Genomic DNA, 144,179 nt, shown 5'->3' on the forward strand with positions numbered 1-144,179 from the left:
CAGTCTATGATCACGACAGGCCGGCCGGAGTGGCCGTGCGGTTCTAGGCGCTACAGTCTGGAGCCGAGCGACCGCTACGGTCGCAGGTTCGAATCCTGCGTCGGGCATGGATGTGTGTGATGTCCTTAGGTTAGTTAGGTTTAAGTAGTTCTAAGTTCTAGGGGACTGATGACAGTGTGATGTGATGACAGTGTGTGATGTGTGTGAATTCCTAAGGGGCAAACTGCTAAGGTCATCGGTCCCTAGACTTACACACTACTTAAAATATCTTATGCTAAGAACAACACACACAACCATGCCCGAGGGAGGACCCGAACCTCCAGTGGGAGGGGCAGTGCAGTCCGTTCATGGCGCCTCAAACCGCGCGGCCACTCCGCGTGGCTAACATCGTAGTCAGGAAGTTTTCTCAATTCTCACAGTGCTCGGCATCTTCCCACTGCTAACTGTATTTTTTATGACCTACGCGAAACCGTGCCACGTACATGGAAGTGGCGAGTGCAGGTGGTATGAATGTCATGTTTATCTTGTTGATTGATATGAGAGGAAGAAGTGAAATGATGGAGCCATCACCGCTATGCTGATTCCAATTGTTGAATGGAATGTGTTAACTGTGGTAATTTTTGCTCATTTTCCTATTACTTTCGTGACATCCCCATAGCTTTCCGACGATAAGTGATGGATAAAAAGAGACGAGAAAATTTTTTAAAATGTCATATGTTCCTATCAAGAAACTTTTATGAACTTTTTCCAGTGAGACCGATCGTCAGTTAAAAAAATAACGTAGAACTGTGGAATAGTTTTATACTGCCGCATATGCTCTGCCTGTCTGTAAAGGGCTGTAAGTATGATGACGTGTAACATATGATATGGCTCCCTGAGTTGTTCGCTTCTGACACCACGCTACGTGTGTCTGCAATGGCCTGAAATCGTACAGACTGTACTTGTGTTATTCTGCAGTTCGCAACGAGCTGTCTTGCCAGCAAAAAAGTTGTCATTACTAAATAGTGTGGCTACCAGTGTCTACTATGGTATAGCAGGAGAAAGTCATGGTACTACCATAAACTGATTTTACTTAACAATGCTTTACTGACGACTAGTTTTGATAAAAAGTACTTTTTTTAAGTTAACGTAAAAATAAATTGCAATTAAAAAACATCTTATTAGGATGTTTTAAGGCATAAAACGTTATACAAAGCTAACAGTTGTCCTGGTAAGTAGATTTCTCGTACAGTTCGCACATTAATGTCAGGAAATTTGTTACAGGAAACCTGAACGATGATGGCTGATATTCAAAAGTTGTCTGCTTATAGTCTGTGTGCTACATATTATATTCTGACCTTTTGCTGTTGCTTTGCGCCTCCACGGCAAACATTACCCCCTGAAATACTTACGATTCGTCAACGAATACCATGCACAGAGCACAGTTAAGGGTCAACTTCCAGCAACGCCTAGCCGACCACACGGATTTAGGTTTCCCCAAATAGCTTAAGGGAAAAATCCAGGGTGAAGCTCTTGGAAATGACACAGCCGAGTTTATTCCCCATTGTTCCCTCAGTACCAACTTCCATTCCTTCTATAACGACTGTGTCGTCTAGTAGACGTTAAATCGTAATCTTCTAGTGCCCGAGCTTCGACAGGAGCACGATGTTTATGTTGTTCAGTTTTGTGAAGTGGTGAAATTACTAATGTCTTGTTAGTCGCATATTATAGCAAAACCGTGATCGATGATGTTGTTGCCGGCCGAAGTGGCCGAGCGGTTCTAGGCGTTTCAGTCTGGAACCGCGCGACCGCTACGGTCGCAGGTTCTAATCCTGCCTCGGTCATGGATGTGTGTGATGTCCTTAGGTTAGTTAGGTTTAAGTAGTTCTAAGTTCTAGGGGACTGATGACCTCAGATGTTAAGTCCCATAGTGCTCAGAGCCATTTGAACCATTTGATGATGTTGTTGATGATACAGGTATCCGGATTACACACTGCTCAAAAGAATTAGCGGAGCACATGTATCACCGTCCAGTATGTTTGATCTATTTTGATATGGGCGGTACCTGTGGTGTTATTGGATAGCCTGAGATCTCTGCTTTCAATGTACAGGGTGTTTCAAAAATGACCGGTATATTTGAAACGGTAATAAAAACTAAACGAGCAGCGATAGAAATACACCGTTTGTTGCAATATGCTTGGGACAACAGTACATTTTCAGGCAGACAAACTTTCGAAATTACAGTAGTTACAATTGTCAACAACAGATGGCGCTGCGGTCTGAGAAACTCTATAGTACGATATTTTCCACATATCCACCATGCGTAGCAATAATATGGCGTAGTCTCTGAATCCAATTACCCGAAACCTTTGACAACGTGTCTGGCGGAATGGCTTCACATGCAGATGAGATGTACTGCTTCAGCTGTTCAATTGTTTCTGGATTCTGGCGGTACACCTGGTCTTTCAAGTGTCCCCACAGAAAGAAGTCACAGGGGTTAATGTCTGGCGAATAGGGAATCCAATCCACGCCGCCTCCTGTATGTTTCGGATAGCCCAAAGCAATCACACGATCATCGAAATGTTCATTCAGGAAATTAAAGACGTCGGCCGTGCGATGTGGCCGGGCACCATCTTGCATAAACCACGAGGTGTTCGCAGTGTCGTCTAAGGCAGTTTGTACCGCCACAAATTCACGAAGAATGTCCAGATAGCGTGATGCAGTAATCGTATCGGATCTGAAAAATGGGCTAATGATTCCTTTGGAAGAAATGGCGGCCCAGACCAGTACTTTTTGAGGATGCAGGGACGATGGGACTGCAACATGGGGCTTTTCGGTTCCCCATATGCGCCAGTTCTGTTTATTGACGAAGCCGTCCAGGTAAAAATAAGCTTCGTCAGTAAACCAAATGCTGCCCACATGCATATCGCCGTCATCAGTCCTGTGCACTATATCGTTAGCGAATGTCTCTCGTGCAACAATGGTAGCGGCGCTGAGGGGTTGCCGCGTTTGAATTTTGTATGGATAGAGGTGTAAACTCTGGCGCATGAGACGATACGTGGACGTTGGCGTCATTTGGACCGCAGCTGCAACACGGCGAACGGAAACCCGAGGCCGCTGTCGGATCACCTGCTGCACTAGCTGCGCGTTGCCCTCTGTGGTTGCCATACGCGGTCGCCCTACCTTTCCAGCACGTTCATCCGTCACGTTCCCAGTCCGTTGAAATTTTTCAAACAGATCCTTTATTGTATCGCTTTTCGGTCCTTTGGTTACATTAAACCTCCGTTGAAAACTTCGTCTTGTTGCAACAACACTGTGTTCTAGGCGGTGGAATTCCAACACCAGAAAAATCCTCTGTTCTAAGGAATAAACCATGTTGTCCACAGCACACTTGCATGTTGTGAACAGCACACGCTTACAGCAGAAAGACGACGTACAGAATGGCGCACCCACAGACTGCGTTGTCTTCTATATCTTTCACATCACTTCCAGCGCCATCTGTTGTTGAAAATTGTAGCTACTGCAATTTCGAAAGTTTTTTCCGCCTGAAAATGTACTGTTGTCCCAAGCATATTGCAACAAACGGTGTATTTCTATTGCTGCTCGTTTAGTTTTTATTGCCGTTTCAAATATACCGGTCATTTTTGAAACACCCTGTATGTATCTGTTGGTTGTGTTATGCATTACAGTATCAGGTGACCCCCTCAGAAGAAAGTGAGTGTTAGTGTCCCAGTGATCTCTAGTGAGGCACATAGACGGCAGTTAGTATTTGAGGACATTGTATTCAACTGAGCACATGCAGTGCGACATCTTAATGCAGTGCAAATGGCAAGGGCAGTCTGTCTGATCCAATAGGGGTGGGCTTTTCGTCGTCTTACTGCAGATGGCAATATCTCGCCATCTGTCGTCCACAGGCTGTCGACACGCTACACGGAGACAGATCAGTACACAAGGAGAGTTGGGCGAGGCCGTCGACGCATTATAACCCCACCTGAAGACCTACAGGGTGGTCTATCTGAAGTTTCGGATGAGATTATCTCGAAAACTATACATAGGGTAAAAATAGTGGGTAAGACAAGTCCGTAAGCTCAAACGGGGACATCCCCCCGGGTGGGGCGGGGGTCAACTTCTAAATCTTGAATGGGAACACCCAGTTTTTGTTGCAGATACGGATTCTCCATAAAAAAGTAATCAAGTTTTGTCTGAAACGTTTTTTAAACCATTGACAGATGGCGCTGAAATCGAGAAAAAAGTAAAATTGGGGAAGAACTCTGATTTATTTAGAATTATCCGAGGAAGACGCATGAAATCGATAAAAGATGTGCACCAATTCTTTCATTATTCCAAATTAAGCTATTTTTGTACAAAATGTACTGTATCCTACTTTTAGCCTTACGCAGGAACAACGACATGGACGTAGTAGAATGATGTTCCCATGGGGTGTTTCATTAGCGTGTGTCCCCTTGCCTCTCACAATTTGTGGTGCTTAATTAATAAAATTAGCCACGAAGAAATTGTTCAAAATTATCCACATTTGCTTCAATGCATAAAGTCAATCGTCTGAGAAAGTTGTCCACAGTTTTGAGAAGCACATCCCGTGGAGTGGCTGCACACGCTCTTCGAATGCGTTTCTCCGTATCGCTTCTGGTTGTGGGCTGTGTTTCATAAACAATATTTTTTAAAATAACTCCGCAAGAAAAAATCAGGAGATGTTAGGTCTGGTGAAAGTGGAAGCCACTGAAATGGTCAGCCGCGTCCTGTCCACCGACCAGGGTACCGTAAATTTAAAACGTTCCGCACATTTTTAGCATAACGGGGAGCTGCTCCGTACTGTTGGAACCACATTCGTTGCATCGTTTCTAAATTAACATCTTCCATTAGCTCCAACAAATCATCGCGGAGAAGTTGTAAATAAGATTCTCCAGTAACATTTCGGTAAAAAAAAATACGGTCCTATCAAGTAACTGTTTAAAATTCCACACCAGACCGTTAACGACCATTTGTGGTGATTGTCAACGGGTCTGTGCCAGTGTGGATTGACAGGGAACCAATAATGACAATCATGACGATTTAATTCGCCATTGTTTTTGAATGTGGCTTCATCGGTGAACATAACATATCTAAAAAAATCATTGTCACCTCTTATCATTTACTAACACGAATTCTTTACAGACGAATGGAAAAACTAGTAGAAGCCGACCTCGGGGAAGATCAGTTTGGATTCCGTAGAAATACTGGAACACGTGAGGCAATACTGACCTTACGACTTATCTTAGAAGAAAGATTAAGGAAAGGCAAACCTACGTTTCTAGCATTTGTAGACTTAGAGAAAGCTTTTGACAATGTTGACTGGAATACTCTCTTTCAAATTCTAAAGGTGGCAGGGGTAAAATACAGGGAGCGAAAGGCTATTTACAATTTGTACAGAAACCAGATAGCAGTTATAAGAGTCGAGGGACGTGAAAGGGAAGCAGTGGTTGGGAAGGGAGTGAGACAGGGTTGTAGCCTCTCCCCGATGTTATTCAATCTGTATATTGAGCAAGCAGTAAAGGAAACAAAAGAAAAATTCGGAGTAGGTATTAAAATCCATGGAGAAGAAATAAAAACCTTGAGGTTTGCCGATAACATTGTAATTCTGTCAGAGACAGCAAAGGACCTGGAAGAGCAGTTGAACGGAATGGACAGTGTCTTGAAAGGAGGATATAAGATGAACATCAACAAAAGCAAAACGAGGATAATGGAATGTAGTCGAATTAAGTCGGGTGATGCTGAGGGAATTAGATTAGGAAATGAGACACTTAAAGTAGTAAAGGAGTTTTGCTATTTGGGGAGCAAAATAACTGATGATGGTCGAAGTAGAGAGGATATAAAATGTAGACTGGCAATGGCAAGGAAAGCGTTTCTGAAGAAGAGAAATTTGTTAACATCGAGTATAGATTTAAGTGTCAGGAAGTCATTTCTGAAAGTATTTGTATGGAGTGTAGCCATGTATGGAAGTGAAACATGGACGGTAAATAGTTTGGACAAGAAGAGAATAGAAGCTTTCGAAATGTGGTGCTACAGAAGAATGCTGAAGATTAGATGGGTAGATCACATAACTAATGAGGAAGTATTGAATAGGATTGGGGAGAAGAGAAGTTTGTGGCACAACTTGACCAGAAGAAGGGATCGGTTGGTAGGACATGTTCTGAGGCATCAAGGGATCACCAATTTAGTACTGGAGAGCAGCTTGGAGGGTAAAAATCGTAGAGGGAGACCAAGAGATGAATACACTAAGCAGATTCAGAAGGATGTAGGTTGCAGTAGGTACTGGGAGATGAAGAAGCTTGCACAGGATAGAGTAGCATGGAGAGCTGCATCAAACCAGTCTCAGGACTGAAGACCACAACAACAGCAACATCATTTCCAAGGCTCATTGGCAGAAATGCACGCGTATTTGCATATCTTTCGGCGTTAATGCCTGTGTCAGTGTGATATAACACGCATGATATTTATGTGCCTCCAGAATTCTCAAAACAGTTGATTTTGGTATTCCAGTTTGTCTCTGAATCGCACGGCTACTAATTTCGGGATCCAGCTGAACACAGGCGAGTGTATTCGCGATGACGAGGTGGACGGTGAATGTATCCATTTCGAGCTCGTTGAGTGCAATTTCGAATTATGTTTTCGCTTGGATGTCGTCTGTTTGGGAAACGATCCGCATACAATTGCGCAGCTGCAGCGTAATTGTTATGGCATTCACCTAAAATTAACATCATATCAACAATCTCCGCCCGGGTTCGATTCCCTGCGGGGTCAGGCATTTTCTCTGCCTCGTGATGACTGGGTGTTGTGTGATGTCCTTAGGTTAGTTAGGTTTAAGTAGTTCTAAGTTCTAGGGGACTGATGACCGTAGATGTTAAGTCCCATAGCGCTCAGAGCCATTTGAACAATCTCTGACGGAGGATGGTGAGCCATGTTTCGCTAAAGATGTTTACGGTTCACAATCTGCAAGCAAAGTGACGTCTGATCGCATTGCACCGACCCTTATGCTGAGCCATAGTTCGCACTTTGGCCACAGTAGCGCGACAGTCAGGTGAGTAATGCAATGTTGAAGAGTTACCTAACGAGACTTTAATACCATTCCGCCTCTCTCCATCAAAATATGTGGCGGGTAGGATACATTTTTTAAAAAAAGTAGCTTTATTTGGCGTACCGACAGAATTGGTGCACATTTTATATTGACTTGAGGCGTCCTTCTCGTATCATTCTAAATAAATCGGAGTTCTCCCCCAATTTTAATTTTTCTCTATATCAGCGCCATCTTTCAATGGTTCAAAAGAGGTTTCATACAAAACTTGATTACTTTTTTATGGAGAATCCGAATCTGCAATAAAAAATGTGTGTTTCCATTTAAGATTTAAAAGTTGCCCCCTGCCCCACCTAACGGGGCGGGGGCTGGAGGTCACGTGTAGAATTATTTGATGTACCACTTTGAGCTCACGAAGTTGTCTTACCCACTGTTTTTACCCGATGTATAGTTTCCGAGATAATCTCTTCCGAAACTTCAGATGGACCACACTGTATGTCTGGCCATCCCTGCATATTGCGGCGTCGTATGGATATCGCCAGAGCATTACAAGACGGTCTCAGAAGGGCTACTGGAGCTGTTGTGTCCGACACAGGACCTGACGACGCAAATGTTCTGTTCAAGTAGCCCGCTTGATACGACAACATCTCGCAGCTCGCCTTCAGTTCAGCCGTTCCCATGTCAACTGGCAACTTCTTGACTGGCGGAAACTGTCATTTACAAACGAGGCCGTATCTCCTCTGACGCAAGGTGATGGCCTCGTTCGTGTGCAGAGACGCCGTTGTGAGGGTTACTTGCCAAATGTTATCCAAGAAATCTTTTCAATTTTCTGTGTTGGTGCGGGCAGGCATCATTGCTGACATCCGTACGCATCTTGTCATTGTCGCCTTACCGCCAGCCAGAGATCCTGTTGGACAAAGCAGTGGCTTCTGCATACGATGCTGGCCCTGAATTCCTCACCGTGCAGAATAATGGGAGGTCCCAGTGTCGGGCTTCACCAGGGATGTCTTGCGAAGCCTGGATATTGAAGTTATGGAAACTTAAGCTCCGTAGATCATGTGTCGACATGCTTGACAGATGTGTTCGCGGTCGCCCTCTTCCAGCACAGACAGTCCACGAGTCCCAGGGATTCTGAAGGGCTCTCATTGAAGAATGAGATCAGATATCACAGGATGACTTTCGTAGACTTTACGTTGCACGCCACGTAGGTGTCAGGCAGCGATAAACGCTCATGGAGGGCATACGCGTAAGTGAAGCTCTCAAAGTCCATTGAACAGCACCCAGTATGACAGGATGAATGGCTGTTTCCACTTTGTTTCCGACACCTGTAGGACATTTCAATTCTTGTTATGTAAATGAACAAGGATATAATGAAGATTTAGTGTCCAGTTAATTTGTAAAAGATGAGGGAATAATTTTGTAAAAGAGGCGTGTCGCTACTGCCAGTCACCTACAAAGTCCTCTCAAAGATACTACTGAATAGAACTGAAGGAATCCTTTATAGACAACTTGGAGATACCAGTGTGGGTTCCAGAAAGGCCACTCCCGTGCCGAACAAATTTACCGAGCGAGGTGGCGCAGTGATTCGCATTCGCATTCGGGAGGACGACGGTTGAATCCCGCGTCCGGCCATCCTGATTTAGGTTTTCCGTGATTTCCCTAAATCGTTCGAGGCAAATGCCGGGATGGTTCCTTTGAAAGGGCACGGACGACTCCCTTCCCCGTCCTTCCCTAATCCAATGAGACCGATGACCTCGCTGTCTGGTCTCCTTCCCCAAACAACCCAACCCAAACCCGAACAAATTTTTAATTTCAAACCAATAATCCGACACAGAAGGCTGAATGGCAAAAATATAGTGGTTTCTTTCAATGACTTAAAATAAGTCTTCGACTCGGTGGATAGAGAGACTCTAGATAGGATCATTAGAGAATTTGGGCTCAAAAACAAGCTGGCAAACATTATCAGAGAAAACTTAACAGGCACAGCTTCCAAAGTCAAGTTTATGGGAGAACTGTCCCATCCAATTGAAATCAAGACAGGTGTGCGACAGGGAAGTGGATTATCACCAATACTACTTATCTGTGTCCTGGAGAAGCATGTGAGAATTTGGAATTCCGAACTTGAAAATCAAAGGGATTAGCCCAATCTGTCTAGGAAGAAATTCGGGAGGAATCAAAGTCAACTGCTTGGCTATCGCTGATGATTTTGTAATACTTTCAGACAACTTAGAAGAAGCGGCCATACAGATCAACGCACTGGAAAGTATCGCTGGCAAGACAGGACTTAGGATCTCGAAAGAGAAGATCCAATTCACGACAAGTGTCAAACATGATCACTTGAAGCAGAGATTGGACAGATTGAGAGGGTAAAAAGATTCAAATACCTCGGTGAAACTATACAAGAGAACTGATTGGAAAAAGGTGTTGTGGGGGACCGGATCTCAAAAATGGAAAGAGCTTACGCATTAACTAAAACATTTACACCAAAAAGTGCATGTCTTGGAATGCCAAAATAAAGCCTGTATGCTGGCGAATGCCTCTCACTGAATTACAAGTTGGAAAAGCTGGAGATACTAAAAAGAAGAATATTACGGAAAATCATGGGGCCAACCCAGGTTGAAACAGGCTGGAAACTTCGGAGCAATAGTGAAATCTACAAAAAGGAGGAGAAAATCTCGGAGACTTTGAAAAAAGGGGAGGTTATTAGACTGAACAAAACCAGAATAACCAAAAGGATATTGGACTACCTGTGGAAAAAGAAGACAACGACGACATGGATTAAGGAAGCTCGTAAAGTTCTGGAAATGTTCAACATTCAAGAAGTTCAAATGTTAAATAGGGATACATTTCGGACCAAGATTCAAAATTTGGAAGGATTTCAAGTCTAAAGAACTAAGAAGACTGGAAGAGCCTCGACGGATGAACAGAAGCAACAGCACAGCGTCCATATGAAGGAGTACTGGAGAAAGAGGAAACTTTAGACAAAGAAGAAATGAAATTGTAGCGTGATCCTAAGTGGTCAATTCGCAAATAAAAAAAATCATTTTATAACACACCCACTCCTCAATTATTTCTCTCGAGTACGCAGACACACAAAATCATGGTCCTCTAACTCTTTTGAGCAGTGGAGATGTACAGATTGATATACGCAGTTTAGTTGCATAAAATAAATATTTGAAACATGTCTCACCGAAATTGTGAACCTCTTTCCATCTTGCCTTATGTTCAGTACCAACGTTCAAAGTGACTGCACGTTTTCGTTACTCATTATTATCTTCGAAAATAATTAGATGTATTACAATGTACGTTAGAATGCAACAAGGCCAATCGAAAAATGGATGCAGGTTTGGTTTAAGGAAGAAGAAGGGTCATAACTGCAATTCTAGAATTTTAAAAGTTTTATTTGTCTGGAATTTTGTTTTATTTCCTCTTTTCGAGGCGAAGGTGAATACCGCTTTTCGATAGGAGTATGAAAGACCTTGAATGGAAATCCAACTTCGATGGTGTGTGCTCTACAGTTCGTAAGCTGTACTTTGACAGGATGTACACCAGTCCGACTTTTGTCTGCAGCAGCCCCAGCCTCATACCTGAAACACAAAGGTACAGAGGTGAAACGTACAGGCAGTGTCTTGGCAAACGTCCTATTACAACTGAAATATCAATATAATATGGTGGAACATGATATTACAAGATGTGTGCGTCAAATGCCATGGTTTAACGATGGAACTGCAAACATAGTACACAACGAAAGCAACAACAATAAAAACCGCAGGTTTTCATACACGTGGTTTGCAAGTATTAGAATGTACTTTGGCGATATGGAATGTAATAATGAAAGCTGAATATCAAGGGTTCGACATAGAAAGACAGTAGAAACACCACAAAGAAGACCTTATGAGTGATATTGACACTCCTAAATGCAACAGGTGCTGGCGAGTGTGGGCTGTAACTATCGTATGGCAGCGAAACTGGGTCGGTTTTCTAATGCGTTTAATGCGGAACCGATTTGCGCTGGAAAAAAATTAGTTCCAATTTTGGCCACGATGTGCAACTCTTGCATTGTGAATGCAAAAAAGACGCACAGAAATGTTTCTACACGTAATGGATTAGGAACGGGACGTGGACAAAGCATGATGTTGATTTTATTTACTATCCGCCGCTTACGCAATTTGTTCAGTGCGAGTATCTAAGATGTCGACGAGATGCAGCATCCCTAAAACGGGAGTGATCAACAGTTGCTCGCAGCATTTCCGGTGGAATGCTATCCATTGTTTCTGAATACTTGCCAACAGATCGCGTAGAGATCGAACGTGGTTCTGGTAAACAAGTTCCATGAGATATTTCCAAAGCGAACATCGCATGGGTTCAGATCAGGTGTCGTATAGTCCATGCTTCTGGAAAGCCTCTGGAGATAATACGTTCGCGGAAGGCTGCGTTAAGTAGATCTTTCACTGGCTGAAGGCGTGAGGTATTTCCCCATGTTGCATGAAAACAGTGGTTTCCACAGAGTTGCGCTCTTCCAAAGAATGAAGAATGAGATCTCTATAACATGTAGACGTCGTGGTACATCTGGCAGACCCTTTGGGTTATTCTCTTCAAACAAAAACGAGTAGAGAATTAAGGTGCTTGTGGATCCACATCGAAAAGTCACATATGGCGAGTGCTATGGCTCTTCGTGCCACAAAACACTGTTTAACAGCACCCCAAATTAGGCACTTCTGTACATCCAATGTACCCTGAAGTGTACAATGATCCTCATTTCTCCACAGAATATTGTCCGGCCACATGTCAACATCTTCGATCTGTGCCAGAAACCAAAGAGCAAATTCTGAACGTTGCAGGGGATCACAATGTTTCACTTGCTGCACCGTCTGGATCTTCTATGGGTATGACTGTAAAACAGACCGCAAAACTTTGCGTACTGTTGACCATGGGATGGACGACTCTCGTGCCACTGCTCGGGCAGTACCACCACCCAGTGCACCTGATGCATGGTCAGTCACAGCAACGGAAACCTCGTCAATAATTCCCATCCCGATGGGTCGCCTTCATTTTACTGGTGTCCACTCGTGCTCTAGTGGCTAGCGTTCCTGCGTCTGGACCACGGGGTCACGGGTTCGATTACTGGCCGGGTTGGTGATTTTCTCTGCCCGAGGACTGAGTGTTTGTGTTGTCCTCATCATTTCATCATGTAATGGTCGCCTGGTCGTAGATATAGCTAATTGCTATAATCGCACTATTTCACTCCCATTTACGGAGCTTGTTAGCACTTGATGTTAGGTTGGCGCCATTAAAATGCATTGTGTTGTGGTAATCGCTGCTACTTGCTGGATCGCTGCTGTGTCTCGATGGTGATGCTGGCTCTACATCTGGTTGTCTAGGGTTAAAAACATGAGGTCCCGTGTTTTTTATGTGCTTTTGATGATAAAGAACGAGCGAAACCAACAAATATGTAAACTTCAAATATTTATTACTCTGGTGGCCATCTTAATTCCACTGTCCACCAAAGACCATGACTCAACACAAAGTAGTACTTCCGTTACATGTTCTTTGCATTGTTTATCCACCTCAAACAATAACACACAAACACACTTTACCAAAGTGACATTCCGACTGCCTCTCGACCCTTCTTGCTGCTCGTATTTATAACATTGTCAAAGAACTACTAAAAAGAGATATAGTTTATAAGTCACATGTACATCTGTTATCATAATTTGTGCAGAAAAGTTATTAATTTGCTTCGAGTGACATAATGTAACATGTTATTAAAATGACAGACAGATTTGTTGACTTGACAGAATAATTCTTTGTTACAAAAAGGCCGTTTTTTAGAAGTTTGTCAATTGACTTCTCTAATTTGCATAAATAAGTAAATAACATGAATTATTAAGAATTACATTGGTTTTCGCCTAAAATAGGATTGATTTCTTGAATACTGAGTGAAACCTCTCCTAGTGAACAAATAGGTTTCACTGGGTGATTTTTATTTAAGGAGATCCAAAATACCTAAGTTGTCCACTACTTTTCGTACTTCATATTAATTACTTAAGATGAACTTAGTGTTTTTACATGATGACATTTGCTGTATCAGTGATCAAGTGATATAAACTTTTGTGTGGGTCAGTTACACAGTATAATTTAATGGGTTGACTGTTTATGGAGACATGTTATGCAATCATTGTTAACATACACAATAACTTTTCTATAATCATAAATACTCGTTAAACTGGTTGAATTTGGAGGGTATCGCATACTTCGGTACAGTAAAGCCTTTAATATGTTCCGTTACAATCATCATTTAGGAAAAGTGACGTGACGGGACTGTGAAAAGACTGGGAATTTGTACGGGCGATGATAACCGCGCAGTTGAGAGCCTCATAAACCAAATATCACCATCTTTTTTCTGCTACCACACCAAGCTCACAGTTGTTTTCAGATTTCATTAACATCGTCTTCAAACCATTTAATGATATCAGGCCTGTCTTCAGACCTTTCAGATAGCGATACTCTCTCAGTGAAGCCCTGTAACTGCGGCCGTTTACATAAAATATTTTCATTAACAAGGAACGGTTTCTCTTCTCGAGAGCCGTATTGTTGACTCATGACGTGGCTTCCTAAATAATAGCGTGGATGTCATATCGTGATACAACTATTTCATAGTGCCAGATTTACACCTGGTGGCCACAGTTGGAACCAATTTTTTTAGAGTATAAATCGGTTCCGCATTAATGCATTAGCGTATGGGCCCTGTTTCGCTGCCATACAAAAATTACAGGCTACACTGGAGCTCCGTGAGTACCAGCACTTTAATTATAGCCACCCTGCAGCATTCGTTGGTCTCTCATAACCTCATACTCTATGCTACGTTGAACTTGAAAGTTGGCTGTTACTTCACAGCTTTTATATTTGTGTCTACTACATCAATATTTCAATTACTTCGCATACTAGTCGTTGCAGACTCTCTGGAAAAGATGCTATTCTGTATCCAGCATCAATAACGAACGACTTGGTTCGCTATGGATTGTCTTTGCAGTGTACGGGAAGTATAGCTTAGGTTTACAGACGAGCGAGCCAATCAGATCGCTACTTGCCGCGCCAGAAACTCTGGAGCTGGAACTGGAGTGGGCATTCTTGTCTGCCGTGGTGTAGTGAAAGAACTTCTTGCTGAACGTGTAGTTCGTGCTTAGCTAAAGTCATGGTTCGCATCACAAATTTGGTGTAACTTTCATGTGTTGGACGTCTGTCTACACGTGTCTTTGTGAGGCAAACGTAGATCTGAGGAATATTAAAGCATAGGGTGGTCGATAGGTGACTGTCATACTTTTAAAAAGTAAACGGGCAGATAAACAAAGATTTAAAGCAAGTAATGTTAAATGGGAGAGAGGACAAATCTGTGAGGCTGCGTTACCAACAAGGCGGCCATTTCGAGAACCTCCAGCTTAGATGCAGCTCGCAGTTTTCATATGCAAAGGGTTACATATAACAGATCAAACAGTTAGAGAATTACAAGAGAAAAAATGGTTACGTCTTTCATTTGAGCATAGCTTTGTTCATTCTCGAATTATGATTGATTTTTGGTGGTGTGAAAGTTGATGGTGTAACCACAACCCGAACATATTGACACCGTAGCGATATCAAGAGGGGGGAACAACCACGTTATAGCGAAGGATTTAAACGCCACCCAACAGACCACCTATTACACTCAGTTGTTGATGTGGAACCCCTCTGAAAATTCCGTGATAACTGCTCTCTCGCAGGCAGACTATGAGCTGGACGATGTAAAATGGCTACGGATGAAGGAATATTTATAGCTGTCGTGATTAAATCAATTCCAGTTCAGAACTCACTGCTTCTGGTAAGCTGTCGTCATATTCAGAGGACTGGTCGCAATTGCGCATGACTGATGCAACGATTTGAGTCGCTGTATGTTAGAGGATGTGGAATCTTGAAGCTTTTGCTCGCCCTCTAGCACATGCGCTGGTTAAAGTCCGCGCATGACTGATGCAACGATTTGAGTCGCTGTATGTTAGAGGATGCGGAATCTTGAAGCTTTTGCTCGCCCTCTAGCACATGCGCTGGTTAAAGTCCATAAGCAGTGGCTGAAGCGGATAGCAATAACGCTACAACAACACGTCAAGCATATCGTGTAGCCCCCTTGTTACCACCAGCATCTGCCTCGCTCTGTACAGAACGCTGCGGAACACGAGAGTAAATAAAGATATGCTCTAGAGATGGGCAAACTGAAACACGTAACTGTTTCGAAACAAATGAAACAGTACACTGTAATGTTTCGATACGATGTTTCGAAACAGTGAAACAGTTTGTGTTTTCTAATCTAATAAACCTACACATTTTATCATCTTGAATGTCTACTGTATAAGTATGTCCATATAAACACAAATGAGGTGCGAGAGCGCTGATCATGTCGCAGAAAGTATGAAACTATCACTTAGGCGTCTTGGCAGTTTCGTATTTTCTGCAGCAAATGCGCTGCTTTCGTGTCGTGTGACTTTCATACTAAATTGGCTGAGGACAGCCATAGCTGAAGACAGAAGAACCACCACGAACGGAACTGGAGGTGGGAGCAAACTGCAGAAACAACGGATATGCTACTGGGATTCTGTCTTGCAAGGTGTTTCGAACCGTTACTATAAATTCACCATGCTTCCCAACCCTTCCCGTTCACCATTACACTATCAGTGATATGTCAAACAGATTGCTTGCAATTATACCTACATTAAATTTATGTATATGTCTAATAACTGTCACTCTACGCCTTTTGTTATTCAAAATATTGTAGGCTTATTTGCGTTTCTTAATATGATTACTGTACATGAACAGAGAAGCGTATGTTATAAAAAAAGTGTAATTTAACTGAATGATTTTCACATATTTATTATTTTGAATGTGAATAGTATGCGTTGTTTTACTGTTTGGTGAGTGTTTATGAAGCAGATGTTACGCCATTTCGGAATAGGACAGTCAGCTAGAAACGAAGCTTTATTTTCGGGTATCTTAAGCTTCATGCCATTGCTTGTCAAAAAGATTTCGACACTCTTGAAAGTGTTTCACGAAGTGGTATGTTGTGTTTCAGTACCTGTGCCGAGCCCGAATCTCGTCCGATATAGAGCTGAATGAAACATCACTGTTTCGATACAATTAGTCCGTTCCAAGCACAGGTGGAATGAAACAGCCTTATTTTGAAACAACGATACAGTTTATGTGTCTGGCTCGAGATCGAATCTGGTCCGGTTATCCGAGACAGGGGCGGAATGACACACCACTGTTTCGAAACAGTGAACGACTGCCGTTCCGAAACACTGAAACAGTTCCACGTATCGATACACTGTATCGAAACATAGAAACAGTTGCCAAGTCTAATATGCTCAAATGAAAGCACCGCTATTTTTCTCTTGTAATTCCCTATCTTTTTGCAACTGGATGGCTATAATTATAATTAAAGTGCAGCTACTCACGAATGTCCAGTGCGGACTGGAATTATCGTATGGCAGCGTAATTTTGTAGATACGGTAATGCGCTACTGCTGCGTTATGCTGGAAAATAAATTACTTCTAGTTGTGGCCAGCAGGTGCAAAACTCGGGCTGTACATCGTTTGTATGGCGGTATGACGCCCACACTGTCATTTGACAAGACACAAAGTGAGTGAACAGTATGGCTATTGAGGAGAGAGACGGTGCACTGTTAGTGAAACTGTATCGTGTGAACGTCAGCAATCACAGCGCTGCATTGAGAGAGTATCCCCAACTGAAACGTCTGAGAAGAGACCCGATGTCATTAAATTGTTTACAGGAGATGATAATGAAATTCGAAAACTCGGGTGGGCTTGGTGCGTTACCTGGAAGAGGAAGACGTCCTATCCCGGTGGAAGTTATCTACAAGGTTGCTGTTGCTGTAACTGACCATGCAGCAAGTGCCCTGGGTAGAGTGCAGTGGCTGTGCAGTGTCACGAGAATTGTCCATCCCATAGTCAACAGTACGGAAAGTTTTACGCTCTGTTCTACACTGGCAGCCATACTAGATCCAGTTCCACGAACGTCTTGTCTCCAGAGATTTTCCAGATGGATGGCCTGTAAGATCACCTGATCTGAATCGACGTGAGTTTTGGCTCTGGGGATATCTGAAAGAACACGTTTACTAGCTGCACGTTTGACCTCTACCTGATATGAAGGCCTGTAACCAGGGACACGTTGCTCAAATTTTATCGAAACTGCTGCGAGCAACTGTTGATCACGTCGTTTTACAATATTCATTCTGAACAAATTATGTTAATGGCGGTTAATAATAAAATCAACATTATGCCTTCTTCACTTGTTTGACCTTTTCTGCCCACGTCCCGTTCCTAATCCATTAATACGGAAACATTTCTATACGCCTTTCCTTTACTCACTGCATCTCGTGGTCGTGCGGTAGCGTTCTCGCTTCCCACGCCCGGGTTGCCGGGTTCGATTCCCGGCGGGGTCAGGGATTTTCTCTGCCTCGTGATGGCTGGGTGTTGTGTGCTGCCCTTAGGTTAGTTAGGTTTAAGTAGTTCTAAGTTCTAGGGGACTGATGACCGTAGCAGTTAAGTCCCATAGTGCTCAGAGCCATTTGAACCATTTTTTTTTTACTCACTGCGCTTGATTTCCGCCTGGTGGCCAAAACTGGAACTATTATTTTCCAGCGTGAATTGGTTCCATATTAACACATCAGAAAATTTAGCAAGTTTCGGTGCCGTACGATAATTACAGCCCACAGTACACCTGCTTCAGTAGCTGCACATAATTATAACCACCCAGTATATCACATGATACCTTGTCCGTTTAATTACGAATCTCATCCAATATGGTGGCTTCCAAAATGGACGCCATGTAGTTAATATAGCCCCGCAGTATCTCTCCTCCCTCTTCCCCCACCCATCTTATGCTACTCGATTTTAAATCTCTGTTTATAAGTGTGCGTCAGCGCCTGCTGAACACCCTCTAGACTGGCACAGCTGAAAAACACTTTCGTCAATAGAAGAGCTTTTACTGATATCAGATATTCACGTAGAACTGAGGAAGAGGTCCGTGTAATTGTATCTGGTGCACAGTATTTTGTCAAAGTAAAATGCTGAGCATCTGTAGTCCAGAGAAGAATAAACGGAAAGTATCTGAAATGTGCTGCTATCGAATAGACTGAAAAATTAAGTGGACCCACGAAACACGAAATTAAGTACTAGGAGGAATATTCGGGAATAGAAGTCTATGGTAGACATTTACCAGAGGACGGAACATACGTTATAGCCTACATAAATAGTTAAGTTGGCACTTGAAAGAGCAGTAGAGAGGAAAAGTTGTGGGGGCAAGCCAAGACGAGAGGTTATACATTGTGCTGGATGCAATAGCTAAGCAGAGAAAGAAAAATACTAGCACAAACTGTAAATGTTGGAACACAGCGTCAAAACAGTGTAAATGAAGAATGATGACTTAAAAATCATTAAAAAAATTTAAAAACTGAAATACGCAGTATAATGTTCCTCAATGCTCCTTTTGTATTTCGTTGTGAACTGGCATTTGGCTTTCTAAACCATGATCAGAAAACTTGAGACTGAGCTGTCAGTCCATACAACATGAGAGAAAATTTCTACTTGGACAAAGCTTGTTATTTCCAAAGACATGCAACTTTTTACTACCGTACACCTATACAACAAATGCAAATTACAGTTCTTCAATTCTATACGTGTACAAACCAAGAAATAATCTGCAATGATGTATTGAAAATTTTAGACTGTGAAAATACACTCACGTATCAACTTTTTGTGCTCGGAATGATGTTGTCCACATTCCGTTCAATAGCAGAGATAAAATTTCACCGTTACAACGTAGTGGGACTTATAGGATTTTCTGCAGGTTGTGTGCCAGTTATATGTGGGTCAGCCAGGTATGGTTATAACACTATCCTGACTTAACATGAAATGAGGTGGAGATTGGGAAAGAAAGATTCAACATTTGCTGAGCGTGCCCTGATTCAATGTCATTTTTATGATATTGAATGTGATATCGCCCATGGAGCAAATAAAGGCGGAAGGCTGACGATAATTAAAACTCTAGCTATCAATAAACAGCAATCATAGAATCCTGACTCAATCCTGCCTCATCAAATACAGTTCCACTATTCACCATTGCTGAGGTTGAAGCTGCCACTTAACATTTTCCTCACCATTAGATAATATATTTATTGTAAACAGTAGAGTCATTCCCCACTCCGCACACTGCATTGACTCCTTCCTCACCTCCCCCTCCCCCCACCACTCTCTCTCTTCGCTTGTTCATCACTTTCATCAGTAGTTTTCTTCACCTAACATTGTAGTCCGCATCGGCACTCACTTGCTCACTTTGTGTATTCTTTTAGCCTTATATTCTTACGTTTTTAATCTTTGAGTGTAATCTATGTTATATTTGTTCATACGTTCTTCGTTTCTGTTTCAGTTTCCTTAATGACAGTTTACCATTTTTTGTATAGTTGAGAGACCTTAAGTAATATCTGAACAACTAGCTTGGCACAAGATATTTACGTCAGTCAATCAGTGGGTTTAGGAATTTACACTTACATCTTCAGTTCCTAAAATTACAGAACATTTCTTTCTTCATGCCCTTATAACATTGAAGCGTTATAATTTGTGTTTTTCGTATAGAAATGTAGTCGTTAAATGGTTACAGATCTTTCGAAAGAACAAGCTTTGCGCATTCGGGAGGACGACGGTTCAATCCCGTCTCCGGCCATCCTGATTTAGGTTTTCCGTGATTTCCCTAAATCGCTTCAGGCACATGCTGCGATGGTTCCTTTGAAAGGGCACGGCCGAATTCCTTTCCCATCCTTCCCTCACCCGAGCTTGCGCGCCGTCTCTAATGACCTCGTTGTCGACGGGACGTTAAACACTAATCTCCTCCCTCAATAAGCTTTGCGCAAATAGAGGCTGTCCCTGATGTTGTGTGGACTGCCTGTTCAGTCTTCAGTACTCTGCTAATCCCCTGGAAGGCTGAAAGCCGGTTCACAACGCAATATAAAATAAACATTTTGCAACATCAGTGCTGTGTATTCCAATTTTTAATGTGTTTATGTTCCTTCTAAGTGTGAACGGATACATTTCATAATTAGAAAAAGAAACATAATTCATGATTAACCAGTGTCTGCGTTTGAGTTATTTATACTGAAGAGCCAAAGAAACTGGTTCACCTGCCTAATATCGTGTAGCGCCCCTGCGTGCACGCAGAAGTGCTGCAACACGTGGCATGGACTCGACTAATGCTTCAATTAGTGCTGGAGAAAACTGACATAATAAATCCTGCAGGACTGTCCATAAATCAGTGACAGTACGAGGGGATGGAATCTCTTCTGAGCAGCACATTGCAAGGCATCCCAGATATGCCCAATAATGTTCATGTCTTGGGAGTTAGGTGGCCAGCGGAAGTGTTTAAACGCAGAAGAGTGTTCCAGGAGCCACTCTGTAGCAATTCTGGATGTGTGGGGTGTCGCATTGCCCTGCTGGAATTGCCCAAGTCCGTCGGAATGCACAATGGACATGAATGACTGCAGGAGATCAGGCAGGATGCTTACGTACGTGTCATCAGACCAAGTTGTGTCTAGACGTGTCAGGGGTCCCATATCACTCGAACTGCACGGGCCCCACTCCTTGCTTGAACAGGAACAGTCTCCTGCTGACATGCAGAGACTATGGATTCATGAGTTGTCTCCATACACGTACACGTACATCAGCTCGATACAATTTGAAACGAAACTCGTCCGATCAGACAACATGTTTCCTGTATTCAATAGTCCAATGTCGGTGTTGACGTGCCCAGTCGAGGCGTAAAGCTACAGGGTGTTTCAAAAATGACCGGTATATTTGAAACGGCAATACAAACTAAACGAGCAGCGGTAGAAATACACCGTTTGTTGCAATATGCTTGGGACAACAGTGCATTTTCTGGCAGACAAACTTTCGAAATTACAGTAGTTACAATTGTCAACAACAGATGGCGCTGCGGTCTGGGAAACTCTATGGTACGATATTTTCCACATATCCACCATGCGTAGCAATAATATGGCGTAGTCTCTGAATGAAATTACCCGAAACCTTTGACAACGTGTCTGGTGGAATGGCTTCACATGCAGATGAGATGTACTGCTTCAGCTGTTCAATTGTTTCTGGATTCTGGCGGTACACCTGGTCTTTCAAGTGTCCCCACAGAAAGAAGTCACAGGGGTTCATGTCTGGCGAATAGGGAGGCAAATCCACGCCGCCTCCTGTATGTTTCGGATAGCCCAAAGCAATCACACGATCATCGAAATATTCATTCAGGAAATTAAAGACGTCGGCCGTGCGATGTGGCCGGGCACCATCTTGCATAAACCACGAGGTGTTCGCAGTGTCGTCTAAGGCAGTTTGTACCGCCACAAATTCACGAAGAATGTCCAGATAGCGTGATGCAGTAATCGTTTCGGATCTGAAAAATGGGCCAATGATTCCTTTGGAAGAAATGGCGGCCCAGACCAGTACTTTTTGAGGATGCAGGGACGATGGGACTGCAACATGGGGCTTTTCGGTTCCCCATATGCGCCAGTTCTGTTTATTGACGAAGCCGTCCAGGTAAAAATAAGCTTCGTCAGTAAACCAAATGCTGCCCACATTCATATCGCCGTCATCAATCCTGTGCACTATATCTTAGCGAATGTCTCTCGTGCAACAATGGTAGCGGCGCTGAGGGGTTGCCGCGTTTGAATTTTGTATGGATAGAGGTGTAAACTCTGGCGCATGAGACGATACGTGGACGTTGGCATCATTTGGACCGCAGCTGCAACACGGCGAACGGAAACCCGAGGCCGCTGTTGGATCACCTGCTGCACTAGCTGCGCGTTGCCCTCTGTGGTTGCTGTACACGGTCGCCCTACCTTTCCAGCACGTTCATCCGTCACGTTCCCAGTCCGTTGAAATTTTTCAAACAGATCCTTTATTATATCGCTTTTCGGTCCTTTGGTTACATTAAACCTCCGTTGAAAACTTCGTCTTGTTGCAACAACACTGTGTTCTAGGCGGTGGAATTCCAACACCAGAAAAATCCTCTGTCCTAAGGAATAAACCATGTTGTCCACAGCACACTTGCACGTTGTGAACAGCACACGCTTACAGCAGAAAGACGACATACAGAATGGCGCACCCATAGACTGCGTTGTTTTCTATATCTTTCACATCACTTGCAGCGCCATCTGTTGTTGAAAATTGTAACTACTGTAATTTCGAAAGTTTGTCCGCCTGAAAATGTACTGTTGTCCCAAGCATATTGCAACAAACGGTGTATTTCTATCGCTGCTCGTTTAGTTTTTATTGCCGTTTCAAATATACCGGTCATTTTTGAAACACCCTGTATGACACGAGTGATACCCACCTGACCACGTTCGCAGTCCGTGAGTTTCGCGGTGGGCCCCATTCTGCTCTCACCCGATGTCTAATGACTACTGAGGTCGCTGATATGGAGTACCTGGCAGTAGGTGGCAGCACAAAGCACTTAATATGAAAAACGTATGTTTTTGGGGGTGTCCGGATACTTTTGATTACATAGTGTATATAGGCGTTGCCGACCGCAGCGCCGTATTCTGCCTGTTTACTTATCTCTGTATTTGATTACGCCTGCCTACACCAGTTTCTTTGGCCCTTCGATGGTTATTGTCACAATTCTGCTGTGGGAAGAGATTGACGTAGTCCATGTTATATTAGGTCCTGGAAGGAAAATATAAGCGTTGTGGAGATCAACGTGTCAGTGAAGAACTGTACAGCTGAACAGAGAGTACTCACCTATGCATATGCGCGGTCCCTCTCCAAACGGCATGTAGACGTAGGGGTGCCTGCGGGCTTTCTCCTCCTCAGTGAACCTCTCGGGGTCGAAGCGCTCGGGGTCCGGGAAGTACTCGGGGTCGCGGTGCAGCCCCAGCGTCGACACCAGCACGGTGGAGCCCTTCTCCAGGACGAGGTCGCTGCCCGGCACCTGGTAGTCCTTGTTGCACTCCCGGTTCAAGAAGGCCAGTGGCGGGTACTTTCTCAGTGTTTCTGGAAGTGAATGAAACGTCAGTTAACTTTCTCGGCTAAGAATCACAGCTGACAAACATGGTAACAAAATACGCGAAGTTCTCAAATCAGTCGAATACAAGTTACAAAGCCATAAAGAAAGCAGCAAGATCCAGGCTCTAGCGTATACGAGCGCAACCAGGAAGCAACGAAAAGTAGCATTAGAATTGTGTTCGTACAGTGGCGGATAATTTTAATGACGCCTTCACTTATTACTGAGAGCTGTTTCCTCTCTCCATTGGCGCATGTGACAGTTACACTGTTAGCTGAAACATTATGACAACTGCCCGCCGCGACACCTGGTTGCGTTGCGGGCACGTGGCATGGTAGCAAAAGTACGTAAGCAGAGCAGACACGGGTTCATCGTCGCAAAGATATGGGCTTTAAATGGGGAAATAAAATGACTTAAGCGACTTTTACAAAGGGCAGATTATTATTACGGAGCGCCTGTGAACGAGCATCTCGAAAACGTCGAAGCTGGTCGAATGTTCACGTACTACTGTCGTAAGCACCTATGGAAAGAGACAAAAGGGCAGTGAAGTTACCACTAGGCGCTAAATCGTTGGAAGTCTATGACTCTTCACAGAACGTGGTGTTCGGATAAAAATGGTTCAAATGGCTCTAAGCACTATGGGACTTAACATCTGAGGTCATCAGTCCCCTAGACATAGAACTACTTAAACCTAAGAAACCTAAGAGTATCACACACATCCATGCCCGAGGCAGGATTCGAACCTCCTACAGTAGCAGCAGCGCGGTTCCGGACTGAAGAGCCGGCCGGTGTGGCCGTGCGGTTCTAAGCGCTTCAGTTTGGAACCGCGTGACCGCTACGCTCGCAGGTTCGAATCCTGCCTCTGGCATGGATGTGTGTGATGTCCTTAGGTTAGTTAGGTTTAAGTGGTTCTAAGTTCTAGGGGACTGATGACCTCAGATGTTAAGTCCCATAGTGCTCAGAGCCATTTGAACCATTTTGAACCGTACTGAAGCGCCTAGAACCACTCGGCCACAGCAGCAGGTGGGGTTCGGATACTCGTCAGCTCTGTAAAGTTGGATATATGGCGATGTGTGCGATCTGCAGAGGTGGGCAGCCTCTAGTGTTGACTCCATGAAAATTACGATACCGGGCTCCCCACGGGGCTGTCAACTACTGTGCATTTAAACTGAGGCCTACCCTGTGGCCGAGCTGAGGCCAAGGAAGGCCCTCTGTCAGTGGGAGGCCGGCGATTTCTCGTGTTCGGATGAGTGCTTTCAGAAGACAACAATCTTACGTTTTCCTAAAGAAACATGGCTAGCAGAAAATATAAGAGCTTAGCATCGGGCACTGTTTTTTACTTTCAGAGGACCTCTGATGCGAGGCTAGTTACTGGCCGAAAACGCGCGACTGGAAAAAAAAAATGTTTTTGATGTCACAGAGGCCCATCAGAAAGAGCAGCTTTTGGGAAGAAGAAGGGTGAATCGAAAAGTCATTGGTAATTTATCGCAGCGCGTTTTTCTTGGCCTCGTTATTGTGCATGAAGGAAGCTCGCCATTGACCGTAAGAGTGTTCATACTTTGCGATTGCCGGGCATGTCCTGTCTGAGGGGAAGGAATAGCAGGCTGTACGGTTCAGCTAGAAATCTTGAAGTTTTCTGAGAGACGGGATGGGTGCGCATTTTGTAGTGTTCGTTCGGAGTCAAAGCCGTTCCCACTTGGCGCGCATGGAGGCGGACTAGCGGGGTCCAGGGTCCGTGTTGACGTGAGCTGGACCCTCGTCCCGTACTGCAGAGCAACGTGCAGTGCGCTTCAAGCGGACCGACACGTTATTAAGCTGGTGGTCGGATGTTTTGGCCGAAACTGCATAAAATACTTGCATCGCTCGAAAAGAACCAGAAGCTCGAAATGAGCTATTAGGGACAAAATAATAGACTAACATAATCAACAATGAATAAGCCTAGATGAAATGGCTTTAGGAAGATGAGGAACGCAGCCGAAGAAAACTGTTTGGGTAGCCTCTAATCCCGACTGCTACTTGTCCTGCACAAGACAACCAGCACATCACGTATGCTATACAGGGTGTTACAAAAAGGTACGGCCAAACTTTCAGGAAACATTCCTCACACACAAAGAAAGAAAATATGTTATGTGGACATGTGTCCGGAAACGCTTACTTTCCAAAAAAAATGGCTCTGAGCACTATGGGACTCAACATCTTAGGTCATAAGTCCCCTAGAACTTAGAACTACTTAAACCTAACTAACCTAAGGACATCACACACACCCATGCCCGAGGCAGGATTCGAACCTGCGACCGTAGCAGTCCCGCTGTTACGGACTGCAGCGCCAGAACCGCTAGACCACCGCGGCCGGCGCTTACTTTCCATGTTAGAGCTCATTTTATCACTTCTCTTCAAATCACATTAATCATGGAATGGAAACACACAGCAACAGAACGTACCAGCGTGTTTCAAACACTTTGTTACAGGAAATGTTCAAAATGTCCTCCGTTAGCGAGGATACATGCATCCACCCTCCGTCTCATGGAATCCCTGATGCGCTGATGCAGCCCTGGAGAATGGAGTATTGTATCACAGCCGTCCACAATACGAGCACAATGAGTCTCTACATTTGGTACCGGGGTTGCGCAGACAAGAGCTTTCAAATGCCTCCATAAATGAAAGTCAAGAGGGTTGAGGTCTGGAGAGCGTGGAGGCCATGGAATTGGTCCGCCTCTACCAATCCATCGGTCACCGAATCTGTTGTTGAGAAGCGTACGAACACTTCGACTGAAATGTGCAGGAGCTCCATCGTGCATGAACCACATGTTGCGTCGTACTTGTAAAGGCACATGTTCTAGCAGCGCAGGTAGAGTATCCCGTATGAAATCATGATAATGTGCTCCATTGAGCGTAGGTGGAAGAACATGGGGCCTAATCAAGACATCACCAACAATGCCTGCCCAAACGTTCACAGAAAATCTGGGTTGATGACGTGATTGCACAATTGCGTGCGGATTCTCGTCAGCCCACACATGTTGATTGTGAAAATTTACAATTTGATCACGTTGGAATGAAGCCTCATCCGTAAAGAGAACATTTGCACTGAAATGAGGATTGACACATTGTTGGATGAACCATTCGTAGAAGTGAACCCGTGGAGGCCAATCAGTTGCTGATAGTGCCTGCACACGCTGTACATGGTACGGAAACAACTGGTTCTCCCGTAGCACTCTCCATACAGTGACGTGTTCAACGTTACCTTGTACAGCAGCAACTTCTCTGATACTGACATTAGCGTTATCGTCAACTGCACGAAGAATTGCCTCGTCCATTGCAGGTGTCCTCGCCGTTCTAGGTCTTCCCCAGTCGCGAGTCATAGGCTGGAACATTCCGTGCTCCCTAAGACGCCGATCAATTGCTTCGAACGTCTTCCTGTCGGGACACCTTCGTTCTGGAAATCTGTCTCGATACAAACGTACCCCGCCACTGCTATTGCCCCGTGCTAATCCATACATCAAATGGGCATCTGCCAACTCCGCATTTGTAAACATTGCACTGACTGCAAAATCACGTTGGTGATGAACACTAACTTGTTGATGCTACGTACTGATGTTCTTGATGCTAGTACTGTAGAGCAATGAGTCGCATGTCAACACAAGCACCGAAGTCAACATTACCTTCCTTCAATTGGGCCAACTGGCGGTGAATCGAGGAAGTACAGTACATACTTACGAAACTAAAATGAGCTCTAACATGAAAATTAAGCGTTTCCGGACACATGTTCACATAACATCTTTTCTTTATTTGTGTGTGAGGAATGTTTCCTGAAAGTTTGGCCGTACCTTTTTGTAACACCCTGTACAATCCGAGATGTCTCTTCTTCATGCAGCCCCACGAAGCAAAGTGTAATGACCGGCGAGTTATGGTAGGGACTTCTTCGAAACTGACCACTGGTTTATTGGACAGTACACGCTCCTGACAAGTTGCCCATTGAACATGTCTGGAATATCCCTGGTCAGAAAAATTCTTTTTTGCAGTGTTTACTTGATGTCCTTTTCTCTTTTTTGGCCCATGCTACCACCTCCCAAAATATAGAAAGCAAAGAGCATGCAGCACAAGAGATATGTTTCGCAGTATCGAAGATGAAGAAGCACTCATAGGTCTTAAAGTACGCATTATAGAGTCCATTATTTACTGGATTTGTCTCTTTCGAATGATCGTTTCTGCCGTATCCCTGAATACTGACCACTGTTCCTGAGACGCCCCGTATAACTAACTTTTAAAAATTGTTATAAACTTCAGTGTTTTCGTGAGGCTTAACGTGTTTCCCTATGGGCTACAGGTGTACAGTTTGTGGTATTGGTTTTTATCTAGGTACGAACTGAAAACGGCAAAGTGAATGAAATAAACACGACATTCTGCAGACGAGGTGGAGCAATGGTTATGTCGTTCTAGCAACACGGGACAGATGTGGATCCGGAAATAGGTGAAGTTGTTCCCATTGACTCTGGTTATCTACTGTTTTACATCTATTGCTTCGAGGGCTCATAACTGCGCTGTCGTCTGCCCTGATTTAAACAACAACGACAACAACAACAATAACAACAGTTTGCTGAACTTACCTGACACAACTTTATCGAGGTATGTCATCTTTGCAATCGATTCGTAAGTGATGTCCCCTTCCTCTTTGAGCACTGAGTCTATTTCTTCTTGCACTTTGTTCTGCAGCCTGATATTGTGAGCCAACTCAAAGAGAGTGAAACTTATTGTCGACGAAGAAGTTTCGAATCCAGCTGCGAAGAAGATGAACGCCTGTGCCGCCACTTCGTCCATTGTCAGTTCTGTAAGCAACATGGAAACATACGGTAAGCAGACCAGAGCAAAGTGGCTCAATAAAATATCACATCAGGCACAACATGTAAGCAAAATATGAAAAACTACGAAAGGGTAGCATTTCATAACAGGACTAGCAACTCTTATCGTAATGATATACTATCTCTTCATATAGACGCTTTTCTAAATAAAACATTTCCTGGGTTTTCGACCACTTCCAACTCTGCACCCTTAATATGCAGTTATAGTGCTAATCCAACCTTCCTACCAGAGTCTAGATTCTGTCCAAATATAGTTTTTCTTTCATCTTCTATCCATTGCCTGACTGGTGCGTCTCACATGTTATTGATAACTGATTTAAAGTTATTACTATTTGAATTCCGTACTCGTCAGTTAATAAAATACATGGCCCCTTCCATAAGTAATGCCACGAAATTCATAAAAAAAATAATTTATTGAATATATTCGGCCGCGCGGGATTAGCCGTGCCGTCTAAGGCGCTGCAGTCATGGACTGTGCGGCTGACCCCGGCGTAGGTTCGAGTCCTCCCTCGGGCATGGGTGTGTGTGTTTGTCATTAGGATAATATAGGTTAAGTAGTGTGTAAGCTTAGGGATTGATGACCTCAGCAGTTAAGTCCCATAAGATTTCACACACATTTGAATTTTTTTTGGAAATATATTCGTACAAATAATAAAAAATTTTCAAAATAACATCCTCTTGCGACGATACAATTCTGGAGGCGGTGTTTCCATGCCTGGAAGGCATCTTGGGATGCCTTTTCCGGAATGTCCTTTAGAGCTGATGTAACATGTGCCTGGATGCTTTCAATCGTGTCCCAATGTTGTCCTTTCATGACTCCTTTTAAACGAGGAAACAAAAAAAAAAAACGGGAGCAGGAGCCAGGTCATGGCTGTAGGGAGGCTGGGGAACCAATGGGGTCTTGGTCCTGGCCAGGAAGTCGTTCACAATGAAGGCGCTGTGCCTCGGGGCGTTGTCGTGGTGAACTTTCGTCGTGTCCTTGATGTCGCTTCGGCAGCGCGAGACCCTACTTTTCAGTCTTTTGAGCACTTCCAAGTAGAAAGCTGAGTTCACTGTAGCCCCGGTAGGTACGAATTCATGGTGGACAAAGCCTCTGACGTCAAAGAAGACAATGAGCATGGTTATGATCCTGGACTTGCTCAGGTGTGCCTTCTTGGGATGGGGCGACGAGGGGGTGTGCCACTCTGAACTCTGCCTTTTTGTCTCAGGGTCGTACTCAAAAATCCGCGACTCATCACCAGTGATAACTTAGTTTAAATAATGAGGATCATTTTCACACATTTCCAACATTTCTCGGCACCAAAGCACTCGCATATGCTTGTGTTCGGCGATCAACACTTTTGGGACGAGTTCGGCACACACCTTTCTCATATTCAAATCTTCGGTCACAATGCGGAAAACGGTTGTTTTCGACATGTTTAGAGTTTTTGCTATCAATTGAAGGCTCAGCCGTCTGTCAGAGTTCAAACAATCGCGCGCATGCGCACAACTCGTGCGGTTGATGGCCGTCCACTGCGAGGTTTGTCGGTGATGTCCTCTCGGCTCTCCATGAACGACTTGTGCCGCCGGAAAACTTGTCATTTGGACAAGCAATCAGTCTCAAAAGCATGCTGAAGTAATGGAAACGTTTCGGTGGCGGACTTACCAAGTTTAACACAAAATTTGATAGCGTACCATTGCTCTACGGAATGATCCATTGTGCCGTGTTACATAAACTCAAAACGGGGTTGACGGAAACGCACGTGCTGACTCTGTGGCAGGTCGCAGCCGAATGAGACAAAGAGCGTTTTGAAGCTGATACCCCCCTCCACTTTGCCCAGCCGGTTACAACACGCTGTGGTGTACCGATGTGTCACAAAAAATTGGTCGCATTACTTATGGAACGCACTCTGTATTTAATCAGTGATTGCCAGAATTGAACCATCTACTTTTGTACTAATTCCTTCTCTTTCCTAATGGTTCTTTTACATGTAACATTCCCTGTAGTTTAGCTGGGTACGTGATGAGCTACGCTGGGCGTAGAAGCCCAGGCCAGTGAGTTGGTGTCCGGCAGAGCCCCTCTGGGAATTGCGGATCGCGTTTCGGAGGAAAGAGCGAGGTTATGAGATGAAGTGACCACCTCTGGCAGGTGGTGCACGGTGGACCAGCCGTAGACACCAGGGAATCGCGTCTTGCAGCTGTATGCATAATGCGCCCTGCGCAGTATGGAGTCCAGGTCCGCCATATTCGTATAAAACAGGGTGACGAACACGTGCACTGAAGCATAATCTTTGTTTCCAACATACACTCATGAGCCAAAACATTATGACCACAGCCCACCGCGAGGTTGAATGCCTCCTGGTGGTGTTGCAAGAACGTGATGCAGTAAGGAAAGAATGTAGGCGGAAGAAAGGCGAACGGGCAGTAATTATAGCGAAGATACGGGCCGCAAATGCGGAAATCCACTCACATAAGCAGTTTTGACAAAGGGCACATTGTCGTGGCCCGGCGACTGGAAACGAGAATCTCTGAAAATCTGGTTGCCTTTTGGCGTACTACTGTCGTGAGAACCTATGGAAAGCGGATCAATGTTGGTGAAATATCCAGCAGGAGGACCACGCCTCCGCACAAAAAGTACGAAGCCGGAGGATCTACCAGTACGTAATCCAGGATGGGCAGCGACATGCGACAGATCTGAGGAAAGAGTGCAACGGTGGTACAGGCACAAGCGGCTCGGAGCGCACTGTTCAAGGGCCATTGTTGAACATGGAACTCCACATCACCGGATCCCAACGTGTTCCTGCGCCGATTCAGCGACGTCGTCAGTTAGGACTGCAGCGGGCACAGCATTACCGAGTTTTCACAGTGGATCGATATAAACGTGTCGCCTGTCGAATGAATCGCATTTCTTGTTACGCCAAGTCGGTGGTTGGGTACTTAACCCGTCATCATCCGGGCGAGTGGCTGCATGAAACATGCAGTGTACCGCAGATGCAGGTTGATGAGTGCAGAATTATGCTACGGGGTATACTGATTTGGGCTTCCATGCGATCTGTGGTGGTAAATCGAAGACATCATGACAGGAGTGAACTATGTGGGCATTATTGCGGACCACCTGCGTCGCTTCATGCTTGAAGTCTCCCCCTACAGCGTTGACATCTTCCACCAGGATAACTGTCCGTGTTGCGAGGTCAGAATAGTGCTACAGTGGTTTGAGGGCCATTATAGTGAACTCAACATTGATGTATTGGCCCACAAATGTTCCTGATTTGTAGCCATTGGAACAGAGAGCGAGTGCCAGCCGCGTACCCGTGAACAACCGTCACTGTAATTTGCGACAATTGCTTGACTTTTTTTGTAGACATCTGGTGCCACATACTTCTGAAATCCTGTCGAGGACTTGTAGAATCCATACGAAGTAGAATCGCTGCTGTATTGTGTTTGCATAGCGGGCCAACGCGCTTTTAAACAGGTGGTCATAATGTTTTGGCTCGTAGGTATACATTTCAAAGGAACTTTGTTTTGTGCCGAAAGTCCTCTTCCGTGTACAGTGTGCAGGTGAAGTCAGTAACAGGCAGTGATCAAGCCGATCCGTGAGAAGTGACGGAGCAGCATTTTGGAGAGAAAGTCTTTTCTCTTTGTAAGGTGATGGAACGAGTTCCTGGGACCAAATTATGTGGAGTGAACAACCTCTTGTGTAATAAGTTGTAAGAGGTCTCCACACTGGTCACTCTTGAAAAATAGCAAAAAAAAAAAAGGGAAGCTGGGACACCAGTTTGCGAGGAATGCCCATCTGGAGATGAGCATATTAGCTGGACTACAGGGTGTGGCAAATAAAAGGTCCAAAGAGGAAAGGAAAAATAGTAGTAACCTGACTATAGCAGATGTTGAAAATGACCACCATTCATCTCTTGGTGCTTTTGGGTCCTGGTCAGCAAGTTGCTGAAGACACATGGAAGCTGGGCTGTTGTAATTGCTGGAATCTCATTTCAAATGTGCTGCTGCAGTTCTTGAAGACTACGAGGGTTGTCGCAATGCACCTAAGACTTGAGTGGCTCCCCACACAGAGTAATCGCACACTGACAGATGAGGTGACCTGGGTGGTCAGCTAGGGCCGCGGCCAGACTAACCTCACCTAACAAACTCTGTCAGGAATGAAGACCGTGTAAATGTGCTCCAAGGTTCGGCCGGCTGTATGGGCAGTTTCTCCGTCCTATTGGAAGTAACTGTAGGTCTTTTCCTCCTCTGTTAATGCTGGCACAAATGGTTATAAAATGTTGGCAATGTAACGCGCCGAAGTCAGCATCTGATGAAAGAAGATGGGACCAATAATGCGGCGTGCAGGCACTGCACGCCAAACCCCGACCTTCTGTCATGCAATGGTGTTTTGTGGAAGTTATGCAGATTCTCCGCTGCCCGGAATCTGTGGTTGTGTGAGTTGACATAACCAATCAGTGCAACAAGGCTTCATCAGACATAAAGAAAAGATCCATGTCCAAGCTATTCACTGTTGTCTCCGTGAACAGCCACTCAAAAACCTGGAGGCACTAAGGAGAATGTGCTGGTTTTAATGCCGTGCGGGATTAACCGAGCGGTCTCAAGCGCTGCAGTCATGGACCGTGCGGCTGGTCCCGCCGGAGCTTCGAGTCCTTCGGGCATGGGTGTGTGTCTTTGTGCTTAGGATAATTTAGGTTAAGTAGTGTGTAAGCTTAGGAACTGATGACCTTAGCAGTTAAGTCCCATAAGATTTCACACACATTTGAACATTTTTTTGAACATCCCAACTTTTCATCTGTGATTCAGGCTGGCAACTGGAAGCGGGGACCTTTACCTTTTGCGGGAGAATGTTCTACAGACTGCGATACCCAGACAGAATTCACGACCTCCCATCACAGATTTACTTCTGCCATTTCTCCGGAATCTTCTTTCGTGCAGCAGTGCTAGTAGCTCAAAGTATGCTGGAAAACGTATTTGGGAGGTCAGAAAGAGCTATCGGCGGGAGTAGTTCTGTGAGGGGGGGGGGGGAGGTTAGGAGGTTAGGAGGTTAGGGTGGTCGTGACTCTCGCGTGCTTAACTCAGGCGGTAGATCACTCTGCCACAAAAAAGAAAAAGGTTTTTGGTTCGTGTCTCAGTCTGGCATTTAGTTTTAATCTGCAAGGAAGTTCCTTCGCATCAAAGTGGAAATTGATTCTAGATTAACGCCTATGCAGTGACTGAGCCGTTTCTCCACAGTATCCTTTTTTCCAGGAGTGCTAGTCCTGCTAGGTATGCAGGGGAACTCGTGTGAAGTTAGGATGGTAGAGGATCCACACAGCAGTGTGTGAGAAAGCAACATGCCATGGAGTGCCTAGTAACAGTTCCGCACAACCGCTGTACATACGGTCACAGCTGTATCAGATAAGAAGTTCACGTGTTAGCTGGAAAAGAAGCAGCCAATATGCCTATTTTGTCACCATGTCAGCAAACATAACACAATAAGATGTACTAGTGCAACTGTTGAACTGGAAACACACACGGCATGATGAAATTGACACAGGTCCTCCTTTTTAAGACACTCATGACGCGTGTGTGTTTCCGGTTCAGTAGATAAGTGAGCAAAGGCATAGCATTCCATCTCAAATAGGATCGTGCTTACTTACGCACGTTTGTGCTGAAACCGATCTCCGAGTTTTAACTATTATTATTAATAATATTGTTAAGTGTGTGACATTTTCTCATATAACTGAAAACTCACTGCTGACGTCTGTGGTGCCATTCAGTTCACCAGCATCCCCCTTGTCAACGTCAACGTATCCTTTGTTTTTCAGCTGAATGAGAAGTTCCAAAAAGTCTTTTCTGCTTACGTTTTTCTCCTCTCTATAATTTACCGTCTCCCGAACCATCCGTCTGAAATACTGACTAATAGCTGCCGCTCCACCTTTCAACCTACAAGAGAAAAATAATTATTAATTAACATAGTGATGATTTTGAAGACATATTCACCTTTTGCAAGGCGAAACAATGGATGAAGCTATTTAGCTATTCTGTCTTAAGCTGAAGTAATATATTATGTGACACAAAAACAAAAGCAATTAGTCAAATTTTGTACATTGTCTGCCAAAGAGTGAAAGACCCAGAGGACATCAGATGTCTATGAAACATCGGTCTTGTACTCACCATCGGTGTGGAGTTCAGTTATTAGAATTGCAATTCTCTGTGACATGTAGAACGGCCACCAGAATGAATTAGTGTGGTTTGTGCTTAGTGTTGCTACCAGACCCTGCAGAGTATACGGAGGGGGGCGTGAGCAGCGTCAGATAGTGAGTGCTCATAGTGCAGGACACGGGGGTGCCACGTGGTCGTGTGAGACGGCGTAATCGGCATGTGACACACTTTGAAAGGGGTCTCATTGTTATTTATTTATTTATTTATTTATTGTCCCGTGGGACCAAATTAAGGAGAAGTCTCCATGGTCATGGAACGAGTCAATACATGAAATTATAACACGATAGTAGAAACAGATAAAATGAAATACAAGAAACGTATTCAGGCGACAATTCGTAAGTTTAAATAAAGAAAATCAACAATGTAACACTGGAATTTGCTTAATTTTTCAGCTCTTCCTGGAGCTCCTCGACAGAATAGAAGGAGCGAGCCATGAGAAAACTCTTCAGTTTAGACTTAAAAGCGTTTGGGCTACTGCTAAGATTTTTGAGTTCTTGTGGTAGCTTATTGAAAATGGATGCAGCAGAATAGTGCACTCCTTTCTGCACAAGAGTCAAGGAAGTGCATTCCACATGCAGATTTGATTTCTGCCTAGTATTAACTGAGTGAAAGCTGCTAACTCTTGGGAATAGCTAATATTGCTAACAACAAACGACATTAGGGAAAATATATACTGTGAGGGCAATGTCAGAATTCCCAGACTATTGAATAGGGGTCGACAAGACGTTCTCGAACTTACACCACATATAGCTCAAACAGCCCGTGTTTGAGCCAAAATACCCTTTTTGAATCAGAAGAATTAACCCAAAAAATAATACCATATGACATAAGCGTATGAAAATATGCGACGTAGACTACTTTTCGTGTTGAACTGTCACTTATTTCAGATACTCTTCTAATGGTAAATAAAGCAGTATTTAGTTTCTGAAAAAGATCCTGAACATGGGCTTTCCACAACAGCTTACTATCTATCCGAACGCCTAGGAACTTGAACTGTTCCGTCTCGCTTATAATATGCCCATTCTGTCTGATCAAAATATCAGTTCTTGTTGAATTGTGAGTTAGAAACTGTAAAAACTGAGTCTTACTGTGATTTAGCATCAAATTATTCCCCACAAGCCACGAACTTATTTCATGAACTACATTATTTGATAATGTTTCAATATTACACACAAGATCCTTCGCTACCAAGCTGGTGTCATCAGCAAACAGAAGTATTTTTGAATCACCTGTAATACTAGAAGGCATATCATTTATATAAATAAGAAAGAGCAGTGGCCCCAGCACCGACCCTTGGGGAACGCCCCATTTAACAGTGCCCCATTGGGACTGAACATCACTGCCACTCTCAATATTGCGGAGAATTACCTTCTGCTTTCTGTTCTTAAAGAGGCGAACCAATTGTAAGCTACTCCCCTTACTCCATAATGGTCCAACTTCTGCAGTAATATCTTGTGGTCAACACAGTGAAAAGCCTTCGTTAAATGAAAGAAAACACCTAGCGTTCGCAACCTTTTATTTAATCCATCCAAAACCTCACAGAGAATAGAGAATATAGCATTTTCAGTTGTTAAACCATTTCTAAAACCAAACTGTACATTTGACAGCAAATTATTTGAATTTAAGTGCTCCAGTAACCTTGTATATACAACCTTCTCGATAACTCGAGCAAACACTGATGGCATAGAAATAGGTCTATAATTGTAAACATTATCCCTGTCTCCCTTTTTATAAAGTGGCTTCACTACCGACTACTTTAATCGTGGGTTTCCGTTTGGCTGGTTTATCGAATCGTGCAGTATCCATATTTGTGGCGAATTCCAGTGTGATAGTGGCCTGATGTTCGACTGCATGCTAAAGCGAGACCAATCGTACTCCTCATCAAGTTTCTAATGGACCACGTCTCACCACCACAATGGAGGACCGCTGTATTGTGCACCTAAACAACGTAATCCTTCGCATCTGCGCCTGCCACCTGAGAACAAGTAAAGAACTCTAACGTCGATCAGTTGTAGAATTTTGCAACACGTATTGTGTTCGAGTATAATGGCTTTTCTGGAGACTAGAAATCTACTCAGTAGGAATCAGCATGGGTTTCGAAAAAGACGGTCATGTGAAACCCAGCTCGCGCTATTCGTCCACGAGACTCAGAGGGCCATAGACACGGGTTCACAGGTAGATGCCGTGTTTCTTGACTTCCGCAAGGCGTTCGATACAGTTCCCCCTCAGTCGTTTAATGAACAAAGTAAGAGCATATGGACTATCAGACCAATTGTGTGATTGGATTGAGGAGTTCCTAGATAACAGGACGCAGCATGTCATTCTCAATGGAGAGAAGTGTTCCGAAGTAAGAGTGATTTTAGGTGTGCCGCAGGGGAGTGTCATAGGACCGTTGCTATTCACAATATACATAAATGACCTGGTGGATGACATCGGAAGTTCACTGAGGCTTTTTGCAGATGATGCTGTGGTGTATCGAGAGGTTGTAACAATGGAAAATTGTACTGAGATACAGGAGGATCTGCAGCGAATTGACGCATGGTGCAGGGAATGGCAATTGAATCTCAATGTAGACAAGTGTAATGTGCTGCGAATACACAGAAAGATAGATCCTTTATCATTTAGCTACAAAATAGCAGGTCAGCAACTGGAAGCAGTTAATACCATAAATTATCTGGGAGTACGCATTAGGAGTGATTTAAAATGGAATGATCGTATAATGTTGATCGTCGGTAAAGCAGACTGAGATTCATTGGAAGAATCCTAAGGAAATGCAATCCGAAAACAAAGGAAGTAGGTTACAGTACGCTTGTTCGCCCACTGCTTGAATACTGCTCAGCAGTGTGGGATCCGTACCAGATAGGGTTGATAGGGGATATAGAGAGGATCCAACGGAGGGCGGCGCGCTTCGTTACGGGATCGTTTGGTAATCGCGAAAGCGTTAGGGAGATGATAGATAAACTCCAGTGGAAGACTCTGCAGGAGAGACGCTCAGTAGCTCGGTACGGGCTTTTGTCAAAGTTTCGAGAACGTACCTTCACCGAAGAGTCACCTCCTACGTATATCTCGCGAAGAGACCATGAGGATAAAATCAGAGAGATTAGAGCCAACACAGAGGCATACCGACAATCCTTCTTTCCACGAACAATACGAGACTGGAATAGAAGGGAGAACCGATAGAGGTACTCAAGGTACCCTCCGCCACACACCGTCAGGTGGCTTGCGGAGTATGGATGTAGATGTAGATGTAGACTGCCAGCGACATTCTTTGGCATCCCGTACTGTTTGTAGCAGACCAGCAGCATGCGGCCCGGGGAATGACGGTTCTACGCATAGGCTGCCGTTAACACTATCGGGTGCGTTAGGAGTGGTGCCATGACAGGGAAATGTGGACGGCTGGTGGATGACGTCGAACTGTGTCCAGCGATGAGTCTTCGTTATGCACTGCTGTGGATGACCATTGTCGGCGGACATGGTGACGAGAGGTCTCACAGTTCCAATGATTTCGAGAGACAGCGTTGTTTCCTCTGGCGTTGTGGTGTGGGCAGCCATCGGCTATGGTATCAGGGCACGGCTTGTAGTGACTGTGAGACTTTTGACGGCACAAGGTACGTCACAGACGTTCTCCGTCCTCGCGTGTTAACTCTAATACGACAGTATCCCGCTGGCGTTTTTCAACAAGGCAATGCTCGTCAATACACGGCGTGAGTCTCTGTGAACTATCAGCAAGGTGTTGAGGCACTCTTGTAGCAAGCAAGATACCCAGATTTTTCCCCTATATAACTTACGTGGAACCAGATCGGACGTTAAATGACAAGTAGTTCACTTTGAGAAGATTTATCAGCCCACGGTTTGTAAACATTGCTTCATCTGTAAACAACTTCTTGCATCGAAGCTCCGCATTTCCTTGCAGTTTTTGTGAATTCCATTTGGAGAATAATAATTTTGAAAGTCACTGCTATTGAACCGTTGATGGAGCAATATGTGGAAAGGGTGAAATGCGTTGGGATCTAGTATGGCAAAACATTCCTTTTCTTGATGCCACTCTCACTTTCAAGTTGCCTCTTAGTGACATATACGAGGGTAATCCCAAAAGTAAGGTCTCCTATTTTTTTTGAGTACATAGACCCGTTTATATCTACAATGGTTTACATTAGTTTATACCTTGAACATTTAGCTATTATTAGACATAATCACCATTTCTGTCGATGCATTTTTGTAGCTGCTGTGGCAGTTTTTGTATGCCCATGTCATACCAGCTCGCCATAATATAATTGTTGTCTGGTACAGACTATCGACATACGCAAAGATGCACACTCTTTCACAGAGTTTCACACACAAATTGCCTCGTAATTGTGACTTACTTAGTTTCGTAATCAAATAAAGATCTTTCACACAAATATGTCGAACGAAATATTGTACAAGTTTTGCATCCTTATTATGCAGACATGGAAACTCTATCTCACCAAAGCAATGTAGACGCAGTTTTAATGTAAAATAATTGCCACTAGAACAGGAGTTACCTTGCAGGTCAATCAGTTATGCACATGCACAGGTCGCATTAAATTGAAAGGGCAAACGGTGTCAATTCAGAAAGAAGTTACCTTGCAGTGTTTTACTGTGGCCAGTGTGCAGTCAAGTCCACTTAAAATGCGAAGTGTGCACACCATTCCGGATGTTCTAATTTCCGTTCCTGTGCTCCTTTTTCCTTCATCAATTCAACAACACCGAGTCTTAAATCGAAAAATCGTTCCAGGTATTCCCCTTGAACTAACCGACATACTTTACAGTAATAGTCAATAATCGTGGTTGACTTCCATTGAAAATTGTTGCATCTGACAATGGAATAAATGGTGCGACCTCAGGAGTTTTACTCTTCGTACCGCCAATTTCTTCAAGTGCTCCTTGCCTGCAAAATTATCACAAAGTACTTCTTGATGTACAAAACAGTGAATCCCGCCTGTCGATAGTTGTAATTTTTAGCTTTGTCATTGTCATCTAAATATTGAAATTCTCTCTGCATGGTACTGAAGTGTCGTTTTATAGGAAATAAGCAGTACCCATCGGTTACGCGAACTGAGAGTGCTCACGCCTCTCTTCTGTCGTTCCCATTCATTATAAAGCATTGTGATGATGGATCGCTAGATTACCTCTTTTTGCACAAACAGCCCACTGGACTTGTGAACATTCTTATACCAGAAAGAAATAGCGAAGGATAAACAACGCTGACAAAACGATTCTGCCGAACTCACAGAGTTGCACCGACCGAAAAGTGCTGCACCGCAATGATAAATGAAAAGCAGCCCTACTTCGGGTACTTCCGAAAAGGACCGAGCAAAACCGAGTGACAGGCCGGCCTTTGGCACACCCGCAGCCCGCACAAACTGCACGCGTGAAGTTTAGCATGCCGTGTCTGGCCCTGATTTAAACCAAGACTCGCAAGACTCAGATCACCTGAACACTGTAACCTTCAACCACTCTCTGACAGCTGTTACATTCAACTTTCTACAACTCGTCCTGACTGAGCACACGCATACACACACACACACACACACACACACACACACACACACACACACACACACGCACACACACACAGAAACAGAGATATGAAGAGAGCGTAAATCAACAGACGTTAGTTTCCGGCATGTACACTACTGGCCATTAAAATTGCTACACCACGAAGATGACGTGCTACAGACGTGGAATTTAACCGACAGGAAGAAGATGCTGTCATATGCAAATGATTAGCTTTTCAGAGCATTCACACAAGGTTGGCGCCGGTGGCGACACCCAGAACGTGCTGACATGAGGAAAGTTTCCACCCGATTTCTCATACACAAACAACAGTTGACTGGCGTTGCCTGGTGAACCGTTGTTGTGATGCCTCGTGTAAGGAGGAGAAATGCGTACCATCACGTTTCCGACTTTGATAAATGTCGGATTGTAGCCTATCGCGATTGCGGTTTAACGTATCGCGACATTGCTGCTCGCGTTGGTCGAGATCCAATGACTGTTAGCAGAATATGGAATCGGTGGGTTCAGGAGGGTAATACGGAACGGCGTGCTGGATCCCAACGGCCTCGTATCACTAGCAGTCGAGATGACAGGCACCTTATCCGCATGACTGTAACGGATCGTGCAGCCACGTCTTGATCCCTGAGTCAACAGATGGGGATGTTTGCAAGACAACAACCATCTGCACGAACAGTTCGACAACATTTGCAGCAGCATGGACTATCAGCTCGGAGACCGTGGCTGCGGTTACCCTTGACGCTGCATCACAGACAGGAGCGCCTGTGGTGGTGTACTCAACGACGAACCTGGGTGCACGAGTGGCAAAACGTAATTTTTTCGGATGAATCCATGTTCTGTTTACAGCATCGTGATGGTCGCATCCGTGTTTGGCGGCATCGCGGTGAACGCACATTGGAAGCGTGTATTCGTCATCGCCATACTGGCGTATCACGCGGTGTGATGGTATGGTGTGCCATTAGTTACACGTCTCGGTCAGCTCTTGTTCGCATTGACGGCACTTTGAACAGTGGACGTTACATTTCAGATGTGTTACGACCCGTGGCTCTACCCTTCATTCGATCCCTGCGAAACCCCACATTTCAGCAGGATAATGCACGACCGCATGTAGCAGGTCCTATACTGGATACAGAAAATGTTCGACTGCTGCCCTGGCCAGCACTTTCTCCAGATCTCTCACCAATTGAAAACGTCTGGTCAATGGTGACCGAGCAACTGTCTCGTCACAATACGCCAGTCACTACTCTTGATGAACTGTGGTATCGTGTTGAAGCTGCATGGGCAGCTGTACCTGTACACGCCATCTAAGCTCTGTTTGACTCAATGCCCAGGCGTATCAAGGCCGTTATTACGGCCAGAGGTGGTTGTTCTGGGTAATGATTTCTCAGGATCTATGCACCCAAACTGCGTGAAAATGTAATCACATGTCAGTTCTAGTATAATAAATTTGTCCAATGAACACCCGTTTATCATGTGGATTTCTTCTTGGTGTAGCAATTTTAATGGCCAGTAGTGTACTTTAAATCACACTTGCCAGTAAAATATCTGCAGCTAGTGACAGAAGAATAACTGTGCTGCACAACAGTCAGCGCAAGGAACATGAAAATTGTGAAGAAAAAAGTTCGTAACTTGTAAACGTGTTTATGTTTCATATCTAAATTTATAGAGCGACCTCCAGCATGTCTCCAGATGAGAGGACACGCAGATGACAGCGAAAGACGCGAATGACAGTAAGGGATGACTCATTTACGTAAAAAACTAAGCCGTGAAGTATCTATACTACACAAATATCGCACACGAATACAAAACTATATCATTCTAGATGCCTGAAAGTGAAGGCGAAATGCATCTGGAAAAAATAAAATAGACTGGAGCAAGAAACAGGCGTTTTTTATGTGCAAAACGAATATTTATGAGCTATCTGAGGATGATGGCCAGGAAAACAAACTTGTCATTGAAATCAGAAGTGGATTTGGAAGAAGGAAGAGGGCTTCAGAATGAGATTCTCAGTCTGCACCGGAGTGTGCGCTGATATGAAACTTCCTGGCAGATTAAAACTGTGTGTCGGACCGAGACTCGAACTCGGGACCTTTGCCTTTCGCGGGCAAGTGCTCCACCAACTGAACTACCCAAGCACAACTGACGCCCCGTCCTCACAGCTTTACTTCTGCCAGTACCTCGTCTCCTACCTTCCTAACTTTACAGAAGCTCTCCTGCGAACCTTGCAAAACTAGCACTCCTGAAAGAAAGGATATTGCGGAGACATGGCCTAGCCACAGCGTGGGGATGTTTCCAGAATGAGATTTTCACTCTGCTGCGGAGTGTGCGCTGATCTGAAACTTCCTGGCAGATTAAAACTGAGTGCCGGATCGAGACTCGAACTCGGGACCTTTGCCTTTCGCGGGCAAGTGCAAGACGTCTTGTCTGTGAAACACCAGGCAATGGGCGGGTCTACACGATATTCAATCACTGATGATCCCCCAAGGGAGCCTACAGGCTATAGGAAATGTGCTCGCGGACATGCATTAGTGCAGCGCCGGCCACGGCGTGCCAAACTTCACGCGTGAAGCGTGTGCGGGCTGCGGGTTCAGCGAGGCTCGGCCTGTGACTCGGATTTGCTCGGTCGTTCTCGGAAGTATCCGGAACATCGAGGACATTTCATTTAGCACTGCGGTGCGGCATTTTGCGGTCAGCACAACTCTCTGATTTCGGCAGAAACGTGGTGTCAATGCTGTTTACCCTTCGCTATTTCTTCGTGGTTTAAGGACGTACACAGGTCAAGTGGCTGTTTGTGCAAAAACAGCTAGTCTAGCGGTCCATCACGACAATCCTTTGAAAATGAATGGAAATGACAGAAGAGAGGGATGAACATTCTAAGTTTGCATGGACAATGGGTACTGTATATTTGCTATAAAACGAAATACAGAAAGAATTAGTTGGTGATGAAAGGGCTATCTATTACAACGGTCGACAGACGAGATTCGTTGTTCTGTTCATGAACAAGGACTTTGTGCTAAATTTGCAGGCATGGAGCACTTGAAGAAATTAGCGGTAGTAAAATTCCTGAAGTGGCACTCATTATTCAATTGTCAGATGCAACAGTTTTCAATGAAATTAATGAAGGCTGTGGAGACTTCATATGTTACTATAGAGTATGTAAATTAAGTCAAGGGGCATGCCTGAAACGATTTTTCGATTTAAAACTCGTTATTGGTGTCCTTATGAAGGAAAAGAGATTGCAGAAACGAATATTTGAACATCCGGAATGAATTGGAAAATTCACGTGTTAATTAGAGTAGACTGCAGACTGCCCACAGTAATACATTTCAAGGTAATATCCATCTGAAATTACACTGAAATGAACACCATTAGCTCTTTACAGGCGTTGACATACGTCAACGGGGACAGATGAAAATGTGTGTCCCGACCGGGACTCCAACCCGGGATCTCCGTCTTACATTACAGACGCTCTATCCATCTGAGCCACCGAACACACAGAGGATAGCGCGACTGCAGGGATTTATCTCTAGCACGCATCCCGCGAAATCCACATTCTCAACGTATTGTCCCGCACTACATTCGTAGTGCCCCTGCCCATTATACTCATTACTCGCGGCGCGTTGCCGATTCCCGTAAGAGTTCGGGCACTGTTTGTGCATTCGCACAGAAGAAGAAGATGGTCAAGCGGCCGGTGAGCCTTAACTATATATATACTAAGATGGTATCTGTCCTTTCGTACATGTCCGAAAGGACAGATACTGTGGTGTCACCGCCAGACACCACACTTGCTAGGTGGTAGCCTTTAAATCGGCCGCGGTCCGTTAGTATACGTCGGACCCGCGTGTCGCCACTGTCAGTGACTGCAGACCGAGCGCCGCCACACGGCAGGTCTAGAGAGACTTCCTAGCACTCGCCCCAGTTGTACAGCCGACTTTGCTAGCGATGGTTCACTGACAAATTACGCTCTCATTTGTCGAGACGATAGTTAGCATAGCCTTCAGCTACGTCATTTGCTACGACCTAGCAAGGCGCCATTATCATTTGCTATTTATCTTGTGATGCATGTACCGTCAGACCGATGTTCACCAATTATGAATTAAAGTTAAGTATTCCAGAAGCTACGTACCTTTTTAACTAGACTCAACTCCTATAACTGTTCCAGACCTCATGCCAGCCTGCGTGAGCTTAAACGCGTGCATTTCGGCTACCAATCATAGTGGCTTGGCTGTCTTGCCAAGTCACAACAGATACCATCTTAGTATAAATATCCATCTGATTTGATTGGTATGCATTTAAAAAGAAAATCGCATGTTCGGAGGGGCACATTCTGAGGCAGGCAATCCAGTCTCGGAAGTTACTGACGTTAAAGAAAACGCGGGATTCGAAGAATTCTTTTAGCCTTGAAAGAATTTCAGGCTTCTGAGAATTTTTAGTATATTGCAGCCCCTTCAGCGACTGTGAAAGACCAATATTTTGAAGGATCAGCCTCAGTTGCGCATACTTTCTGGCTTCTACCAGGTTCCGGCTAAATTAATCTAGCCTTCTTCAGAAGCATAAAATTACTATAACATGCCAGAGTAAGGCGCAGTCAACATATAGTACTTGACTGAAGTCCAGTCCCAGCATCACTTCACCGCGCGGTCGGTTGGCAGCGGCGACTACGTTGGCGCTGACCGTTGCTCGCGGAACTGCACTGAGCACACAGCAACTCGTGCGCGTGCGGATGCAGAGAGTCAAGGCTGTACGTCACTGGCTGTCTGTATATCACATTTTGGGGCCTGATAACCGTAATTGTAAGCAAACTAAGCATTCTGTAGATGAAGTCCCTATGTGTATTAACCATACGCAAATTGCATTAAATGGTAGGAAATTTGCTTGGTTGGGTGTACAAAGTTTAAGGATAACCTTTACGACTTTAAGCACATATAATCATCGTGTAAAGTATCCCCACCCCACATACCTAATAGCGAGCAACTTACTTGTCTCACTTATTTAAAACCTCAATCATTAACTACAGTTTAATTGGGGTGTAACTGGGCGTACAACGCCCCTGTCATCACACTTAACTAGTACTGACCGACATAGGTCAAGTGTACTAACATACACTCCTGGAAATTGAAATAAGAACACCGTGAATTCATTGTCCCAGGAAGGGGAAACTTCATTGACACATTCCTGGGGTCAGATACATCACATGATCACACCGACAGAACCACAGGCACATAGACACAGGCAACAGAGCATGCACAATGTCGGCACTAGTACAGTGTATATCCACCTTTCGCAGCAATGCAGGCTGCTATTCTCCCATGGAGACGATCGTAGAGATGCTGGATGTAGTCCTGTGGAACGGCTTGCCATGCCATTTCCACCTGGCGCCTCAGTTGGACCAGCGTTCGTGCTGGACGTGCAGACCGCGTGAGACGACGCTTCATCCAGTCCCAAACATGCTCAATGGGGGACAGATCCGGAGATCTTGCTGGCCAGGGTAGTTGACTTACACCTTCTAGAGCACGTTGGGTGGCACGGGATACATGCGGACGTGCATTGTCCTGTTGGAACAGCAAGTTCCCTTGCCGGTCTAGGAATAGTAGAACGATGGGTTCGATGACGGTTTGGATGTACCGTGCACTATTCAGTGTCCCCTCGACGATCACCAGTGGTGTACGGCCAGTGTAGGAGATCGCTCGCCACACCATGATGCCGGGTGTTGGCCCTGTGTGCCTCGGTCGTATGCAGTCCTGATTGTGGCGCTCACCTGCACGGCGCCAAACACGCATACGACCATCATTGGCACCAAGGCAGAAGCGACTCTCATCGCTGAAGACGACACGTCTCCATTCGTCCCTCCATTCACGCCTGTCGCGACACCACTGGAGGCGGGCTGCACGATGTTGGGGCGTGAGCGGAAGACGACCTAACGGTGTGTGGGACCGTAGCCCAGCTTCATGGAGACGGTTGCGAATGGTCCTCGCCGATACCCCAGGAGCAACAGTGTCCCTAATTTGCTGGGAAGTGGCGGTGCGGTCCCCTACGGCACTGCGTAGGATCCTACGGTCTTGGCGTGCATCCGTGCGTCGCTGCGGTCCGGTCCCAGGTCGACGGGCACGTGCACCTTCCGCCGACCACTGGCGACAACATCGATGTACTGTGGAGACCTCACGCCCCACGTGTTGAGCAATTCGGCGGTACGTTCACCTGGCCTCCCGCATGCCCACTATACGCCCTCGCTCAAAGTCCGTCAACTGCACATACGGTTCACGTCCACGCTGTCGCGGCATGCTACCAGTGTTAAAGACTGCGATGGAGCTCCGTATGCCACGGCAAACTGGCTGACACTGACGGCGGCGGTGCACAAATGCTGCGCAGCTAGCGCCATTCGACGGCCAACACCGCGGTTCCTGGTGTGTCCGCTGTGCCGTGCGTGTGATCATTGCTTGTACAGCCCTCTCGCAGTGTCCGGAGCAAGTATGGTGGGTCTGACACACCGGTGTCAATGTGTTCTTTTTTCCATTTCCAGGAGTGTATAATCTACAATGTACCTTTGACGGAAATATTCTTCCACAGGTAACAATGTAAGTAAGGCGACATGGCGCGTAACGTTATAGTATCATAGAAAGGAGAAGTATTTAAAGGAGCTAAGTTTTACTTACTGTGTTGCATAATTGTTAAATTCAACTATAATGGCGTCCAAACTCTCGTGAAAGAGTAGTGGGCCGAATTTAAATTTCAAGAGAAGCGCGATGCTTGATGTCTGAACGTGGTATGCGGCAACCTGTTACATCGACCACCACATTTCTCTCCAAGGTACATTGTAGATTATATGTTAGTACACTTGACCTATGTCGGTCAATAGCACATAAGCGTGATGACGGAGATGTTGTACCCTCCGCCACACTCTAATTAATATGCGTGACCTATGTCGGTCAGTACTAGTTAAGTGTGATTACAGGGACGTTGTACGCCAAGTTACACCCCAATTAAATTGTAGTTAATGATTGAAGTTTTAAACAAGTGAGACAAGTAAGGTGCTCGCTATTAGGCATGTTTAGTAGGGATACTTTACACGATAATCATATGTGCTTAAAGTCGTAAAGGTTATCCTTAAACTTTGTACACCCAACCAAGCAAATTTCCTACCATTTAATGCAATCTGCGTACGGTTAATACACATAGGGACTTCATCTACAGAATGCTTAGTTTGCTTACAATTACGGTTATCAGGCCCCAAAACGTGATATACAGACAGCCAATGACGTACAGCCTTGACTCTGCGTATGCGCATGCGCACGAGTTGCTGTGTGCTCAGTGCAATTCCGCGAGCAACGGTCAGCGCCAACGTAGTCGCCGCTGCCAACCGACCGCGCGGTGAAGTGATGCCGGGACTGGACTTCAGTCAAGTAGTTTTAATTGAACATGGTATCACGGTACTGTATGTTGACCGTGCCTTACTCTGGCATGTTATAGTAATTTTATGCTTCTGAAGAAGGCTAGATTAATTTAGCCGGAACCTGGTAGAAACCAGAAAATATGCGCAACTGAGGCTCATCCTTCAAAATATTTATTTCAGGGATAGTTTCCTAAACGTTTCGAGGACACTGCCAGTATTACATCTGTTTTCGAGCTGCTTTCGAGACCGCCGGCCGATCCAGCTGAAAGCGCCCCTATGCATGTGAAGATGTAACTGTTTGATCTGCAAGGTAATTCCTGTTTTACAGACAAATACCTTTAGCATTAAAACTGCCTGGGGCGTCAACGTCGGTTTCCTCAGGTAGAGTTTCCACGTCTCCATAATGAGGCTCCAAAAGTGATAACAATATTTCGACGAAAATTCGTGCACGGAACTCGTTTTTTCGATTATTAAACTATATAGGTCACGATCAGATGGCAACTTTAGTGTGAAACACTGTGAAATTGTTGAATAATACTGGAAATTTGTTTTATTTTTTTATCTGTGCTGTTGAGAAATGTGATCCCCATCGCACCCTCCTCAGATTTAGTTATAAGTTGGCACAGTGGATAGGCCTTGAAAAACTGAATATAGATCAATCGAGAAAACAGGAAGAAGTTGTGTGGAACTATGAAAAAATAAGCAAAATATACAAACTGAATAGCTCATGCGAAAGATAGGCAACATCAAGGATTGTGTGAACTCAGGAGCGCCGTGGTCCCGTGGTTAGCGTGAGCAGCTGCGGAACGGAAGGTCCTTGGTTCAAGTCTTCCCTAGAGTGAAAAGTTTATTTTCTTTATTTTTGCAAAGTTATGATCTGTCCGTTCGTTCACTGACGTCTCTGTTCACTGTAATAAGTTTAGTGTCTGTGTTTTGCGACCGCACCGCAAAACCGTGCGATTAGTAGACGAAAGGACGTGCCTCTCCAATGGGAACCGAAAACATTTGATCGCAGGGTCGTAGGTCAACCGATTCATCCACGAGAAAACACGTCTGATATATTCTATACGACACTGGTGACGGCATGTGCGTCACATGACAGGAATATGTTGTCGACCCACCTAACTTGGCGAATGGGTAAAAAGATTCTTCTACCTTGCCCGATTTAGGTTTTCTTGTGGATGTGATAACCACTCCCAAAAAAGTGATGAAAACATAAGAGTTTGTCATGTAAACCGAAAATAAAAAATTAAAATTTTCACTCGAGGGAACACTTGGACCAAGGACCTCACGTTCCGCAGCTGCTCACGCTAACCACGGGACCACGGCGCTCCTCAACCCACATTTTCCTTGATGTTGCCTATCTTTCACATGGACTACTCAGTTTGTATATTTTGCTTATTTTTTCATAGTTCCACGCAACTTCTTCCTGTTTTCTCGATTGATCTGTGTTCAGTTTTTCAAGGCCTATCCACTGCGCCAACTTATAACTAAATCTGAGGGGGGTGCGATGGGGAGGTTCCCTTGTCAGTTTCTTCCTTTTCCTCCTCCACACAGTCAGACAGCGTAGTGTGGCGGTGTGGGAAATGTGCCGTCGGGGGCACACGCCGAGACGCGGTTCTTGAGCCGAATTCTTGGCCACCCCTTCAATAATGGAAGGAGACGGCGAGGAGATAACAGTCGGTTGTACCCCTCCTTACGCTTTTTTTACTGTCAGAATAATGTCGTAACGATGTGGTTACTGTTTAATGAGGTCACCTGTGTAGAAACACCAACCTTAGGAGGTTCATTATCTCCGGGTTGAGGAAGCTCATGATGACGGACAAGTAGCCGGGCACGGAGGGCTCGAACACTTTGCGGCCCCACTGGCGGAACTCGTTGTCGGGCTGGCGCTGGCTGTCGACCTCGATGCCGAAGGCGACGGAGGCGATGATGTCTGTGGTGAAGCGCGCCGCCAGCTCGCGGATCTCCACCTCCTCGGCGCGCGCCGCCGGCGCCTCCAGCGCCCCCACCATCTGCTCGCCGCAGACCTGCAGCGTCTGTCCGCACCGACCAGAGAGTGTTCAGCAGTCGAACTGCTCTTCCCGCCGACGCACTTACTAGTTACAAAAGTTAAAATCTACTGGGCTGTTGGGCCGCTTCATATTTCCTCTAGAATAATCGACGTTTCGACCCCTCTGCTAGGATCTTCTCCAGTATCTTCTGGTATCCACTATTGCTATAGTTCAATTCTTTTATCTTGAAGGTTCGCGCATGCCCGCCCAGACGCGGGAGATTGCTGCGGTGCCAGTTGTACGCGCCAAGAGAAGCAGCGCCGTAGTATATAGTCACAGTCGTTAGACTGTGGTATAGTTCGCAAACTTACGTTTAGGGGGGAGCGCGCAGTTTATGAAGTAAAGCCACCATGGCCGCATTAAGGGGCTTCGGAAAGACTCAAAATCAGAAAAGTTCAATTTTTACTTTTTTGCGTTTTCTGAATCTGCAGAGTATTACCTTTTAATAGATATATAATTTATTCAATTCCGAAGACTACAACTATTTTTAATTTTTTTTGAAATGTGTTCTACATGGGCCTGACCCACTGTGGCGCTGTTAAACTGCTGTCAAATGGTCTTATTATTAACGTCCGTGTTCATCAGGTACATTTTAGTGATGTGAGATAAAGTATGTGTTGTGGCTAACCTATTTTCAGAGACTTAGCAGCACCTGAACTGTTGAAAAAGTGTATTCACGGAAAAACTCAAAACCCCAATGAAAGTGTAAATAGTGTATTTGTTGGAATAGAAACACTTAACTTTCGTGTGTATGATGCTGTTGCGACTTTCAATGATGGCAACATTGTAAGGTGCAAGGTATTTAGAAATATGGGAATGAAGATAGGTTCTAACATGTTACGAGCGATGCTTGCTTTAGACAAGGAACGCCTTCGGGCTGCAGACAGGGCTGTAAAGAGTCTAGAAATACAAGCAAGAGTAAACAGCAGCAGGAACAAGAGGAAGCTGGAGGAGGAGTTTGCAGAGGATGGAGATAATCCATCCTATGGACCTGGAATGCACTAAAAAGTTAATCCAATCTTTGTCGCTCGATTCCGAAAACTTTTATTTTCTCATACTAATTACATGTTTTCTAAGGATCTTCCAAACATATTTGTTTCAAACTTTCAATAAATGTTACACAGTACCTTCTGCATAATTTAACACAGCCTTTTTCCAAAAAACTATATATTTTTGAATATATAAATAAAAAATTGCAAAAAAATGTTGTGAATTTTTATTACAATTGAAAAAAAATCATCTTTAATAACTGAACTAAAATTTTGTAAAATCCCTGTGTTAAGTTGTAACCCATATTCCAATAAATAATCTGTAAAAAGTTCAACTTCCTACCTCAAATACTTTGTGAGAAAAGATGTAATTTATAAGCGTTATTTTAACATTGCAAGTATAGGGCGTTCCGGAGCCCCTTAAGCCTTTCACTGCTACAGAGACGTGCTGCCCGCATTCCGCGCTGTGCGCGATTTTGTCATCACTGCACTGCTCGCCTGTGTAGACACATGGTGTATCGACTGCTTTGACACACTTTATCATTCGATTTCACAAAAACTATTTGGCCTAAAAATTTGATTTTTACACATCTTCTTGACTGATATCTTTCCCCCATAAATGACTTAATTTTGTTTTGATGTTCAAAGCAGTTACTGTGCAGCATTAGATGTAGTAAACCATTACACGAAAGTTTGAATAGTTTGCAGAGGTAAAAGTCCATAGCGTATACTATCCGTATGGTCGATTTTAGTTGCCACTAGAAATTTCTAAAAATTACATTCAAATGAATAAAATTCGTGAAGTAAGACACTTCGATATTGTTTTTAAATAAAGAAAATATTAAGTACCGAACAAGGTTTGAACTCAGAACCTTTCGCTTAGGAGCCATATACTTTAACCATTACGCTAACGCAACTTTTTTTAAAAAATATTTTCCCTCGCTTTCGTTCGTTGTATTGCTCAGGGCGGATTCGTTGTTGATCGATTAGCTCGGTTTTTTTGTTACAGGGGGCAGCTAACTCTCCGACCGAACACGCTGAGCTATCGTGCCGGCAACGCAGCTCGTCACTCAATAGACCTCCCGGCGGAGGACTTTAAAATATCACTCAAAATACCGACAATCACTGTTGGTATGACTATGAATTATTCACGTTTCGACGAAGTACAATAGGAAATAAACAATTACCGCTATTCTTTATTGCGAAAAAGCGGTTAGTGAGAATGATACAAACACCTTTCCTTGCTATCGCCTGAATTAGGAGGCTTATTGCTTATTTAGTTTAATTAATTAGTAGAATATGAAGCAATTGGTATAAAGAATGCTTTTTCCAAACTTTCTATAAAAGAAAGTCTGCTATCAAGACATTGCTTTTGTTCAATTACTTTATTTATGACTGAACGTTTCTAAAACTGAAGACACTCGTCCGTGCTCTGCACTGCAGTCGAGCTCTGGCAACGTCGTTCTCTGTTCATTGGCTGACTGTGTTTTGTGACGTCAGATGCGCAGAACGAACCTAAACTCGGCCGCCGAAGTAAATGACGCGCACTTTAGAACACTGCCAGAGACCAGTGTCGCGTTCTCTTATAAAGGGAAGTTTCACCGCTGGAGGTAGAAAGCGACACCGGTCTCTGACAGTATTCCAGCAATAGTGGATACCGGAAGACACTGAAGAATATCTTGAAGTGTTAGTCACTTAAATATGTTACCTAGACAAACGTGTTCCCGAAATTTCATTACTTTGCATTAATTATTCTTGATGTTGCGACTTTTTCTCGTCAATGCAGTTAGATTTGAAGTCGTGGAGTGCTTGTCTCAGGAACGCGTCAAACGTATGTTATTTTGTTTTTTTTAACATATTTTGCTAAAATTTTATTTTTTTACAAAATCTTTCATGCCTAGACCAGTTTTACATAAAGAAATTAAAATTATGTGCTTTATGAAAATGCGGACTAGGAACTAAAATTTTTGTAACAACTTAATAAATTTTAATAAACTAACTAATGACCGCTTTCTCCATTCCTGACGATCTCAGGCATTACTAGATATATTTTGCGTTTATTTCTGCTGTATTTGGATGTTACGGTATCCTGTTTGGCTACGGCGATCTTGGGGTCACTAACGACGCTGGTCATGACGTTCGCTGTTTACTTACAAGGGAACCTCCCCATCGCACCCCCCTCAGATTTAGTTATAAGTTGGCACAGTGGATAGGCCTTGAAAAACTGAACACAGATCAATCGAGAAAACAGGAAGAAGTTGCGTGGAACTATGAAAAAATTAGCAAAATATACAAACTGAGTAGTCCATGTGCAAGATATGCAACATCAACGATAATATAATCTCAGTAGCGCCGTGGTCCCGTGGTTAGCGTGAGCAAATGTGGAACGAGAGGTCCTTGGTTCAAGTCTTCCCTCAAGTGAAAAGTTTACTTTCTTTATTTTCGCAAAGTTATGATCTGTCCGTTCGTTCATTGATGTCTCTGTTCAGTGTAACAAGTTTAGTGTCTGTGTTTTGCGACCGCACCGCAAAACCGTGCGGTAAGGAGACGAAAGGACGTGCCTCTCCAATGGCAACCGAAAACATTTGATCACAAGGTCATAGGTCAAGCGATGTTTTCACAGGAAAACACGTCTGGTATATTCTATATGACATTGGTGACGGCATATGCGCAACATTACAGGAATATGTTGTCGACCCACCTAACTTGTACACTTGGCGAATGGGTAGAAAGATCCTTCTACCTTGCCCGATTTAGGTTTTCTTGTGGATGTGATAATCACTCCCAAAAAAGTGATGAAAACATAAGAGTTTGTCTTATAAACTGAAAATAAAAAATTAAACCTTTCACTCGAGGGAAGACTTGAGCCAAGGACCTCTCGATCCGCATCTGCTCACGCTAACCACGGGACCACGGCGCTACTGAGATTAGATTATCCTTGATGTTGCATATCTTTCACATGGACTACTCAGTTTGTATATTTTGCTTATTTATTCATAATTCCACACAACTTCTTCCTGTTTTCTCGATTGATCTGCGTTCAGTTTTTCAAGGCCTATCCACTGTGCCAACTTATACCTAAATCTGAGGGGGGTGCGATGGGGAGGTTCCCTTGTTAAGACTGTTTGTCGCTGAGACGCTGCAGCGGCACTGTTTATCGCTCCGCACCAGGTCTAATATGTTATCACAACCATACACGCTTCGTCTGGACTCCTGAACTATTTGCCCAAAATAATTATCGCATAAAGCAATTTCTGACGATGTTTTATACCTGCCGTCGAATTTAAACACGTATTTTCGCCAACATCGAGATTAGATTGAAGTCACCACAATCATATTAACAGAATGTTCCGTCCGTTCTTGGTAGAACAACATTATAATAAATGAAAAGCACCAGTTTGCTTTTGTTCTACAATATTACTTTTATTGGCTCAAATGGCTCTGAGCACTATGGGACCTAACTGCTGTGGTCATCAGTCCCCTCGAACTTAGAACTACTTAAACCTAACTAACCTAAGGGCATCACACACATCCATGCCCGAGGCAGGATTCGAACCTGCGGCTGTAGCGGTCGCGCGGCTCCAGACTGTAGCGCCTAGAACCACTCGGCCGGCTTACTTTTATCGTTAACCGGTTTTTGGCTTACAATCTTAAGACATTTACTGAGCATTATCACCAAAGAAGTTAAATGTTAGCAGACAACATTGGAAAAGAAGTAACACATCTAGACTGAAGTAGAAACATACAGTTAACATTTTTGCAATGAAAAAGGAAAAACTGAACAGTACATAAATAACAATGGAGTAGACAGGAAAACACTTAGCACAAAACAAGAATAGCATGCCTACATAACACTTACTATTAATAAACAAAACTAATAAAATAAAATAAAATTAGTACTAGACAAGGCTGCATCAGGAGGTATGAAACATGGAGAGTGATATACAACCAATTAAAAGAAGAGACAGTTATCAATGTAAATACAGAATACATAAGGAACTTAAGCAATATCAATAAAATAAACAGAAATAAATAAATGCAGGAAAATGGGGTGTTTGAGGGAACCTACAGTTTGAGAGTGTGGTGGTACTGCATTTTAACATTAACATTATAATGAAAGCAGTGGCTGTGTAACCACAATCTGTATTTGTATGATTCGGGTTTCTGTTCGATATGATACTCAAATTTTCTTGAGTGTAGCAGTAAATGTAACAGCTTAGTCGGAGGATCGGTAAAAGGAACTAATTATTAATATAATTTGGCTGTCATATATAACCTCTACCGATACTAGCTCACAGCAGGTAGCCTATCTACTTCAGTTTGAAGGAAAGTTTCTACTTCAGTTTAAATTTCAGTTATATACCATACCTAGTGAAAGGTTCACGTACACATATTTCTGATTTGAGAAAAGTACAGTTTTTAGGGCATGGAAATGAATAAGTTGACGGAGAGTACATAATTTCAACAAGTTATTCACTAAAGGATAGTATTTTGGATCATCCATGCACGAAGTCAATAACTATTTAACGGAAAGGAAATTTTTAACCTGTTTGTATAACTAGTTCGTAACACTGACTATAACCTAACAATATATTCATACACTGCTGAAAATTACTATCAAGCATCAGTTTGAGTTTGAGAATATTATCAAAATAAAGAAAGATTTTGGCAGAAAATTGGTCTCTCCTACATGACAGTGAATATAAGAGGGTGTGATGAAAAGTAATGTCTCCGAATTTTTTATGTGAAAACTCTTAACACTTTTTAAATGAAACAAACCTTATTAACACTGTACATCTTTATTCTTCATGTCTGTGTATTTATTTCTCAACATAGTCACCCTGGCGACGAATACACTTGTCGTACAGAGAGAAGAGTTTGTTGGTACCGCCACTGTAGAATGTCTGACTTCGTTGACGGAGCCACAACTTCACCTCCGCTTGCCCAGCTTCGTCACTATCAAAACGAAGTCCTTAAGTTTTGGAGACAGATGGAAATCAGATGGGGCCAAGTCGGTACTGTACGGACGGTGATCGAAAGCAGTGAACACAAGGCGTCGGGTTGTTGCAGATGTGGCCTGCCGTTGTCATGCTGAAGGAGGGCGGGCTCCACGTGTGGGCGAACTCTTTGTATTCGAAACTCGGTTACAGCACACTGTTTCTCACGCACCGACACAGTTACGTAATACGCGCGTAATACACGCTACAATTCGGAACACTCTAGCGGCAGAGGGTTGAAGCTTGCATCTGCGAAGCGAGAAAGCCGACCCACTAAACTGCATGACACACGATGTCCCAGCCGACATTGAGAACAGAATAAAAAAATTCGGAGGCATTACTTTTCAGCATGCCCTCGTAGCTTTGACGCATGGCGTGAGAATGCACTTTTAAATCCTTTTTAAAATGATGAAGGACACCACATTTTCCTTTTTGGCTGCCACGGTTTTATTTTGGTATTGAAATTTTTCGTTCGCGCCGTTATGTAAGCTAATTAACTGGTGTCATGTTACGGCAGAGGACTAAGTTATAAGCAATGGTAACCTTTGCGTGTTAATTACACTCAGTTTACAAAAATGGAAGCGACAAAAGTAACCTCTTTTTCTAAATGAGATCACTGTTTTAAAATGGTTTATTATCTACCACTACAATATAAAATTAAAAATGAGAATTTCCAGTTTCGGTTACAGGGACCATCTTCAGGTAGGAAGGCTGCTGCAGCTGCTACTTAATTTTTCTCAAAACGGTCTCCAAAGAGATGCCACTGGACTTGCCGACCGTAAAGCATCTGTCTGGATGTACCAACGGACATGCAGAGGTGTAAAATATCTCTTCCGAGATATCATCTGAACATCGGACGGCCACAAACAAGATTCAGTAGAAGCTGCAGCAGCTTTCCGATCGGAAGATGGCTACTGATGCCTGAAACTGGAAAGTTTTGCTCGAGAGTGCCATAAAATGATTGTTTGTGAAGAGAATTTCATCTGTTACCGACATTGCCATCAAGACTGATATCTCTTTCTTTCCTAAATAAAATTCTTTCAGAATTCTCGCATAGGAATACGAGTAACGCCGCGCAGACTTAGGCGTGTTGTCACGGTCCGCGCGGCTACCCCCGTCAGAGGTTCGAGTCCTCCCTCGGGAGCCGGCGCGGTGGCCGAGCGGTTCTAGGCGCTTCAGTCCGGAACTGCGTGACTGCTACGGTCGCAGGTTCGAATCCTACCTCGGGCATGGATGTGTGTGATGTCCTTAGGTTAGTTAAGTTTAAGTCGTTCTAAGTTCTAGGGGACTGATGACCTGAGATGTTAAGTCTCATAGCTCAGAGCCATTTGAACCTCCCTCGGGCATGTGTGTGTGTGTGTGTGTGTGTGTGTGTAGTTGTGTGTGTGTGTGTCGTCCTTAGCGTAAGTTAGTTTAATTTAGATTTCATAGTATGTAAGCTTAGGGACCGATGACCTCAGCAGTGTGGTCCCATAAGACCTAACCACAAATTTCCAAATTTTCAAATACAATTAAAATCAGCACTGATTTAAAACTCAGATTAAAAATGTTTCTGTTTGAATGCGATTAATGGAAAGCAGAAGTGAGTAGAATAGAGGGATCTACTGGCAGTTGTGTAACATTTGCGGTCGTTTGATAGTAGGCACCGCCGGGCTGTTACTATACAGGGTGTATAGTAACTCGAAAAATAAGCTTCACACGAAAAAATGTGTAGAATCCTAAGTTGATTATTTTCTAGGTGGACATCTGCTGCGGCTAAAACAAGCCCACCACCCCAGCCCCCTGGGGGTGAGGCGGGAGGCAACGTTAAAATTTCAGATGAGAACCCCCATTTTTATTGCAGAATCAGATTCTACATAAAAAACTACGTACATTTTGTCTTAAACATTTGTTTTGATTCTTGGTAGATGGCGCTGTAATTCAAGAAAAGCCATGTTCTCATTTTTGCGTGGTAAATGTTTACGGATAAATAAAAAATATTTACTTACTTCATAAATTTTGATTCGCTAAAACATAAACTCTCGCTTTCTCCCCATAAGCTGGGGTTTGAGACAGAGGAATTAGAGTTTTACAAATGTTGAACCATATATTTGGGTCAAATATTTGTGTCAACATTTGTAAAACTCTAATTCCTCCAAATATTTGTGTCAAATATTTGTTATCCGGATAGGCGCCTAGAAATGTAGGGTTTCTACTTCGCTTGCTTTAAAACGAGGTGAACATTTGATCTGCTTACACCTCATTCACGCCCAGCTTGCCGTATGGACTTCTTTCGTGATCTTATGAAATCTTGTACCACTGCCCCCATCTCTCTTTCGTCCGTTACTATTTTCTTTCTGCCATACTATCCCTTCTTCAGATCAAGCACCCTGCCTTCCCTCCCAGAATCTTGCGAATGGATTTTCGATAGTCAAAATTTGATTAATAACATTGTTTGGTCTGACGAGGCGACGTTCAACCTCAGTGGAGAGGCCAGACAAACGTGTGGTTCCTGAAGAGGGGCAAGCGGCCTTTACAGTAGTTGCAGGGGCAACAGTCTGGATAACTGACTGATTTGGCCTTCTAACTTCAACCAAAACGGCCTTGCTGTGTTGGTGCTGCGAACGCTGGAAGCAAGGGGAAATTAAAGCTGTAATTTTTCCCTAGGCCGTTCAGCTCTACTGTATTGTTAAATAGTGACGGCATCCTCTTGGGTAAAATATTCCGGAGGTAAAATGCTCCCCCATTCGGATCCATGGCTGGGGATTACTCAGGCAGACGTCGTTATCAGGAAAAACAAAACTGGCGTTCTAGGGATCAGAGCGTACAATGTTAGATCCCGTGATCGTGCAGATAGGTCAGAAAATTTAAAAAGAGAAATGGTGAAGTCGAAGTTAGATATAGTGGAATTAGTAAAGTTCGATAGGAGGAGGAACGGGCTTCTGCGTAGGTGAATATAAGGTTATAAATACAAAATCAAACGCATTATGGTAGCCAAGATAGACACAAAGTCAACACACACGACAGTAGTAAAAGTTTATATGCTAACAAGCTCCGAAGTTGATAAAGAGATTGAAGAAGTGAATGAGGAGATAAAGGAAGTTATACAGATGGTGAAGGGAGATGAAAATTTAAATATAATAGGGGGCTGGAATTTGACAGTAGGAAAAGAAAGAGAAGGAAAAATAGTAGGTGAATGTAGACTGGGGGAAAGGAATGAAACAGGAAGCCATCTGATAGAATTTTGCACAGTGCATAATTTAATGATCGCAATCACGTTGTTTAAGAATCATGAAAGGAGGTTGTATGCGTGGAAGAGACCTGGAAACACCGGAAGGTTTCAGTTTATTTATATAATGTTAAGATAGAGATTTCGACACCAGATTTTAAATTGTAAGGCATTTCCAGGGACAGATGCAGATTCTGACCACAATGTGTTGGTTATGAACTGTAGAGTAATACTGAAGAAATCGCAAAAAGTGTGAAAATAAGGAGCTGGAACCTGGATAAGTTGAAAGAAGCAGAAGTTGTTGAAATTTTTAAAGGGAGAATTAGGCGATGGATGACTGGAACAGAGGAAAGGAACGCAGTAGTAGAGCAATGGATAGCTTTGAGAGATGAAACAGTGAAGGCAGCAGAGGAACAAATACACTACTGGCCATTCAAATTGCTACACCAAGAAGAAATGCAGAAGATAAACGGGTATTCATTGGACAAATATATTATACTAGAAGTGACATGTCATTACATTTTCACGCAATTTGGGTGCATAGATCCTGAGAAATCAGTACCCAGAACAACCACCTCTGGCCGTAATAACGGCCTTGATTCGCCTGGGCACTGAGTCAAACAGAGCTTGGATGGCTTGTACAGGTACAGCTGCCCATACAGCTTCAACACGATACCACAGTTCATCAAGAGTAGTGACTGGCGTATAGTGACGAGCGAGTTGTTCGGCCACCATTGACCAGACATTTTCAATTGGTGATAGATCTAGAGAATGTGCTGGCTAAGGCAGCAGTCGAATATTTTCTGTATCTAAAAAGCCCTACAAGCCTGCAACATGCGGTCGTGCATAATCCTGCTGAGATGTAGGGTTTCGCACGGATCGAATGAAGGGTAGAGCCACGGGTCGTAACACATCTGAAATGCAACGTCCACTGTTCAAAGACCAGTCAATGCACACAAGAGGTGACCGAGACGTGTAACCAATGGCACCCCATATCATCACGCCAGGTGATACGTCAGTATGGCGGTGACGGATACACGCTTCCAATGTGCGTTCACCACGATATCGCCAAACACGGATGCGACCATCATGATACTGTAAACAGAACCTCCATTCATCTGAAAAAATGACGTTTTGCCACTCGTGCACCCAGTTTCGTCGTCGAGTACACCATCGCAGGCGCTCCTGTCTGTGATGCAGCGTCAAGGGTAACCGCAGCCATGGTCTCCGAGCTGATAGTCCATGCTGTTGCAATCGTCGTTGAACTGTTCGTGCAGATGGTTGTTGTCTTGCAAACATCCCTATTTGTTGACTCAGGGATCGAGACGTGGCTGCACGATCCGTTACAGCCATGCGGATAAGATGCCTGTCATCTCGACTGCTAGTGATACGAGGCCGTTAGGATCCAGCACGGCGTTCCGTATTACCCTCCTGAACCCACCGCTTCCATATTCTGCTAACAGTCATTGGATCTCGACCAACGCGAGCAGCAATGTCGCTATACGATAATCCGCAATCGCGATAGGCTACAATTCGACCTTTATCAAAGTCGGAAACGAGATGGTACGCATTTCTCCTCCTTACACGAGGCATCACAACAACGTTTCACCAGGAAACGCCGGTCAACTGCTGTTTATGTATGAGAAATCGGTTGGAAACTTTCCTCATGTCACCTCGTTGTAGGTGTCGCCACCGGCGCCAACCTTGTGTGAATGCTCTGAAAAGCTAATCATTTTCATATCACAGCATCTTTTTCCTGTCGGTTAATTTTCGCGTCTGTAGCACGTCATCTTCGTGGTGTAGCAGTTTTAATGGCCAGTAGTGCAGATAAAATGGCAAGACCTAGTAGAAATACTTGAACAACACGGGAGGTAATGAATTTAATTGATGAAAGTATAAACTTTAACAGTGCAGCAACAAACGCTTGTTAAAAGGAATACAAGTGTCTGAATACATGAGACTGATAGGAAGTGCAAAAAGGAAGAGCTGGAATGGCTAGATGACAACTCATTAGAGGAAAGACAGATATCAGCCCACAGGATAATTAAAAAGGCCTTTGGAAAAAGGAGAAGCAGGTTATGAATATCAAGATGGCAGATGGAAGACCAGTCCTGACCAAAGAAGGGAAACTGAAAGGTGGAAAGTGTCTATGGAGGGTACGTGCAAGGGAGAGGAAACTGAAAGCAATATTATCGAAAGGGAATATTACGTAGATGAGTTTGTGACGGGTGATATGATATTGCATAAGAATTTGAGGCAGCAATGAAAGACCTAAGTCTGGACCAAGCTCCGGAGTAGATGACATTCCATCAGACCTAGTGATAACCTTGGGAAAGCCAGCCATGACAAACTTATTCCCCCTGGCGTGCAAGATGTGTGATACAGGCGAAATACTCTCAGACTTCAAGAAGGAGGTAATAACTGCGATTCCAAAGAAAGAAGCTGCTGACTGATGTGAAAATTACCGAACATCAGTTTAATAAGTCACGGCTGCCAAATACTAACACAAAGTTTCAACTGAAGAATGGAAAAACTCGTAGACGCCGACATCGAGGAAGATTAGTTTTGATTCCGGAGAAATGTAGGAACACGCGAGGCAATACTGACTCTACGACTTACTTTAGAAGATAGGATAGGGAGAGGCAAAGCTATGTTTATAGCATTTGTAGACGTACAGAAAGGTTTTGACAATATTGACTGGAATACCCTCTTTAAAATTCCGGAAGTAGCAGAGGTAAAATACAGGGACCAAAAGGCTGTTTACAGCTTGTTCAGAAACAGGACGGCAAGTAGAAGAGTCGACGGACATGAATGGGAAGCAGTGGTTGAGAGGGTAGTGGGACAGCGTTGTAGCCTTTCCCTAATGTTATTCAGTCTCTACATTGAGCAAGCAGGGAGTGAGACATGGTTGTAAGCTATCTCGAATGTTATTCAGTCTATACATTGAGTAAGCAGTAAAGTAAATCAAAGAAAAATTTGGAGTAGGGATTAAAGTCCAGGGAGAAAAAACAAAAACTTTGAGGTTTGCCAATAACATTGTAATTCTGTCAAAAACAGCAAATGACTTCGTAGAGCAGTTGAAGGGAATGGACAGTGTCTCGAAAGGAGGACATAAGATGAACACCATCAAAAGCAAATCAAGGATAGTGGAATGGAGACGAGGTCAATAAGGGGGTTCTGAGAGAATTAGATTAGGAAGTGAGGTACTTCAAGTAGAATATGAGTTTTGTTATTTGGGCAGCAAAATAACTGATGACGGCCGAAGCAAAGAGGATATGTAATGTAGACTGGCAATGTCAAGGAAAGCGGTTCTAAAGAAGAGAAATTATTAACATCGTCTATAGATTTAAGTGTTAGGAAGTCTCTTCTGAAAGTATTTGTATGGAGTGTATGGAAGTGAAGAATGGACGATATAAGAGAATACAACGTTTTAAAATGTTGTGCCACAGAAGAATGCTGAAAACTGGATATGTACATTGTTGTGGGTTGGCAGGAGAGCCAACACCAGGTACCAGAGGAAGCCGAAAGGCACGCGTTTTAGCTCACGCAGGCTGGCGTGAGGTCTGGAACAGGACAAGGAATTTAGACTGTAGAAAAACGGACGTAGCTGGTGGAATACTTAACTTTAATCCATTAATGATGAGCGTCGCTCTTGACTGTACATGACTCAGTATCAATAGTAACTGGTAATGGCGCCTTGCTAGGTCGTAGCAATTGACGTAGCTGAAGGCTAGGCTAACTATCGTCTCGGCAAATGAGAACGTATTTTGTCAGTGAACCATCGCTAGCAAAGTCGGTTGTACAACTGGGGCGAGTGCTAGGAACTCTCTAGACCTGCCGTGTGGCGGCGCTCGGTCTGCAATCACTGATAGTGGCGACACGCGGGTCCGACGTATACTAACGGACCGCGGCCGATTTAAAGGCTACCACTTAGCAAGTGTGGTGTCTGGCGGTGACACCACATACATTATGCAAATAATGAGGAGGTACTGACTAGAACTGGGAAAAAAGACATTTGTAGGACAACAGGACCAGAAGAAGGGTTGGTAGGATACCTTCTGAGACATCAAGCGATCACGAATTTTCGTACTGAAGAGAGGTGTGGGGGGCTACAAATCGTAGATGAATACGGTAAGGTAGGTTCAGGAAATTGTAGGTTGCGGTAGTTGTATGGAGATGAAGACACTTGCACTGGATGGAATTGCATGGAGATCTGCACTAAACCGGTTTTTGGACTGGAGACCGCAACACGACCATTGACTTTTTACAAGTAACCCCCTTCCTAATAAATCGTAGACCATGCACGTATTCCGTTTTCACCTTGAAGTTTGCTGTTTCCGTATTGCTTTTCCGAATTAATGTTTCATGTTATAACTGTTCATAGTAGCCTTTTGATAAATCCATCCATATTATAAAAATGGATGTTGTAGATATGTTCCACATCACCTCCTAAACTATGGTCCAGTTTCAACCAAACTCGCTGCATATATCACTTACTGTATGGATATCATCGCTTTGGGGGTAAGGAGACCTACCTGTCGACGAGGTGGAGGTGGGGGTAAAAACGCACAGTAGCCCACGATGTGCGTATACCCATAATTTAGTCACTCGCTATTTGAGAATTAGAGCACCATAGACTTGCAACAAACTTTGTACTTAACTGAAACCCTTTCGAACCCTTTTCTCACTGACAACAGCCACAAAATGATGAGAGGAAAAAAGTTTATTGCTTACTACATTTTCGCTATTCACACTGTAAAACTAACGCATGACGCATGACTTTTCAATATATTGCTTGCTTAGTGCTCCCTGTATTGACGACTCATTTGGCAGACAATATTTTCATATACCACTGAATTTACTATAGTTCAGGAGATATGACGTTATAAACACTGAGATGCGTCAAAAAGTGCTGCGTCAAGCAAGATGTTTAAATTTAGTACTTCACTGCTACAAACTCTATTCGCAACAATTTTCACAAACAGCACCCACACTGCTCCTGAATGGACCTACAAAAATATATCATTATATGACAGATAGTTCAGAAAGTATGATGTCAAATACCAAGATGCATGAAAAACTGCCGCATCATACATGGCGTTTTAATTTATTACTTCTTTACTACTAACTCTATTCACAACGCATTTCTCAGACAGTATCCACATACGCCACTGCATGTACCCAGAAAACTATGTAACTGAACGACACATAAGTCAGGAGATATGACGTCGTAGTTACGGAGATGAGTGTAAAACTGCGGCATCATGCATATCGTTTTAGTTTATGACTTATTTACTTCTGTCTTTATTCGCAACACATTTTGCAAACAGTAGGTACATTTGCCACTGAATGTAGCTGCAAAATTGTATCTTCTTACAGCACGTAGTTCAGGAGATAGTCATAAACGTCGAGCTCCATGAACATGAAACTGCAGGGCGAAATTGGCCAGAGATACAGGTAAAATATGTGTACAAATACCTATGCAGTATTTTAAACATGTATGTGTAATGTATAATATACTAAAAGGTTTCAGATAGATTATATAATGGCAAGACAGACATTTAGGAACCAGGTTTGAAATTGTAAGACATTTCCAGGGACAGATGTGGACTCTGACCACAATCTATTAGTTATGAACTGTAGATTAAAACTGAAGAAACTGCAAAAAAGTGGGAATTTAAGGAGATGGGACCTGGATAAACTGACTAAACCAGAGGTTGTAGAGTGTTTCAGGGAGAGCATAACGGAACAATTGACAGGAATGGGGGAAAGAAATACAGTAGAAGAAGAATGGGTACCTTGAGGAATGAAATAGTGAAGACAGCAGAGGTTCAAGTAGGTAAAAAGACAAGCGCTAGTAGAAATACTTGGGTAACAGAAGAGATACTGAATTTAATTGATGAAAGGAGAAAATACAAAAATGCAGTAAGTGAAGCAGGCAGAAAGGAATACAAACTTCTCAAAAATGAAATCGACAGGATGTGAAAATTGGCTAAGCAGGGATGGTTAGAGAACAAATGTAAGGATGTAGAGGCTTATCTCACGAGGGGTAAGATAGATACTGCCTATAGGAAAATTAAAGAGACCTTTGGAGAAAAGAGAACCACTTGTATGGATATCAAGAGCTCAGATGGAAACCCAGTTCTAAGCAAAGAAGGGAAAGCAGTAAGGTGGAAGGAGTATATAGAGGGTCTATGCAGGGGCGATGTACTTGAGGACAATATTATGGAAATGGAAGAGGAGGTAGATGAAGATGAAATGGGAGATATGATACTGCGTGAAGAGTTTGACAGAGCACTGAAACACCTAAGTCGAAACAAGGCCCCGGGAGTAGACAACATTCCATTAGAACTACTGACAACCTCGGGAGAGCCAGGCCTGACAAAACTCTACCATCTTGTGAGCAAGGTGTATGAGACAGGCGAAATTCCCTCAGACCTCAAGAAGAATATAATAATCCCAAAGAAAGCAGGTGTTGACAGATGTGAAAATTACCGAACAATCAGTTTAATAAGCCACAGCTGCAAAATACTAACGCGAATTCTTTACAGACGAATGGAAAAACTGGTAGAAGCCGATCTCGGGGAAGATCAGTTTGGATTCCGTAGAAATGTTGGAACACGTGAGGCAACACTGACCCTACGACTTATCTTAGAAGAAAGATTAAGGAAAGACAAACCTACGTTTCTAGCATTTGTAGACTTAGAGAAAGCTTTTGACAATGTTGACTGGAATACTCTCTTTCAAATTCTAAAGGTGGCAGGGGTAAAATACAGGGAGCGAAAGGCTATTTACAATTTGTACAGAAAGCATATGGCAGTTATAAGACTCGAGGGACATGAAAGGGAAGCTGTGGTTGAGAAGGGTTTGAGACGGGGTTGTATCCTCTCCCCGATGCTATTCAATCTGTATATTGAGCAAGCAGTAAAGGAAACAAAAGAAAAGTTCGGAGTAGGTATTAAAATCCATGGAGAAGAAATAAAAACTTTGAGGTTCGCCGATGACATTGTAATTCTGTCAGAAACAGCAAAGGACTTGGAAGAGCAGTTGAACGGAATGGACAGTGTTTTGAAAGGAGGGTATAAGGTGAACATCAACAAAAGCAAAACGAGGATAATGGAATGTAGTCGGGTGATGCTGAGGGAATTAGATTAGGAAATGAGACACTTAAAGTAGTAAAGGAGTTTTGCTATTTGGGGAGCAAAATAACTGATGATGCTCGAAGTAGAGAGAATATAAAATGTAGACTGGCAATATCAAGGAAAGCGTTTCTGAAGAAGAGAAATTTGTTAACATCGAGTATAGATTTAAGTGTCAGGAAATCGTTTCTGAAAGTATTTGTATGGAATGTAGCCATGTATGGAAGTGAAACATGGACAATAAATAGTTTGGACAAGAAGAGAATAGAAGCTTTCGAAATGTGGTGCTACAGAAGAATGTTGAAGATTAGGTGGGTAGATCACGTAACTAATGAGGAGGTATTGAATATAATTGGGGAGAAGAGGAATTTGTGGCACAACTTGACTAGAAAAAGGGATCGGTTGTTAGGACATGTTGTGAGGCATCAAGGGATCACCAATTTAGTACTGGAGGGCAGCGTGGAGGGTAAAAATCGTAGAGGGAGACCAAGAGATGAATACACCAAGCAGATTCAGAAGGATGTAGGTTGCTGTAGGTACTGGGAGATGAAGAAGCTTGCACAGGATAGAGTAGCATGTAGAGCTGCGTCAATCCAGTCTTAGGACTGAAGACCACAACAGCAACGACATGTGTAATATATTTGATATGTGTGTACGTGGGCAAGGTCATGGATAAGAAGGTAATTATAAACCCCTGGAACGAGTTAAACCAATTATATGTAACATATTAGTTACAATCTGGAAAGAAATGGAGGAGATGGACTGAGACAGGGGGAGGAAAAGATAGGCAGAGAGAGTGGGAGGATGAGTTGAACAGTTAGAGGGGAAGAGGAAAGGGACAGAGAAAGAGAAGAGATCTGGACAGAGGGGTGAGGGGGAGAGAAGATTGACAAAGTAGGGAGAGATGAGGTCTAGGGATAGCGTCTTTGATTCATAATCAAAATGTCTTCGGTTCCGGGTTCGATCCACGCCACTGCCTAAATTTTGATAAATGATCAGCATTGGCGGCCGAAGACTTCCGGCATAAGAAGTCACCCTCATTCTGCCAACGGCCTTGTCAAGGAGGGCGGAGGAGTGGTTAGAGGTTTAGGGCACTCTCTTGTCCTAGGGGTGGGAAATTGCCCCTAAAGGCGGAAGAATCAGCAATGATCAACGACATGAGGATGCAGAAGGCAATGGAAACCACTGCATTAAAGACACGTAACGTGTATCCACAGGACATGTGGCCTGTAATTGAAGAAGTGTCATGATGATCTCCCCATTGGCAAAAGATTCCGGAATAGTCCCCCATTCGGATCTCCGGGAGGGGACTGCCAAGGGGGAGGTTACCATGAGAAAAAGATTGAATAATCTACGAAAGGATAACGTTCTACGAGTCGGGGCGTGGAATGTCAGAAGCTTGAACGTGGTAGGGAAACTAGAATATCTGAAAAGGGAAATGCAAAGGCTCAATCTAGATATAGTAGGGGTCAGTGAAGTGAAGTGGAAAGAAGTCAAGGATTTCTGGTCAGATGAGTATCGGGTAATATCAACAGCAGCAGAAAATGGTATAACAGGTGTAGGATTCGTTATGAATAGGAAGGTAGGGCAGAGGGTGTGTTACTGTGAACAGTTCAGTGACTGGGTTGTTCTAACTAGAATCGACAGCAGACCAACACCGACAACGATAGTTCAGGTATACATGCCGACGTCGCAAGCTGAAGATGAACAGATAGAGAAAGTGTGTGAGGATATTGAAAGGGTAATGCAGTATGTTAAGGGAGACGAAAATCTAATAGTCATGGGCGACTGGAATGCAGTTGTAGGGGAAGGAGTAGAAGAAAAGGTTACAGGAGAATATGGGCTTGGGACAAGGAATGAAAGAGGAGAAAGACTAATTGAGTTCTGTAACAAGTTTCAGCTAGTATTAGCGAATACCCTGTTCAAGAATCACAAGATGAGGAGGTATACTTGGAAAAGGCCGGGAGATATGGGAAGATTTCAATTAGATTACATCATGGTCAGACAGAGGTTCCGAAATCAGATACTGGATTGTAAGGCGTACCCAGGAGCAGATATAGACTCAGATCACAATATAGTAGTGATGAAGAGTAGGCTGAAGTTCAAGACATTAGTCAGGAAGAATCAATACGCAAAGAAGTGGGATACGGAAGTACTAAGGAATGACGAGATGCGTTTGAAGTTCTCTAACGCTATAGATACAGCAATAAGGAATAGCGCAGTAGGCAGTACAGTTGAAGAGGAATGGACATCTCTAAAAAGGGCCATCACAGAAGTTGGGAAGGAAAACATAGGTACAAAGAAGGTAGCTGCGAAGAAACCGTGGGTAACAGAAGAAATTCTTCAGTTGATTGATGAAAGGAGGAAGTACAAACATGTTCCGAGAAAAACAGGAATACAGAAGTACAAGTCGCTGAGGAATGAAAAAAATAGGGAGTGCAAGGAAGCTAAGACGAAATGGCTGCAGGAAAAATGTGAAGACATCGAAAAAGATATGATTGTCGGAGGGACAGACTCAGCATACAGGAAAGTCAAAACAACCTTTGGTGACATTAAAAGCAACGGTGGTAACATTAAGAGTGCAACGGGAATTCCATTGCTAAATGCAGAGGAGAGAGCAGATAGGTGGAAAGAATACATTGAAAGCCTCTATGAGGGTGAAGATTTGTCTGATGTGATAGAAGAAGAAACAGGAGTCGATTTAGAAGAGATAGGGGATCCAGTATTAGAATCGGAATTTAAAAGAGCTTTGGGCGTCTTACGGTCAAATAAGGCAGAAGGGATAGATAACATTCCATCAGAATTGCTAAAATCATTGGGGGAAGTGGCAACAAAACGACTATTCACGTTGGTGTGTAGAATATATGAGTCTGGCGATATACCATCTGACTTTCGGAAAAGCATCATCCACACAATTCCGAAGACGGCAAGAGCTGACAAGTGCGAGAATTATCGCACAATCAGCTTAACAGCTCATGCATCGAAGCTGCTTACAAGAATAATATACAGAAGAATGGAAAAGAAAATTGAGAATGCGCTAGGTGACGATCAGTTTGGCTTTAGGAAAAGTAAAGGGACGAGAGAGGCAATTCTGACGTTACGGTTTATAATGGAAGCAAGGCTAAAAAAAAATCAAGACACTTTCATAGGATTTGTCGACCTGGAAGAAGCGTTCGACAATATAAAATGGTGCAAGCTGTTCGAGATTCTGTAAAAAGTAGGGGTAAGGTATAGGGAGAGACGGGTCATATACAATATGTACAACAACCAAGAGGTAATGATAAGAGTGGACGATCAAGAACGAAGTGCTCGTATTAAGAAGGGTGTAAGAAAAGGCTGTAGCCTTTCGCCCATACTCTTCAATCTGTACATCGAGGAAGCAATGATGGAAATAAAAGAAAGGTTCAGGACTGGAATTAAAATACAAGGTCAAAGGATATCAATGATATGATTCGCTGATGACATTGCTATCCTGAGTAGAAGTGAAGAAGAATTAAATGATCTGCTGAATGGAATGAAAAGTGTAATGAGTACACAGTATGGTTTGAGAATAAATCGGAGAAAGACGAAGGTAATGAGAAGTAGTAGAAATGAGAACAGCGAGAAACTTAACATCAGGATTGATGGTCACGAAGTCAATGAAGTTAAAGAATTCTGCTACCTAGGCAGTAAAATAACCAATGACGGACGGAGCAAGGAGGACATCAAAAGCAGACTCGCTGTGGCAAAAAAGGCATTTCTGGCCAAGAGAAGTCTACTAATATCAAATACCGGCCTTAATTTGAGGAAGAAGTTTCTGAGGATGTACGTCTGGAGTACAGCATTGCATGGTAGTGAAACATGGACTGTGGGAAAACCGGAACAGAAGAAAATCGAAGCATTTGAGATGTGGTGCTATAGACAAATGTTGAAAATTAGGTGGACTGATAAGGTAAGGAATGAGGAGGTTCTACGCAGAATCGGAGAGGAAAGGAATATGTGTAAAACACTGATAAGGAGAAGGGACAGGATGATAGGACATCTGCTAAGACATGAGGGAATGACTTCCATGGTACTAGAGGGAGCTGTTGAGGGCAAAAACTGTAGAGGAAGACAGAGATTGGAATACGTCAAGCAAATAATTGAGGACGTAGGTTGCAAGTGCTACTCTGATGAAGAGGTTAGCACAGGAAAGGAATTCGTGGCGGGCCGCATCAAACCAGTCAGTAGACTGATTACCAAAAAAAAAAAAAAAAAAAAAAAAAAGGAGAAGACGAACAGGGAGAGGGGGAGGAGGAGATGGACAGAGTGAGGGAGGTGTAGACTGACAGAAAGGGAGGGAAGAGATGGACAGGGAGGGCCAGGAGGAGATGGTCAGAGGGTGAAGGTTGGGAGACGTGGACAGAGAGAGAGGGTGGGGTACGTGGACAGAGAGGGGTGTAAGAGGAGTTGGACAAAGAGAGGTGAAATGAGGAGATGGAAAACTAGAATAGATACATACCTGGGAAACGCGAATATTCAGCTAGTGTACAGATAATAGTACATTCCGCAAATGGAAGCTATTGGTTAAGAATGACAATACTACTTTCTCTTCTGATTTCATATTCAGTTATGAGCATCTTCGGCGAAAGAAAGTGAGTCATTATCCAACCAATCGTCGTAGTACTTACAATCTAATAATTCATCGCTTTACGAAACTGTTCAGATGAGTTTGGTGCAACATAATGACTCTCTACCGTTAGGCAAGAAATCCGTTTTGACCGGTGACACTTGCCCATTGTTGAACGTAACCGCGAGACAATGCCCCTGCCGAAAAGAAATGTTGTAAGGTGTCAGGCAACTCCAACACCTTCCATGAAAACCCTGACATGATAAGCAAGCCGGCCGGTGTGGCCGTGCGGTTAAAGGCGCTTCAGCCTGGAACCGCGTGACCACTACGGTCGCAGGTTCGAATCCTGCCTCGGGCATGGATGTGTGTGATGTCCTTAGGTTAGTTAGGTTTAAGTAGTTCTAAGTTCTAGGGGACTTATGACCACAGCAGTTGAGTCCCATAGTGCTCAGAGCCATTTGAACCATTTGATAAGCAAATCCAGTAGTATGTCACATACCTCCGAATAAATCGTAACATTAAATTAACCAAAGTAATACGAGTAACGAGTGAGTAAATGGAATACCTCAGACTAACACAAGAATGCCTAAATGCGTGTCATACGTTCCCACCGTGAGACAGATGCAGTTCCGGGGGAAGAAACGAGAACAGAAGCCGAGAGCAGAACCGTGTTAAGCTAGAAGGCCCTACGATAAGGGACAGACACCCACGTCGCCAGCTAACCACCAGGACCACCCCCCAGCCCATGTTAAAAGCTAGAGCCCTCCAGAAGAACAGTATAGATCTTACGATAACACTGAAAGGGCCACACCAGCCGCAAGTTTTAGCGTGAGACTTTTTCGCGTCTCTGTTACGTTGCAAACGTTAAAAACATTGCCCCACCACGAAAAGTAACCACCAGGACCACCCCCTAGCCCATGTTAAAAGATAGAGCCCTCCAGAAGAACAGTATAGAACTTACGATAACACTAAAGGGGCCACACCAGCTGCAAGTTTTACCGTGAGACTTTTTCGCGTCTCTGTTACGTTGCAAACGTTAAAAACATTGCCCCACCACGTAAAATATAACGTTTCTCATTGGACAGACAGAATTTTTGTAGGCAGAGTTTAAGGTTAACATTGAGACCCTGATTGGTCTGATGAAAACACAGTCAGATAGTTTTTTTTTTAAACCAACTTCGGTAAATTGTAGTAGGGAGAAGTTAGGAGAGAGTTGCCTCCGAGACGGCGAGCTGTATGGAGCTGCGCCGGCCGCCGCCCCCTGACGAACACCAACAAGGTAATGAATGCACGCGATGCCGCATTTTTGAGTGCATAAGGCTTCACTCAGAACTGCAGAAGTCTCATCAGTTACACCCCCATTTTGCGTAATACTAGTGTCGATCGTCAATTAAAGCTCATGGTATTCACATTTGCTATGAAAGTTAAAATCTGAAACGCGATGATTTTTCTGTTATATAATTATTGAGAAGCCACATCAGCCACTGTAATTTACGACAAGTTAGATAAGTAATTAAAGATAATTGAGGGTCACTGTAGACCATTTTGATAGTTTTCTCTTTTGTGAAACTTAATTTAAACCTAGATTATAGATGTGATATGGCATAGGTCATCCTTCGATCCATTGTAGAACTTGGAAACCCAATCAGGGAATATTCGTTCACATTTTTGTTGAATGCAGTTGGTTTTTATCATCCTGTGTTAAAAAATTTCCTTATATGAATAGTGCAATTTATAAACAATGTTTCGTGAGTAGAATAAAATTTCCAGTGGTAAACTTAACTGCTTTTTCGACGTTATTTTACCAGCTAACTAAAAATAGGAAAGCCTTGAACCCCTTCCACTAAATTTAGTTAGTATTAAGATTCTTTTACAGGGCGTGCAGTGGAGCTGACGCTGAAATCATTAAGTATTTGGTTATATCATCGCTAGTCTCACTGAACTCTTCTGAACTCTACAAGTCATGTGTGGTCTGGCGTCTCCTTACCAGCAACAGGTCCCAGGTTCAAACTAGTCAATTCCCTAAAATACACGCTCAGAGTGTTGTTGCGCGAAAGTGGTAGGGAGATACGACATATAACAACAGACACCACGCAGAATTTTAGAATGTGCTCAGCTCCGATAGTTCCAGAGAACCAGAGAGGAGAGAAGGGTACCATTTACTACGTCATAGCTCTGACTGTAGTAGAACCCCTTACAAACGTTGCCGGTAAACAGTTCAAAGAAGAGAAGACTAGAAAATATGGAATACTGTGCTACAGAAGAATGCTGAAAATCAGATGTGTAGATTGAATGACAAATGAGGAGGTACTGAGTCGAATTGAGAAAAGAGAAATTCATGGCATATCTTTACCGAAAGAGGTGGTCGACTGATACGACACTTCCTGAAGCATCAAGGACTCGTCAGTGTGGTAATGGAGAGAATGTGTGGGATATAAATTGTATAGGGAAACTGAGGTTCCAATAGATGTAGACTGCGGAAGATATGTAGAGATGAAGAGGCTAGCACAGGCCAGTCTTCGGACTGAAGACCGCAAGAACAACACTCGTAATTACGTTTTGTCTCTAGTAAGTTAGCTGTTCCTTTTGTGTGTTTTCCTTTCACTCGTAATTACTCTCAGAATCCTCTATTTTTCTTTATTCGCCGAGACACATTCAGTTTTTGAATAGTCTCGCATTATTCTGACGTGACCAGAAGAAAATGAGGAATGCCAGTAATGGCTGTTGACCTGTTTTATGCTAACAGTTTTGCTCTCCCTCTTACCAGTCAGAGACCACAGTTCATTGAGAACTGTCATCTCAGTAATGAATTACGCTGCACTGGCACTACTTTCAGCTTACCTTGAACATGCCCTTCAGCTTGCCGGACGTGAAGGTAGGCGTCAGCTTGACTCTCAGTTGCCTCCACTTGTGCCCTCCCAGGAGAAACAGGTTGTAGTTGAGAGGCTCTTCATCGTCGATGAAGAATCCTCTGTCTAGGAACGTTGAACTATCCTTCACGAGTATGTGGCGTATCAGGTCTGGATCGCGAACCAGAAGGTGTGGCCGGCGGAAGGAATAGAACCCAATAAAGCGTCCTCCTGGGAAAAAGAGAAACGCAGAAAAGGCAAGTGAGTGAGAGCATTGGAAGAACAGCTCACGCACTAAGTTTCACATGTACAAATGTGTGACTGCTACTATGCGATTCTGTGCTGATTAAACTTAAGGAAAACGTAATAAATTGAACATAATACATTTAATGAGTGATATTTATATTATGCTATGTTTCGTAAATCTGTAAAGGTCTCAAGAAGGCAGTGTCACGGTATTTCTGATTATATTTTTCGATCTGTTCTTCTCCCCTCTCTCTCTCCCCCCCCCCCTCACCTATTTACCATAATGCACTTCCTCCAGTGACTCTTCAATCGTCAGCTTCCATGGTCAGAGGTGGACCAACGCGTTACTGACTTGCTCAACTTCTGAAGCTCTTGTCTTGAATAAATCGTCCAATTTTCTGAAATTGTAATCATTCGTCCGTCTGTTCATGTACATCAGGTCTACCGATTTCCGTCACATTCGGTTATTCTTCCGTGGTGCGTGTTTGTCTTAAGTGTATATTTCAGCAATGGTTCTGAGCCGTCGATGTTTTATGAAAAATCCTCCTTGACTTCAGTCGTTGCGGGTGCGGTTCGTGTCCATACAGAGGATAGGTTCTCTCCTGCTGCGCTATCTTCCTTTGCTTATTCGCAGCTACACTATGTGATCAAAAGTATCCGGACACCTAGGTGAAAATGACTCAAAACTTCGTGGCGCCCTCCATCAGTAATGTTGGAATTCAATATGGTGTTGGCCCACCCTTAACCTTGATGACAGTTTCCACTCTCGCAGGCATACGTTCAGTCAGGTGCTGGAAGGTTTCTTGGGGAATGGCAGACCATTCTTCACGCAGTGCTGCACTGAGGAGAGGTAACGGTGTCGGTCGGTGAGGCCTGGCACGAATTCGGCGTTCTAAACATCCCAAAGGTGTTCTGTAGGATTCAGGTCAGGACTCCATGCAGGCCAGTCCATCACAGCGATGTTCTTGTGTAACCACTCCGCCACAGGCCGTGCATAATGAACAGGTTCTGGATCGTGTCAAAAGATGCAATCGCCATCCCCGATTTGCTCTTCAATAGTGGGAAGCAAGAAGGTTCTAAAAACATCAGTGTATGCCTGTGCTGTGATAGTGCCACGCAAAACGACAAGGGGTGCAAGTCCCTTCCATGTAAAACAAGACCACACCATAACACCACCGCCTCCGAATTTTACTGTTGTAGCTACACACGCTGGCAGATGACGTTCACCGGGTATTCACCATACCCACGCCCTGCTATCGGATCGCCGCATTGTGTAACGTGGTTCGTCACTCCACACAAAGTTTTCCCACTGTTAAATCGTCTAATGTTTACGCTCCTTACACCAAGCGATGCGGCGTTTGGCACTCACCGACGTGATGTCATTGAAAGCTACGTTCACTTGTTAGGCGTATGTTGAAATATACCAAACAAGATGTGCTGCTACAGGTTAATAACGTGGCATTACAGAGGTCCGTAGAGTTTCACTTTGACTAACCTGCTGTGATCCTGCCAGTTTCCGTACAATATCGTTCCTAGTGGAGACTTTTCACTTTCTGTCAATGCAGTGCCTCTTGGAAGTGAGAGATATATCAAGTACCACTCCTAGAGATGTGTGGGCCTCACAGTGTTCCAGTTAGACACTAGACCACAGTTCTCATTTATCACTTCTTATTTCCAGTTTTTGTTCTTGTTGGCAGCGACCGTTATCATAACCCTAGCCGCTCCACCACAACCATTTCTACATCAGAGGTCTCTCTTTCTCTTCTGGTTCTACCGACGCTGTGTTGATGCCCCTCCCCAGTGGTTTACCTTCCTTACGTCCCTCGTTCTGATTTCCACCGATTTACCACATACTTCAGATAATGTGCCTGTAACTACAACACTCTTCTAAACAGTTTCTTTCCAGGAAGACGATTTTTCTTATCAAACTTGTAAATAAAAATGGGGTTGAGTTCAGAGTGGATTTATTTACATATATTATAGCTTTACTTATTGAGAAGTTAGTAGAATTATGAGATGACTTCGAAATGGGATCACCTTACTCGATGTAGGGCAGGAATTTGTTGATGTGTTGGTGTTTTCTTTATAATTAAACAAGAGTGACTTTCGTCGTCGCCCCGATAAGCAAACGTTACCGCGAGGCGAGATCTGTCACGAATTGCCTACCTGGTAACTGTTTGTACAGGTCGTAAGCCCAGTCTGAAAGAGTCTGCTGGCCCAGCAAGCACTTCTGCACGTTTCCGAACGGGAAGCTCGGCTCCACATAGGGCACTCCCTTATTCTTCCAGTATTTGTAAGCACGGTCGAACCACAAGTAGAGGGCGAAAGAGGCCACCGACAGAACGACGAACAATTCTGTCATCCAGGAGTCGAAGTAGAGACCCATATTCAGTCTGGAATACAAACAAAGAAATGGCGTTATCATTACATGCGATTAAAGTACCATTTCAACATTCAGCAAGGCGTAATTAGCAGAGCGGTTATGAAACGTGTAAAGTAAAAGAGCGATACAGTGCGTAAACGAAAACTTTTTACAACATAGCACAGCGTTGCACGGAAAGGCAGTGCGAACGAATTCATGCAAAACACTTGCGGTCCATCGAGCCCAGAAACAAACTCAAAACTGGCCTACAAGCGCTACATAAGCTACAGAGAGTACGCTCTGCATGACTACTAGACAGTGTCTTCTAGCTCTCTTCTGCCACCGGCTTAATCAGCTGTTTCGTTACAATCTAAATGAAATTTTCCCGTGAGGGTAATGAAAGAAAAAAAACTAATTACGTTTACAATTGGACCTAAATTGTTAGAAGCACAGTAGTTTAGTACTAGGAAGGCCAAACAACAAATGGATGTAATTTTATGCTGTGAAAATTCACCATATTTTGAGGTAACATTTCCACAAACGTCAGTTTTACATTGTGTAGGTGCAAGAAGAATAAATTGTTAATATTCAAGGACGATTCTAGCGAGAAAAAGAAATGAAGCCGTGTTATCACGTAAGCATAGTAACTTAAGTGACTTTTGTAGGCCGGTTTAAGGCTGTTGCCAACAAGTGTTCTACATCAATCTGTTCGTCTCGACTTCACCTACACCACTGTGGTACGCTGTTAACAGTTATCATTTACGCCGTGTATAAACAGAAAATAATAAAAATTCGTTAAATTTCGTTACAGGATAAATCACTCAAATTTAGAGATTATCAATTTAAATAAGTTTCTAAGTTTATAATTTACGAACAGCTGTTGCATAGAAAATGTTGTGAGCAAGGCGAACTGAAGACTGTGTATAAACGGCAGAATTCTTAGCAGTTCGATAAATCTACTAAAGACACTGCTTAGTCTTTGCTTTTCTGTCATCTGCTGTAGTACTGCTGCACGGCGTGGGATCCTTACCAGATACGGTGGACGGAGGACACCGAAGCAGTTCAGGTAAGTGCAGCTCTTTAGGTAATAGAGGAGAGTGTGCCACAGATCTGATAAGCGAGTTCAGCTGGCAGTTATGAAAACAAAGGTATTTTTCGTTGCGCCGAGATCTCTTAGAAATTGCTGTTACCAACTTTCACCCCAGAATGCCAAATACTTCCACCTACGTAGTGGAAAGCCGGCCGGGTGGCCGAGCGGTTCTAGGCGCTTCAGTCCGGAACCACGCGGCTGTTACGGACACAGGTTCGAATTCCGCCTCGGGCATGGATGTGTGTGATGTCCTTAGGTTAGTTAGGTTTACGTAGTTCTAAGACTAGGAGACTGATGACCTCGGATGTTATGTCCCATAGTGCTCAGAGCCATTTGAACCATTTTTTGTAAGGTGATCTCATTTCCGTGTCATCTCATAATTTCACTACCTTCTCAGTAAGTAAAGCTATAATATAGGTGAATAAATACACTCTGAAGTCAACCCCATTTTTATTTACAAGTTTGATAAGAAAAACCGGCTTTAAGGAAAGAAACTGTTTAGAAGAGTGTTTTAGTTATAGGCACATCATTTGAAGCATGTGGTAAATCGGTGGAAATCAGAACGGGGGGCGCAAGGAAGGTAAACCACTGGGGAGGGGCATCAAAGCAGCGTCGGTAGAATCAGAACAGGATGAGAGGGCGACCTCTGATGGCGAAATGGTTGTGGTGGAGCGGCAAGGGTTACGATAACGGTCGCTGCCAACAAGAACAAAAACTGGAAATAAGAAGTGATAACTGAAAAGTGTGGTCAAGTGTCTAACTGGAATACTGTGAGGCCCATACATCTCTAGGAGTGGCACCTGATAGATCTCTCACTTCCAAGAGGCAGTGCATTGACTGAAAGTGAAAAGTCTCCACCAGGAACGATATTGTACGGAAACTGCTTAGAACCATCTAAACGCCGGCCGTTGTGGCCGAGCGGTTCTAGGCGCTTCAGTCTGGAACCGCGCGTCCGCTACGGTCGCAGGTTCGAATCCTGCCTCGGGCATGGATGTGTGTGATGTCCTTAGGTTAGTTAGGTTTAAGTAGCTCTAAGTTCTAGGGGACTGATGACCTCAGATATTAAGTCCCATAGTGCCCAGAGCCATTTTTATTGAACCATCGAACCATTTTGAACGTAGTGGAAAACGATCATCTTGATAAGGCAAGATATATCAGTGTTGGGACGGAAGGATGTACTTTACGTGCTCAAAGAGGAGAGTAGGCAGTCTTCACCTGTCCAAAGATTAATATGTCAAAGAAGGAGAAACGCCGAGAACCGGAATGTTTGTGACGAAGCCACAGTAACGGTATGAAAATAAGCGCATGCGAAATGTCTGTGCTGTAATCGTAGTCTCGATTGCCTTCAATGCATTTTCATAGATAAGATAAAATTCAGCGAGATTTAGTAGATTACACGTAGTTATCGCTGCTGGTACTCGTCTAAAGCCGGCTTGAGTGGCCTCGCGGTTCTAGGCGCTACAGTCTGGAGCTGCGCGACCGCTACGGTCGCAGGTTCGAATCCTGCCACGGGCATGGATGTGTGTGGTGTCCTTAGGTTTGTTGGGTTTAAGCAGTTCTAAGTTCTAGGTAACTGATTACCTCAGAAGTTAAGTCCCATAGTGCTCAGAGCCAATTGCACCATTTTTTTGAACTCGTCTAAAGGCAATCTGAAATAAAAAGAGAACTCTTCACCCGCTCTCTGTGGACAACAGCGAAGTGCACGGCAGAGGGTGCTTCCCATTGTACGAGTGTCCGCCCTGATAGCTGAATGGTCAGCGTGACGGACTGCCATCCTAAGGGGCCTTGGTTCGATTTATAACGATATGTTTACGTAATGTGTATACATAAACATACAGTTATAAATGTCCCCGTTCGTAGTCTCTAATTATAACAATATGTTACTTTTGTGCTGTAACATATAGCTATATTCAGCGGTGGAAACATATTTGCGAACGCCGACCGTGTGCGGCTATTTCTTGTTGGATCGTCTGATCAGTCGGAAGTTGCATTGCATAGGAGAGTAAATGCCTATTCAAAATATAATTATTTTGGATAGCTCAACATGAATTTCCTAAGGGACCGTAGTTTATCATGCATTTACCAGTAGAATATGGCGCGGAGAAAATATTTCGCCGCATGCAACTTCCGTCCGAACTCGACGAAAGAATTCGTGACTGTGAACTCTCTATTTGGCAGAAACATATAGAAAATTAAATAATTTCATGGAGAAGTGAGACATAGATTCTATAGTAAATGAATAGTCCATACACCAGTTCCATTTAACTCTGAATTTATGGCAATTAATAGACAAACTTACACTGCAATGACGGATTTAACATGGATGCCGTTTTGACTGGCACTTCTCTTAATGAAAACAATTCCTTTGACGTTTCCACATACACGTCGCACAATAAATCTACTGCTAGGCACTTTTAGTATTACACATTTACTTTACACTAAAACAATATTATTTTTAACGATAATAATACGGCGGCAAGACATGCGCGTCCGACACAAGTTACAGGAGACAAGAAAAGAGTGAGTAACTGTTCATCGAGAATATCTCGTACCTCAAAAAAAAAATGTGTAAAAGTGTTCTTCTTCTGTCTGTTTTTCGCGCCGCGGTTTTCAAAGTTAATAACTCACTGCATCTCTGACGGCGCTTCGACAATAAACAAGTTACGTCACAGGTCGTTCACCTTTTACATTCTCGCAACATTATTTGCTAACTGTAGCTGTTGCCGAGCGACTGCTCGATTAGTGAATGATTTAAAATGATAAGACAATCACATAATGTTACAGATTCCTGGCTGGTTCGGGGATTTTCTCCGCTCAGGGACTGGGTGTTGTGTTGTCTTCATCGTCATTTCACCTCCATCCGGTGCGCAGGTCGCCCAATGTGGCGTCGAATGTAATAAGACCTGCACCAAGGCGGCCGGACCTGCCCCGTAAGGGGCCTCCCGGCCAATGACGCCAAACGCTCATTTCCATTTCCATTGTACGAGTTATTAGGGCTTCTTTACGATCCATGCACATATGGAGCCCGGGACTAATGATCATTTAAATGCCTCTTCTTGCTGTAATTAATCTAACCTTAGAAATACACTTCTCTGATTTGCCTTCGAATAACACTGTGCAAATTCCACAATGTTTCTTTGAAACAAGTGTTCGACATCTTCAGTTGGTGGTCCTCGCTTGGTTCACCGCCTCTTGGCACGAGGGGTAAAGAAGTGAAGTACTGCGACATAAATGGCTGGGAGACCCTGAATTGTTGGTTCAGCTGCCTAATTGGAAACATTTTTCCTATCCTTGGCGCCAGGAGGCACCTTTCCTTCGCGAAGTATGAGAGCAATGTGCGCAAGTGTATCCTTTAAGTGTAGGTGACTGTAATAGGTGTGTGCGTAGTGCAGTGTCATGTTCGTGCTGGAGATGATGTCAGAAGGGAGAGAGAGAAAAACCTGATGCTGGCACATAGCCTACCCCTCTCGAAAAGCAACATGCGGGCCGCGCCGATCTTAACGTTCTCATTCGACGGACGGATCACCATTAGCAGTGTCACATGCCCTTACTTCATGAGCGACTCCGGAGAGGTTTGGTATTTAAACCAGGACCTTGACGCAAAGTCTGGTGATCAGAAACTTTACACCACCACCTCTCCTGCTCCTGCAGGCCAGATACTGGCAGTGAAAATTTCTTCCACCACCAGGATTCGAACCAGCTTACCTCTGGGTCGAGGAGCGCCACCGTACAGACGACTTTTTCTTGTCCCGCATCCTACTACCGCCTACCGTCACCTGAAGCTTCCGAGTCGTCTTCTCGCAAATTAATGAAGGGGAGACTACATCTAAACAGCTTCCTCGGAAGGCAATCATACTCCTTGAGTCGTCTTCAAATGTGCCGTCTCGTACTCGGAACGCAGCAATGGGCAGAATAATCCTCGAATAATGCGCCTGAATAATTCGCTAGTCATGTCCGGTAGAGCGCACGGCACTGCAAGGCCTCGTGAGTGGTCGTCAGGTGAAAACACGAGTCGAGGTTATTTTCGGTCGCAGCTTGTAAAACGTAATACACCGCCATGCTCCGACCTCGGCCACGGAGGCAGGTGCTCAAGTGGTGATGCTTCCCTGCTGCTGGGACTCCACGGTGTCTCTTGGCCGCCTGAAGGTGGTAGAGTTCGCATCATTACGTGTTTTGCTGCCGATGCAATGCTGATGAATGTGGTCTTCAGGTTTGGATTAGCTTGTGATTGCTCAGCTTTTGGTTTCTTCCGTAAGGACTGCTTGCACAGCAAGAGATGCGGCCATCTTGTTGTGACGCTGCGCTGAATTTTTCGGTCCAGCGTATGTTTCTTCATCTTCTGCGACTGCTGAGTCTGCTTTTAGAAGGTACGGGCAATCTTCCAGAAACGGTCTTGCAGGTGTGGGACTTCCACGATATCGTGAAGGGGTCCAGAAGGAAAATCTGTTTGTAGGTGCAGAGCCAGGCGGGGAACGCGATTCTGCAGAGATTGAAGCTTCTTCATGTGATCTTAGGCTGCCTTCCCCCAGACGACGGCGGCATACTTGATGACAAGGCGGAAGAGCGCCTTGTACAGTGAGACACCGGCACGTGCAGGAAGCTTCAAAAAGGGATGCAGCTTGTGTAAAGGATTGGATCCCTCTTCCTGGTTGTGCAGATTCCAAGTAAGTCGATGATGTCTCCAGGGAACAGGTGTGCCACCGATGCTGACAGGTGGCAAATCTGCTGGGATGACACGTCGTGTGACCATCAGAAATTGTCTTCGCGCACTTGAACCTTTTGTTACAGAAATCCTATAATATCATTTCTGAAGGATCGTATTGTATCAATGCAAACAGTAAGCGATCAACAATAATGTAGTGTCATCATAAATACGTCTCATGTATAAAAAGAGGAATACACATAACATAAAATGTTTGTTTAGTTTCAAACAGGTTGTTGTTAGGTGTTGCGACCGACTTTTCTTTGATAATCGATCATGACATAATATCACGTTCACGATGGAACTCATTCGAAATCAGCCACTACGTATTTACTTTACTTACTTGGTTCAAGTGGTTCTGAGCACTATGGAACTCAACTTCTGAGGTCTTCAGTCCCCTAGAACTTAGAACTACTAAAACCTAACTAACCTAAGGACATCACACACATCCATGCCCGAGGCAGGATTCGAACTTGCGACCGTAGCGGTCGCGCGGTTCCAGACTGTAGCGCCTAGAACCGCTCGGCCACTCCGGCCGGCTTACTTTACTTACAAATAAAGAGTCTACAACTTCTCGATATTAGTCCGCGATTACAACGACCCTGAGTAATTCAGTCTGCGTTGTTTAAGGAGTGTTTTATTGCGCTATTGCGCATCGCATGTTTCAGCTTTTCACATATTTGCACACTGCAACTACGAAAAAAGGCAATAGAAACATTATATCTGCTAAGCAGCTAATTACAGGAAAATACTGCATACCTATCTTACAGCTTCCAATGTCCGGTCGTCATATGCAGTAAATCATGCGCTGAAACAGTCTCTCTGTTTTCCGTTCTCGGCTCTGTAATCTACACGGACAAATGTGGGAGTCGAGAGGCAGCGCTAGTGCGGAATGACTTTTCGTACCTTTTGTTGTCAAATAGAAGTAAAAGTAAGAGGGAGCTAAAGAGGCAGTATATGTATCATATTCCTCGATACGACTTTTTTAACCTCATGGCGCCATCTCCTTGTTTATGTACGTAGGCGGCTATCAGTGCTACAGTAAGATAACCGACCCCGTGAAGAAACAAGAGGCGCATTAAAAATTAACAGAGATAGAGCCTGCTGGTAACATACACAATGTAGTATAAAAATAAACGGCATTGGAAGGATTTACAGGAGGGAACTGAAAAATCGGCTGGATCTCGCAAGTCAGTTAAGTGCTTCATTGGAAGTGTATGCACCAAACAGCATCAAAGTTGTGTTACTTCAAACTCTTGATTTTCTTGAATTATCGAGGTTCTGATGTTCAAATGTCGAAAGCAATGATGAGGATGCGATAACTGGGAGTGAAACAAAATAATTCCTTTTAACAGAATGGAAATATGAAAACGCTCGTCTGTCTTGGGAACAGTCTGTCAATGGAGAGTCGTGCTGTTGTTATTTATGAGGGACTGTAGCTGCGGAATAGGAGAGCCACGCTGTAGCACAACGCTCGCATTAATCAAATGCAGCGCAACAACAGCCAGTGTGGTGAGTTTAATTCAGTTTCTTGTGTTTGTATTCTTTTCCGCGAAAACTCTAGTTAATTCTAGGTGAAAATATACGACGTCATCGTACTCACGTCGCACCAGGGGCGATTGCAGAAGTCGGTTGATATAAGATGAACATCAACAAAATCAAAACGAAGACAATGGAATGTAGTCGAATTAAATCAGGTGACGCTAAGAGAATTAGATTAGGAAATCAGAACACTTAAAGTAGTAGATGGGTTTTGTTATTTGAGGAGCAAAATAGCTGATGATGGTCGAAGTAGAGAGCACATAAAACCTAGACTAACAATGGCGCAAGGAAATCGTGTTTTCTGAAAGTATTTGTATGGATTGTAGCCATATATGAAAGTGAAACATGGACGATAAATAGTTTAGACAAGAAGAGAATAGAAGTTTTCGAAATGTGGTGCTACAGAAGAATACTGAAGATTAGATTGGTAGATCATGTAACTAATGAGAAGGTACTGAAAACAATTGAGGAGAAGAGGAATTTGTGGCACAACTTGACTAGAAAAAGGGATCGGTTGGTAGGAAACGTTCTGAGGCATCAAGAGATCACCAGTTCAGTATGGGAGGGCAGCGTGGAGACTAAAAATCGTAGAGGGAGACCAAGAGATGAATACACTAACCAGACTCTGGAAGATGTAGGTTACAGTAGGTACTTGGAGATGAAGAAGCTTGCACAGGATAGAGAAGAATGGAGATCTGCACCAAACCACTTTCTGGACTGAAGACCACAATAACAGTGATTCTTCTGATACTTGTCTAGTATCTCTGGTAAGTGCGACAAAGACTAAAATATCGTCTTCAGTAACGATAATCAAGAATCGCAATGACACTGAAAGAAGTTGCCAGTGGTGATCTAGAACCACTTTCAGCGTTAGTAGAAATATAAAGGGTCAGTCAGAACATTATGACCAGCTACCTAATAGCCGGTATGTCCGTCTTTGGCACGGATACCAGCAGCGAAGCACCATGCCATGGAAGGAATGAAGCCTTGGGCGGTCGCTAGAGGGAACTGGCACGATATCTCCTGATTCCTGTAAATTCTGGGAAGGGGGTCGATGAGATCTGACGCCACATTGTATCACATACCAGATGTGTTCGATTTGATTCAGATTTGGAGAGATGGGGGGCGAGCACATCAACTCGAACTCGCCACTGTGTTCCTCGAACCACTTCATCACACAACTGGCGCATTATCTTGTTGAAAAATGCCACTGCCGTCGGGAAAGAAGATTGTTATGAAGGGATGTACGTGGTCTCCAACCAGTATACGACACTCGTTGTCCGCCATGGTGCCTTGCACGAGCTCCACTGCACCCACTGATGCCCGCCTGAATGTTCCCCACAGTATATTGGGGGCCGAAACGCACAATAAAAATGGTTCAAATGGCTCTGAGCACTACGGGACTTAACATCTGAGGTCATCAGTCCCCTAGAACGTAGAACTACGAGGGCAGTTCAATAAGTAATGCAACACATTTTTTTTCTCGGCCAATTTTGGTTCAAAAAACCGGAAATTTCTTGTGGAATATTTTCAAACATTCCCGCTTCGTCTCGTATAGTTTCATTGACTTCCGACAGGTGGCAGCGCTGTACGGAGCTGTTAAAATGGCGTCTGTAACGGATGTGCGTTGCAAACAACGGGCAGTGATCGAGTTTCTTTTGGCGGAAAATCAGGGCATCTCAGATATTCATAGGCGCTTGCAGAATGTCTACGGTGATCTGGCGGTGGACAAAAGCACGGTGAGTCGTTGGGCAAAGCGTGTGGCATCATCGCCGCAAGATCAAGCAAGACTGTCTGATCTCCCGCGTACGGGCCGGCCGTGCACAGCTGTGACTCCTGCAATGGCGGAGCGTGCGAACACACTCGTTCGAGATGATCGGCGGATCACTATCAAACAACTCAGTGCTCAACTTGACATCTCTGTTGGTAGTGCTGTCACAATTGTTCACCAGTTCGGATATTCAAAGGTTTGTTCCCCCTGGGTCCCTCGTTGAGTAACCGAACACCATGAAGAGCAAAGGAGAACCATCTGTGCGGAATTGCTTGCTCGTCATGTGGCTGAGGGTGACAATTTCTTGTCAAAGATTGTTACAGGCGATGAAACATGGGTTCATCACTTCGAACCTGAAACAAAACGGCAATCAATGGAGTGGCGCCACACCCACTCCCCTACCAAGAAAAAGTTTAAAGCCATACCCTCAGCCGGTAAAGTCACGGTTACAGTCTTCTGGGACGCTGAAGGGGTTATTCTGTTCGATGTCCTTCCCCATGGTCAAACGATCAACTCTGAAGTGTATTGTGCTACTCTTCAGAAATTGAAGAAACAACTTCAGCGTGTTCGTAGGCACAAAAATCTGAACGAACTTCTCCTTCTTCATGACAACGCAAGACCTCACACAAGTCTTCGCACCCGAGAGGAGCTCACAAAACTTCAGTGGACTGTTCTTCCTCATGCACCCTACAGCCCCGATCTCGCATCGTCGGATTACCATATGTTTGGCCCAATGAAGGACGCAATCCGTGGGAGGCACTACGCGGATGATGAAGAAGTTATTGATGCAGTACGACGTTGGCTCCGACATCGACCAGTGGAATGGTACCGTGCAGGCAAACAGGCCCTCATTTCAAGGTGGCGTAAGGCCGTAGCATTGAATGGAGATTACGTTGAAAAATAGTGTTGTGTAGCTAAAAGATTGAGGAATAACCTGGTGTATTTCAATGCTGAATAAAACAACCCCTGTTTCAGAAAAAAATGTGTTGCATTACTTATTGAACTGCCCTCGTACTTAAACCTAACTAACCTAAGGACATCGCACACGTCCATGCCCGAAGCAGGATTCGAACCTGCGACCGTAGCGGTCACGCGGTTCCAAACTGAAGCGCCTAGAACCGCTCGGCCACACTGGCCGGCGAAACGCACAATAACCCTGGGTTCGGTGTAGGGCGGCGGTGGGGTGAGTGGCCTGCTGTAGCCTGTCGTGGGGTTGTGAACCACCGAGGGCTACGGCGGAGACAGGCTATCCGTCGTTTCTAGGTCCCCAGTTCAGTACAATACAATACCATTGTAACTTAGACCAAGTTTCTTCGTTCTAAAACTCTCACGAGATTTTCGCAACAGTATGAGTATTACCCGCGGAAGCATCAGGAGTGGATGCAGTTATATTAATTAATGAAGTTCTGTCGATGGGAAGATAGTACAAAAAATGCACTGTGCCACTTTGACATAATTTAGGCCATCCGAAATAATAATCCATAAATAACATTTGATGACGAGATTAAATACGTCGAAAGCGGTCAACTGAAAGCAGAGAAAACAAAAATATTGTAACAGTAGTCACGGATCGATTAATTCCACAAGACATACTTTTCTTTGTAAAGTATATTGAAATACACTCCTGGAAATGGAAAAAAGAACACATTGACACCGGTGTGTCAGACCCACCATACTTGCTCCGGACACTGCGAGAGGGCTGTACAAGCAATGATCACACGCACGGCACAGCGGACACACCAGGAACCGCGGTGTTGGCCGTCGAATGGCGCTAGCTGCGCAGCATTTGTGCACCGCCGCCGTCAGTGTCAGCCAGTTTGCCGTGGCATACGGAGCTCCATCGCAGTCTTTAACACTGGTAGCATGCCGCGACAGCGTGGACGTGAACCGTATGTGCAGTTGACGGACTTTGAGCGAGGGCGTATAGTGGGCATGCGGGAGGCCGGGTGGACGTACCGCCGAATTGCTCAACACGTGGGGCGTGAGGTCTCCACAGTACATCGATGTTGTCGCCAATGGTCGGCGGAAGGTGCACGTGCCCGTCGACCTGGGACCGGACCGCAGCGACGCACGGATGCACGCCAAGACCGTAGGATCCTACGCAGTGCCGTAGGGGACCGCACCGCCACTTCCCAGCAAATTAGGGACACTGTTGCTCCTGGGGTATCGGCGAGGACCATTCGCAACCGTCTCCATGAAGCTGGGCTACGGTCCCGCACACCGTCTTCCGCTCACGCCCCAACATCGTGCAGCCCGCCTCCAGTGGTGTCGCGACAGGCGTGAATGGAGGGACGAATGGAGACATGTCGTCTTCAGCGATGAGAGTCGCTTCTGCCTTGGTGCCAATGATGGTCGTATGCATGTTTGGCGCCGTGCAGGTGAGCGCCACAATCAGGACTGCATACGACCGAGGCACACAGGGCCAACACCCGGCATCATGGTGTGGGGAGCGATCTCCTACACTGGCCGTACACCACTGGTGATCGTCGAGGGGACACTGAATAGTGCACGGTACATCCAAACCGTCATCGAAGCCATCGTTGTACCATTCCTAGACCGGCAAGGGAACTTGCTGTTCCAACAGGACAATGCACGTCCGCATGTATCCCGTGCCACCCAACGTGCTCTAGAAGGTGTAAGTCAACTACCGTGGCCAGCAAGATCTCCGGATCTGTCCCCCATTGAGCATGTTTGGGACTGGATGAAGCGTCGTCTCACGCGGTCTGCACGTCCAGCACGAACGCAGGTCCAACTGAGGCGCCAGGTGGAAATGGCATGGCAAGCCGTTCCACAGGACTACATCCAGCATCTCTACGATCGTCTCCATGGGAGAATAGCAGCCTGCATTGCTGCGAAAGGTGGATATACACTGTACTAGTGCCGACATTGTGCATGCTCTGTTGCCTGTGTCTATGTGCCTGTGGTTCTGTCAGTGTGATCATGTGATGTATCTGACCCCAGGAATGTGTCAATAAAGTTTCCCCTTCCTGGGACAATGAATTCACGGTGTTCTTATTTCAATTTCCAGGAGGGTATTATTTGGTGGTAGCTAAACATTATTTCTGTGAAACGTAATTTCCTCCCGTGGATTTGAGAAAGCCGATGAACGGTTAACCGCAACAAGACGAAATCAAGACGGTTTAGGATTCAGTAAAGTTAACAATTTAAAGTTCTTAAGATTGAGGGTAGATTGACGGTGTGTTTACTTTGCTGACTCTACTATGTCGTATGGTGTTTTGGGTCAACTCTGCTTTAATCGACGGCCGGAGTGGCCGCGCGGTCCTAGGCGCTTCAGTCTGGAACCGCGCGACCGCTACTGTCGCAGGTTAGAATCCTGCCTCGGGGATGGATGTGTGTGATGTCCTCAGGTTAGTTAGGTTTAAGTAGTTCTAAGTTCTAGGGGACTGATGACCTCAGAAGTTAAGTCCCATAGTGCTCAGAGCCATTTTTCTGCTTTAATCAAGAATATTCGTAGTCCAGGGAAGGGCGGCCGCATTGATGTGGCTCGTCATTTCACGAACTTCTTGTAGGTCGCTGCTCAGGTGTATAAGAATTCTATCTTTGCCGTCCCTGTACATAATTATAACCCATCAGGGGCTTTGTTGCTGACAATATTGACTCGTTCAGAATAAACTGCAACGTTCATTCAGTAAACGCTAGACGGGAAAACGGTACATACTTGAACAAGATTTCCTATGAACTACTTAGCAGGTTTCAGTTTCTGTAGATTTTTAGCTGACCTAACACAAAAAAGTGATAAATCATTAATATTCAAATGAAGTGAATAGGTTTCCGTGTACTACAACGTCTTCTGTTCTGTACAGCAGTCCCTCGCAGAAGCCGAAACCTTTCCTCTGTTTTTTGGTATTTGTTTCTATTTTCACTCACAATTTATTTCCGTGTTTAATTATTGTTTAAGGTGGACGTTCATGAAATTGACCGAAAATGTCAATTTTCAGTTTATTTTTTATTTATTTGTAGAGTTCATGGACAATAAGTTCTCAAAGTTTCAGTGATGAAACCACATGCAAAGTGCCTGAAAAATAGTGAAGAGTGGGTCGCGACCTTCCTGCCACGCCCACTTTTTGAAGCAAAATTTCATTACTAGCTCGGTGAACAACGGTTCCGTCGGTTACTTTGAAGCAAACTTTCACGGGATGCATCTAGAAGGCTGAAATATGTACTCTTTTATTTTGTAGATCGTCTGTAACTGTTCGGTGTCTTTGAAAGAATGACAAACCAGCTACTTTGTTTATGAAGAAGCAATTCTTGTTTTGCTACATTTTCATCTGCTATAGCTGTTAGAACTGCAACTTATGATGTAGTTCTTGTATTTAATGATGGGTTGGTGTGGAGGGTAAAGGTATTAGAGAGAATGGGCTTCAAGATAGGAAATTTCACTCAAGACATCCTGAGAGAAATAGATTTACAGTCCCTTTCTGCAGCTGAAAAGTCATTTCAAGACCTGGTAAAGGAGAGCAATCAGAAAAAAAGAAACCAGAGCAGATATCTTGAAGGAGGAGAGAACCCTGAGTACAAATTTGAGGCCTTCTGGAGAGGTGACATGAGTAAAAACGATAGATTGAACTGTAAGTTGCATTCCCTGAAAATTATATTTTTTAAAGTTAAAGTGCCTTTTCCTCAAAATCTAAGAAGGCTAGAAGTATGAAATTTTTTACACTCTATAATGCCAATAAATGTTGCCTCAAGAGTAGATTTGAAAATCTGGAGTATAAGCTGAGACATCGGGCAAAGTTCTTGGAATTTTGCATGACTTTTATACGCTGAAGAGCCAAAGAAACTGGCACACCAACCTAATATGCTGTAGGGCCCCCCGAGCACGCAGAAGTGCCGAAACACGACGTGGCGTGGTCTCGACTAAAGTCTGGAGTAGTGATGGAGGCAATTGACGCCATGAATCCTGCAGGGCTGTCCGTAAATCCGCAAGAGTACGAGGGGATGAAGATCTCTTCTGAACAGCACGTTGCAAGGCATTCCAAATGTGCTCAATATTGTACATGTCTGGGACGTTTGGTGGCCAGCGGAAGTTTTTAAACTCAGAAGAGTGTTCCTGGAGCCACTCTGTAGGTAGTAATTATGGACGTGTGGGGTGTCGCAATGTTCTGCTGGAATTGCCCAAGTCCGTCGGAACGCACAATGGACATTAATGGATGCAGGTGATCAAACAGGATGCTTACGTACGTTGTAACATTATGTGATTGTCTTATCATTTTAAATCATTCACTAATCGAGCAGTCGCTCGGCAACAGCTACAGTTAGCAAATAATGTTGCGAGAATGTAAAAGGTGAACGACCTGTGACGTAACTTGTTTATTGTCGAAGCGCCGTCAGAGATGCAGTGAGTTATTGACTTTGAGAACCGCGGCGCGAAAAACGGACAGAAGAAGAACACTTTTACACATTTTTTTTTTTTTTTTGGAGGTACGAGATATTCTCGATGAACAGTTACTCATTCTTCTCTTGTCTCCTGTAACTTGTGTCGGACGCGCATGTCTTGCCGCCGTATTATTATTGTTAAAATTAATATTGTTCTAGTGTAAAGTAAATGTGTAATACTAAAAGTGCCAAGCAGTAGATTTATTGTGCGACGTGTATGTGAAAACGTCAAAGGAATTGTTTTCATTAAGAGAAGTGCCAGTCAAAACGGCATCCATGTTAAATCCTTCATTGCAGTGTAAGTTCGTCTATTAATTGCCATAAATTCAGAGTTAAATGGAACTGGTGTATGGACTATTCATTTACTATAGAATCTATGTCTCACTTCTTCATGAAATTATTTAATTTTCTATATGTTTCTGCCAAATAGAGAGTTCACAGTCACGAATTCTTTCGTCGAGTTCGGACGGAAGTTGCATGCGGCGAAATATTTTCTCCGCGCCATATTCTACTGGTAAATGCATGATAAACTACGGTCCCTTAGGAAATTCATGTTGAGCTATCCAAAATAATTATATTTTGAATAGGCATTTACTCTCCTCTGCAATGCAACTTCCGACTGATCAGACGATCCAACAAGAAACAGCCGCACACGGTCGGCGTTCGCAAATATGTTTCCACCGCTGATTATAGCTATATGTTACAGCACAAAAGTAACATATTGTTATAATTAGAGACTACGAACGGGGACATTTATAACTGTATGTTTATGTACACACATTACGTAAACATATCGTTATAACGTGTTACCTGTCGGAGCTGTATCTAGACGTATGGTGGGGTCCATTATCACTCCAACTGCACACGCCCCATACCATTACAGCGCCTCCACCAGCTTGAATATTCCCCTGCTGACATGCACGGTCCACGGATTCATGAGGTTGTCTCCATACCAGTACACGTCCATCCACTCGATACAGTTTGAAACGAGACTCGTCCTACTAGGCAACCTGTTTCCAGTCATTTATAGTCCATTGTCGGTGTTGATGGACCCTTGCGAGGCGTAAAGCTTTGTGCTTTGTGTCGTGCTGCCATCAAGGTTACAAGAGTGAGCCTTCACCTCCGAAAGCCCATATCGATGATGCTTCGTTGAATGCTTCGCACACTGACTCTTGTTGATGCCCAGCATTGAAATATGCAGCAGTTTGCGGGAGGGTTGCACTTCTGACACGTTCAACGATTCTCTTCAGTCGTAGTTGGCCCCGTTCTTGCTCGATCTTTTTCCGGCCGCAGCGATGTCGGAGATTTGATGTTTTACCGGATTCCTGATGTTCATGGTACACCCGTGAAATGGTCATACGCGAAAATCCCCACTTTATCGCTACCTCGGAGATGCTGTGTCCCATGGCTCGTGCGCCAACTATAACACCATGTTCAAACTTACTTATATCTTGATAACCTGCCATAGTAGCAGCAGTAACCGATCTAACAACTGCGCCAGACACCTGTTGTCTCTTGTAGGCGTCGCCGACCGCAGCGACGTATTCTGCCTGTTTGCCTATCTCCGTATTTGAATACGCATGCCTATGCCAGTTCTTTGGCGCTTCAGTGTATTATACTTACAGAATTAAATTTATAAATTATTAAAATTGTCATATTCATATACTCGAAAAACTCATGGGGAAAGCCTACTGTATCCAAAGAGGTTAAACAGAGAAAATTTAGTAGTAACCTCTTGAATAATTTCTGAGAGAAAAGTGTATATATTACTATTTGAAAATAAACCTTTAAAATTCCATGAAAAATGCATATATGTATAATCCAAGGAAGTTAACAATAAACGTGTTAATTTCATATAAAGAATTGCACAGAATTTATTGCCTTATATCGAAAATTGTGGATTTGCTGGATCTTTTGAAAAGTGTGTATTTTTCAAGAACGTTCTCCCTTCATGCTTTTGTTTATAAATTATGTAATTAGCATTCTGTAAACTATGTACTGGCACGTTTCATGACCAACTCGCATGGTTCCACGGAGCCTGGGAAATAAATAAACTCTAACAGTAGCATTCTGTAATACGAAATTTTCTCATGCTTTCACACACGCATCGCAATGAGCATTAACTAAATTCTTTAGAAAGGAAAAAATGCAGTTCGACACATGAAAATATTTTTATTCGGCATAATATCTTCACCCATTTGTGATGCAATCTCTGCCTAAACATAGTAATCTTCTAAGAAATTTGATCTCCGATTGAAGAACTTGTATGAACTAAACATTGAACTGCGTGTACGGAAGCGTCGAGCTGCAGGTGTCTGCCACGCGATGTTTCAGACGAAAGCGTCATTGAAAGAATGGGTTAGGTGAAGAAGGACGCAAGGTCAGATAAAATGAGGGCGAACACGTAGTTCGGAAAGGTAATGAGAAATGTCAAAAATGAAATTGAATATTGCTTGCCGGCCGGAGTGGCCGAGCGGTTCTAGGCGCTACAGTCTGGAACCGCGCGACCGCTACGGTCGCAGGTTCGAATCCTGCCTCGGGCATGGATGTGTGTGATGTCGTTAGGTTAGTTAGGTTTAAGTAGTTCTAAGTTCTAGGGGACTGATGACCTCAGAATTTAAGTCCCATAATGCTCAGAGCCATTTGAACCATTTGAATATTTCTTAGTTCAATGAAAACGTATGCGTACACGGTCGTACACCGTGAATTTATCCGAGAGGGTGGGAAATATATTGGAATGTGCTGACAGATTTGGCCGCGGGGAAACTTAAGAGCTCTAGATTCCCGTTCAGGCATCCGGCACCTCGATACTCGATACATAGTTGGAATGCTGTTCATATAATCGGAGGTGGGAGTGAAAGTAGAAGGTGTCAGGATGTAGACATGAGGGGCGGCAGCAGGAAGGTCACGTGCTGTGCATTTACGAAGCAGACAAGTGATGGCGTGCGCGTACTTACTGGAAGCTGTGCAGATTCCGGACCCGTCCGCCAACTGCCAGCGCCGAAGCGCGGCTGTGCGATTTAAAGTGCACGCGGTTACGAAATTCACCATGACGCAGCACGAGCAGATATCGCCTGTTTTCCTTTCTGCCTTTGTCTTCTCAGAGTGTTCCCACAGCAGCCGACAGTAATCAGTGTTATACAATATGTCAAAGTTAAGTATTCCACGGGTAATCTTCTACGATTTACCATCCGTCCATCGTTTCTTCAACGAGGTGAGCGCTGGAGACCGCGCTCAATCATGAAAGACCCAGAGACTTCCACCAAATTCGTCTTTTCCTCTCCTCCCTTTGATTAACTACACTACTGGCCATTAAAATTGCTACACCACGAAGATGACGTGCTACAGACGCGAAATTTAGCCGACAGGAAGAAAATGCTGTGATATGCAAATCATTAACTTTTCAGATCATTAACACAAGGTTGGCACCGGTGGCAAACCCTACAACGTGCTGACATGAGGGAAGTTTCCAACCGATTTCTCATACACAAACAGCAGTTGACCGGCGTTGCCTGGTGAAACGTTGTTGTGATGCCTCGTGTAAGGAGGAACAATGCGTACCATCACGTTTCCGACTTTGATAAATGTCGGGTTGTAGCCTATCGCAATTGCGGTTTATCGTATCGCGACATTGCTGCTCGCGTTGGTTGACATCCAATTACTGTTAGCAGAATATGCAATCGGTGGCTTCAGGAGGGTAATACGGAACGCCATGCTGGATCCCAACGGCCTCGTATCACTAACTGTCGAGACGACAGGCTTCTTATCCGCATGGCTGTAAAGGATCGTGCAGCCACATCTCGATCCCTGAGTCAACAGATGGGGACGTTTGCAAGACAACAACCATCTGCACGAACAGTTCGGCGACGTTTGCAGCAGCATGGACTATCAGCTCGGAGACCATGGCTGTGGTTGCCCTTGACGCTGCATCACAGACAGGAGCGCCAACGATGGTGTACTCAGCGACGAACCTGGGTGCACGAATGGCAAAACGTCATTCTTTCGGATGAATGGAGGTTCTGTTTACAGCATGATGATGGTCGCATCCGTGTTTGTCGACATCGCGGTGAACGCACATTGAAAGCGTGTAGTCGTCATCGCCATACTGGCGTATCACTCGGCGTGATGGTATGGGGTGCCATTCGTTACACGTCTCGGTCACTTCTTGTTCGCACTGACGGCACTTTGAATAGTGGGCGTTACATTTCAGATGTGTTACGACCCGCGGCTCTACCCTTCATTCCTTCACTGCGAAACCCTGCATTTCAGCAGGATAATGCACGACCGCATGTTGTAGGTCCTGTACGGGCCTTCCTGGATACAGAAATTGTTCGACTGCTGCCCTGGCCAGCACATTCTCCAAATCTCTCACCAATTGAAAACGTCTGGTCAATGGTGGCCGAGCAACTGGCTCGTCACAATACGCCAGTCGCTACTCTTGATGAAATGTGGTATCGTGTTGAAGCTGCATGGGCAGCAGTACCTGTACACGCCATCCAAGCTCTGTTTGACTCAATGCCCAGGCGTAATAAGGCCCTTATTACGGTCAAAGGTGGTTGTTCTGGGTACTGATATCTCAGGATCTATGTACCCAAATTGCGTGAAAATGTAATCACATGTCAGTTTTAGTATAATTTGTTTGTCCAATGAATACCCTTTTATCATCTACATTTCTTCTTGGTGTAGCAATTTTAATGGCCAGTAGTGTATGTCAATCAGGGAGCACGTTTTATCTTCCACAGCAACATTTTTGTCTTTTTTTTTATTGTTATGTCCATTATGCTCCTTGTTTCAGATGTAGACATACGCAACTGTTACGTAGTTGCTTAAACGGCAATTCCAGAAGCACGAAAAAACTGGTTCCTTTAACTACGCGCTCCCCAACGCATCGACTTTCGGTTATCCTGAATGTAAAATCATATAGCAAGTATATTTAAACAAGAAACTAGCAGAAAGTCTTCAACCACATTCTGTGATCTTTTCTTACTTTCTGCAGTCCTATCCGTATTTTGCCGAGTGATCTCACGAGTAAATTACGATTCTGAATTTGGTCTCATGCACAATAATTTCTTGGTGAATGTCAATACATTTTTTGTCTTGTATGGTTGCCGAGAACTAATTTCCTCAACTTTTCATAAGACGTTGTTGAGAATTATCTTCCGTATCGACAGCTACACCCATACTCCACCGCACTGTGCGCGGTGGAGGATACCCTGTACCAATAATACTCATTTCCTTTCCTGTTCAATTCGCAAACAGTGTGAGGGAAAAACTACTGTCTATAGGCCTCCGTTGTTGTTGTTGTGGTCTTCTGTTCAGACACTGGTTTGGTGCAGCCCTCCATGCTACTTTATCCTGTACAAGGTTCTTCATCTCCAAGTGCGTACTGCAACCTACATCCTTCTGCATCTGCTTAGAATATCTCTTGGTCTTCCTCTACGATTTTTACCATCCACGCTGCCCTCCAGTAGTAAACTGGCGATCTCTTAATGCCTCAGAGCGTGTCCTACCAACCGATCCCTTCTTCTAGTCAAGTTGTGCCACAAATTCCTCTTCTCCTCAATTCTGTTCAGTACCACCTCATTAGTTACACGATCTCCCAATCTAACCTTCAGCATTCTTCTGTAGCACCACATTTCGAAAGCTTCTATTCTCTTCTTGTCTAAGCTACACTCCTGGAAATGGAAAAAAGAACACATTGACACCGGTGTGTCAGACCCACCATACTTGCTCCGGACACTGCGAGAGGGCTGTACAAGCAATGATCACACGCACGGCACAGCGGACACACCAGGAACCGCGGTGTTGGCCGTCGAATGGCGCTAGCTGCGCAGCATTTGTGCACCGCCGCCGTCAGTGTCAGCCAGTTTGCCGTGGCATACGGAGCTCCATCGCAGTCTTTAACACTGGTAGCATGCCGCGACAGCGTGGACGTGAACCGTATGTGCAGTTGACGGACTTTGAGCGAGGGCGTATAGTGGGCATGCGGGAGGCCGGGTGGACGTACCGCCGAATTGCTCAACACGTGGGGCGTGAGGTCTCCACAGTACATCGATGTTGTCGCCAGTGGTCGGCGGAAGGTGCACGTGCCCGTCGACCTGGGACCGGACCGCAACGACGCACGGATGCACGCCAAGACCGTAGGATCCTACGCAGTGCCGTAGGGGACCGCACCGCCACTTCCCAGCAAATTAGGGACACTGTTGCTCCTGGGGTATCGGCGAGGACCATTCGCAACCGTCTCGATGAAGCTGGGCTACGGTCCCGCACACCGTTAGGCCGTCTTCCGCTCACGCCCCAACATCGTGCAGCCCGCCTCCAGTGGTGTCGCGACAAGCGTGAATGGAGGCACGAATGGAGACGTGTCGTCTTCAGCGATGAGAGTCGCTTCTGCATTGGTGCCAATGATGGTCGTATGCGTATTTGGCGCCGTGCAGGTGAGCGCCACAATCAGGACTGCATACGACCGAGGCACACAGGGCCAACACCCGGCATCATGGTGTGGGGAGCGATCTCCTACACTGGCCGTACACCACTGGTGATCGTCGAGGGGACATCCAAACCGTCATCGAACCCATCGTTCTACCATTCCTAGACCGGCAAGGGAACTTGCTGTTCCAACAGGACAATGCACGTCCGCATGTATCCCGTGCCACCCAACGTGCTCTAGAAGGTGTAAGTCAACTACCCTGGCCAGCAAGATCTCCGGATCTGTCCCCCATTGAGCATGTTTGGGACTGGATGAAGCGTCGTGTCACGCGGTCTGCACGTCCAGCACGAACGCTGGTCCAACTGAGGCGCCAGGTGGAAATGGCATGGCAAGCCGTTCCACAGGACTACATCCAGCATCTCTACGATCGTCTCCATGGGAGAATAGCAGCCTGCATTGCTGCGAAAGGTGGATACACACTGTACTAGTGCCGACATTGTGCATGCTCTGTTGCCTGTGTCTATGTGCCTGTGGTTCTGTCAGTGTGATCATGTGATGTATCTGACCCCAGGAATGTGTCAATAAAGTTTCCCCTTCCTGGGACAATGAATTCACGGTGTTCTTATTTCAATTTCCAGGAGTGTATTTATCCTCCATGTTTCACTCCATATAAATACTTTCACAAACGAATTCCTGACACTTAAATCTATACTCGATGTTAACAAATTTCTCTTCTTCAGAAATTCTTTCCTTGACACTGCCAGTCTACATTTTATATCTTCTCTACTTCGACCATTATCAGTTATTTTGCTCCCCAAATAGCAAAACTCATCTACTACTTTAAGTGTCTCATTTGCTAATCTAATTTCCTCAGTATCACCTGATTTAGTTCGACTAAATTTCATTATCATCGTTTTGCTTTCGTTGATATTCATCTCATATCCTCGTTTCAAGACACTGTCCATTCCGTTCAACTGCTCTTCCAGGTCCTTCGCTGTCTCTGACAGAATTACAATGTCATCTGCAAACCTCAAAGGTTTTATTTCATCTGCACGTATTTTAAACCCTACTCTAAATCTTTCTTTTGCGTCCTTTACTGCTTGCTCAGTATAGAGATTGAATAACGTGGGGAATGGGTTACAACAGCGTCTCATTCCTTTCTCAACCACTGCCTGCCTTTCATGCCCCTCGACTCTTATAAGTGCCATCCGGTTTCTGCACAAACCGTAAACAGCCTTTCGCTCCCTTTATTTGACTCCTATTACCTTCAGAATTTGAAAGAGAGTATTCCAGTCAACACTGTCAAAAGCTTTCTGTAAGTCTACAATTGATAGAAACGTTGGTTTGCCTTTTCTTAATCTATCTTCTAAGATAAGTCTTAGGGTCAGTATTGCCTCACGTGTTCCAACATTGCTACGGAATCCAAACTGATCTTCCCCGAGGTGTTTCCATTCATCTGTAAAGAATTCGTGTTAGTATTTTGTAGCCGTAGCTCATTAAACTGATAGTTCGGTAATTTTCACACCTGTCAACACCTTCTTTCATTGGGATTGGAATTATTATATTCTTCTTGACGTCTGAGGGTATTTCTCCTGTCTCATACATCTTGCTCTCCAGATGGTCGAGTTTTGCCAGGGCTGGCTCTCCCAAGGCTATCAGTAGTTCTAATGAAATGTTATCTACTCCCGGGGCCTTGCTTCGAATTAGGTGTTTCAGCGCTCTGTCAAATTCTTCACATAGTATCATATCTCCCATTTCACCTTCATCTAAGTCCTCTTCTATTTCCATAATATTGCGGTCAAGTACATCGGCTTTGTATCGACCCTCTATATACTCCATCAACCTTTATGCTTTCCCGATGTGGCCGAGCGGTTCTAGGCGCTTCAGTCCAGAACCGCGCTGCTGCAACGGTCGCAGGTTAGAATCCTGCCTCGGGCGTGGATGTGGGTGATGTTGTTAGGTTAGTTAGGTTTAAGTAGTTCTAAGTCTAGGGGACTGATGACCTCAGATATTAAGTCCCATAGTGTTTAGAGCAATTTGATTTTCTGCTTTCCCTTCTTTGCTTAAAATGGGTTTTCCGTATGAGACCTAAATTCACGTATCTTATCTTCGTGGTTCTAACGCAAATTGTACGTTGGTGGCACTCGGTCTGCAGTCATCTTCAAATGTCGGTGCTGTAAATTTTCTCAATAGTGTTCCTGGAAAAGAACGTAGCCTTCCCTTCAGGGATTCCCATTTGGCTTCCCGTAGCACCTCCGCGATACTTGCATGTTGTTTGGACTTACCGGTAACAAACGTAGCAGCCCGCCTCTCAATTGCTTCTACGTCTTCTTTAACCCGACCTGGTACGGATTCCAAACCGTGGAGCAGCGGTCAAGAAAGGATCACATTTGTGTCCTATTCTGTCTCCTTTATAGCTGAGCCATACGTTCCAAATATTGTCACAGTAATCCGAAGTGAACCATTCACTTTCCCTACTACGATCCCTGTATACTCGTTCCATTTCGTATCACCTGGCAACGTTACGCCAAGATATTTAATCTATGCGACTGTGTCAAGCAGCAGGCTACTAACGCTGTATTCCATCATTAAGGGAATTGTTTCTCCTATTCATCTGCATTAGGTTATATTTTTTACATAGTTAGAGCTAGCTGCCATTCATCACAACAAGTAAAAAGTTTGTCTAAGTCACCTTGTATCCTCCTACAGTTACTCAACGATGGCACCTTCTCGTACACCACAGCGTCATCACAAACGACCACAGATTGCTACTCACCCTGTCCGCCAGATCGTTGATGTATATAGAGAATAATAGTGGCCCTATCAGTCTTCCATGTGGCAGTTCTTATGAAACCCCTGTCTCTGATGAACACTCGCCGTAGAGGAAGCGTACTGGATTCTATTCCTTAAGAAATCTTCGAGCCACTCACATATCCGGAAATCTATTCCGTATGCTCGTACCTTCGTTAACAGTCGGGAGTGGGTCACCGTATGATATTCTCTTCGGAACTCTGGGAATATGGAAGCCACCAGTTGACTTTCATTCATACACTACTGGCCACTAAAATTGCTACACCACGAAGATGACGTGCTACAGACGCGAAATATTCCGAAGGAAGAAGATGCTGTGAAATGCAAATGATCAGCTTTTCTGAGCATTCACACAAGGTTGGCGCCGGTGGCGACAACTACGACGTGCTGACATGAGGAAAGTTCCCAGCCAATTTCTCATACACAAACAGCAGTTGACCAGCTTCTCCTGGTGAAAAGTTGTTGTGATGCCTCGTGTAAGGAGGAGAAATGCGCACCATCACGTTTCCGCCTTTGATAAAGGTCGGACTGTAGCCTATCGCGATTGCGGTTTGTCGTATCGCGACATTGCTGCTCGCATTGGTCGAGATCCAATGACTGTTAGCAGAGTATGGAATCGGTGTGTTCAAGAGGGTAATACGGAACGCCGTGCTGGATCCCAACAGACTCATATCACTAGCAGTCGAGATGACAGGCATCTTATCCGCATGGCTGTAACGGATCGTGCAGCCACGCCTCGATCCCTCAGTCAACAAATGGGGACGTTTGCAAGACAACAACCGTCTGCACGAACAGTTCGACCACGTTTGCAGCAGCATGGACTATCAGCTCGGAGACCATGGCTGCGGTTACCCTTGACGCTGCATCACAGAGAGGAGCGCCTGCGATGACGTACTCAGCGACGAACCAGGGTGCACGAATGGCAAAACGTAATTTTTTCGGATGAATCCAGGTTCTGTTTACAGGATCATGATAGTCGCATTCGTGTTTGACGATATTGTGGTGAACGCACATTGGAAGCGTGTATTCGTCATCGCCATACTGGCGTATCACTCGGCGTGATGGTATGGGGTGCCATTGCTTACACGTCTCGGTCACGTCTTGTTCGCATTGACGGCACTTTGAACGGTGGACGTTACATTTCAGATGTGTTACGACCCGTGGCACTACCATTCATTACATCACTGCGAAACCCAACATTTCAGCAGGATAATGCACGACCGCATGTTGCAGGTCCTGTACGGGCCTTTCCGGATACAGAAAATGGTCGACTGCTGCCCTGGCCAGCACATTCTCTAGATCTCTCACCAATTGAAAACGTCTGATCAATGGTGGCCGAGCAACTGGCTCCTCACATTACATCAGTTACTACTCTTGATGAACTGTGGTATCGTGTTGAAGCTGCATGGGCAGCTGTACCTGTACACGCCATCCAAGCTCTGTTTGACTCGATGCCCAGGCGTATGAAGGCCGTTATTACGGCCAGAGGTGGTTGTTCTGGATACTGATTTCTCAGCATCTACGCACCGAATTGCGTGTAAATGTAATCACATGTCAGTTCTAGTAAAATATATTTGTCCACTGAATACCCGTTTATCATCTGCATTTCTTCTTGGTGCAGCAATTTTAATGGCCAGTAGTGTTGTTCGCACTATATCATGCGAGGAAATGGCAAGCTGAGTTTCGCACAAGCAAAGCTTTTAAGAAACCCTTCTGATTCGTGGACAGAAGCAAATCCGTCTGAAGAATGTTTAACACATTTGAACTGAGAATATGTCGAAGAATTCTGCAGTAGACAGATGTTGAGGATATTGGTATGAAATTTCGCGGGTGTATTCTGCTACCCTTCATTATACAGGAATCATTAGTGCTTTTTTGCAGTCCCTCGGGACTTTGCGCTGGGCGAGAGATTCGCGATAAATGCAAGCTACGTAAGGGGCCAATGCTGTGGAGTACTCTTTGTAAAACCGAACTGGTGCTCCATCAGCACCTGGCGACTTACTTGCTTCCAACTCTTTCAGTTGCTTTCCTACGCCAGAGATGCTTTTTACTATGTCATGCGTACGGGAGTCTGTGGAATGGTCAAACGACGATATGTTTGTTCGATTATCGTGCCGAACGATTTCTTAAGTCTGAAATTTGAAACTTCGGTTTTCTCTTAGCTAAGTTCTTTCTGCCACACCAGACTGGTCGACAGGCGACACTGGATAGAAGTCTTAGATAAGCTTAGCGATTTTACGTAACTCAATTTTTACCCAGCGGGTAGCAAGAACATCTATGCCCTTCGTATTAGGAGACGTACGCTACGCATAGCAAATTTGTTAGGCGAAAATGGCTCAGGAAGCGCTTTATTTCCGCCCGAGATTAAATGTGGCGGCGGGTTCATGCATTTATCAATTCTTATGGTGGGGATCTTGAACATTTCATGTGAGAAAGACTTTCATGTAGTACGCAGCTACCGTCTGTTACTGTGTGTTTCTCCTGATTCATTCACTCTGATTAGAGATAAAAAGAAGTTCAGATATATAAATAATGTAGTCCCGGACCCATAACCTCGTCATACACTATTCTTCCTGTTTGTGTGAAAAATGTGTCTCGAAAGTTTGGCCGTGCTTATGCTTAATATATTTTGCTCTTTTCTAGAATGGTTTAAATGTTTTCTTCTTCTTCCAGCACTGTGTTTCCCCTTAGAAATTTGTCTCTACTATCTCTTACTTCGTGGTGAATATACAGACTGAATAATTTGGGGGTTGGGTACAAACCTGTGTCACACCATCCTCAACTAATGTCTCCCATTCATGTTCTATGACTTTTATGACCACGGCCAGGTTTCTGCACAACCTGTAGCTATCCTTTCGATCCCTGTATTGAATGCTTGCTACTTTCAGAGTTTCAAAAGGAATATTCCAGTCTACATTGTCAAAATTTAAACATTTTATGTTATAGTAAAATTGTGGCTCCTATTTCTTAGCTGTGCACCAAACTTTGTGCCCCTTTATTTTCGATAGTCACTTTTTCGCTCCATTCCCCATTCTCCTTCGTATTTTGCACTAAACTTTTTTGTAAAATTTTCGCTTGAAGTTTCAGAACTTAATGTTTTGAGTTTTTGCTAGCATGTACTATATTTTCTGTTTTGACGACTGTGTTATTCTAACAGAGTTTTAACATGTACGACACGGGTTTTTCTTTATATACGCTCCACTTGAACTTTTGCGCTTCTTCGAGTTTCGCAGATACGTCTTTACTGGCTGATGCAGTAGTGTCACCCAGACGTCTGAATCCAGCCGCCTGTCAGGTGTTTGCGAATTCGACGAATAATGATTAATCGTTAAAATTAGACTCTCCCTCGTACTTATGATGCGTATCGTCATTTGAGTTTTGGTTGTTTGGTTTCTGTAAAAACCGGCTTGCCTCTGGCTTGTGTTTGGAATGAGTGCAGCGTCAACAGCAAATGATAAGTCAAGATGAATTTTGCTTTGGAGACATTGGGCATTATGTACTCCTTTTGTTTCATTGAGCTATTGTTTCATTCCATTATCCATTATATTTTTTTCCAAAACTTTACTGACCAGTGAGAGGACATGGCACCTCCTCTTCTGACATCCGACCTTTGTGATTCTTTCATACCGTTCAGGAAATACTCCAAAAAATTAAAGTTTTGATTTTGTTAAGTGTCAGATGGGATGTGACCCATTTCTTCCCCCATGTCTTCTTCTTTATCAACTTGGAATTCTATTAGCACGTGAAGCTTATGTTCCATTAATCAGTTTCAGATTCAGTACTATTCATTACATCTCCCCGTTGATAAAGTATTAACCATTTTTATAAAACTTTCTGTCGTCGGAACTTAACTGTAGCATACGTGGTTATGGAGACTAAAACAAACATACGCATACCTTCCTCCCCTTTCCAGTCATAACACAAAGAGAAGAAGTATATGAAAGAGAGATATAAAGAAGCACCTTTGAATAGTATTGTGTCCACATTCGTATGTGCCGCAGATACGCCACCTCTGCGCGTGTGTGGGGCTACGCGTGACTTAAGCGATTTTACGACCAGCCTCAGAGCAGAGCCAAGGTCAGCGCTATCAGCTTACCATCTGTACACATTTCGTTCACATCGTTTAGTTCAGTGCTATTTTAACTTACTTCTGAGCAGAACTGAACAGTAGCTGATTATTTAGCTGTTTTTTTGTAGTGCTACACATGTTTGTTACGTATTTTTCGATCTTTTGTCTCGAGTGAGATTACTTGCAGGCGTAGTCTTCCTCCGCAGTAGGCGCTAGTGCTTTACTTACTTGATTCCACGTCCCTCGTGAATAGTAAATACTCAGTAGACCTCTAGCCTTATGTTCTCAGAATTTAATCTCACGTTTTTTACGAGCGTATTCAATTAGACAGTAGCGCAGTAGTTACTCAGCCGTTTGTTTTGAGACTAGTGACCGTTGCAATCAGCTTAGTTAGCCCCTCAGTTCGGTGCCAATTATCGCCTGTGACACGTCCCCAGGGCATCAAGTTACGTAGATACGCTACTGGCCATTAAAATTACTACACCAAGAAGAAATGCAGATGATAAACGGGTATTCATTGGTCAAATATATTATACTAGAACTGACATGTGATTACATTTTTACGCAACTTGGGTGCATAGATCCTGAGAAATCAGTATCCAGAACAACCACCTCTGGCCGTAATAACGGCCTTCATACGCCTGGGCATCGAGTCAAACAGAGCTTGGATGGCGTGTACAGGTACAGCTGCCCATGCAGCTTCAACACGATACCACAGTTCATCAAAGGTAGTGACTGGTGTAATGTGACAATCCAGTTGCTCGGCCACCATTGACCAGACGTTTTCAATTGGTGAGAGATCTAGAGAATGTGCTGGCCAGGGCAGCAGTCGACCATATCCTGTATCCAGAAAGGCCCGTACAAGACCTGCAACATGCGGTCGTGCATTATCCTGCTGAAATGTTGGGTTTCGCAGGGATGTAACGAAGGACAGAGCCACGGGTCGTAACACATCTGAAATGTAATGTCCACCGTTCAAAGTGCCGTCAATGCGAACAAGATGTGACCGAGACGTGTAAGCAATGGCACCCCATACCATCACGCCGAGTGATACGCCAGTATGGCGATGACGAATACACGCTACCAATGTGCATTCACCACAATATGGCCAAACACGGATGCGACCATCATGATGCTGTAAACAGAACCTGGATTCATGCGAAAAAATGACATTTTACCATTCGTGCACCCAGGTTCGTCTTTGAGTACACCATCGCAGGCGCTCCTGTGTATGATGCAGCGTCAAGGGTAACCGCAGCCATGGTCTCCGAGCTGATAGTCCATGCTGCTGCAAAGGTCGTCGAACTGTCTGTGTAGGTGGTTGTTGTCTTGCAAACGTCCCCATCTGTTGACTCAGGGATCGAGACGTGGCTGCACGATCCGTTACAGCCATGCGGATAAGATGCCTGTCATGTCGACTGCTTCACACGACTTGGGATCCAGCAAGGCGTTCCGTACTCCTCTTCTGATCCCACCGAGTCCATATTCTGCTAACAGTCATTGGACCTCGACCAACGCCAGCAACAGTGTCGCGATACGATAAACCGCATTCGCGATAGGCTACAGTCCGACCTTTATCAAAGTCGGAAATGTGACGGTACGCATTTCTCCTCCTTACACGAGGCATCACAACAACGTTTCATCAGGCAACGCCGGTCAACTGGTGTTTGTGTAGGAGAAATCGGTTGGAAACTTTCCTCATGTCAGCACGTTGTAGGTGTCGCCACCGGCGCCAACCTTGTGCGAATGCTCTGAAACGCTAATCATTTGTATATCACAGCATCTTCTTCTTGTTGGTTAAATTTCGCACCTGTTGCATGTCATCTTCGTGGTGTAGCAACTTTAATGGCCAATAGTGTAGCTTTTCTTGTGTTTTCTTAATAGTACATATTTGTTTAATTGTCTGCGTGTTTTGGTCTTTATGAAGTTTAATCTCGCTTTTCTTGCTAGCTGTTAGTGTAAATTTAGGCAGTCTGTAGCTCAGTTGTCATTTCTTATGAACAGGCAGCTACGTAGTTCATTTGAGGTATCAGAGTCACTTGGTAACACGTCAGCAGAGTAACAAGTTGGTTACACTCCTGGAAATGGAAAAAAGAACACATTGACACCGGTGTGTCAGACCCACCATACGTGTTCCGGACACTGCGAGAGGGCTGTACAAGCAATGATCAGACGCACGGCACAGCGGACACACCAGGAACCGCGGTGTTGGCCGTCGAATGGCGCTAGCTGCGCAGCATTTGTGCACCGCCGCCGTCAGTGTCAGCCAGTTTGCCGTGGCATACGGAGCTCCATCGCAGTCTTTAACACTGGTAGCATGCCGCGACAGCGTGGACGTGAACCGTATGTGCAGTTGACGGACTTTGAGCGAGGGCGTATAGTTGGCATGCGGGAGGCCGGGTGGACGTACCGGCGAATTGCTCAACACGTGGGGCGTGAGGTCTCCACAGTACATCGATGTTGTCGCCAGTGGTCGGCGGAAGGTGCACGTGCCCGTCGACCTGGGACCAGACCGCAGCGACGCACGGATGCACGCCAAGACCGTAGGATCCTACGCAGTGCCGTAGGGGACCGCACCGCCACTTCCCAGCAAATTAGGGACACTGTTGCTCCTGGGGTATCGGCGAGGACCATTCGCATCCGTCTCCATGAAGCTGGGCTACGGTCCCGCACACCGTTAGGCCGTCTTCCGCTCACGCCCCAACATCGTGCAGCCCGCCTCCAGTGGTGTCGCGACAGGCGTGAATGGAGGGACGAATGGAGACGTGTCGTCTTCAGCGATGAGAATCGCTTCTGCCTTGGTGCCAATGATGGTCGTATGCGTCTTTGGCGCCGTGCAGGTGAGCGCCACAATCAGGACTGCATACGACCGAGGCACACAGGGCCAACACCCGGCATCATGGTGTGGGGAGCGATCTCCTACACTGGCCGTACACCACTGGTGATCGTCGAGGGGACACTGAGTAGTGCACGGTACATCCAAACCGTCATCGAACCCATCGTTCTACCATTCCTAGACCGGCAAGGGAACTTGCTGTTCCAACAGGACAATGCACGTCCGCATGTATCCCGTGCCACCCAACGTGCTCTAGAAGGTGTAAGTCAACTACCCTGGCCAGCAAGATCTCCGGATCTGTCCCCCATTGAGCATGTTTGGGACTGGATGAAGCGTCGTCTCACGCGGTCTGCACGTCCAGCACGAACGCTGGTCCAACTGAGGCGCCAGGTGGAAATGGCATGGCAAGCCGTTCCACAGGACTACATCCAGCATCTCTACGAACGTCTCCATGGGAGAATAGCAGCCTGCATTGCTGCGAAAGGTGGATATACACTGTGCTAGTGCCGACATTGTGCATGCTCTGTTGCCTGTGTCTATGTGCCTGTGGTTCTGTCAGTGTGATCATGCAATGTATCTGACCCCAGGAATGTGTCAATAAAGTTTCCCCTTCCTGGGACAATGAATTCACGGTGTTCTTATTTCAATTTCCAGGAGTGTATTTAGGTGTCTGCCCGCATTTATTGTTACTTTACTGTTAGTCTTGCTAGGATGGGTAGGAAGTGATCCAACTGTGTGCGGACGGAGGAGCTGGCCACAGTTTGCGAACAGTTGAATGTTGTTTTGGCAGCGATGAGTCGCCTTCAGGCTATCGCTTAGGGGTGTAGCGGTGGCGGAGATTCTGGAGCGTCACATGAGAAATTCAGGTGTCGCTTGTTTCGCCCAAGGGCTCTACTGCCGAGCCACCTTCTAGTGTACCCAACGCAGTGGCCCACAAGGTGAGTGGCGGGTGGTAACGCGTTCGCGTCGCTCGAGACGGAGGGCCAATGTGGAGGCTGGCCGTGTGGCGTCGCCTCTGCACCCTGTGAGTGAACAGGTGGCCGTTCGTTCAGTAGGGACACATGGGCAGGGGTTTGCTACTTATTGGGAGCCCCAATGTTAGGCGCATTATGGAGCCTCTTAGGAAGGTAGCGTTCAGGACTCAAAAGGCAGTCAATGCGCACTCTGCATGTCCACTAGTGGAGCCTCATCCGAGATGTGGAGGCGGCCTTCCTGCGCCGAGCGTGCAGGCTGGTTCTGAAGCCATCCTCAGTTCGTACAGACGGCTTGCAGAGGTGGCGAAGACTGCTGGCACCGCACGCGGGTTGGAAGCAGATCTCGTAATTGCTGTATCATTCCCAGAGTTGATGCAGGTCCTTTGGTTTGGAGCTGAATGGAGGCTTCGTCGTCTCTGTGAAGGTCTTGGCGGCAGATTTCTGGACCTGCGTTATCTGGTGGGGATTTGTAGCACTCCCTCTGACAGATGATAGATACACTACACAAAGGAAGCAGCTACTCGGGTACCAAAGTACTTGAGGAGTGCACATGGGAGTTTTTTAGGCTAGGTGCTAGTTTGAGATACTCCCACGAACGCTCGGCGGTCGATACGCATACAGGGAAATCAGATTGCGTTCAGAGTGAAGACAGTTCGACTTTAAAAAAATTATCAGTAAATTGTCGAAGTATTCGTAAGAAAGTTCCTGAATATACTGCCATCAGGGAAGTTCTCAACCACAGGTTATTCTTGGGGCTCAGAGCTGGCTAAAACTCGAAGTAAAAAGCTCGGATATATTTAGCAAGTTTTGGAATGTTTATCAGAAAGACAGATTACACGCCATAGGGTGGGGAGTGTTCGTTGCAATCGATAAAAATATTATCTCTACTGAGATTGAAACTGAGTGTGATAGTGAAGTTATCTGGTCGGGCAAAACAGGTATAGGTGAAATCAAGTTAATTGTTGGATGTTTTTACCGATTACCGACTCCGCTGAGACAGATCTAGAGACATTCACAGAAAGTCTGTGGTCAGTTGTGCATTAATACCCAGATCATGCCATAATAGTTGGTGGTGACTTTAACCTACCGAGTTTAGACTGTGACGTGTATGAGTCCAATGCAGGGGACACATACAGACAGTCTAGTGAAGTAGTTTTGAACAGGTTTTCCGAAAACTGTCTTGAGCAGCTAGTTTTATATCTAAAACGTACAAAAGTGACCTAACCACATTTTCTCCAGCTTTAAGTGTCACACTGCAGAGAGTTTTCAGTATAGAAGTGCGGAGATGATCCTGTGTGCGCTGCCTGGTGGGAGAATGGTGAACTTTGCTTTAGGAAGATGAAAACTTGATGCCTATTCTTTCTCGCCACACGCGTACTTTTAACCCAAGGTACAGTACTATATTCTCGTAACCCCATCTCTCATGTTTCTGAAAATTGATACATTTGTCGTAATTAATGAAAGAATTATTGAAATTAAAAAGTGAAACGTCCCCTTTGAATAATTTATACATGAAACGTCCCCTTAGAACAAATTATACAAGACTGTGCTTAAACTGACACACAATGTTTTTAGCGCAACGCAATCTGAATATCAAAGATCCCTGCAAAGGAATGGCCCTGAGTAACATTAAACTACACCTCTCACAAATAACTTACCTCAGAAAAATCTTCATTACTGGAACTACTGCAATACAGCGAGCGCCACTACTGCCAGCCAAATAAAAGATTCAAACTACTGAAGGCACTAACTACTAATAGGGATAGTTCGCAAATGAAAGATTTTAATAGAGAACAAACACTGTATTTACCTTAATATCATCAAAAGTCATAATATATGTAATTTCAAAACTCCGCCATCTCTCCTCACATCCACCACTGCTGGCGGCTCACCTCTAACTGCGCAACGCTACGCGCTGTTCACATCCAGCTGCAGCTGCCCAACACTACAATGGCAGACAACAATGCAAACTAGCCACAGACTGCACACAGCAAAGCCAGTGATTTTCATATAGAGCGCTACGTAACGTTGCCAATAAGAAAACATAAACAGCCTACTTACATAAAGAAAACATAAACAGCCTACTTACATAAAGAAAACATAAACAGCCTACTTACATAGCCCCCACGCTCCCCACAAAAAATTTTACAAATTTTTTTGGCCAGTGGGCAATAATGATTTGATAAAATTTTTTATAATTACAATAACAAAGATATCAAATGCACACACTTATTTATACAATGTTGGTCAAAAGCTAAAATTTTCTCACAGTCCATAAAGACAATCCAGATTGTTCATCATAGTAAAATTTCAGTGTTTTTTTTTCAAAGTCTGAGCAGTAAAAGACAATACACACAGAAGTAGTGGATGTCCATGCAGTCTTGAAGAAGTAGTGTTGTCCTTCCAACAGAAAGACAGTGCTGACTCTTGAAATGCTGACAGGTAATGGGCCACAACAGAGCAAACCCACAGCAGAGTCATTCGACGTTTTGAAGAAGATTGGTAGGTGGGTCATCACAGAGTAGACCCACTGGAGTCCTGGTACAGATTACGGTATTGGTGGGCCACCAGAGGTGCAGACCCACGGCAGTAGTCGTAGAAAGTGTGGACAAGCCCACTGTAGTCCTGGTAGAGATGACCAGCAGCCATCTGTTGTGACTGGGCGGGTGCACAATCACCAGTGAAGAGTCTTGCATTTAATATAGCAAGTCCATAACCACCACTTGTGCACTCACAAAGTTTTTTGGAAGTGTCCTTAGAACCAGCAATGCTGTTATCCAGTCCCTTGCTGAATTATTAACACACGTGCAAACACTAACAGTCCCTACTTCTCACATATTGTCCATATACTATGACCAACGGAAATGTGTGCAGTGAAATGTAACTTACAAGTTACTAATATGATGAACTGGTGTCAATTACCTTTTTATAACATGAGAATACAATTACAAAGGTACAAAATACATCATTAAAGAACATAGCAATACATATAACATTTGTAGTAACACAGCCTTTACAAAAGAATAGAAATAAACATATACATCAGTGTTACAAAAATAATGACATAAGTACATACATAAAAAATCAGAATAACTTTCGAAACATCACCTTCACATATGAGCAACAAAACAGAATAAATAATGTCTCAACATCTTTACAAAGTAAATAACATAGTATTAGAAAAATTCTACAACATAGCTCTCATCAGCTAAACACATAAAGACAGGAAAAACGCAAATACACAAGGGTACACAAACATATAGAGGGATGACGCAAAAGGAAAGGACAGGGTTTGTTTTACTGCAGTATTTTGCATGGAGATCTCCCTTTGTTCATCATTATTCCCAAAAGTACTATCTAAGCCTGCTTTCTGTATTCTGTTCACATCCTCTTTCAAAATAGTTTTTCTCCACTGTACACTACCTTTTTTTTTTTTTTTTTTTTGGCCAAACCATTTTCTTACAGCTTCTTAATGCATTTCATCCAATTCATCATAGTTAGTTTCTTATATAGTCTACCCCCTCTTAAGCTAACTTAAATCTACTGAGCTCAGATGCTAAACTAAGGGACGAGGCAATGCAGCATCACATAAAACAATTAATACAAATGTCAATGACAAAAAATAGAAATGGCAAAGCAAGCAGCATAAATTACAACTAATATAAGGCACTGTGCAGGAAACAAGAAAAACTAGCTTAGAAGAGTAACACAAAGTCAAATTCAGTAACACTATACCTGGCAAACAGCAGCAGCAAATATAAAAAAATATAAAAAAATATAAAACTTATATCTATACATGACAAAGCTCAAGCAGAAAAAATATTACAGTAAAAATGGCCATGTTTAATACTTATGTCACATCTTAACACTAGAGTGATGCATCACGAGAACTTACACTAGCAGATAAGTTACCAAATCGTAAAGAAATTATTTATGCAATTCCTGTGAAGGGAAATGTCTATTTATGTGCCCTCGTTTTCTTGGAAGTAAATCATAAATTTCTTATTGACTGGATCTGTAGGCATAAAATAACTATATTAGTACATATATTAAATTTTATTTTAACCAATGCTGCAGTGCAGCTAGAAACTAGATATTAAAGAAAATGAGCAAATATGTACAAAGGACAGCATGAAACATCATTCATTGGCCATATGGCATTTCATAACGCAGTAAAAAATTCCCTCAATTCTAGAGAAAGACGCTTGTCATAATCAGGTGTGCAGATGTAAGCGTGTCGTCTTTGCGGTGCTTTATACAAAGGTATGTCAAAAGCGAGGATAATGGCCTCCCTTTTTTTTTCTTTTCTACCTGAGCGTCTGAAAAGGCTGGTTCTCCAGGTGCCTGACACAGCTGTGTGCCCACGACGCACGTGCAGGTGGTCACTTAACTTTCTTACGGAAATATTTACGACAGCAGTTTCCGCTACAGTGGCAGTCTCACATAAAAATATTTCACAGGTCAAGAATTTGCGTTTCAATTCTGTAGAAACAAAATCTTATGAATATAACAGTGTCCAAAAAATTTTCGCTGGCATTGTGATACATTCACGCATTTACACACATTTCATAACTCTTAAAGTACGATTCTTGGTTTCCAACATCCTTTTTCACAAGTCAAGAGTCCCTAACTTCTATTCATTATTCATGTACATATAAACACGTAATCACATTCCTCATATATGGTAGCATCATCTTATTGACATAAACATACCTCAACAGCATAATACACATCGTCGTCATAAAAATAACATCATAACACCTCAGTCAAATCTCAAAATCGTTGTAGCTTCCTCCAATAATTTCAAAATCTAAAAAAATCCTCTGCTCATGTCAAAAGTGTCATCTGCCGCAAACGTACTTTAAAACTCGTGATCCCATACCAAATATATCATGCAAAGTTCTCATAATATCACAATGGTTCCGAAAAAATATGAACAGTTCACACTGTACAGACAAAATACAATTTCGTAAGTGTGAAGTTATCCAACGGTGTAATTGCGTAAACATGTGTCACTGACGTAATAAAAAAGTTTGTCTCTCTCAGTTAAATGATCAGATAGCTGTGTAATTTATGTTAGAGAAATATGGTACCGATGTGTAAAGTTGTATAAGCAAATACCATATTAGCTAGGGCTCCTTGTGCTTGCCAAACACATGGTACACAAAGTGGGCGTGTACCCCCCTGAGGTTTAATGTAATTATACCCTCAGGTGTTACAGATTACAGCAATGGAATGAAATGTATCACGGAAAACTTTCTTTGTAATTCAAAAATCTTTAAAAATAAATGTTTTAAGTACAAAATTAATCACTCAAATACATGTCCTGTAGCGCTAAATGTGCGTCTTGCTGTAAGATAATCTCTGTGGGAGTGTCGTAGTTATCGTCCTCTGAAAGCTAAGTTCAGCAGAAGCCAATGTACTTACCTCATGATAAACAAAAGTGAAATGCTTTGCGTATAGATTTCTTAGTTATTACTCTTATTGTTGTGATGAAGAAATTACTGTGCTGTAACGTATTGTTGTGCTACGGAAAAGGCTGTCTCATTGTAGCTATACCACAAAAGTTACTACTAAAACATGTTTTGCTTTCCAGAAGGATTCAGAAAAAACTGTGCCGATATAAAACAGGTACACCGCAAAAGCAACACTGTAAATTGTGTCACACATTAGTAACGTCGTGATATAATCGTGTAGCTGTCACATAAACTAACCACTGTGTCATCTGGTATCTCTCAGAAAGTACTTTAAATCCAGAATGTATTTTCAAGCAAACCCAAATGTTGCAATAGAATCCCATTAGCAGTACTGGTAAATGTTCTAAGTATGTGAGCCTTATAGTCGTTACGTAATCGTGCAACTAACAAGCAAGAATGTACACACACAATAACACTGTGTCGTCTGTTCGCAATAACAATGCATTCGTAATTTCTGTTTAAATAAGTTCTCTTGGTTCTTGACTGGATATTTAACTTTAAACATTGTTGCATGGTAACAGTTTCTCAGTGTGACAAATTGTACAAGTAGCGTGAAGTGAAAATTGCAAAGACTAAGTTAAAAAGCAGATTATCTGTCAATAAATGGTTTTACATGTGAAATGTGGTGTAAATCTTTACTCTTCCTAGTACGCAGAGTTTCAACTTCAACGCAATTATCATGTGGTGTACGTCGGATTCTGTAAGGTCCATTGTAAACTAAAAAGAATTTGTGACTCAAGTGTTTCTTCTTATGTGACAATGAATGAGCTTTAATGAGAACTTTCTGACCAATACATAATTTCTTTACATTTGCTTTACCGTGTAGTTTTCTCCTTTTGTCTGCTGCAGAATTTATATTTTTAAGAGGCAAATCAATTATGTCTTTGTGTCGAAGTTTACGTGTATTCGGGAAAGGTACAAGCTCTCTGATTCTGTTCGGAGGTTCCACATTATTCAGTACAAGAGTAGGTGGTGAAGCAGTGGAGTCATGAGGCATTTCATTCAGCACGTTTTGAAATAAGTGTAAATATCTGTCCCAATGCTGATGCTTTCTGTGATAATAAAGTCTGCAAAGCTTATTGATTTCTTTCATAATCCGTTCAGAGGGGATACAATGTGGTGAATACAATGAAATAAAAACAGGTTTGATTTTATGATTCCGAAGCATGCGTGACCAAACAGCAGATCTGAATTGCGGTCCGTTATCTGAAATGACTTTACTAACGTGTCCAACTTCACGTAAGAAATTTTTAACAAAGGCGTTGGATACAGACCGTCCAGTGGCTTTACGTAACGGAGTGAAAGAAGCAAATTTTGAAGTAAGTTCAACAGCGACTAGAACGTACGAAAATCCATTCGATGATCTGACAAGGGGTCCCAAGAGATCAACAGCAGCAAATTCTTTTAATTTAGAAGGAATAATAGGAAACAACAGAGCACGATGTGAGATAGTAGATGGTTTCGCCTTTTGACAAAGTTTACAAATAGACAAGACTCTTCGAATTCTCTTTTCCATATTGTTAAAATAACAAGTCGTTCGAAGAATATGATAACATTTTCGTGGACCAAAATGTGCGTAGCTGAAATGAATGTACCAAATGAGCTTATTAACAAAATCGTCTGGAATGCAAAGTACCCATAGCTTGTCATCAACAGTGCAGCGTTTGAACAGTATATTGTTTCTAACCAGGTAATAATGCCGAATCTGAGTGTGTGTCTTTTCATGCCATTTACTTTTGATGTCTTTCCAAATCGGATCTTTATCTTGTTCATGAGCAATGTCCTTTAAAGATGTGGTGATGAAGTTTTCAAAGGCGACTTTCAGAATGTAAAGAATACTGAAATTTTTCTCGAGGGTGCTTTCTGTGTTACTTTTCTCAAGCCCAGCCGGTGCGCGTGACAGCGCGTCCGCAACAATGTTCTCCTTGCCGGGAATGTAGACTATTGTGAAGCGGAATTCTTGCAGAAACAATGCCCAACGTTTTAACCTATCATGATTTAATTTTGAAGACATTAGAAATTGTAATGCACGATGATCACTGTGTACTTTTACGTGCTTACCAGAAAGAAAGAAACGGAATTTGTTAAATGCCCAAACGATAGCTAAAGCTTCTAATTCAGTAACGGAATAATTTTTTTCAGATTTTGTTAGCACTCGGCTAGCAAAAGCAATGGTTTTCTGAACAGTAGTGTCATTTTCTATGGCTTCTTGAAATAAGTGGGCACCAAGACCGACTTTAGAAGAATCCGTGCTAAGGCAGAAATCTTGTGACAGATCTGGATGAGCTAGTATTGGCGCGTGAAGTAACGCTTCTTTCAAAGAATTGAATTCCAACTGTGCTTGTTCGTCCCAGTTCCAAATAGTATTTTTTCCAGTGAGAGAACAAAGTTTTGGTGTAACTAGAATTTGCATATTCAGAAGACGACGGTAAAAATTTACGAGACCTAGAAAACTGCGGACTTGTCTTTTTGTGGATGGAACTGGAATGGCTCTGATTGCTTCTAACTTTTCAGGATCCGGCTGAATGCCTTCAGAAGAAATAATATGTCCCAAAAACCTCACCTTTGACCTACCGAATTCAGACTTTTCCAAGTTAACTGTAATTCCAGATTCTGCAAAAATACGTAACAAACTGTTGAGGATGCGGTTATTTTGTTCCCATGAAGCTTCTGCTATTAGAATATCGTCCACATATAAGGTGATGTGACGTTTTAAGAACTCAGGTAATATGGAATTTAACCCGCGAATGAGTGCTGCCGAAGAAATGTTCAAACCAAAAGGAAGTTTCCGAAACTGATAACAAACGCCGAAACAAAGGAAAGCTGTGTATTTTCTGCATTCTGGATGAAGTTCGATGTGATAAAAGCTGGATCTGAGATCAATGGAAGACAACACTTTTACACCATTAAAATTTTGAAGAAGTTCTTCCATCGTCTGCGGCCTGTCTGTTTCAGGAATAATGATAGTATTGATTTGTCTCGAATCTAAGACAAGCCTGATCGATCCATTTTTCTTCTCAACAACATGTAACGGATTGTTGTATGAGCTTACTGCAGGCTCAATAATGCCCTCATTAAGCATAGATTGTATTTCTGTTCTAACACGGTCCCTATAATGTGCTGGAATTACGTATGGTCTAACACAAAATTTAGTATGCTCACGAACACGAAATTGGTATTGAAATCCTTTGATTGTTACAGTTTGATGAGTAAAAACTGTGGAATGTGCTTGTAAAACCTCAAAAAGGTCCTGCCTATCAGTGTCATTACAATTCTCAATTGTTTGAATTTTATTCTGAATTAACTCATTAATTTCAAATATGCCGTCGATGTCATCCCTGTCAGTACTTGCAGAGTGATTGTTAGTGTCTAGTTCCGTAGAAAATTCCGAACTGTTGTCTAACAGAAGGTAAAGCCGATTAATTTCCTCATCATGGTTTGAGAGCCAGTCTTCAAATTTCAAAGCTATTGACTACCTTTTTCTCTAAACTTATTTCAGCATCGTGAAAGCTTAAAATTGCTTTGTATTCATTCAAAAAGTCTACTCCCAGTATAATTTCCGTCGACAATAATGGAACAATAAGAAAGTTCATAGAGAAGCTGTGGCTTTGACAAAAGAATTCTAAGTTGGTTTGTTGGCGTACATCTACACTTTTTCCAAAGATTGCACCTTGTAATTTAATCTTACGTAACGGAAGTGTGCGACAATCATTCGATTTGTTGCATTTGCTAAAGGCTGTTTCACTAATTACTGAAATGGGACTGCCAGAGTCAAGTACTGCAGTAAATTTTACGTCATTTACAGTAATGTGAATCACGGGATATGCAATGTTGTTATGTTTTACGTCGTGTTCCTGGAGTAAGATGTCCCTAATGTCTTCCATTTTTACGTAATTACTAGCTACGGCAGCTGCGTCGTCAGTTTCATAAGTACGTTTTGTGGCTGCCAGCGGAGTGAGTCATTGCCTATTGTCTCTTTGTTGGCGCGCGTCGTTATTGGGATTTGGAGACCTAACTTCTACAAATTCATCGTGACGAGAGTGCTCTGCTCTGTTTAAATCTCGCCAGTTCTGATGCAATTCTGGTCTGTCGTTACTATCATATCTTCTGTCGTCATGTTCGATACAGTTCCCCACAGTCGTTTAAAGAACAAAGTAAGAGCATATGGACTATCAGACCAATTGTGTGATTGGATTGAGGAGTTCCTAGATAACAGGACGCAGCATGTTATTCTCAATGGAGAGAAGTCTTCCGAAGTAAGAGTGATTTCAGGTGTGCCGCAGGGGAGTGTCATAGGACCGTTGCTATTCACAGTATACATAAATGACCTGGTGGATGACATCGGAAGTTCACTGAGGCTTTTTGCAGATGATGCTGTGGTGTACCGAGAGGTTGTAACAATGGAAAATTGTACTGAAATGCAGGAGGATCTGCAGCGAATTGACGCATGGTGCAGGGAATGGCAATTGAATCTCAATGTAGACAAGTGTAATGTGCTGCGAATATACAGAAAGATAGATCCTTTATCATTTAGCTACAAAATAGCAGGTCAGCAACTGGAAGCAGTTAATACCATAAATTATCTGGGAGTACGCATTAGGAGTGATTTAAAATGGAATGATCATATAATGTTGATCGTCGGTAAAGCAGATGCCAGACTGAGATTCATTGGAAGAATCCTAAGGAAATGCAATCCGAAAACAAAGGAAGTAGGTTACAGTACGCTTGTTCGCCCACTGCTTGAATACTGCTCAGCAGTGTGGGATCCGTACCAGGTAGGGTTGATAGAAGAGATAGAGAAGATCCAACAGAGAGCGGCGCGCTTCGTTACAGGATCATTTAGTAATCGCGAAAGCGTTACGGAGATGATAGATAAACTCCAGTGGAAGACTCTGCAGGAGAGACGCTCAGTAGCTCGGTACGGGCTTTTGTTAAAGTTTCGAGAACATACCTTCACCGAAGAGTCAAGCAGTGTATTGCTCCCTCCTACGTATATCTCGCGAAGAGACCATGAGGATAAAATCAGAGAGATTAGAGCCCACACAGAGGCATACCGACAATCCTTCTTTCCACGAACAATACGAGACTGGAATAGAAGGGAGAACCGATAGAGGTACTGAAGGTACCCTCCGCCACACACCGTCAGGTGGCTTGCGGAGTATGGATGTAGATGGATGTAGATGTAGATGTCGGTAGATTCGATAGTTTCTTTCTTGTCGGTCACGTGGTGGAGAATTTCTCCCTGAATCGTAACTGCCCGCTGGACCGTTGCGTCTAAAGTTATTCTGTCTCCCTTGATAATAATTATTTTGGTTCCCATATTGTCTGTTTCTCTGATTGTCTCTGTGGTAGTCATTACCACGGAGAGGTGATCTTTCCCTGTAATTATTACTACTCTGCCAACGGTTATCATATGGGTGGTGCCTGTGTTGGTCACGATTTGCGTTGTAAGAATAGACTTGTCGTGTCCAGATATTGTTTCTGTCGTCACGGAATTGTGACGGATGTGCCCTGTAGTGATTGTTTTCCCGTTTTCGCATCCCGCGACTGTCTGTGTCAATTTCTAATTCTTGTAAGAGTCCCTGAAAAGCTTCAATGTCGTCTTTGCAACGTCCTGCTAAAATAATATGTCTCAAATGTTCAGGCAGTTTGATTAAGCAAATGCGGATGAGTTCTGAGGGGCTGTTTGGGTTTGAAAGATACTGATTCTTATGCAACATATCTTCAAAATATTTCACAAGACAGGAAAATTCAGATTGTTCGAAATGTTTCATCATTATGATGCCATGTTTTACTCGGTCTTGTGTGACTTGAGACCAATATGCTGAGAGGAAGGCATGATAAAATTCTCCTTCACTGTGACAATCGTGAATGACCTATCGCATTCTTACAGCTGGTTCATTCTCCAAGTAGCCACACATAAATTCTAACCTGTGCTCCAATGACCAATTGGGAGGAAAACAATGAGAGAATTGATGGAGCCATGCTTGTGGATGAATGTCGTTGCCAGAATTCTTAAATGTTTTGAATTTACGTGTAGTAATGAACAGCTTATAGTCAAAATCATCATGTCGGCGAGTCACATATCGGTCATTGTTACGTCGTGTCGGCGGTTCCATCTCAAAATTCGGTGCACCTTGCCAATTCCTTTCATAATTACCGAAATGCCCTGTGTTATTATTTTGTGGCTTTTCCGTATTTCTAAGTTCCTCTTCCCGTGTTGGAGTGCGAGTGTCCTCTGAAGTATGTAATTCTTGTATCACCTGCGTCAACTGATCTTGTACTTCCTGGATTTCTCTTTTGTACTGTGTATTGATTTGATTTTGATTTTGTTTGAATTTTCTTATTTGTTCATACTCTTCTGTGTCAGTGAAGGCTACGGGTCTTGTGTCATTCAGATCATCATCTACCTTTGTAGATAAATTATTTAGCTGATCCGAAAGTTCAACTACTTTCTCTGATAATGAACTAATTTCCTCCATGTGTCTTTCTGAACCAATTTTCAGAGTATCTACTGTGTCCTTTAAGTTTTCTTGAGTTTTTGAAAGTTGCATAACCAAGTCGGTAGATGCAACTGAGTCAATTTTAGCTTGCAAGTTCTCATGATTTTCATGAACAATGGTTTGCAGTTCTTTTATGGCTGCTTCGTGATTCTGTAATGCATTTTCATGCCGCGAAAAAATAGGTTGAAAATGCTCACAAATTTGTGTTTTTACGTCATTACAGACTTTTTGACATTTCGATTCAATGTTATGTAACTCAGTAGTTAAATCTTCACGTGTTTGTTCAAGTGTGGTGTCTAACTTCCGAAGATTTTGTTCCATTGTGTCTAACTTTTGCAGCTTTTGCTGTGTTTGTCTCTGATTTTGTTCCATTGTGTCTAACTTTTGAAGATTCTGTTCCATTGTGTCTAACTTTTGCAGCTTTTGCTGTGTTTGTCTCTGATTTTGTTCCATTGTGTCTAACTTTTGAAGATTCTGTTCCATTGTGTCTAACTTTTGAAGATTTTGTCCCATTTGTTGCATTAATTGTAATAACAATGCATTAGTGTCTGGAATCTGTTCCTCTACGCTTTTCGGCAGTGCATTTCCACCAGCAACATTCACATTTTGACAAGCAGAAAATGTGTCTTGACTTATTTGAGAAAACGGTGAGGACGCAAAACCTGAATCTACAGTATTTGCAAAATTGTGTCCTATCATTTTGGATTCCTGAGGCGAGCTGTTGCGGACCGATCGATCGATAATGCTTCCCTGTTCACTACCTGTTTGACTGTCTACACCATTATTTGCCGCCCGCTCCATATCCCTATGCACAGTTACCAAATTACTACTTCGAATGTCTGTTAATTCACTACCCAGTGGTGCTGATAAGCTACGCTCGTCGTCACTATTATTTCTCAGTTTACTTTGGAGCCTAGTGTTACGTTTTTCACACGCCATTATTGTCACAATATTTCACACGATAACACAGAAAAGCACAATTTGAATAGCAAAAATAAGAGAACACATTAACATAGCACTGAAAATAATATCTAGTTAATTGCAGCTGCGAAATACTTTTTGCAAATCTACATGCATGCCACAACTGTTTTACTATACAACAATGAAAGGCTGCAACTACAAAGGAGATTCTCTCTACAATTACGCGCTAGCAATAAACAAAATCTACACTAATTACACAAACTACAAGAAAAAATCAGAAGATTCCAGTGAGGTATCCTAGGCTAAGGGTCGACATATGAAACGTCCCCTTAGAACAATTGTACACGACTGTGCTTAAACTGACACACAATGTTTTTAGCGCAACGCAATCTGACTATCAAAGATCCCTGCAAAGGAATGGCCCTGAGTAACATTAAACTACACCTCTCACAAATAACTTACCTCACAAAAATCTTCATTACTGGAACTACTGCAATACAGTGAGCGCCACTACTGCCAGCCAAATAAAAGATTCAAACTACTGAAGGCACTAACTACTAATAGGGATAGTTCGCAAATGAAAGATTTTAATAGAGAACAAACACTGTATTTACCTTAATATCATCAAAAGTCATAATATATGTAATTTCAAAACTCCGCCATCTCTCTCCTCACATCCACCACTGCTGGCGGCTCACCTCCAATTGCGCAACGCTACGCGCTGTTCACATCCAGCTGCAGCTGCCCAACACTACAATGGCAGACAACAATGCAAACTAGCCACAGACTGCACACAGCACAGCCAGTGATTTTCATATAGAGCGCTACGTAACGTTGCCAATAAGAAAACATAAACAGCCTACTTACATAAAGAAACATAAACAGCCTACTTACATAAAGAAAACATAAACAGCCTACTTACAAAAGTTTCTGTTGCGAGAAAATTCTCACCGGAAATGCAAAGTTATAAATATTGGCCTTGCTCATTGATACTAGGAGTCAGTGTTTAGCCTTTGACCTGTAGAGATAGTATGCCAATAATTTTCTGATTAACTTACTACTTGAGAGATACTAAACCACTCGTTCGAAGATATCTGCCTTTTGTCTGACTTTTTGTGGAAGAAGTGTCATGAACAGCTTATCTGATTTTAATATCTCACGGGACGGGCGACGTTAAACAATGAGCATCGAGGAGAGAGGAAGTTAAATAAAACATATTTTGTTTGTATCTGTTTCTTCCCAGTGGATAAAAAAATAAGCTAAGACTGTTGAATGTTTACATCTAAAACGCATTTACTTTGTTTCATGTTTAACTTCGTTGCATACTGGTAGAGTCAGTTGTGAAGATTGAGCCCATGATGTGATTTCGCTATGCAAGGAAAAGTTGTGGCCTGTTACTGCACGGCAGTTGCCAGTTATAGTGGCCCATGTACACTGGTAAGTCAATACATTACGACCACTGCCCATCGCGACGTTGGGTGCCGCCCGGTTGCCTTGCGGGCACGTGACGCAGTAACAAAAGTATGTGAGCGGAGCAGACGAACATATCGGCTGCAAAGGGGGGGAATGCATTGAGATAAGCGACTTTGACAAAGGGCACATTATTATTACGCAATTATCTGTGAAAGAATATCTCGAAAACGGCGAAGCTGGTCGAATGTTCACGTGCTACTGCCATGAACGTGTATGGGAAGAGGTAGAAGTACAGTGAAACGACCATTAGGCGCTAAATGGTTGGACGTGCACGCCTCTTCACAGAACGCAGTGGTCAAATGCTTGTCTTCTGTGTAAAATAGGGTAGATGGAGATATGTGGCATCTCTGCCGAAGGACCGCAATGCTGGTGCACGCTCAAGCGTTTCGGGGCACGCCGCTCATCGGACGCTATTGAACATGGAGTTCCGGAGCAGCACAGGGCTATCGAAATTCGACAGTCTATCATGGGAACGTGTCGGCTCTTCAGATGCATCATATTTTTGCTACTCTAGGTCGATGGTCGTCTCCACAAACGCCTTCATCGAGGTGAACGGTGACTCGAAATGTGCAGCGCACCACAGACGCAGGCTGGTCAAAAATGGGTCAAATGGCTCTGAGCACTATGGGATTTAATTTCTAATGTCATCATCAGTGCCCTAGAACTTAGAACTACTTAAACCTAACTAACCTAAGGGCATCACACACATCCATGCCCGAGGCAGGATTCGAACCTGCGACCGTAGCGGTCGCATGGTTCCAGACTGTAGCGCCTAGAACCGCTCGGGCACGCTGGTGAGAGCAGTACAGGGTGATTCAAAAAGAATACCACAACTTTAGGAATTTAAAACTCTGCAACGACAAAAGGCAGAGCTAAGCACTATCTGTCGGCGAATTAAGGGAGCTATAAAGTTTCATTTAGTTGTACATTTGTTCGCTTGAGGCGCTGTTGACTGGGCGTCAGCGTCAGTTGATGCTAAGATGGCGACCGCTCAACAGAAAGCTTTTTGTGTTATTGAGTACGGCAGAAGTGAATCGACGACAGTTGTTCAGCGTGCATTTCGAACGAAGTATGGTATTAAACCTCCTGATAGGTGGTGTATTAAACGTTGGTATAAACAGTTTACAGAGAATGGGTGTTTGTGCAAAGGGAAAAGTTCTGGACGGCCGAGAACGAGTGATGAAAATGTAGCACGCATCCAGCAAGCATTTGTTCGCAGCCCAAGAAAATCGACTCGCAGAGCTAGCAGAGAGCTGCAAATTGCACAATCAACTGTATGGAGAGTCCTACGAAAACCTTATCGTTATGAAACCTTATCGTCTGAAATTGGTTCAAGCACTACCTGAACGTCAACTACCCGAGGCGATGGATCGGCCGCCAGGCAGCCCGTGGCAGAGCACTTCATCACTGGCCTCCAAGAAGCCCTGACCTTACCCCCTGCGATTTTTTCTTATGGGGGTATGTTAAGGATATGGTGTTTCGGCCACCTCTCCCAGCCACCATTGATGATTTGAAACGACAAATAACAGCAGCTATCCAAACTGTTACGCTTGATATGCTACAGAGAGTGTGGAACGAGTTGGAGTATCGGGTTGATATTGCTCGAGTGTCTGGAGGGGGCCATATTGAACATCTCTGAACTTGTTTTTGAGTGAAAAAAAAACCTTTTTAAATACTCTTTGTAATGATGTATAACAGAAGGTTATATTATGTGTCTTTCATTAAATACACATTTTTAAAGTTGTGGTATTCTTTTTGAATCACCCTGTAATATGCTATGGGAGACATCTCTTGCGTTTGCATTGGACCTGTGGTAGTAATAGGAGACACCCTGACGCTTCATGTTTCATGTCTTCCCCGAAGTCGAAGTCATCTTTCAGCAGTATAATTGTCTGTGTCTCGGAGTCAGAGCCGTGCTACAGTGGTTTGAGGAGCGGTGTAGTGTGAACTCTCGTTGATGTCTCGCCGACCCTACGGATCCCATGTCGGTCGCTATTGGGCGAAATCACCGCGTACAACAAATTGTATTGTACGTAAGCATCTACTGCCGCATACCTCTACATGGAAAAAATGGAAATGAACGTGTGGCACCGTTGGTCAGCAGGCCCCATACGGGGAAGTTCGGTCACCAAGTGCAAGTAAAGTCGACGCCACACTGGGCGACTTGGGCGCCGGTGATGACGATGAAATGATGATGAGGACAACACAAGAACCAGTCCGCGAGCGGAGAAAAATCTCCAACCCGGCCGGGAATCGAACCCGGGCCAGCGTGCTTGGGAGGCGAGCACGTTACCATCCAACTAAGCAGGCGGACATGCCTCCATACAGTTACCAACAAACTGTCGGACCACTGATGCGCAGAATCGGTGATGTACTTCGTTGCAAAGGCGGACAAACAAGCTATTAAGCAGGTGGTCATAATGTTTTGGCTCATCAGAACAGAATGAGTCTGTTGTCTTCGGTCGTGGGAACGGTGGCGGTGATCTCTCTGAGCACTATGGGACTCAACATCTTAGGTCATAAGTCCCCTAGAACTTAGAACTACTTAAACCTAACTAACCTAAGGACATCACACACACCCATGCCCGAGGCAGGATTCGAACCTGCGACCGTAGCAGTCCCGCGGTTCCGGACTGCAGCGCCAGAACCGCTAGACCACCGCGGCCGGCCCATGTGGCGGTGATCAAACGGACCTGAGAAACCCGGTCCAGGACTGTGTGGTTCCAGTTGCGACCTCGAGTCGCGGGGACGAACACAAAGCGAGCACACAGCGAGCACACAGCGAACACACAGCGAGCACACGTGCAACGCAGCCAGGACCGAGTGGCGTCCAGCTGCTGTCCAGGACAGCGACTCTGGACTTGAGAGACGGTGCCGAACACGTGGTTCATGAACAGATGCGTCGGCGTGAGACTTCGGAACGAAAACTGACATTGCAGGCGTGCCAACATAACATGGAACGACATGGTGGTGCTACTAATCAGAACAAGTATCGTAGGACCGACCACCGTGCATCGTCCATGGTGCATGTGGCAGCTTCGTAAAAGAACAACCGGCTACGGCTGCCCAATATCGTCGCCTTAGCGAGCTTTCAAATGGACAAAGCCACTCTAAAGATGAGTGCAACTAAACCTGAAGCGGGTCCTCTTACCCGGCCACGAAATCCCCTCTGAGACCAACCAATCATTTCACAGTTAACACAACTTTCCTTTTTATCTCCACGTTGGGACTACCCTCACTCCCACATCTCTTCCTTCCATTACAATAGCTTGCTCTGGCGTCCTCTCCGCCATTATTTCCTGTCGGTTCAGAGTTGTTGTTGTTGTGGTCTTCAGTCCTGAGACTGGTTTGATGCAGCTCTCCATGCTACTCTATCCTGTGCAAGCTTCTTCATCTCCCAGTACCTACTGCAATCTACATTCTTCTGAATCTGCTTAGTGTATTCATCTCTTGGTCTTCCCCTACGATTTTTACCCTCCACGCTGCCCTCCAATACTAAATTGGTGATCCCTTGATGCCTCAGAACATGTCCTACCAACCGATCCCTTCTTCTGGTCAAGTTGTGCCACAAACTTCTCTTCTCCCCAATCCTATTCAATACTTCCCCATTAGTTATGTGATCTGCCCATCTAATCTTCAGCATTCTTCTGTAGCACCACATTTCGAAAGCTTCTAATCTCTTCTTGTCCAAACTATTTACCGTCCATGTTTCACTTCCATACATGGCTACACTCCATACAAATACTTTCAGTAAGGACTTCCTGACACTTAAATCTATACTCGATGTTAATAAATTTCTCTTCTTCAGGAACGCTTTCCTTGCCATTGCCAGTCTACATTTTATATCCTCTCTACTTCGACCATCATCAGTTATTTTGCTCCCCAAATAGCGAAACTCATTTACTACTTTAAGTGTCTCATTTCCTAATCTAATACCCTCAACATCACCCGACTTAATTCGACTACATTCCATTATCCTCGTTTTGTTTTTGTTGATGTTCATCTTATATCCTCCCTTCAAGACACCATCCATTCCGTTCAACTGCTCTTCCAAGTCTTTTGCTGTCTCTGACAGAATTACAATGTCATCGGCGAACCTCAAAATTTTTATTTCTTCTCCATGGATTTTAATACCTACTCCGAATTTTTCTTTTGTTTCCTTTACTGCTTGCTCAATATACAGATTGAATAACATCGGGGAGAGGCTACAACCCTGTCTTACTCCCTTCCGAACCACTGCTTCCCTTTCATGTCCCTCGACTCTTATAACTGCCATCTGGTTTCTGTACAAATTGTAAATAGCCTTTCGCTCCCTGTATTTTTCCCCTGCCACCTTTAGAATTTGAAAGAGAGTATTCCAGTCAACATTGTCAAAAGCTTTCTCTAAGTCTACAAATGCTAGAAACGTAGGTTTGCCTTTCCTTAATCTTTCTTCTAAGATAAGTCGTAAGGTCAGTATTGCCTCACGTGTTCCAGTATTTCTACGGAATCCAAACTGATCTTCCCCGAGGTCGGCTTCTACTAGTTTTTCCATTCGTCTGTAAAGAATTCGTGTTCGTATTTTGCAGCTGTGGCTTATTAAACTGATAGTTCGGTAATTTTCACATCTGTCAACACCTGCTTTCTTTGGGATTGGAATTATTATATTCTTCTTGAAGTCTGAGGGTATTTCGCCTGTTTCATACATCTTGCTCACCAGATGGTAGAGTTTTGTCAGGACTGGCTCTCCCAAGGCCGTCAGTAGTTCCAATGGAATGTTGTCTACTCCGGCGGCCTTGTTTCGACTCAGGTCTTTCAGTGCTCTGTCAAACTCTTCACGCAGTATCGTATCTCCCATTTCATCTTCATCTACATCTTATTACATTTCCATAACATTGTCCTCAAGTACATCGCCCTTGTATAGACCCTCTATATACTCCTTCCACCTTTCTGCTTTCCCTTCTTTGCTTAGAACTGGGTTCCATCTGAGCTCTTGATGTTCATACAAGTGGTTCTCTTATCTCCAAAGGTCTCTTTAATTTTCCTGTAGGCAGTATCTATCTTACCCCTAGTGAGATAAGCCTCTACATCCTTACATTTGTCCTCTAGCCATCCCTGCTTAGCCATTTTGCACATCCTGTCGATCTCATTTTTGAGACGTTTGTATTCCTTTTTGCCTGCTTCATTTACTGCATTTTTATATTTTCTCCTTTCATCAATTAAATTCAATATTTCTTCTGTTACCCAAGGATTTCCACTAGCCCTCGTCTTTTTACCTACTTGATCCTCTGCTGCCTTCACTACTTCATCCCTCAAAGCTACCCATTCTTCTTCTACTGTATTTCTTTCCCCCATTCCTGTCAATTGTTCCCTTACGCTCTCCCTGAAACTCTGTACAACCTCTGGTTCTTTCAGTTTATCCAGGTCCCATCTCCTTAAATTCCCACCTTTTTGCAGTTTCTTCAGTTTTAATCTACAGGTCATAACCAATAGATTGTGGTCAGAGTCCACATCTGCCGCTGGAAATGTCTTATAATTTAAAACCTGGTTCCTAAATCTCTGTCTTACCATTATATAATCTATCTGATACCTTTTAGTATCTCCAGGGTTCCTCCATGTATACAACCTTCTATCATGATTCTTAAACCAAGTGTTAGCTATGATTAAGTTGTGCTCTGTGCAAAATTCTACCAGGCGGCTTCCTCTTTCAATTCTTAGCCCCAATCCATATTCACCTACTATGTTTCCTTCTCTCCCTTTTCCTACACTCGAATTCCAGTCACCCATGACTATTAAATTTTCGGTTCAGAGTAAGTGCTCAATTATTTGTTTGGATGAATTCCAGTTCGGGCCTTCCCCTATAAATTATATTCTCTACAGCTCCTTCTGCTACCACGGAAGATATTTCATGATGTCTTAAGACATATCCATCACCATGTGCCTTCTTCTTGTTAGTGTTTTCCGTATCGATGGGAGGCAATAAAACCCTCGTAACTCCATTTTGCTAAATTTTACAGGAGAAGCAGAAATGGTTTCTTAAATAATATATAAAGTGATACAGAAAAAGTTGCTACATGTGTAACTGTACAAGAATCCTAGTTGTGGACAGACTAGAGAAATGCATGCAATTTCAAATCTCTCTTTGACAATAGAGTTACTAATTACAAGAATTAAGTGTTTTCACAGACAGACGGAGTTACGAGGTTTTCATTGATATGTCCCTTTCTTCACTGATTCTGCGAAGGACCTCCTAATTCCTTTTCAGTACTCCTAATTTTCAACATCTTTCTATAGCACCACGCGTCAAACGCTCTTTCGGTTTTCCCACAGCCAGTGGTTCACTTCCATACAGTATTGTGCTGCAGACGTACCAATCCTTCCTCAGATTAAGGCTGATTTTTAATAGTAGTAGACTTTTTATGGCTGGGAATGCTTCGATAGCTTATTTTAAATTTTAAGGCGTTTCCAGGCAGAGATGTGGACTCTGACAGCAATTTATTGGATACGAACTGTAGATTATAACTGAAGAAACTGCAAAAATGTAGGAAATTTAGGAGATGGGACTTGGATAAGTTGAGAGAACCAGAGCATATTGAGAGTTTCGAATAGAGCATTAGGCAACGACTGCCTGGAACAAAGGAAAGGAATATTAGAGAAGACAAATATGTAGTTCTGAGAGATGAAACAGTGAAGGCAGGAAGGGGATCAAGTAGGTAATAAGACAAGACCTAGCAGAAATCCGTGGATAACATAGGATATACACTCCTGGAAATGGAAAAAAGAACACATTGACACCCGTGTGTCAGACCCACCATACTTGCTCCGGACACTGCGAGAGGGCTGTACAAGCAATGATCACACGCACGGCACAGCGGACACACCAGGAACCGCGGTGTTGGCCGTCGAATGGCGCTAGCTGCGCAGCATTTGTGCACCGCCGCCGTCAGTGTCAGTCAGTTTGCCGTGGCATACGGAGCTCCATCGCAGTCTTTAACACTGGTAGCATGCCGCGACAGCGTGGACGTGAACCGTATGTGCAGTTGACGGACTTTGAGCGAGGGCGTATAGTGGGCATGCGGGAGGCCGGGTGGACGTACCGCCGAATTGCTCAACACGTGGGGCGTGAGGTCTCCACAGTACATCGATGTTGTCGCCAGTGGTCGGCGGAAGGTGCACGTGCCCGTCGACCTGGGACCGGACCGCAGCGACGCACGGATGCACGCCAAGACCGTAGGATCCTACGCAGTGCCGTAGGGGACCGCACCGCCACTTCCCAGCAAATTAGGGACACTGTTGCTCCTGGGGTATCGGCGAGGACCATTCGCAACCGTCTCCATGAAGCTGGGCTACGGTCCCGCACACCGTTAGGCCGTCTTCCGCTCACGCCCCAACATCGTGCAGCCCGCCTCCAGTGGTGTCGCGACAGACGTGAATGGAGGGACGAATGGAGACGTGTCGTCTTCAGCGATGAGAGTCGCTTCTGCCTTGGTGCCAATGATGGTCGTATGCGTGTTTGGCGCCGTGCAGGTGAGCGCCACAATCAGGACTGCATACGACCGAGGCACACAGGGCCAACACCCGGCATCATGGTGTGGGGAGCGATCTCCTACACTGGCCGTACACCACTGGTGATCGTCGAGGGGACACTGAATAGTGCACGGTACATCCAAACCGTCATCGAACCCATCGTTCTACCATTCCTAGACCGGCAAGGGAACTTGCTGTTCCAACAGGACAATGCACGTCCGCATGTATCCCGTGCCACCCAACGTGCTCTAGAAGGTGTAAGTCAACTACCCTGGCCAGCAAGATCTCCGGATCTGTCCCCCATTGAGCATGTTTGGGACTGGATGAAGCGTCGTCTCACGCGGTCTGCACGTCCAGCACGAACGCTGGTCCAACTGAGGCGCCAGGTGGAAATGGCATGGCAAGCCGTTCCACAGGACTACATCCAGCATCTCTACGATCGTCTCCATGGGAGAATAGCAGCCTGCATTGCTGCGAAAGGTGGATATACACTGTACTAGTGCCGACATTGTGCATGGTCTGTTGCCTGTGTCTATGTGCCTGTGGTTCTGTCAGTGTGATCATGTGATGTATCTGACCCCAGGAATGTGTCAATAAAGTTTCCCCTTCCTGGGACAATGAATTCACGGTGTTCTTATTTCAATTTCCAAGAGTGTATTTAGTTTAACAGATATAAATATCGTGTGACTAGGACCACTCGTCGGGTAGACCGTTCGCCGGGTGCAAGTCTTTCGATTTGACGCTACTCCGGCGACATGCGCGTAGATAGGGATGAAATGATGATGATTACGACAACACAACACCCAGTCCCTGAGCGGAGAAAATCTTAGACCCAGCTGGGAATCGAACCCGGGCCCTTAGGATTGACATTTTGTCGCGCTGTCCATTCAGCTACCGGGGGCGGACAGCTTAACAGATGAAAGGAGAAAATATAAAAGTGTAGCAGATGAAGCAGGCGAAACGGAATATAAATGTCTAAAAAGTGAGATTGACAGGAAGTGCAAAATGGCTAAGCAAGAATAGCTAGAGGATAAATGTAAGGATTTGGAAGCACAAATCACTAGGGCAAAGATATATACCTCCTACAGGGAAATTAAAGATTTCTTTGGAGAAAAGAGACGCACCTGTATGAATATCAAGAGCTGAGATGGAAAACCGGTCCTAAGCAAAGAAGGGAAATCTGATAGGTGGGGAAGGAGTATGTAGACGGTCTACACAAGGGAGATGAACTTGAAAGCAATATTATAGAAAGGGAAAAGGACATAGATGAGGATGAGCCAGGAGATATGACAGTACGAGAAGAATTTGATACAGCACTGAAAGATCTACGTCGAAACAACGTACCGGAAGTAGACAACATTCCATCAGAACTACTGATAACATTTGGAAAACCCGCCACGACAAAACTCTTCCATGTGGTGTACAAAATGTATGAGACAGGCGAAATACAATCATGCTTCAAGAAGAATATAGTAATTCCAATACCGAAGAAAGCAGGTGCTGACAGGTGTGAAAATTACCGAACATCAGTTTAATAAGCCATGGCTGCAAATTACTAACATGAATTCTTCACAGACGAATGGAAAAACTGGTAGAAGCCGACCTCGGGGAAGGTCAGATTGGATTGCGGAGAAATATATGAACATGCGAGGCAATACTGACCCTTAGACTTATTTTAGAAGGTACATTAAAGAAAGACAAACCTACTGTTGTGGCATTTGTAGGCTTAGAGAAAGCTTGTGACAATATTGACTGGAATATCCTCTTTGAACTTATGAAGGATGTAGGAGTAAAATACAAGAAACGAAAGAAAATTTACAATTTGTACAGAAACGAGACAGCAGTTATAAGAGTCGAGGGGCACGAAAGGAAATCAATGGTTGAGAAGGGAGTAAGATAAGTTGGGTTGTTTTGGGGAGAAGACCAGACAGCGAGGTCATCGGTCTCATCGGATTAGGGAAGGACGGTGAAGGAAGTCTGTCGTGCCCTTTCAAAGGAACCATCCTGGCATTTGCCTATAGCGATTAAGAGAAATCACGGAAAACCTAAATCAGGATGACCGGACGCGGGATTGAACCGTCGTCCTCCCGAATGGGAGTGAGTTAGGGTTGTAGCCTATCCCTGGTGCTGTTCAGTCTGTATACTGAGCAAGCAGTAAAGGAAATCAAAGAAAAATTTGGAGCAGGAATTAAGATCCAGAGAGAACAAATAAGAAACTTTGAGATTTGCCGATGACATTGTAATTCTGTCAGAACAGCATTTGCAAGGAGGATATAAAATGAACCCCAGAAAATTAGTAATAGATGAGTTTTGTTATTTGGGCAGAAAAAAGTGATGATAGCCGAAGTGGAGAGGATATAAAATGTAGACTGGCAGCGACAATAAAAGCATTTCTGAATAACAGATATTTGTTCGCATCGAATATTGATTTAAATGTTAGAAAGTCTTTTCTGAAAGTGTTTGTGTGGAGGGTAGCCACGTATGGAAGTGAAACATGGACGATAAACAGTTTAGACAAGAAGATTCAAATGGTTCTGAGCACTATGCGACTTAACTTCTGAGGTCATCAGTCGCCTAGAACTTAGAACTAATGAAACCTAACTAACCTAAGGACATCACACACATCCATTCCCTAGGCAGGATTCGAACCTGCGACCGTAGCGGTCGCTCGGCTCCAGACTGTAGCGCCTAGAACCGCACGGCCACCGCGGCCGCCAGACAAGAAGAGAACAGGAGCTTTTGAAACGAGGTGCTCCGAAGAATGCTGAATGATGGGTGGGTGGAGCAAGAGGTACTGAATAGAAGTGGGGACACAACAAACTTGTGGCAAAAATGAAAAAAGGTATCGGTTGACAGGACATATTCTGAGACTACAAGGGATCACCAATATATTATTGGAGGGAAGTGTGGAGGGTAAAAATCGTACAGGACGAGCAAGAGATAACTACATTAAGCAGATTCAGAAGGCCTGCCCTGGATAGAGTAGCGCGCTGAGCCCCATCAAACCAATTTTCGGACTGAAGACCACACCAAGAACCACAACAGTCTGTTTTTATATCTTCCTTGTTTCATCAGTCTCGTGTTATTTTGATTCCACGGTAGCAGGATTGCATCACTTCGTCTACTTCGTGGTCCCAAATTTTGATGTTCAGTTCAACGTTCAACACATTTCAGCTGCTCCTCATGATTTTCGTCTTTCTTTAGTTTTCTTGGAATCCACAATCTGTACTCTTAGACTTTTCATTCCACTCGATAGTTCCTGTAATTCTTTTTCATCTCCACCGAATATACCTACATCATCGGCGAATACTACTGTTGACGGGCTTTCACCCTGAATTTTAGCCAAATCATAAACTGTCTCTTTATTTCGCCAATTTTATTCGATGTAGAGATCGAATAACAGGGGAAAAACACTGCATTCCTGTCTCACACCCTATTTTAATGCGAGTATTTCGTTATTGATGTTACGTTATTAGTGTTCCGTCTTTGTTCTTGTCCATGTAGTATAGATGGTGTTCCTAAACTGTTGTTGAGTTTAGTACAGGAGCTAGAGGATATCAAGTATATTTCGATGAAGAACGCACGGTATATGGAGTCAGCTCGTAATGTTAGGGAACAAGTCGCTGTAGTGTCGGCGCCGCTGACTGGGAGAGTGTACTGACATTCAAAAGTGCTCTGTCTGCGAATGGCTGGCTGCAACGGTTGGATGCACTTCTGAATGTTAGATGAAGGACCTACTTCTAGCACGATGGGGCGCCAGCCCATTTCAGCGTCGCCGTGAGGAACCTCCTTTGGGAATCGATGGATCGGTCGAGGCGGCCATGTAGCCTGGCCACACGGGTCACCTGCCTCGTGAGTCTGGCTTTCTTCCTCTTGGACACGTGAAGCAGCTGGTTTACGAAAACGTTGTGGAAGCAGAACAAGACCTCGTCTCTAGACTTGCCAAAGACCTTGTAAAAAATAACTAGACTCACTGATGGCGCTGCAGTCGCGGGATAATTTGAACCTTCGGCTGGACGCCATTACAGTGGTTGTAGTCTGATGTGTTGTGTAGTGTTGTTGTTTATGAAGACCCTGATTCAACGTTGTATATTTGTTGGGGCGTACATACAGTATTTGTTACTCGTAATTCTACTGTCTGTATGTTCCAATCAAAAGAAGTACAATGGTGAAGAGTTGCGCAGCCATTAATTGTACAAATATATTCGAGAAAGGAACGAATATTACGTTTGACAGGTATGTGGATCCAGAATGAGATTTTCACTCTGCAGCGGAGTGTGCGCTGACATGAAACTTCCTGGCAGATTAAAACTGTGTGCCGGACCGAGACTCGAACTCGGGACCTTTGCCCGCGAAAGGCAAAGGTCCCGAGTTCGAGTCTCGGTCCGGCACACAGTTTTAATCTGCCAGGAAGTTTCAGGTATGTGGATATTTTAAGTTTTGTATGTGAGTGCACTTGCTTAATAAATATTTTTGTAACACGATATTAGCATAATGTCTGTGCACCTATTTGCAGGTTTCCTTTCTCAAAACCACAGCTGTTACAAAAATGGTTACACGTTGTCAGAAGACAAGATTTCCGACCGACAGAATACCATTTTATATGTTCTGATCATTTTGAAGAAAGTTGGCTGATCGGTAGTGTTTTCATGGTCTAGGTTAGGTTGAAACTTGATAATTTGGTCGTGAGTTGCCAAAGCACTATGCCATATATAACGCACTTCTCGTCATAAAATCTAAAGCAAGGTAGAGTCAGAAAATATCTATTAATATAGTGGGCAAATCTTCGAGGATTTTGATGCATTTTGCTTACATCTATCTTAAATCAACTACGAAAAATGCTAGGGGTCCAGTATACATAACTTTTTGCTACGGCAGATTCCATGTAGTACGTAAGATAAATTCATAAAGTGACCAGTTGCTGTTTGTCCATAAATTTAAAAGTGTATTGTAGTAAAGTATTTAAATGAGGCATTATGTTTGTGACCTAACTCAACCAAAAGCGATGTATTAACATTCGAACTCCGCGCGCCACTTTACCACTCTAATGGCCGCCGCCCAGCTATTCAATTTGTCCGCTCTGCACAGTCGACCACTCGTGCGGTTGTGGGGGCCTGAGACTTGCCGTCACTGCTGGTAACATTGTGGACATGCCAGGAATGTTGGAACGGACACGGCAGTCAATGGTCCGACGACGTACAGACTGCATGTAGGCCAATGGTCGCGCATTTGGGCATTTTCAGTGAATATCACTACTGTAATACTCAGCAGTAATTTCACAAATTGAGTCTGCCTTGATGCAAAACACCTTGTTATTAGTTTAGTTCTTTACTATCCCAAACTAGTTTCGGCGACAAATATCACCATCATCAGTGTGGTTTTTTAATCTAAAACATGCAGAAAATGGTATGGTTGTACAAACACAGTATAAAATTGTTACATTTTTACAGATCGTCTTTTGAAATGTAGTTTTATATTGATATTTTCAGAACTGCCTTATATATTGTATGCTACAGCATGTTCTAAGCAATTATAGGCGCTGTTTGTGACATGTTTTCTGTGCTCTTTTTTTCAAATGAGAGCTCTAAGAAGTGACAGCACACATTCAACTTTTGCAGAACATCTAATCACCAAAAACCATAACCCCATTAATATCGAAAACGATCTACGCATTCTGAGAAACAGCAACAGTCTATAACGACAACTAACAATAGAAGAAAATTACCGCATACAAAAGGCTATAGTCGATGGGAAAAATGTATAAATGAAAACACAACACTCTGCAACAACACACTCTTTACCGCTCTGAGAGAACTGACCAAGGACACAGAACAGGAAGCACACACACGCAAAAGAACCACTTCCCCATCACACACAGAGACATAAATAATGAACAGAAGCCGGCCGCGGTGGTCTAGCGGTTCTGGCGCTGCAGTCCGGAACCGCGGGACTGCTACGGTCGCAGGTTCGAATCCTGCCTCGGGCATGGGTGTGTGTGATGTCCTTAGGTTAGTTAGGTTTAAGTAGTTCTAAGTTCTAGGGGACTTATGACCTAAGATGTTGAGTCCCATAGTGCTCAGAGCCATTTTTAATGAACAGAAGTCGTCGTAATTCGCGCTACAGTTTTTCATAGCCTTTCTCGCCACTTGCGATACACCTCTCGCGACACACGCGAACAGCAAGATGACGTAATATTCTGGATCGGAAACAAAGTGCAAAAGTTTTGTTTTTCTGTGCAAAAAGCAGCCACACACCATCCAACGAACGTGAGTACACGAATAGCTAAGCAACAGCTAAATACACACCAAAATAACTGGTTTCCACAACACCAACACAACCCCAAGTATATACTGCTGACATACGAAGTTCAACTTTGAGTATTTGTTTACTAATAGCCGCTCACATGGTTGCAATTGACATGATGTTCGCTAAGTAAAAAGACGGCAACAGAAAAAAAGAGCACAGAAAATATGTCACAAACAGCGCCAATAATTGCTTAAAACATGCTGTAGCATGCAATATATAAGGTAGTTATGAAAATATCAACATAAAACTATATTTCAAAAGACGATCCGTAAAAATGTAATAATGTTTTACTGTGTTTGTACAACAATACCATTTTCTGCATGTTTTCGATGAAAAAACCCCACTGATGATGGTGATATTTGCCGCCGAAACTACTTTGGGATAATAAAGAAATAAAAAAATAACAAGGTGTTTTTCATCAAGGCGGACTCAATTTCTGTTATTTCTATGCAAACACGGACCAAATGGAAGAGTTCCAAGATAATATTATTGTAATAATCAGTCTAAACTACATTCTGTGTAAATCGTCCCTAGCATCAGAAATTGTCGTCAGGGACCGTACGTACATAACTAAACATATTTGTTTTGATATTCTGTACCTCCTACATTAATTTGGAGGAATAGTTTCGGAACATCCTGTATTATCCGTCTTTGTCTATGGTGTACTCGAATCTTCTAAGAACAGCGAACAATTTGTACGATTTTACATTATCAAATACTTGGTGAACTAATTCCATGAATGCGTCTTAAATTTTCTCAAGTCTTGCTTCCTTCGTCAATCACAGTATCATGACTGCCTCCATGCTTCCATTTTTCCGAGAGCCAAGGCGATCGTCGTCTAACAGATCCTCACTTTCCTTTTCCATTATGCTTGTGAGCACTTTGATCGACGAGCTGTTGAGCTGATTGTGCGACAGTTCTCACACTTTTCTGTCGTTGCTGTCTTCGTAACGGTGTGGATGATATTTTACCGCAAGTCTGTTGATATGTCTCCAGTCTCATAGGTTCTGCACACCGACTTGATTAAGCCGGTTGGTAGGCACGTCCTCCAATGGTTTCAGAAATTGCGAACGAATCTTATCCATCCTTCCTCTTTTACTTGATCACCAGTCTCTGAAGGTTGTATTAAAGTCTGGCTGTAGTACTCGATCACCTATTACTCAATTACTGATGCATCTTTGAACGAAAGTGGGCTTGTGATCCCTCATGTTTTCTCGACGTGGTTCACCAGGGCTGTACTTCCGCGTGAAAAACCCAGCTGTTTCCAAGAATCGTTCGTCTGCCTCATGCTGACCCAGAAATGGTGCCGGCCGCGGTGGTCTAGCGGTTCAGGCGCTCAGTCCGGAAGCGGGCGACTACTACGGTCGCAGGTTCGAATCCTGCCTCGGGCATGGATGTGTGTGATGTCCTTAGGTTAGTTAGGTTTAAGTAGTTCTACGTTCTAGGGGACTGATGACCTCAGATGTTAAGTCCCATACTGCTGAGAGCCATTTGAACCATTTTTGAACCAGAAGTGGAGACGGGGACGGAATGGACTACTGGACCGAACTGTCTCGAGCGTCTAATTTTGTCTAGAGGCGCTAGAGTGCGCTCAGATTGACTAGTGTTTAACAAACCAATGTCTTTTATGATTTAGTAGGGTTGCAACTGTTGTTGCGCGCGAGTTGCGTAGTCTGCAAAAGTCAGCGAATTCGTTGTTCTGTTATAACATTCCGGACCGTATCGGACTATGGTAAATCTGCCATATTTATTTGTTCACGATCACGGTTTAGTCCACTTAAATCAGCATGTTCTTAGAAAAAAATTGTTTACGGTGGTTACTGAATATTTTCTTAATAGATATACGTTTGGGGTGGAATGGTCGACTGGTATAGTCCGTTCTTCCCCGGTCGCCTTTCATTCTTCATTTGACGAATTCTGTCGCAAGTACACGTAGCGCGTGAAGAAGACGACCGGGTGGTCGAAAAGCTGCGGATAAAATGAATGTGGTGTCAACGTTAGACACCACGCTAGAGGTTGCGATAGTCGATAGCGGTCCAGCGCTTGCAATCTCTCTGGACTCGCTGGCGCTTGCAGCGCCGCCGTATAACGTGGACAGAGACTTGCAGATCGCACCGGCCCAGTCAGCTACAGGTCATGAGCGAAGTCAGATTAGACTAACCTTCAGCTCGCTAGGTTCGCAGCCTCTAGAAAGCGCGTGTGTTACGCATGTAATAGGGTAATACCAGAATTGTGTTACCTTGCTAGTTGTATAATCCAGTTAATGTTTGTTAATGAGTCATTTGTATTCAACAAAGATAGTTGTTATTAGTTATGTTCCTGGAGGGCAGTAGCAGAACAAAGTTAAGTAAAACTTATTTACTAAATTATTCCAGTACTAATTATTATGGAATGTTCCAGATTCCTGCAAACACCCCACTCTTGCTAGCCTCTATCATCCCACTGCAAATCCTAGGGATACCGGTCCAAAAGCATCCTGCATTTGTGTGAGGTCAAGACACGCTGCCATCGACCTTCACATCAATGGAAACAACAACTCGGCAGAGCACCAGGATGTACACCATTAATCAATCGCACCGAGAGAATTTGAGAGGTCACCTACTATTCATTTCTTTCTCAGATCAGAAAATCCCATTTTCCGTCCGTCCCTAGCCGGCCGGGGTGGCCGAGCGGTTCTCGGCGCTACAGTCTGGAACCGCGCGATTGCTACGGTCGCAGGTTCGAATCCTGCCTCGGGCATGGATGCGTGTGATGGCCTTAGGTTAGTTAGGTTTAATTAGTTCTAAGTTCTAGGGGACTGATGACCTTAGAAATTAAGTCCCATAGTGCTCAGAGCCATTTGAACCCAACCGTCCCTGCTCCCTAACTCTCCCAAATCTGGCTCTACATCATCAACAGCCATATCAATCGCCCACGAGAGACACTAGTCTTACTGTACCTTCATCAAAATATCGACTTTTACATTTTGAGAAAAACTCGAAGAAATTTGTCCGATTTTAACTTGTAAGCCACATGTAACCCTAAATATTTTTAACTATTTTGTAATTACTTCCGTATACGAGTATCTGCCTGAAGAGCTGATGTAATTGTTGTCGCTGACATCCCTTTCGCACGAGGGGGATAAAAGAAAAATACAGAAAACAGAAATCTAAAGCGTTCGCGTTCAGTTGCTCACAATTATCATCGAAATATGCCACGTCTCGGATTTATGCACTAAGTTAATTGTCATTTTTTGCGTGGTATGCTGGAGCGTATAAAAACCCTACCGACGAATTCGCGACCTTTTCCATTCCTTTCCGGCAACTGCAGAACTGTTGGGCTTCGGCCATTCCACGCTGTACCATATCTGTGCTGTCGCTTTTGTTTTCTTTTTTAATAATTTTTTCAGACAATGGTTCAAATGGCTCTGAGCACTATGGGACTCAACTGCTGTGGTCATAAGTCCCCCAGAACTTAGAGCTACTTAAACCTAACTAACCTAAGGACAGCACACAACACCCAGCCATCACGAGGCAGAGAAAATCCCTGACCCCGCCGGGAATCGAACCCGGGAACCCGGGCGTGGGAAGCGAGAACGCTACCGCACGACCTTTTTCAGACAGATAACCTCTGCCCTGACGACAGAAAATCTGGGGGTGGTAAACGGTGCCGGCTGATGTCTGCCGTGTCGCTTGATACGCGTCGACGTCGATGTGGCGTCGTACTCGACTGCCGTTTACTTCTAGCTTTAAACTTCCGTACTTCACTGTTATAGGGTGTTTATAAGTATTTAACAGTGTGAACCGCCCTTCATACGGTCGCTGACGTATTTAATTGGTTCAAATGGCTCTGAGCACTATGGGACTTAACATCTATGGTCATCAGTCCCCTAGAACTTAGAACTGCTTAAACCTAACTAACCTAAGGACAGCACACAACACCCAGCCATCACGAGGCAGAGAAAATCCCTGACCCCGCCGGGAATCGAACCCGGGAACCCGGGCGTGGGAAGCGAGAACGCTACCGCACGATCACGAGATGCGGGCGACGTATTTAATGGCTTTCTGTTTTAGATTGTCAAGATCGCAGAGTGTCTTCCTCGCCACTATCCGACTGGCTTCTGGAGGTATAGTTTTTTTAACTCGTCGCTAAGGCATTGAGGAAGAGATCAACAACAGTGTACTGCACCAGGAAAACTGAAAAAGCCACCATTAGCACCAAAACAGGTGATGTGTGCCTAGGACTTTGCCAGCTTTCCACGAATTCCGATGTATAATACTGCTGCGTCGCGCTGCATTTCTGGCCGGCATATCGCAAGCGGATCTCTGCGATGTGGTTGGTCGTTCGCCACTACCCTCCATCAGCAGCAGTGGCCTTTGCCATTCGAATGGCAGTGGCGTCACGTGGACATTTTCACTCTGTGCGCGTCCTCGCTCGCGGTTGGTGGTTTCATTATATCTAACATTTAAGAAATAATCACAAGGAAAGTAACCTCTTTTGTGTATTCAGAATCAGTCGGCGCGGTGAGTTTGAAAAATATCGTTTAAAAATAACTCTAAAATTATTAAATAGTAATGTTTTGCTTTGTTTTTCGCAGTTAGTTTTAATACACTACTGACCATTAAAATTGTTACACCACGAACATGACGTGCTATAGACGCGAAATTTAACCGATATGCAAATGATTGGCTATTCAGAGCATTCACACAAGGTTGGCGCCGGTGGCTGGCATGAGGAAAGTTTCCAACCGATTTCTCATACACAAACAGCAGTAGACCGACGTTGCCTGGTGAAACGTTGTTGTGATGCCTCGTGTAAGGAGGAGAAATGCGTACCATCACGTTTCCGACTTTGATAAAGGTCGGATTGTAGCATATCGCGATTGCAGTTTATCGTATCGTCACATTGCTGCTCGCGTTTGTCGAGATGCAATGACTGTTAGCAGAGTATGGAATCGGTGGGTTCAGGAGGGTAATACGGAACGCCGTTCTGGATCCCAACGGCCTCGTATCACAGACAGTCGAGATGACGCGCATGGGTGTAACGGATCGTGCAGCCACGTCTCAATCCCTGAGTCAACAGATGAGGACGTTTGCAAGACAACGACCATCTGCACGAACAGTTCGACGACGTTTGCAGCAGCATGGACTATCAGCTCGGAGACCATGGCTGCGATTACCCTTGACGCTGCATCACAGACAGGAGCGCGTGCGGTGGTGTACTGAACGACGAGCCTGGGTGCACGAATGGCGAAACGTCATTTTTTCGGATGAATCCAGGTTCTATTTACAGCATTATGATGGTCGCATCCGTATTTGGCGATATCGTGGTGAACGCACATTGTAAGCGTGTATTCGTCATCGCCATACTGGCATGTCACCCGGCGTGATGGTATGGGGTGCCATGGTATGGGGTGCCATTGGTTACACGTCTCGGTCACCTCTTGCTGGCATTGTCGGCACTTTGAACAGTGGACGTTACATTTCAGATGTGTTACGATACGTGGCTCTACCCTTCATTCGATCCCTGCAAAACCCTACATTTCAGCAGGATAATGCACGACCGCATATTGCAGGTCCTTTACGGGCATTTCTGGATACAGCACATTCTCCAGATCTCTCACCAACTGAAAACGTCTGGTCAATGGTGGCCGAGCAACTGGCTCGTCACAATACGCCAGCCACTACTCTTGATGAACTGTGGTATCGTGTTGAAGCTGCATTGGCAGCTGTACCTGTACATGCCATCCAAGTTGTGTTTGAGTCAATGCCCAGGCGTATCGAGGCCGTTATTACAGCCAGAAGTGGTTGTTCTGGGTACTGATTTCTCAGGATCTATACACCCAAATTGCGTGAAAATGTAATCACATGTCAAGTATAGTATAATATATTTGTCCAATGAATATCCGTTTATCATGTGCATTTCTTATTGGTGTAACAATTTTAATGGCCAGTAGTGTATAAAAACTGTAAACGGCAACGGCACGTATTTAGAGACTTTTTCCGACATCTATCCACTGAAACCAAGATGACAGGGCATTTAAAAATCTGTGCAGGTTGTTTCCTTGTACTTACCGCGAATTTGCGGATTTCATACCCTCTGCCTGCCGACGCTGACCTGAGGCAGGAGAATTACTATTACTGCCAGATTCTTACGAAACTCGATGGAAGTCTTCTTTCCTCTTTATTTGTGACTGATAAGCATGTTGGAAATAACATACAGAAATAAGCCGTGCCATTGGTCAACAACATAAATCGTCAGCAACATAAACGATACCTAAAGGATGGTAATTTCATTGATTTACTTCAGTTTGTTGCTAAAACTACTGCTCACCGTACGGGTACTCAGAATCACTACAAAATCAACAATTATATTTCGCTTACTATGACTCGAATATTAAAAGCCTGATAACTACACATCGTTTCAGGCTACCTGGTGTTTCAAGCAACCCACTTAACGGTACTATTTTTCCGTCGTATTCAAAAGAAGAAAAAAAAACCCACCAAACAGCCACATTCTGTTACAAAGTTTAAAGGCAAACCTTTTCTGCAGTAAGCGTTAAATAATACACCGATAAGCCAGAACATTATGACCACCTACATAACGTCCGGTACATGCAACTTTGGGACGGGTGACAGCGGCGACGCCTCGTAGTATGGAAACAGTAAGGCCGTGGTAGGTCGCTGGTGGGAGCTGGCAACACATCGGCTCACACAGCTCATCTAATTCCCGTAAATTCCGGGGAGGGGGGCGTTGAGCTCTGACGCCACATCCAAACACATGCCAGATGTGTTTAATGGGGTTCAGATTTTCTGTGTGGTGGGTAGGGGGACAGCACATCAATTGGAACACGCCACTGTGTTCCTCGAACCACTCCATCACACTCCTGGCCTTGTGACACGGCTCATTGTCTTGTTGAAAAATGTCACTGCCATCACAGAACATTATCGTCATGAATGGGTACCTCGCACATGCTCCACTGGACCCACGGAAGCCCATGTGAATGTTCCCCAGGGCATAGTGGTGTAACTGAGCTGGCGCCAGCTTCTCTCTGTCCCACAGTACAGGTATCAAGGAGCTGTTCTCCTGGAAGATAACGGATTCGCGCCCACTCTCGTGCATACGGTCACCTAACACGACATTTTTCGACACTGCCTCCGTTTTCATGCTCTTTCTCATAACACCTATGGAAAATATCAGGATTCTTGCAGTAATAGTAAATCTCTTGGGTCAGGTCAACGTCAGCAGCCAGAGGATGTAAAATTCGCAAATTCATTGTCATTATAAGAAAACAATCTGTGTAATGTTTTAAATGCCCTGCCAGCCTGGTCCATATCGGTAAATGTCGGTGAAAGTCTCTTTCTCTTTAAACTGACTGTGAGAATCAAAGCAAAACGTCACATATTAATCATTTTATAACTATAATTGTTAAAGGATTTTTTCAAACTTACCACATCGTAGTATCGAGGGTTTTGAACAAACCAAACACTTAGTTTGTCCATGAATTTCTTATTTCATGCATATTGTAAAAATGTATGTAGGTATGTGTGTATATGTGTGTTTGTATTCCACATCTCCTCTTAAACCACTGGACCGATTCCAGCGTAACTTAATTCACGTATCCCTTAACGTCGGTCAACAATAGTTGTGGGATAAACACTAACCTACCTATCATAGTGCAGGAGACGTGACGCAATAAAACAGTGAGATGCGTGAAAAACAGCCGCGTCACGCATGACGTTCCAATTTATTTCTTACGTGCTTCTAACTCTATTCGCAATAAATTTCGCAGGGAGCATCCATACATGTTGCGAAATGCATCTACAAATTTATATCATGGTACCACACGCAGTTCAGGAGATATGACGTAATGAACACTGAAATCCGTAAGAAAACTGTCGCATTATGCATGACGTTTAAATTTAGTACTTCGTAGCTACTAACTCAATTTGCAACATATTTCGTAGGCAATATCCGCTTATGCCGCCCAATGTCCCTGCATAAATATATCACTCCACAACAGTAGTTTAGGAGATATGAAGTCATAAACACTGAGATGCGTGAAAAATGCCACATGTTGCATCAAGTTTTAATACATTTATTGGTTACTACCAAGTCACTCCTACAAGCGAGTCAGCTTAAAGAAATCCCTGACACATGTCAGTGCTTCTGACAGATTTCAACTGCAAAGCGCCAACGTCTGTAGGCGAAAACAATTTCCGTCTATAGAGCTATGAAGAGGCGTTGCCATTAAGACGTTTACAAAATCGCGTTGCAGACACGCCAACCAGCTGCGCCCAGCACATGCAAACTGTCCGGGGTACTGCAATTATACACTCCTGGAAATGGAAAAAAGAACACATTGACACCGGTGTGTCAGACCCACCATACTTGCTCCGGACACTGCGAGAGGGCTGTACAAGCAATGATCACACGCACGGCACAGCGGACACACCAGGAACCGCGGTGTTGGCCGTAGAATGGCGCTAGCTGCGCAGCATTTGTGCACCGCCGCCGTCAGTGTCAGCCAGTTTGCCGTGGCATACGGAGCTCCATCGCAGTCATTAACACTGGTAGCATGCCGCGACAGCGTGGACGTGAACCGTATGTGCAGTTGACGGACTTTGAGCGAGGGCGTATAGTGGGCATGCGGGAGGCCGGGTGGACGTACCGCCGAATTGCTCAACACGTGGGGCGTGAGGTCTCCACAGTACATCGATGTTGTCGCCAGTGGTCGGCGGAAGGTGCACGTGCCCGTCGACCTGGGACCGGACCGCAGCGACGCACGGATGCACGCCAAGACCGTAGGATCCTACGCAGTGCCGTAGGGGACCGCACCGCCACTTCCCAGCA

The 144,179-nt window shown here is 44.0% G+C and overlaps 1 protein-coding gene across 1 annotated transcript; it reads right to left on the reverse strand.

The window, feature by feature from the left end:
• Window positions 1-10,428: 10,428 nt before the first annotated feature.
• On the reverse strand, window positions 10,429-93,041 carry LOC126190735 (cytochrome P450 6k1-like). The gene is made up of 8 exons (XM_049931225.1): window positions 92,999-93,041; window positions 75,344-75,570; window positions 72,924-73,162; window positions 48,884-49,146; window positions 33,713-33,903; window positions 27,748-27,966; window positions 22,882-23,133; window positions 10,429-10,635 (listed from the first exon to the last, which is right to left on the reverse strand). Exons 2-8 carry the CDS (start codon window positions 75,561-75,563, stop codon window positions 10,469-10,471), a joined length of 1,551 nt encoding a protein of 516 aa, XP_049787182.1. The 5' UTR covers window positions 75,564-75,570; window positions 92,999-93,041; the 3' UTR covers window positions 10,429-10,468.
• Window positions 93,042-144,179: the final 51,138 nt, after the last annotated feature.

The sequence above is a fragment of the Schistocerca cancellata genome, chromosome 6 (assembly GCF_023864275.1).
Source record: "Schistocerca cancellata isolate TAMUIC-IGC-003103 chromosome 6, iqSchCanc2.1, whole genome shotgun sequence".
Classification (NCBI taxonomy): domain Eukaryota; kingdom Metazoa; phylum Arthropoda; class Insecta; order Orthoptera; family Acrididae; genus Schistocerca; species Schistocerca cancellata.

Bases quoted from the DNA above. Each gene is read 5' to 3' on its own strand.
- LOC126190735 (XM_049931225.1), bottom strand. From the start codon at position 75,563: ATGGGTCTCTACTTCGACTCCTGGATGACAGAATTGTTCGTCGTTCTG. The intron at 23,134-27,747 runs GTAAGTTCAGCA...ATTCACTTCCAG, and splicing joins CCTCGATAAAGTTGTGTCAG to AAACACTGAGAAAGTACCCG. The intron at 10,636-22,881 runs GTGAGTACTCTC...TTTGTGTTTCAG, and splicing joins GGGACCGCGCATATGCATAG to GTATGAGGCTGGGGCTGCTG.